Below are 144,179 nucleotides of genomic sequence, written 5' to 3'. Positions count from 1 at the left end.
ATAACAAATGATTATTTCTTTCAAATAATACTTCCTTCTGAAATACTAAGGCCAGAATTTTGGCAAGAAGTTTGCTTTTTTTAATTATTATTTTTTGTGCTGCTGCTAGAGCCAACTGATTTTGCCTTTGTGCCAAAAATTTTTCTAGCCTTAGGGATACATAATAAGCACATCTCTACTAAAATGAAACTCAGGTTTCTCATTTTAAAATGAATATTTCTAATACATAGTAATAATCCTAGTTAGTGCTGAGATTTCCCAAGAGATCTTAACAATGCAGATAATTTAAATATTAAAATATTATAATTTTGAGTATATTAGCAATTTCAGGGCTGATAGGATGTTCTTTATAAAAACTGAACCTCAAAATTTCTGAGTTCCAATTTCTGAATTCTGTTTCTGAAACAGCAGAACAAAAAAACATTTTAGCCACCTGCCCATTGAACCATTTCTATGTATACTGACATTTTCCACATTGTGCTTTTGTAAGGGAAAAATGCTACATTTCCAGATGCCCTTAAAGCTGGGATGCAGTCACGTGATCCCAACTGTTTTACCAACCCTATGGTACTCCCTGAAATAAAGATGTGGAAGGGAGCAACATGAAGTAATGACTGTGTGAGAGAGTCGTCTTCTGGTAAGAAGGGTGGCAAATGTATCTGCTTCTTCTAGGATCACTCCACATGCCCATCCCAATATGATAAGCACTGAGCAGCAACTGTTGACAGAACAGTCCTGTGGTGTGATGGGCTCTGTTGCAGATGAGTTTGTTTTGAGTGTAGCATTCAAGCCTATCTTCCCTAGCCATTGCAAGGCCCATGAAGTATCATCACATAAACCCCTAAATTAGCAAGAATGAACTCAGTTGTTCCAATTAAAAACTTATAACTAGGCTGGGTGCGGTGGCTCATGCCTGTAATCCCAGCACTTTGGGAGGCCAAGGTGGGTGGATTCCTTAAGGTCAGGAGTTCGAGAGCAGCCTGGCCAGCATGGTGAATCCCTGTCTGTACTATAAATACAAAAATTAGCCAGGCATGGTGGTGGATGCTTGTAATCCCAGCTACTTGGGAGGCTGAGGCTGGAGAATCACTTGAACTGGAGAGGCGGAGGTCACAGTGAGCCGAGATGGCACCACTGCACTCCAGCCTGGACGACAGAAGTAGACTCTGTCTCAAAAACAAAACAAAACAGATCAAAAATCCTCACAACTGTGGGTGTGAAGTTAACAAAAAGACAGAAAAAAAAACTGTCTGAGGCAGATAGGACAGAAATTTTGTACACACATATAAATGAGGAAACCGGGATACAATTTCCATTCATTTAATAAAAGATTTAATATATTTGTTTTAGAAAAGAAAGAGTATATATAAAAATGCTCAGTAAACATGTATTCACCATATGAATAAAAGATGTCATTGTGATTATTACATGCCCTTAAATAATTCCAATCTGTGATTCTACTATACTTTTATTTTATGTGCTTCTTAAAAACAATGAAGCAAAGTATGTATATAGTTCATAAAAAGTTCAATTATGCTAGATTATTTAACCTTTTTTCTTTACTATTTCCTTCCTTATAACGGTTTAGCAATCATGAATATTAGCAGGTGTAGAGGTAGTCCAAATTTGTTCCAATAATTTTAAATATCGAGTCTAAAATCATTCAGTAAAATGAAGAACAAGGAATGCCATGAGTTAACAATGCTTTCAGCTAAGTATGAAAGTGAGAAGGGCAAGAGTGACTCTGACAAGCTCATGCATCTTAAATTCAGCACCACTCAATGCTCTTTCCCAAGAGGATGCCTAAATAGCACTAGACAATGGAGATATCCAGTAATAGGGTGCACTGATACAGAAACTTTACGAGGCACGTAAACGAGAACAGTCAATTCCCAAAGGAATCAACTAGGGACCAGTATTGTCACTCCTTGAAAACAGTAAGTACACACACACACACACACACACACACACACACACACACGCAGCAGCAGCAACAGTAGTAATGGAAGCAATAAGACTATAAGTAACTTGTGAGGTAACATGATACAAACAATTGTGAGATTTTCTGAGTCACAATACAATATCTTAGACATGACTCAAGAAAATGAAATTGATGAGAAACTCTATGAGTTTTAAAATGAAAAATACTTCTGGAGGTGTACTTTGCTCACATGTAAAATAAATAATTTTCAAATTTCTAATTTTCAAACTCATTAAACAAAAGATTATTGCAGCAATTGCCCTCACACCTCCACCATTCACCCTCGCTTGCATCATAATGTAAACAACTTATCTATTACAAAATTGTTCTCTGCTTATCTTTGCCTGTTTCTAGCTCTGGTTTCTGTTTTCAAAGGATGAATTACTGAATATTTTCCATTTGCAATGAGAAAACTGATTGAGATTACATTGAATCTCTGAAGTTAAAGTGCCATCTTGTGCCAAAAGTAAGCATCTCAATATAGATTAAAAACTATATTGGCAAGATGATAGTTTTCACATAATAGAGATGTGTCAAATTCATATAAAGCACTCAATATTAAATTGCCTAAATATGAACATAGTTATAAAAGTATAGATCTAGCTTTGTTTTACTTTGCTAGCAGCAGCATGTTAAGCTTTATGTGGCTAGGTTAAAGCATGCATTCTGTGTTCATGCTACCACATTTTGCATTTTGTCATTGCAGTATTATCAGCATAAAATGGATGCCATAGACCACTTGCTCTCATACAACATAAAGTTTTTTTAAGACTTAAGTAACAGTTCTTTCGGGATCAAGGGCAAACCTCAGTCTCTCTAATAAACTTGCACTGCCTGTACCAATCATGCCACTTGGAACTGATCCATTCTATTTCAAGAATTTAAATGGCAGCAATGCTCAAAACATTGTACCCAAGAGGGAAGGCCAATGCCAGCACACACAACGCTGCCAGTGCACAGTCAGCGATTGCTGGAATTCTGTACAGCAAACAAAATGGTTTCCTGCCTTTAGCCTGACAGATTTTAAAAGCAGTCTTGAGGGACTGGCCAGAGGCTGATAATATCTTTCTTACTGACAATGCCATCATGCTAACAGTTAATACATACAGTCATCATTGACTTGGCATTGCACTTCATTGAGTAAGTAATATATATGTGGAAAATTAAAAAAATAAAAAACGAGTCCATATTTTTAAATATAGCAAGTAATATACACCATAAAATTATACCACAAAACACAGTCAACCATCTAGACAATAAAAACATATCTTTCATAAAATCTCCTAGGGTTTTTATGGTTTTAGGTCTAACATGTAAGTCTTTAATCCATCTTGAATTAATTTTTGTATAAGGTGTAAGGAAGGGATTCAGTTACAGCTTTCTACATATGGCTAGCCAGTTTTCCCAGCACCATTTATTAAATAGGGAATCCTTTCCCCATTGCTTGTTTTTCTCAGGTTTGTCAAAGATCAGATAGTTGTAGACATGCAGCATTATTTCTGAGGTCTCCGTTCTGTTCCATTGATCTGTATCTCTGTTTTGGTACCAGTACCATGCTGTTTTGGTTACTGTAGCCTTGTAGTATAGTTTGAAGTCAGGTAGCGTGATGCCTCCAGCTTCGTTCTTTTGGCTTAGGATTGACTTGGCGATGCGGGCTCTTTTTTGGTGCCATATGAACTTTAAAGTAGTTTTTTCCAATTCTGTGAAGAAAGTCATTGGTAGCTTGATGGGGATGGCATTGAATCTATAAATTACCTTGGGCAGTATGGCCATTTTCATGATATTGATTCTTCCTACCCATGAGCATGGAATGTTCTTCCATTTGTTTGTATCCTCTTTTATTTCATTGAGCAGTGGTTTGTAGTTCTCCTTGAAGAGGTCCTTCACGTCCCTTGTAAGTTGGATTCCTGGGTATTTTATTCTCTTTGAAGCAATTGTGAAAGGGAGTTCACTCATGATTTGGCTCTCTGTTTGTCTGTTATTGGTGTATAAGAATGCTTGTGATTTTTGTACATGATTTTGTATCCTGAGACTTTGCTGAAGTTGCTTATCAGCTTAAGGAGATTTTGGGCTGAGACCTAGGCATTACCATTCAGGACATAGGCATGGGCAAGGACTTCATGTCTAAAACACCAAAAGCAATGGCAACAAAAGCCAAAATTGACAAATGGGATCTAATTAAACTAAAGAGCTTCTGCACAGCAAAAGAAACTACCATCAGAGTGAACAGGCAACCTACAAAATGGGAGAAAATTTTTGCAACCTACTCATCTGACAAAGGGCTAATATCCAGAATCTACAATGAACTCAAACAAATTTACCAGAAAAAAACAAACAACCCCATCAAAAAGTGGGCAAAGGATATGAATAGACACTTCTCAAAAGAAGACATTTATGCAGCCAAAAGACACATGAAAAAATGCTCATCATTGCTGGCCATCAGAGAAATGCAAATCAAAACCACAATGAGATACCATCTCACACCAGTTAGAATGGCAATCATTAAAAAGTCAGGAAACAACAGGTGCTGGAGAGGATGTGGAGAAATAGGAATACTTTTACACTGTTGGTGGGACTGTAAACTAGTTCAACCATTGTGGAAGACAGTGTAGCGATTCCTCAAGGATCTAGAATTAGAAATACCATTTGACCCAGCCATCCCATTACTGGGTATATACCCAAAGGACTATAAATCATGCTGCTGTAAAGACACATGCACACTTATTGCGGCACTATTCACAATAGCAAAGACTTGGAACCAATCCAAATGTCCAATAATGATAGACTGGATTAAGAAAATGTGGCACATATACACCATGGAATACTATGCAGCCATAAAAAATGATGAGTTCATGTCCTTTGTAGGGACATGGATGAAATTGGAAATCATCTTTCTCAGCAAACTATCGCAAGGACAGAAAACCAAACACCGCATGTTCTCACTCGTAGGTGGGAATTGAGCAATGAGAACACATGGACACAGGAAGGGGAACATCACATTCTGGGGACTGTTGTGGGGTGGGGGGAGTGGGGAGGGATAGCATTAGGAGATATACCTAATGCTAAATGACGAGTTAATGGGTGCAGCACACCAGCATGGCACATGTATACATATGTAACTAACCTGCACATTGTACACATGTACCCTAAAACTTAAAGTATAATAATAATAATTTAAAAAAAGAAAAATAAAAAAAGAAAATGCATAAATTAATATACAGAGAATATATATTCTAAAATTAGAAAACAAAGTAAAGAAGCCACATTAGTAAAACAGAACTAATGAATGCCATAAGATTTTTTGTCTCAGTATTGTTCCCAAACATTAAATAAATCTAAATTTATTCTTGTTTTATTAAAATTGCATATTTAAGAAAAATAAAATAAAATAAAATAAAATCTCAAATATGATGAAAGAAAAACAGTTACTAAAATAGGAAAGCTAGTCTAAAAATAATTTGAAATCAAACAGAATTCCAGGAAGGTCTGATTTGGGGGTCAGTGAATTTGACAGATTGTTAGATAATTAAGAGTTGATTGTGTCCAAATAGACTCAAGAGATCACTTAAATACTTGCCTTTCCTTTTGAAAAAGATCATGAAAGACATGAATTTATCAGCTTTTTTTCCTCTCCAAATTTTATGACATTTAAACTCTTTGAAATAGCTTTTCTTTTGTTTATAACACAGTCTTTGAGGAGTCAAATAAAGGAACCATGTTATAAAGAAACATATATATTCTTGAAATTATTATTGTCAGTTTTGATGCATCAGGAAATAAACAAATCTGTAGAGTTTCTAAACAGCTTGACTTTATATTTAATTACACTCTGTATTGGAAGTTGTCTCATGACATGGCAAGACTCATGAGCATTATGACTAGTATTAATCTCTTCTAAAATGTGGTATATCACCAAAACCTGGCAAAGATACAATGCAAAAAAGAAAAATATAGGCCAATATCTCTGATGAATGTTGACACAAAAATCTTCAACAAAATACTAACAAACCAACTTCAACAACATATCGAAATAGAAATTCAACATGAGCAAATACGCTTTATTCCTGGGATACAAGCTTGGTTCAACACACACAAATTAATAAATATGATTTACCAGCCAAACAGAATTAACAACAAAAATTATATTATAATTTTAGTATATGCAGATTTTATTTTTGATAAAATCCAACATCCCTTCATGATAAGTATCCTCAAGAAACTAAGCCTTTAAGGAACATACCTCAAAATAATGAGGGCCATATATGACAAAACCACAGCCAACATCACACTGAATAGACAGAAACTGGAAGTATTCTGTTTGAGAACTGAAACAAGACAAAGATGTCCACTCTCACGACTCCTATTCAACATAGTGCTGCAAGTGGTAGCCAAAGCAATCAGGTAAGAGAAATAATAAAAGGCATCCAAATAGTGAAACAAGAAGTCAAACTGTCTACGTTCATGGACAATATGATTCTATACCTAGAAAACCCTAAAGATCACACCAAAAGGCTCCTGGAACTGATAAACAACTTCAATAAAGTTTCAGAATACAAAATCAATGTACAAAAATTAGTAGCATTTCTATACACGAATAACATTAAAGCAAAGAACCAAATTAAGAACACAATCCCATTTAAAATAGCAACACAAAAAAAATAAATGCAGAGGAATACATCTAACCAAGGGGGTGAAAGATCTCAACAAAGAGAACTATAAAAAACTGTTAAAAGAAATCACAGATGACAGAAACAAATGGAAAAAAAATTCCATGCTCATGGATTAAAAGAATAAATATCATGAAAATGGCCATACTGCTCAAAGCAATCTACAGATCTAATGCTATTCCTATTGAACTATCAATGTCATGTTTCACAGAACTAGACAAAAGTAAGCTAAAATTCATATGGAACCAATAAAAGGACTGAATAGCCAAAGAAATCTTAAGCAAAAAGAACAAAGCTAGAAGCATCACATTATCCACTTATACTATAAGGCTTATACAGTAAGCTACTTATACAGTAGCCAAAGCACCATGGTGCTGCTACAAAAACAGACACATAGAACAATGGAACAGAAGAGAGAACCCAAGAATAAAGGCATACACCTAAAGGCATCTGATCTTCCACAAAGTCAACAAAAGTAAGCAATGGGGAAAGGACTCTCTATTCAATCAATGGTGCTTTGATAACTGGCTAGCCATATGCAGAAGAATGAAACTGCTAAGTATGAAAATGAGAAGGGCAAGAGTGACTCTGACAAGCTCATGTATCTTAAATTCAGCACCACTTAATGTTCCTTCCATAGAGGATGCCTAAATAGCATTAGACAATGGAGATATCCAGTAATAAGGTGAATTGATACAAAAACATTACAGTGAATGTAAATGAGAATAGTCAACTCCCAAAAGAATCAGCTAGGGACCAGACTTGTCATTCCTTGTAAAAAGTAAATTCACACACATTTCCTACCTTTAACCACATGCAAAAATGGACTCAAGATGGATTACAGATTTAAATGTAAAATCTCAAACTATTAAAATCCTAGAAAAATACAAAATAAAACAAGGAAACACCATTCTGAACATTGGCCTTGGGAAAGAATTGATGATTAAGTCCTCAAAAACAATTTCGACAAAAATAAAAATTGACAAGTGAGACCTAACTAAACTAAAGAGCTTCTGCACAGCAAAAGAAACTACCAACGGAGTAAAAAGACAACCAACAGAATGGGAGAAAATATTCTCAAACTATGCATCTGACAAAGGTCTAATATCTAAACTCTATAAGAAACCTAAACAATGTTTTTGTTGAACAAACTAGGAACATGTATGCCCATAAAAAATGGGCAAAATACATGAACAGACACTTCTCAAAAGAAGACATACAAGCAGCCAATAAACATATAAAAATTGCTTCACATCAGTAATAATCTGAGAAATGCAAACCAAAACCACATTGCAATACCATCTCCCACCAGTCAGAATGACTATTATTAATTAATGACTATTATTAAAAAGTGAAAAAAGTACAGATGCTAACAGGGCTGTGAAAAAAAGGGAATGCTTTTACATTTTTTTGGGAATATAAATTAGTTCTGCCACTATGAAAAGCACTTTGGAAATTCCTCAAAGAACTTAAAACAGAGCTGCAATTTGACCCAGCAATCCCATTACTGTGTATAAATCTAAAAGAAAACAAATTGTTCTACCAAAAAGACACATGAACTTGCATGTTCGTTGCAGCACTATTCACAATAGCAAGGACACGGAATCAACCTAGGTGTCCATCAATATTGGATTGGATTTAAAAAAAAATATGTGGTACATATACACTATAGAATACTATGCAGCCAGAAAAATAAGAAAATTGTGTCTTTTGCAGCCACATGGATGCAAGTGGAGGCCTTTATCTTAAGTAAATTAACAGAGGAACAGAAAATCAAATTCAGTGTGTTCTCATTTATATGTGGGAGCTAAACACTGGGTGCTCATGAATATAAATATGGCAACAAGAGACACTGGGAACTACCCAGAAGGAAAGAGAAGAAGAGGGCCATGAGTTGAAAAATTATTGGACACTATAGTACTAGAAAAACTATTAGGCACTATACTTAGATGGGATAACTTATACTCCAAACGTCAGCATCAACACAATGTACCTAGGTAACAAATTTACACATGCATCCCCTGAATCTAAAATAAAAGTAGAAAATGTAAACATACAGATAAATAAAGCCAGGGCTTTGAGGGTGTTTTATGTTCACATAGGAAGCCCTTCTCTTTCTCAGGAATCCTTTCCAGAGAAAGAGGTTTTGTGCAGAATTTTCATGAATGCAATGAAAGTCAAAATATTCCCAGCTAAAACGTGCATTCTGTTATTTTCAAATGAAATTGTCCTTTCTGCCTCAGCATGCTCTCCTTGTGCATCGTGATGATTAATTTCAAATGCTCAATGATGCAGGTTTCTAGATGAATTTCAGAGTTCACTCTGGGTTCCAAGTGTGTACCTCTGGAGTCTGCTCACCTTCAGGAAAGAGATCATGTACTAACCTAAAATAATGAGGATTTTAAAAATGGCTCACTTACAATCAAAGCCACATCTTGCAAAATGTTCTACTCATACTAGCTCTTCTTCTTTCAGTTGGCAGCTTCCTGTCCCTTTCTACTCATTTTCCATCTGATACCATGTGACTCAAGTGGGATTCACAATCAGAATGAACATGTTTACTGTATAATTCCAGATTTTACAGTATTTTTTAAGAAAACAGGAGAAACCAGGATTCATGTGAGTCCTTGAGTTGTTGTTTGATAGACACCTGAGTGACGCTTACCCACCAGAAATTTCCAAGTTGATTGCCATGATAAATACTATTGAGCTTCCTCTAGTGAACAAAAATCTTATTCCATTTGTCATCACTGTCAAAGGCAATGAAACATGTAATATAAAAGGTGGTCAGAAATTGAAAAAAAATTAAAAATATGGTATATTGAATTTTATCGTTTTGTTTAAAGATTTATGATGTAGCTTTATTTTTTATAATTAATTTTCATATTGTGCAATTATTTTATATCCATCTTTCTACTGAGTGTTTTAAAAATTATCTTATTCAATCTTCACAACAGTTGTGAGGCTCAAAGCACATTTTCTAAAATCAAATACCTAATTTGTTTTAGATAGGCAAGTAGTTTTACATTTAATTTTTACTCCAGCTAAATCCCTATTTTTATCCCAACTTTGAACAACTATGTCAAAAAACAAGCAAAAAAAGATGTGTTCTTTATTTTGTAATCAAGAAAATACTACTGCATTTAAAAGCATTACAGCATTTCAATAAATAAAGAATGCTTATAGGTTTCATGTATAATACAACTTACAGCAGTTTTTGTTCAACTTTCCTCTAACAATTAATTTAACGAATGCCAGTAGTACTCCAGCTATCTCAGATTATGAGCCCATGAGGTGAGGTTTGCAGCACCAGCTGTCCCACTCACATATTACTTATTCTCATTTCAAATGGCTTTTTATTGGGATTGACTATTTTATGTCAAACAGTCCAATATTTAAAGCAGAAATCATGGTTAGAAGGGCAATACCAGTGATACCTAAGATTGCAGAGGCAATAATAACATTCTTTTCTCATGTAAGACAAGCCCCTATCGCTTCACTGGATGTTTCACAATCTTTCTGTTTCTTTTTCTCCTTTTGGATAATAAGGTTGTGAGACTGGAGATTTAAACAGCATTATCTCACAAGTATAGGAGCTGTAGTCTACTCATATGAATAGCAGCCATAGTCTACTATTCTTATCAAACGAAATCGACAGTGTTTTCTAACTGGGAATGTTTTGATTTTCATTGCATTCAGGAAAATTTTACACAAAGCCTCTCTCTGGAGAGGATTCTTTCTCTGCAGAGGAGTCTAGTCATAGTCTACTAGTAGTACTAGTCTAAGCCTATTACTACTGCAAGGTCTACTAGTATGGCCATTAATAGTCATAGTCTATGTAGTCTATGCAGTGTCTTAGAACTACATAGTAGACATTTTCCACTAAAAGCAAAAAAAAAATCATTTATGTGCAGAGGTACAGGCACTGCTGTAAGGCCATTCAATAGACAGTTGCCCCTTTACAAACTACAAATCTATATGAATGGGGTGGGAGTCTGAAGGTCACGTCGGCTTCAGGTCTCTGTTTCACATGGGGTTCTTGAAGTTCTTGAAATTTATGACAAAGTTCAGTGGCAGCTCAACCTTTTAATAAATGATCCATATCTCTTTATGACCATCATCGCTTTTTTCCGTTTCCTTGACCGTTATTCAGGTTCCTCAGTTGCCCCTGTAAACATGACACTTTTGGGGCCAAGGGAGGGTTGAAGTCTATAGAGTGACTAAGGGCCTTGATCATATAATTTATAATTATTTTCTAGTAGCCAGATATAACTATGAGATTTTCTCCTTCTCTCTAAATACACACATACACACATCTACAAATATATTTCTGTTGTAAGTTGTACAATGTAGGGGGAAAGACATATGATTTAATTTAATTTATTTTTATTCAGAAGGACTCACAATGTAACATATTGAATGTCTGACGATATCCAGGGCCAAGAAGTAAAGAAACAGAAAATGAAGGCCATTTCCAACATGTCCATGCTTATATGCTATTATTGATTGGTTTTGAATTCCTCTTCAACCTGACCTCAGCTGCTGTAAGGGAAAAAGTGTCTGGCCTTCTGAAGCGTCTCACACAAAAAAAGATAAAAACATATAAAACACACTTAAAAACGAGAGAAAGGATGTGCTTGTCTCATATTGCCTGTCTTGCCTCTGGAAATGATTATCTCAAAGTATGTGGCACCTTCTCCTAACAATGCCCCCACATCTTCACTTCTCCTCTTCTCATTAAAACCACACAAATCAAAGCCCAGAGCTGTAAAGTGAATGAATTTAAACCAAGGATTTGTGTATTATACAAAAGTGTAGTGTGGCAGATGCTTTGAGTTTCCCTCAACAGTGGGAAGCTTTTCTTTGACTTGTAAGGTTTAGAATGGTGCACCTCCAAAGTGCATGCCAGGGAAGCACCCATGCATTCATTCACTCCCTGCTTCTGAGGCCACTCTTTGGACTTCTACTGTGTGCCTGGCCCTGGGCTAGAGAGTGAGGATAGAAGGGCAAGTAAGCATGATCTGTACCCTCACATTGCTTAGAGCACAGGGTAGGGAACCATAGGAGCAGAAAAAAAGATAGTGGTGTCGTAGCCTGAGTCAGGAGAAAGGAATATGAAATAAGGGTTCCTTTAGAAGTCATATGAGCTGAGCCGCGGCCAGGAGCAGTGGCTCACACCCGTAATCCCAGCACTTTGGGAGGCCAAGGCAGGCGGATCACCTGAGGTTGGGAGTTCCACACCAGCCTGACCAACATGGAGATACCCCATCTCTACTAAAAATACAAAATTAGCCAGGCGTGGTGGCACATGCCTGTAATCCCAGCTACTCGGGAGGTTGGAGGCTGAGGCAGGAGAACTGCTTGAAACCGGGAGGCGGAGGTTGCAGTGAGCCAAGATCACGCTATTGCACTCCAGCCTAGGCAACAAAAGTGAAACTCCATCTCAAAAAACAAAACAAAACAAAACAAAAAAACTCATATGTGCTGAGCCATAGGAATAAGTAACAGTTATTCTGATAAAAAGGGGGCCAGTACCAAGCCAATAAAGGCATTTCATGAACTAAGGCCCAGAGGACAGAATTAGTGATATTATGTAGGTAACCAGTAGAAATTCGTTTGTGCAGAACTTTCCAACATTATTATTCTCAAGATCATATAGTTTGGTTTATTTTTTCTTACAATGTTTATGCACTGCATTATATATTACTCTTTATATAGTAGCGGCCTCATAATGATTTTTAGTTGACCTTAATCCAGGAAATTTGGTACTATGAAAATGAATGCAAATGATGTTACTATCTTTACTCCTTTCTGTAGCCCTCAAGGTCACAAGTCACCTCTTCACAACCTGCTCCAGAAAGCTACACTATACAATGTCTGATAAACAGTACAGGGTACATAGAGATTCATAAAATTATCATAATCTGATTTATATAGAGATCAGTACTAAGAACAAATTTCCTTCACAATGGTTTCTTCCATTAAACCTTCTGTTAAACCAGCTAAGTAGGAAAAACTTCTGTCTGACACTTTTAAGCATCTAGGCTGCATAGACTTTGAGATAAACATTAAAAATCATTTCTGATGATGATGATCTGATATAATCCTGCTGTCAAGAGCAGTTAGTCTCATCTCAGAGCTATACTTATTTAAGACAATTTGAAAAAGTGTTTGAAATCTAGGTCCAACAACTACTAGAGTATGTATATCTTGCAATTTTTCCTTTTGAAATTATAGAACATATCTGTGAATTTTAATAGTGTTAGGGTGATAAAAATGATCAAGAGGTACATGTGTTTTCTTTCAACCATCTGTCAAATGGACTTCTTGTGACATTCAGGTCTCCTGTATACAATGCTTTGAAAAAAAAAATCAATGTTTTTCTTTAAGAAAAAATAGATCTCAGCTTCAATAGCCACAAAGAAAATGAAATACTTAGGAGTTCATCTAACCAAGGAGGTGAAAGATTTCTGCAAGTAGAACTACAAAACACTGCTAAAAGAAGTCATGGATGACACAAATAAATACAGAAATAGTTCATGTTTATGGTTGGGAAGAATCGGTATAGTATAAATGACCATACTACAGATTCAAGAAAATCCCTATCAAAATATCAATGTAATTTTCACAGAACTAGAAAAATCAATTCTAAAATTGATATAGAACTAAAAAAGAGCCCAAACAGCCAAAGCAGTCCTAAACAACAAAAAAAGAAAGCTGGAGGCATCATATTGCCCAACTTTCAAACTATGCTATAAGGCTACAGTAATATAAACAGCATGGCACAGCATGGACATATAGACAAGTGAAACAAATTAGAGAACCCAGAAATAAACCTGCACACCTACAGCCATGTAAAAATCAACAAAACTAAGCAATGGGAAAGGATTCCCTATTCAATAAATGATGCTGGGATAGCTGGTTAGTCATATGCTGGAAAATGAAACTAGAACCCTAATTTTCACCGTATATGAAAGTTAACTCAAGCGGGATTAAGGACTTAAATTTAAGACCTCAAACTGTAAAAATCCTGAAACAATGCCTAGGAAATACTTTTCGTGCTATAGGTTTTGGCAAATAATTTATGACCAAGTGCCCCAAAGCAATTGCAACAACAACAAATTGACAAGTGGGACCCAATTAAAATAAAGAGGTTCTGGAAAGCAAATTACCAAAAGATTAAAACAGATAGAGTACAGAATGTGAGAAAACATTTGCAAAGTATGTATCTAAAAAAGGTCTAATACCCAGAATCTAGAATCTACAAGAAACTTAAATCAACAAGCAAAAGACAAAAACTCCAGTTAACAAATGGGCAAAGGGCATGAGCAGACAATTCTCAAAGAAGATGAACAAGTAGGTAACAAAGATGAGAAAATGCTCCACATTAGTAGTCATCAGAGAAATGCAAATGAAAACCACAATGAGATATCACCTCACATCAGTCAGAATGATGATTATTAAGAAGCTGAAAAACAGCAGATGTTGGCAAGTCTGTGGAGAAGAGAAAATGCTTATGCACTGTTGGTGGAAATGAAAACTAGTTCAGTCACTGTGGAAAACAGCTTGGAGATTTCTTAGAGAGCTTAAAAGGTTATACACAATACAAACTAATTCATTCTATCAAAAAGACACATGTACCTGTATGTTCACAGCTGTGCTATTTACAACAGCAAAGACATAGAATCAAAGTAGGTGCCCATCCACAGTGAATTTCATAAAGAAAATGTGGTATATTTACAACATGGAATTCTACACAGTCATAAAAAGAATGCAATCATGTTGTTTGCAGCAACCGTGAATGGAGCCAGTGGTCATTATCCTAAGCAAATCATCTTAAGAGCAGAAAACCAAATGGCACATGTTCTCACTTATAACTGAGAGCTAAATGTTGAATACATAGAAATGGAAAGATGGGAGAAATAGCCACTGGGGATGACTAGAAGGGTGAGGGAGGGGGAGGGGCTTGCACTGAAGAATGATCTGTTGATATTATGCTTGCTGCCTGGGTGATGAGACTGTTGGGACCACAACCCTCAGAATCACACAATTTACCCATGTAACAAACCTGCAAATATACCCTTTAACCTATCATAAAAGTTGAAATTTAAAAAATCTCATAGTTTAAGTTCTGTTTCATTAGTCTTATTTGAATAGAAATATGGTAATTAACATAACCCTGCTTATTGTCCACTTAGACTTTCTCTAAAGGTCTATTTGAAGGTCATTTTTCAGTTAAATTTTATTTCTCTGACGTACTCATAAATTTTTCTACTTCCCATTCTAGAAGATATCCACACACACACACCCCCTCCAACCAACGCACACATGTATATTTAAACTCATTGGTCTTCACATTTTCTCTGTGAGAGAATCACTTTCCATGAAGTTTGATCTTAATGATATAATTAAAATTTTGTCTAGGGTTATAAGAATCATAAAAATTTAAATTCTTATTTTCCAAAAAATAAATACGTATAAGAAAATATTTCCAAGTGAATGAAACCATTGAATATAACAGTGTTTCTTGCTACACATTTGCCATTTTCTTCATATGTGATGTGCAGCATATTTCTTATTCTAGATAATCCCATTTTGAAAATCAGTCCTCTCACATGCTACCTGCTGCACATTGAGTGAATAATGTGACTTTACATTCTGATCAAAGTTACTAAAAAGTTAAAATAAAAATCAATTCTACTTTAGATATTTATATTCTCAAGCCACTAAAATGATTTGAAATAATAGGTCTATATGTTATGTTCATTTTATATCAAGTACTAAACATAATTTTCCTAGCCCTTTGCTACTATTTTATGATTTTTTAATAATTTAAGTAAACTTCTTCCTGGACAAAATGTTAGTGTAAAAGCTGATGATTGACTCAAATCTTGGTACTTCTGAGGCTTTTTGGTACATGATAGACTTCAAATTTGTTCAATCTTATTCTTGACTTTGCTAGATATGTATTTTGCAAGGTGTTACTGGAAGTGTAACCTGCAAACATCCCACAAAATTGCCTGCAAATAAATGATATGGAAGGTTTAAATAGTTGTAAGACTACGTAATTTGGGGGAGAAGCTAAGGATACTCACACCAAGACCCAAATGGTCAGTATCAGTGGCAGGTACCTAGGATAATAGGTAGAGTTTACTATGGTTTTAATTTGAGGCTATTGTGAGCACCTATCTTGTAACAAAATATCTATCTACCTTCACTCCAATTACTATGGCTGCTCAAAGATAAAGCTGTGAAAAACCTAGAAATAACCTCTAAATAGAAGCTAGGGAAAGAAAAATAAAGAAAAATATATTTCTAAAAAAGTGTGCCTGTGGAACCTTAGGCAAAATGACTCTTTTTAGAGAAGAAACTTTAAGAAAGCATTCATAAGAAGAAAACCAACACCCTGCTATTATTTGCAATAAACAATAAGAACTCAGAATGCAGAACAAAAAATACTCAGATGAAATAAAGACATGATTATAGAATTCCACTTCTGAACAGACTACTAACTTTCAGAAAGTATATTTGATGTGAGGTTTACATTTAAAATAAAAAGCAACATTCTTAAAAGCAGTGGTTCTGAAATACCAGTACAGATTGTACTCAGTTCTTGTATTTTTTAAAGGCAAGCTCTTGGGTCATTTTGCTCATGATTCCCATGATTTCTGATTCACTGATTAAGAGCTTTTTAGGAGATTTTTAAAAATTGTTCTTCTTCAGCTAAAATCATTCCTGTTGAAAGGCATTTTAAATAAGGTAATATGGCAGCGGGTCTGATTATGAACAATGACGTTAAAGTTGTACTTTGAGGACAATTGAGCCATTTTGCATTGAAATATTTTCCCAAGAAAATCAGTGAAGGGATTTCTTTTGACAAATACTGTTTTAACAAAGGAGTTATAACATATAGCACAGTAAGAAGTCTCATGACCTGAATGAATTTAAAAACTATTTATTGTCATTACTATAGTTATTCTTTTGTAGAAACTTCCTTAGCAACAACAAAAATACACAGATTAAAATAAGTCATATACATAAATATCCACATATATATCCACTTATATATACATGCACACATATACATAAATAAGGAACACCTTACTAAATTGTAAAAAAAATTATTATATAAATATACAAAATTAGTCACTTGTGGTTAAAAAAGACATCAATACTTAATTCGAGAAGATATCAAATCTTGTGATATATACCATAGGCATTATTTTCTGCTGTTGGAAATAATAAAAATTATTGGTATTACTTTTATAGGATGCCTCCATACCAAACAGAAATATTTCATCCAATTTGAAATAAATATATTTATAATAAATAGTAAAACCATAGCTAATAGGAATAGTTTCCCAAGAAAGTCTCTGTTGTGGTCATTAAGAAAAAAACACATTTCACACATTGTATTAACTAAATTTTCATTAGTTTATATGTTTTTCCCTCTGGAGGTTCCAGGTGACCTTTTCATCCTTTAGAAAAATGAGACAAAGAAACAACAACAACAAAAACATTGTCACAATTTTGAAGAAAGAAATCCCAATGTACTCATTCCTCAATTACTCTGTGACTTAGAGTGGCAAAATTAAAGTTTCCTGATTAATTTTTTCTACTTACCTAAAATAGTTTCATAAAAAGTAAAGCATCTATACCAACAAAACAAAGAAAAACAACAAGACGAACACAACAGTTTAAAATATCAATGATTGTAGGAATATAGTGTAGTGTTGTGTGTGTGTGTGTGTGTGTGTGTGCTTCTTGGCATTAAAGCTGTCTGATTATGTGATAGTTTGATTTTAAAGAAAGTAATTGCAAAGACAGTGAAGAAAAAACATAACTTCATGCTTTTTAAAGTAATTTGTCTCTTATTTATAGATAATACTGTAAAATATGTTATAAGTTAGATATTATAATGTATTGAATAAATAAAAGATAAATTAATAAAAAGAACCAATAAGAGACTCTGTAAAAAAAGACTCTAAAAATCATTAGTCTTGGAAATATCTATCACTTAGTAAGCTTTTTAAATTGCTATAGAAGTTTAATTCTCAAAGCTTTTCTGAAGTCAATTACTTTTCTAAAACTTGTTTGCACACTGAAATATTTAATATTTTAGCTTCACAAAAATTTGAGTGAGAATATTTCCCTTTCAGTAGAAATAAATTTTGGAAAAGGATATATATGTTCAGTTTTTGATACAAGACATCTGAGTTTTTTTCAAGTTTCTCGATGATATATGAAAATCCATCATGATTTCTAACATCGCTGATACATGTTTTTGATAAAATCATTCTAATCTTCACTTTCCAGGTATTTCCTTGAATGTAGTTTCAAAAACTAATAGTTGTAGCATTCCTTTTGTGAGAATAATTATCTCAGATAGATTTTTTCCCATTTTCTTCCTAATTCTGTCAAATGATGCCGTGTAGTAGCTATCTCTGAAGTAGAGTGACAGACTGACAGGTGTTGTCAGCAAGAAGTCTGATGACTAAGAGATGTGTTTCTCTTCTAACAGATTCAATAAAGCATAAAGGAGAGGCAAAGCAGCAGTGTGTGCAGCTTGGGGAAGCCTTTGGCTAAGCCCCTTTGAAAGATGTGAAATCTCTGAATATTCTAATTGAGGCACAGATATTTACAGTCTGCATTGTTGTGTGCTTAAAATATTCACCAAGATGCCTTGTAGCATATTATTATCTAGAAAACAGTGATACATATCATAATGAGGCCCAAATCCATCGGATTTTTTTGTGTGCTTCCAAAAGAAGCCGTAGTCGAGTGCAGTTACAGAATGACATAAAAATCTCTTTAAGGTATGTTATCTCTTATTTCCTCTGCAACTTTAAAACTGCGCTGTGAGCATCTTCTCAGCAGCACATATCTCAAGCCCGCTGTGAGTCGTTACACCCTCAGCAAGACTTCCTCCCCTCTTCCTCCTACCTTCATTTAATTCCCCCAAGAAAACACTGTGTGCTGTGTATTCATTTTCTGCAGCCCTTGGATCCTGAATGTAATTGAACGGAAACTGACCATTTCTGTAATAAGCAACCTCTTCAATTAGTCACACTGTCACCTGTGATAATACAAATTCTTCTTTGTGATTCTAATCATCAGCTGTCATTCAAATAATGCCAGGTGCTTGGCAAAGCACTCTGTGGAATTTTTCATCCATCTGTCCAGTCTTAGAAATGACCTTCTATTACTTTTCTTTGTATACATGTTATCTTTAAATAGGGCATTTGCATAACAAAATAATGCCTCTGACCACACCAGGGAGTTGCATGATGAGAGAAGAGACTATTTACTACATTATTTGTAAGCCATATGATATTAAAGACTATTGCCATTCAGCTTCAGGCCACCAACACTCAGTGTATTTATATAAAGGCAGCAAATGCTAATTGTTAACAAAAAATACAGCTCTCCTTTTTATCAGCTACAAATGTGTTAGGAGCAGAAAAAAAAATCTATTCTGCAAATAGATATTTGTATTGCAGATGCTTAAAGGAGTGACTAATAAGGCTATTTATTGTCCAAATTTGACTAATTGTTGTACTGAGAAACTGCCTAGGAGCCAGTTTGTGCTTTGAAATTAAGCATTTTCAGTAAGTTCATCAAAGTAGTAGGACTCTAGCTAACAGCAAGAAATTTAGAAACTTGTCTATTCATATTGATCCCAACTTGCATGGTGTTATATAGAGGACTATCTATAGGAACCTAAAGGAATGATCTACAGGTAAATGTAAAGAAATCATAAATAGTCTCCTAGAGGCTATTCGACTGAAAAATAATCCTCAGACTAGACCACTTTTGAGGATAAAAGAAGTTACTATTAATAATATCACAACCATTCGGATAAAGTTGGACTGTCCCAGGCACATCGCAATATAGGCTTTCTGTATTTCGACTTTTATTGTTCCACAAGTTTTAAATAAATATTTAAAAGTGATTCTCTATTGCATGAAAAATAAATTGCCTCAAATACTTTCAAAATATGGACACAAACCACAATTCCATTTTTCCATCATATAATTTTACCATGATCTCATTTTCTAAGCATATTGGTCTTCATGTGTTGGCTGACCATGCTCTTCTGAAAGACTTTTTTTTTCTCTCAGTTTATTTTCCTTTTAAACTTTTATTTTAGGCTCGGGGTACCTGTGCAGGTATGTTATATAGGTAAACTTGTGTCACGAGGGTTTGGTGTACAGATTATTTTGTCACCCAGGTACTAAGCATATTACTGGAGAGTTAAGCATATTACTGGAGAGTTACTTCTTCCAACCCTCTCCCTCAAGTAAGCCCCAGTGTCTGTTGTTTCTCTCTTTGTGGCCATTGGTTTTCGTTACTTAGCTCCCACTTACAAGTGAGAACATTCAGTTTTTGGTTTTCGGTTCTTATGTTAATTTGCTAAGAATAATGGTCTCCAGCTCCACCCATACTCCTGCAAAGCATATGTGTATATGTACCACGTTTCCTTTATCCACTCCACCATTGATGGTCATTTAGGTTGATTCTGTGTCTTTGCTACTGTAAATAGTGCTGCAATGAACATATGCATACATTTGTCTTTCTAATAGAATTATTTATATTCCTTTGGGTATATATCCAGAAATAGGATTGCTGGGTAGAATGGTATGATATCTCATTGTGGTTTTGATTTTCATTTCTCTAATTATTAGTGATGTTGAGCATTTTTTTCACATGCCTCTTGGCCACATGTATGTCTTCTTTTGAAAAGTGTCTGTTCATGTCATTTGCCCACTTATTAAAGGAGTTGTTTTTTTCTTGCTTGTTAACTTATATAAGCTCCTTATAGATTTGCATTATTAGGCTTTTGTCAGACATATAGTTTGCAAATACTTTCTCTCATTCTGTAGGCTGTCTGTTTACTTTGTTGATAATTCATTTTGCTGTGCAGAAACTCTTTAGTTAAATTAGGTCCCATTTGTCAAATTTTGCTTTTAGCATCTCTGTCATGAAATCTTTGTAAGTTCCTATGTCCAGAATGGTATATCCTAGGTTGTCTTCCAGGGTTTTTAGTGTTTTGGTTTTACATTTAAGTTTTTAATTCACCTTGAGTTGATTTTTGTATATTGTGTAAGGAAGGGTTCCAGTGTCAACCTTCTTCATACAGCTAGCCAGTTGTCCCAGCACCATTTATTGAATAGGGAGTTATTTTTCCATTGCTTGTTTTGTCAGTTTTGAGAAGTGGTTTTCCCCTATTGCATTTAGTAGTATTCTATTTGCATTTTTGTTTCTAAATAAATGTTCCTCTCAAATTTATCTCATTACTGGCAATTATGTTACCTCCATATTATCTGGCCTAAATCCCAGAGGGAACACTTTGGTGGACTTAGCCAATAATCATCTTCGCTAGGAATCAGCACTTCCATACCACGTCCCTCATGGAAGGGTCATGCTTGCCTCTGGAATACATCAAAGAACAAATTACCATTGCTGTGATTGGGACTTTTTAATTTGAAAATGGACGTAATATTGTATGCAGGGTGAAGAACATGGGGCAGTTTCAAACTCACCCTCTTCACGAAGCCTTCTGAGAATGATTCCAGAGAAAATCAAGTTCTCCACATTTAACACTCATAAAATTTTGTGTTTCTATTATCACTGTGTTCTGTATTTTTGAATAAAAATATTCATATTTTAGTGTCTCCACCACTTGTTCACAAAATTCTGAAGCACTACAGCCACATGATTCATCTTACTGTCCCTCACAGCCTAGTGACTAGGCACTTAGGAAATGTTCAATAAATGTTAATTTCATTGAAACGACAAGTTTGTAAGCTATAATAGTTCAATGTGAGTTGGAAATGGCAATTTAAACTCGAGAAGCCAACAGTCTTTTTATTCTAAGATATTGAAAAATGAGTCATCATTCATCTCATCTCTCATTTCTTCTTTGCCTCTGTCATTCTTATGCTAGACAGAGAAATGGATATGTATTAGGTCAGACTTTTCACAGGATGCTACTGAAGGTACCAGAAGTAAAAATTATGGCAGGAAAAATCATGTATTATTAAAGAAGTCTATATTAAAATAATATAAAGTTTTTTCCGAGTAGGAAGGCAAATCATTTCCATTTCATACAACAGGTTTGAACATTATAAGATTGGCAGACCCCAACATAAAGAAATAAGCTTGAATAAAAGATCAGGAAAATACTGGTGAGTAATTAGCAGGAATAAACAAACAAAAGCCCAGCCTTTTATCAATCTTCATAGAATTATGAATACCATTAGTAAGATTTGCTTTATAGAATGTCATGTCAAAAAAATATAAGTGGGCCGGGTGCGGTGGCTTACGCCTGTAATCCCAACACTTTGGGAGGCTGAGGCGGGTGAATCACAAGGTCAGGAGTTCAAGACCAGCCTTGCCAAGATGGTGAAACCTTGTCTCTACTAAAAATACAAAAAAAATTAGCCGGGCATGGCGGTGGTTGAATAAGACATTTGCAGGCAGTTGTACAGTCAATTTCAATCTTTTATGCAACTATATATGCAACTATGCATATATACATACATATATATGTATATTATATATATATGCATATATCTTCTTAAGAAAAAACTTTTCAAAAATGGACCCTTGACTTCATATATTTGAAAATTCAAGAAATGCCAAGGACTGAAAAGTCATTATAAGAATGCAGAAGGAAAATAAATTTTGCTCAAGTTTAATCTAACTCTGAGAGTTATCACAAGGATTAAACATGGAATTCAATCCGCAATATATCACAAGCTATATTTCGCCTTTACAGTTATATAGTTATTCTTATCACTTCCTGGAATTGGTATTTTTTGTGTTTACCTCTACAAATAAAGTGGAATCAAACTTTTTCTCATCTAAATGATAAGAGTCATTTTACGTTTTACTTATTAGTAAAAAAGTAAATTAGTCATTTACTTTTACTTATTTCATTAATAAAAATTAGAGTATTTCAGAGAATACCATGCACCCTTTAATGTAACTGAATCCCCTTACTTCTACTCTTTGATTTCTAATAAGATCCTTCTGATGGTTATTAAACTTGTATTCTCTTAAATAAAAATCCCATTGATTATTTCAAAACATCATTTGTTTGTACATCTCACTATTAGGAAACTAAATTTTGGAACCCCCCCCAAAAAAACATGGGTAGAAATCACTATATAAAGTGATTTTAAAAGGGTAATAATATGGAAAAGTGATACATTGAACAAAGGAAAAAATCCGTTTTGGAATGTCTTAGTACTAACAAGTGGCTTAATGCTCAGGATGATTTTTATTTTCATAACAGTTAAATATAAAATATGTTAATGATTTATAAGTGATGAAATGTGTAAAACTAGTATACATTTATACATGTATAATAAGCAAATGTTTAAATGACATTATGATTATAAAATGTGTAAATTAAAGTGATGTGAAGCTGTTTTCCCGTAGGTTCAAAAGCGGGTTAAGATTTCCAGCTAGGGAAGTTTTTTTGTATTAAAACTTTGACTCATGGTTAGAAGTATATGGTGAATTTTTTTCATAGAACTTCTGTCCTGCTCTAAGTTGCAAAAAGAAATGAACATCTCAGTGAGCAGGGGGTGGAAGGAGGGTTATAGTAACATGATAAATGCAGAAAAAGGTTTTTTCTTTCAGTGCATTGCAGATACTGTTCAGCAGTTTATCTGTACAAAAATAAAATGTGATCTCCTATAAAACAGCCAAGGTCACTGAATATTGGTCACGCAAGTTAAAGTTCTCTCAGGCCTATTCCACCTTTTACATTTTCCCCCCTTTGGCTAGGAAAAAATAAGACCTTTACAGGCAGTTGTACAGTCCATTTCAATCTTTCATTCAACTGTCTAGTTCTTGTTATATGCATTTCTTTAAAACTGTTATTAATAAAAATCTAAAAATATTCTAGGTTATTTGAAACATACTATTTTTGAGTATTGAATAATACTTCATGGTACAAAGATAAACATTATAAATTTTATATTTCAATTACTCACATCGCATTTAGTTTTTGGGTGCTATATACATTGAATGACCTCATTCTCTCCATAATTTTCAAATCTCTTTGAATAAGAAAGAATTCTACAAATACAAGCTGCATGAGGCATATTTACACATTTGAATGTCTTTCTTGTAATTTACATTTATCACTATATAATACCTTGAAATTTTCATTTTACAGGTTAGCAGTTATTAATCTTGTTACGATATTATAGATTGAGATACGAAGTCATTATTAAGTCATGGTGTTTAGTAAGATATCATAACTTATAGTTTAAGAACACAAGCCCTTTAAGACCAGGAATTATTTTTTCTTCTGTTCTGTTTTTTACTGAGTGCCTTGTACAGCCTGGCACATAGTAACTCTTTAATAGATGTTTGCCAATGAATAAAATAATAAGTAAATGCATGAATGATGGCCTAGATTTAAAATGTACCACACATAGATTCCAAACTAATCCTATAGTTAAATCAACAGGGCAAAATTTTATTTCTGGAATATGAGGAAATTTGAACTCCAAATAAGCTTCGAACTCAAAATTTCACCTTTGGTTTATAATCTTCATTTGGATATAAGCTGATTTATGTACTTTTAATTTTATTTACTGATAAAACAGGAATAGAACATTATGAGAGACATGGAAGACTGAAAAACGTCCACTCTGACCCTCACATGTCCTTGTCCCTTGTAGCTATTGCATAACATGTTCCTAGCATGTGACCTAGGCCCCAACTCTTCATCTCCCTCCTTTTGATAAAATCCAAATAGTACAAAAGTGGCTGCTAATCTGAAAAAATAATGCCTCCCTCTTTTTAGTACTGTCTCTGTACAACTAACCTAACTTCAGCTGGCTGCCTCCTGCTAAAGCCCTGTAAAATAGTCAACCGCACTTCCTGAGGTTACAACCTCCACCCTTTCCTCATGCCTGGTATCTTCAAAGAAACATTCGTGCTCATGGTGTTATGCTTGATTTTTCTCCACAAGAGGACCAATTTATTTCAAGGCTAGAGTTAGCATTAGAGGTATGGGAGTATGTACATTGAATTTATAGGTATATATATATATGGTGAGGTCTTAACCTCTGTAAGAAAAGTACTTGCAACACAAGCAAATATTTCTCCCTTATTTTTCTAAATCTGTGCCCTAAATACTTCATGTAAAGTATATGTATAAATTTCAAAACTATAAGGAAAACCAAAAATTATATAATGTTAGCTTTTAGGAGTTTTTTATTCATAAGCATGCCTCCTTAGTTGATAACTTCTCTCAATTATTTTTTTACATAATTTTCACTGAGTATTAATTATTTCAGTTCTGGGAGCAATCAGCTGAGAACAAATTACGCTTTAAAAGTATCTTTGGCATGGTTTTTATAAGACCGCCTCATGAAGAAGATGAGCATTTCAAGTAGAATGTATGAGCCTTTGATGCCATCTTTGTAGAAGCAGATCTGGCATTCCTTGGATCCAATCTAGAGGCTCATGATGCTCATTGGCAAACATATTTCTCTATTGCCAAAGGAGAAGCTGTGCCCTCTGGGCTCTGCTTGGTTCACCTCAATGTCTACAGAGTGGGTAGCAAGCTGATTACAAGGCTTTCTGCTAGCTCTACTATTGGCATCAATACTACCAGGGCTCCAGGGTTTAACACCCTTCCCACATGCCATTACAGAGAACAGCCAGCACCTTAAGTGGCCTTACCTTCTGTGCCCTTAGCTTCCACAGATGAGACTACCACCGCAACCTATCCATCAGAGTATTTCTGATATGTAACTCTTTTGTCAGTCATTTGGCCAATTACTACATCCATAATGTTTTGTTCATGGCCTGCAGTGTAAACCTCTCCAGTCATTTGTCTTTTCATAAAATTTTATCCTCAAACCTATTTGTACTTCTTTCTCCCTCAACCCATCCCATTTCCCCTAAACCTTTTACCAGGCTGTCTAAAATATCCCTTTCATGGTAATAAACATTTAAAAAAATTAATTAATTTTGTAAAAGCCTACCTTGACCTCTTTACTAAGAATCCCCCTCCATCTTTTTTTACGTAACTGGATTCTGGTTCCCTCCTGGAATATGAATTTTCCCGGAGCCTTCCAGATGACATGACTCTAGTTTCAAGTGAAAGGTTAGCATCCTGCCTTTCCTCAGTTCTCCCAGATGCTTCCTACAGAATGCTCATATTGAACTTTTCTTCACTGTCACTAAGGTCAGCCTGAATTCCATGTTGTCACCATCATTGCTTACCTGTTTACTCCTCTTTTGGAGAAGAAATGTTAGGTCTGGCACATGATGTCTTCCCACCACAGCTGTATTATTTATTCAGGATGACTCAAACAATAACCTACTTTCATATCTTCTTAAGTTTCTTGTTTTGCTTTCCGATTACAGTCATACCTCAGGGATTTTGAGGGTTTAGTTCTAGATTATCTCAATAAAGTAAATATTGCAGTAAACAAATCACACAAATGTTTTGGTTTCCAAGTGCATATAAAAGTTATGTTTACCCTATACTGTAGTCTAGTAGGTGTGCAATAGCACTTATGTCTAAAAAGAAGTACACATCTTAATGAAAAGATTATTTATTGCTAAAAAGAAAAATTGCTTTATTAACCTTTTTTGCTGGTAGAGGATCTTGCCTTGATGGCTGCTGACTGATCAGGGTGGTGATTGCTGAAAGTTGGAGCAGCTGTGGCAGTTTCTTAAAATACGAAAACAATGAAGTTTGCTGCATCAGTTAACTCTTCCTTCCACAGACGGTTTCTCTGTAGCATTTGATGCTGTTTGATATCAATTTACCCACAGTGGAACTTTTCTCAAAATTAAAGTCAATCCTCTCAAACCCTGTTGTTGCTTTATCAACTAAGCTTATGAAATAGGCTAAATCCTTTGTTGCTTATGTTTGTATTCTAAATGCTGTATTGCTCTCATTTCCACAATTTTCACAGAATCTTCACAGTATAGATTCCTTCTCAAAAAACCACTAATTTTTTTGCTCATTTATATGAACCAATCCCTCATCTGTTCAAGTTTTTTTTTTTTTTTTCTTTTGAGACCAAGTCTCTTCTCTTTGTCACCCAGGCTAGAGTGCAGTGGCACAGTCTTGGCTCGCTGCAACCTCTGCCTCCCGAGGTCAAGTGATTCTCCTGCCTCAGCCTCCTGACTAGCTAGGACTACAGGTGCACACCACCACACCCAGCTATTTTTTTTTTGTATTTTTAGTAGAGACAAGGGTTCACCATGTTGATCAGGCAGGTCTCAAACTCCTGACCTCAAATTATCCACCCACCTCGGCCTCCCAAAGTGTCGGGATTACAGACGTGATCCACCGCACCCGGCCTGTTAAAGTTTTATAATGACATTGCAACAACCATATCTGCAGCAACTTCGTCCACTGAAGTTTTGCACCCCTCAAGGTCATCCATAAGAGTTGGAATCTTCTTTCAAACTCCTGTTAGTGTTGATGTTTGACTTCCTCCCATGAATCACAAATGTTCTTAATGGCCTCTAAAATAGTGAATCTTTTCCAGAATTTTTTTTTTCTTTTTCTGAGATGGAGTCTTTCTCTGTCCCCTAGGGTGGAGTGCAGTGGCATGATCTGGGCTCACCGCAACCTCCGCCTCCCAGGTTCAAGCAATTCTTCTGCCTCAGCCTCCCAAGTAGCTGGGACTACAGGCATGCACCACCACACCCAGCTAATTTTTGTATTTTTAGTAGAGACGGGGTTACACCATATTGGCCAGGCTGGTCTCAAACTCCTGATCTCATGATCTGCCTGCCTCGGCCTCCCAAAGTGCTGGGATTACAGGTGTGAGCCACTGCACCCAGCCAGAAGGTTTTAAATGTACTTTGCCCAGATGCATCAGAAGAATCAATATCTATGGCTGCTATAACTTTATAAAATATATTTCTTAAATAATAAGATTTGAAAGTAAAAGTTACTCCTTAATACATGGGCTGTAGAATAGCTGCTGTGTTAGCAGACATGAAAAAAGCCTAAATCTCCTTGTATATTTGCATCAGAACTCTTGAGTGACCAGGTGCATTCTCAATGAGCAGTAATATTTTGAAAGCAATCTTTTTCTGCAGAGTATGTATCAACAGTGGGCTTAAAATATTGAGTAAACCATGCTGTAAACAGATGTTCTGTCAACTAGGCTTTGTTCTTACATTTATAGAGCGTAGACAAAGTAGATTTAGCATATTTTTTAAGAATCCCAGGGTTTGAGGGATGATAAGTGAACATTGGCCTCAGCTTAAAGTCATCAGCTGCATTAGTCTGTCACTTGAAGCTTTGAAGTCGGGCATTATAATGTCGAATTTATTTAAAAATACAGTTGTATGTGAAAAAGTTTCTTTTTGAAATACTTGATGCAACTACTTAGAAAAACAAAGTGTTAAAGAGGAAAACAGATAAGTGTGACAGAGAGATAGTGAAAAAAAGAAAGATCGAAGCAATTTGTTGTGGCCAGAGCTTACCCTGAGATTTTTCTTGGTCCAAAACACTTCAGGCTATCGGGTTCTTTGTGTGGGATATTTTGTCTTAAATTTATTTTTCTAAATGTTGATACACTATAGAAAGCTCTGATTCTCATAGAAAGAGAACCAGATTTTTTGCACATAGCTATCCACTTGCACCCATATCATTAATTCAACTATCTTTTCCCAAATTATGTATTCTACTATCACTATCACATGCAAAATCCCATACATTAAATCTATTTTGACTCTGTCTTATTCTACTTATTATTCTTGTATAAGGATTATACTTTTGAAAACTAAACTAGCTTTAGAGATTATTTGGTGTCTAAACCATCACTGTCCAATAAAAATGTTATTATTATTTTCTAGCAGCCACATTTAAATAAAGATAAAATGAGGCTGTACAAAGTAATTTTAATAGTATTTTTTGTTTAACCCAATATGTAAAAAATATTTTCACATGTAATCTATTATATTTCAGCACATAGGCAATATAAAAACAATTATCAATAAATAGCTTATTTTTTAGGCTAAATATTTGAGATTTAGCATGTATTTTACACTTAGAGCACATTGTAATTCAGACTAGCCACATTTTAAGTGTTCAAGAGAAACAAGTAAGCAGTGGCTACTTTATTGGACAGAGCAGATACGGGAAAGTAAATATGAAAGAAAAATCAGTAAAAGTCTTGTAATAAGAGTGTCTTCCTAAAAGACACCCTAAAGAATCACGCAACCATGATCATTAAAAGCTTTTCTGTATCAGACTGGCATCCAAGACTTATTTGAAGAAATAAATCTCGATGAAGATATACAATCCTACTACATAACAACTCAAGCATCTCCAAATTTAGATGCTTCTAATTATTGTTCTTTCAAGTTCAGTTAATTTTCCTAAAATCAGGTTCAAGAGCAAAAAACAAATTTTACAGTTGCCTTATTTAGTAATTATATACAAAGTTTTGTCAGTATTATTTAATAAAACTGTAGTACATTATAATTCCATATTTATTGGGTTATCAGCTTTGAAATAAGTTTTATTCATTATGGAGTTTAGGTATCTTTAACATATTAAATTGATTAAATATTTTTCCTCAGTAACTTACTAACCTTCCAGGCTATCAATACACACCCTACGCCAAACTGAGTTCAGTCTTCACAAAGAAATAACCCTTTTTGAATGCAATTAGATAACATAGTCTTCTGCTCAAAACTTTCCAAAGAAACGTTGCTCCGTCGGTATTACATCCAAAATGCTTACCCTGGCCTACATGACCCAATAGGGTGGGCCCTATTATTTTCTAACCTTATATTCAACCACTGCCCTAACCCCTTTCTCACTCTGCTCTAGACACACTGGCATTATCAGTGTTTCTCAAACACAACAAAGTTTCCTCTGGTCAAATGTTTTCCCTCCGATATTCCGATGGCTCTGTCTCTCAATCCTTCAGGTCTTTTTTTGAATACTGACTTTCCAATGAGTCTAATCAATCCACATTACTGAAAATTGCTATGTCACTTCTCATTACCACTAATCTCTCTTCTCTATTTTACTTTTCTCCATAGAATTATTGCTCTCTAATCTAGTCTTTTTTTTTTTTTTAACTGTTTGTTATTGCTTCTGCTCCACTAGGATGTAAGTTCTGCAAGGGCAGGGTTTACTTTCTGGTTTGCTGCTGTATCCAAAGCATCTAAACAGTTCCTACTGATATATATATGTTTAAAATAGTATAATAGAAAATATATATATCAAGTATGATATATATTTTTAAAGTTGTTTGATTATAACCTCTTTATTTTGACATTGAAAAAATGAGTTCTATATAATATTTATAGCCACTATTTCCATAAGCAAAAGCAAAATAAATGGTAAATAAGTACACATGATTTCATTAGAGATATTTAACTTCTTAATCATTTTAGCACTTTGTTGGTGTGTGACAGTGACTATTTAAAAATTATATGATTAGCATATTGTACCTATTCACAGTTATAATGAAGAGTAAAATAAATCAATAACTTTAAACTAACTTTAGATATTTCTGGACCTAAATCTTAAGCTTTCTTTCACAATGCTATAAAAATGATAATTACAAAAAAAGCTTCAATGATTTAAAACTAGCAGAAATTCTCAAAGGATATGTTCTTTCTTTTTTTAACAGCAGTTGTTCATATTTTTGACAATTAAATGTAACCATAATTATCACTCAGCCTTTCAAAGAGTCTTTGACATTTCAGGGAAATCTGAACTTCTACTAGCTAAGTTTTAAAGATCATTATTCTGGAGTGCCACAATGATTGCTATAATAAAAAGCAAAGTTTAGAGGTTTTAAAGGAATAAATATGAGAAATCTTATAAAGCAATAGTATATAAAAATTGAAAGCAGTCATATGCACCAACAACATCCAAGCTGACAGCCAAATCAAGAATACAATCCTATTCACAATAACCAAAAAAGAATAAAATACCTAGGACTACAGTTAACCAGGGAGGTGAAAGCTCTCTACAATGAAAATTACGAAACAGTGCTCAAAGAAGTCAGAGATGACACAAACAATTGGAAAACATTCCATGTTCATTGATAGGGAGAATTATCATGGCCATACTGCCCAAAGCAATTTATAAATTAAATACTATTCCTATCAAACTGCCAATGACATTCTTCACAGAACTAGAAAAAAAACTATTTTAAGATTCTCTTAAAACCAAAAAAAGAGTCAGAATAGCCAAGACAATCCTAAGCAAAAAGAGCAAAGCTGGAGGCATCACATTACCAAACTTAAAACTATACTACAGGGCTGCAGTAACCAAAATAGCATGGTATTGGCACAAAAACAGACACATAGAACAACAGAACAGAAAAGAGAACTGAGAAACAATGCCACATATCTGCAATCATCTGATCCTCAACAAAGTCAACCAAAACAATCAATGGGGAAAGGACCCCCTATATAATCAATGATGCTGGGATAACTGGCTAGCTCTATGAAGAAGATCAAAACTGGACCCCTTCCTTACACTATATACAAAAATCAACTCAAGATGGATCAAAGACTTAAATGTGAAACCTAAAACCATAAAAGTCCTGGAATAAAACCTAGGAAATATCATTTTGGACATAGGACCAGGCAAAGATTTATGTTGAAAATGCCAATGTAATTGCAGCAAAAGCAAAAATTGACAATTGGGACCTAATTAAACTAAAGAGCCTCTGAATAGCCAAAATTTAAAAATTAATAAACAGACAACCTACAGAATGGGAGAAAATATTTGCAAGCTATGCATCCAACAAAGGTCTAATATACAAAATCTATAACAAACTTAAACAAATTAACAAGCAAAAACCAACCCTATTAAAAGTTGGCAAAGTACATGAACAGTCACTTTTTGAAAGAAGACATGCATGTGGCCCACTGGCATATGAAAGAATGCTCAACATCACTTATTATTAGTAAAATGCAAATCAAAACCACAATGAGGTACCATCTCAAACAAGTCAGAATAGCTACTACTAAAATGTCAAAAATTAGGAGATGCTGGCTAGGTTGTGAAGTAAAGGATATGCTTATACACTGCTGTTGAGACTGTACATTAGTTTAGCCATTGTGGAACCAGTTTGGCAATTTATGAAAGAACCAAAAATAGAATTACCATTTAACCCAGGAATCTCATTATTAGATATATACCTAAAGGAATATAAATCATTCTACCATAAAGATACATGAACATGTATGTTTATCACAGCACTATTCACAATAGCAAAGACATGGAATCAAACTAAATGTCCACCGATCATAGACTAGATAAAGAAAATGTGGTACATATACACAGTGGAATACTATGCAGTCATAATAAAGAACAAGATTATGTGCTTTGCAGAAACATGAATGGAGCTGGAGGCCATTATCGTTAATAAACTAATTCAGAAGCAGAAAACCAAATATATGTTCTCACTTGTAAGTGGGAGTTAATAATGAGAACAAATGGCCACAAAGAGGGGAACAATAGTCATGGGGCCTACCAGAAGGAGGGGTTGGAAGGAAGGACAGCTTCAGGAAAGTAACTTTCAGGTACTATGCTTAGTACCTGTGTGATGAAATATCTGTACTCCAAACCCCCACAACACAGAATTTACCTACATGACAAATCTGCACGAGTACCCCAGAATCTAAAACAAAAGTTAAAAAAATTTAAAGTAATATTCACAAAATAATTGAATTAAATGTATCCTTAACTAGTAATCTGAGAAGTTAAATATATTTTAAATGAGATTTACAGTATATTCAGAGATGTCCAATAATAAATAAATAATATAACATCAATTAATAGTGAGCTGCAATTTTGGGGAACTTACTGTGTGCTAGTTATAATGCTAGCTATGTACTTTTTAAAACCATTAAGAACAAACTTGCTGCTTCTGCAATAATCTTTATTTCCTTTAATAGGAGACCTATACTTCCAGTTGCTTGACTTCAACCAGTGTTGAAGTCTAACAACAGTCTAACAGAAAGAAAAAAAAACACTGAAATATATCAGGTTCTATTAATCTCTGGTACCTTAAAAGAAAAACCTTTAAGATGTGATTAAGGAAGTATCACGACATGGAGAAATTACCCTGGATTATACACGCAGAAAGGTGAAGGGAATAAGACGGAGGCAAAGAATTGAATCATATGGCCATAAGCAAAGGAATGTCAGAAATGGGATTCCTCAGTAAATACCTGTGGAAGACACTCTTGCCAGTGGTGTAAATCCCCATATCACATGCAGATTTACAGGGTTTTTTAGAATGGTGTATCAGCCAAAACACTGCCAGCTTCAACTGAAAGGGACAGCGACAGGATGAAATGAGTAAGACTATCACTCTTGCAGTTTCACAGGTGGGAAATAGATTGATAAAACCACTTATCTAAAAACATATACCACGCTTTAAGAAAAAAGAATATCTTGAGGAATCAGAGAGTGGAGCTGAGTGAGTTCAGAGGCAGATGCCCAAGTTGTTGGCAAAAACAGCAGAGCAATAGGTCCAGATGATGCCACCTAAAGCCACTGGAAATTATTCCCAAGCCTTGAAAACATTTCTTTTTTTTTTGCTACATTTCAAAATTGCTTGGGACTAGTGTTTCTTTCCTACATTTTATCCCTTTCAAAATGGAAATAGCTATACTATTATTGTATGCTTGTCCCACCATTGTATTTGGAAAGCATGATTACTTTTCTAGTTTGAGAGGTCCACAGATGGAGAGAAAATCCACTGAGTAATTATTCCCAAAGACTCATCTATACCTAACTTAGGTTATTTAGATAAAGAGCTTTGAAATTTTTGAGTTTATAATAATTAAATGGCATTGTGAACCTAAGTTGGTACTACAATGGGTTAGTACTTTGAAAGATATTGGAATAAGATGAACGTATTTTGCATGTGGGATGGACATGAATCTTTGAGTTCCAAAGAGCAGATACTGGTAGGCTAAAAAATGTCCTCAAAAGATATCTACATTCGAATCTGTAATCCTATGTTTCAATGCCTGTGAGATTGAACATCTTTAGCCATCAAGGAAATACAAATTCAAATAATAATGAAATATCAATACACAATAAATTTGCTAAAATTAAAAAAGATAACAACTATTATTTAGTTGTAAAGAAACTAAAATGTTTATATGTTGCTAAGGGTATGTGTTACAAAATGATACATGTACCTAAAGAGCACTTCGGCAGTTTCATGAAAGATTAAATATACAAGAAAAAGTGACACAAAAATTCTATCTGCTCAATCAACTGTGCTCCAATATCTGTTTGACACACAAGTTGATTTGTTTTCTCAGCCCCAGTACGTTGTTAATTATCAGTGTTGGGATTGTAATCAGGTATGTGTTGTCTTTCTTGAGGCATAATCAATTCTCATCACCATATTCTGGTAAAAATTAGTGGTACCACCCAAGATATTAATTTCTTGCTTTGAGGCAATGTGCTCATAACTTCAAGAGTTCTATGTCTGCCCTCAAAGTTCCCTTCCCATTTTATATAAATCATGCATTTCTCTGCAATTTTTTATTTGCCATGCATATTGGACTCTTATCTCAACTATTTTTGCATGTTTTTTATTTCTTTATTTATGGGGTGGGTAATGATGTAAATCTCTACTTATGACACTTCCTTTGCAGTCACTCTGTTGATATGTTGTTATGTACTTATAACTTCATACTTGGGCTATGAAGGGTGTATATTCCTCTTATTAAAACTAACAGGAATTTTTCATAGTAGAAATAAAAATGTTAATTTATCTATAATAGGTCTTTCAGTTTAAAATTTTCCCCAGTCACATAGATGAATGGTATTAAGTCATTTACATTCCTGATCACGTGCACGCATTGACTAAAGATATAAATGAAATTTGAATGTACAGTCCATATCCATGAAATAAATTGGGGTTATAATTAATGATCTGTCCCACATTACCATTTTATTTGAATAGAACTTTAGGTTGAACAAATCAGACATATACAATGACTTTTAAAATACATTTCCTACTACTCTAATACAAATTATTATTTATTAAATTGGAACAAGGTTGTTCAACTTTAGTATTTCTATCTGTAGAAATGTAAGCTCTCAGGTCCAAGAGAAACAATTTTTAAAAAGAAGTGACTATCAGGGCTAATAGTATTTGACTTTTCTGAAATATGCAAAATGGATATGTAACCACATACTTAAAAGCTTAGAAATAGACCTAATGAAATTCCTTTCTAGTATCAAGTTATTTTTTACAGGAAGTGCTTCCTCTTTGAAATCAGGTAGACCTGGTTTCAAAACTTATCTCTACCATTTAGAAGAGGTGACATTTAACTTACTCTCTCTAAAGTCCAGTCTCTTCATCTGTAAAATGGTGACATTAAAATCTAACTCATACTATTGAGAGAATTAAATAAATATTATATAAAGGACTTAACACAGAATGTGGTTTATGGAAAGCACTCTGACACATAATGGCTATGATTACCTATATTAAAAAGCATTTAATTTAGTTTGCTACTCAAGAAATAAAGATTATGTTAACATAATCTTTCAGTTTTCTAATCTGTAAAATGGTAATAATACCTGCCTTATAGATACTTGCAAAGATCATACGAATTTGAAAGGGAGATGAGAAATCTATAGTCTATTAGAAAGCCAGCAGCAAATATAAAGAACAAAAATAGGGTGTAAGTCAGAATGTTTTGTTGTGTTATCTTCTCCTATGAGGCATCTGTTTTATTTTGAGATAAAAGCCTCTTTGGAAGTGAGTCATCTCATTTTTAGGATAGGAAGGCTGGAGTGAAAATTTTTTCACTTCTACCTTAAAGTCATATGGATTAGAAGCATGTAAGAAGATGTGCTGAAAATATTTGCTGTGAATTGCCCCTCTTGTTATTGCACAGATTTTTTTCAACCATACAAATCTCAATTATAGAGAATATGTTGTATAGCAAGTGACATATTCACTTATCTGTAAAAATACTTACATATAGTAATTTTTAACATTCTCCGAAATTTAGGTAAATAAAAATTATAAAATTATCATTATAAAAAACTTTGTAAACACTTAACCAACATTCCTAAAAGTGATAGCCCAATGTCAGTTGCATTTCTCATTAATGAAGGAATATAATTTATATAAAATATTAATACTAAAATACCTTTAAAAATATTATTTAACACATAAACATTCTTCAAATTAAAGGCACTTTATTGATAATTTTTAAAATTAAAGGCAACATAAAATGAGAATTCTTATGGTATTAAAAAGTCCTCTATGCTTGAATAAGTCCTTATTTGCTGGAAACAAGGTTGAATTTCTAATGTCTGCTATGAAAATATAAAGCTATTAAAAGTATTTGTATTTTAAAAAATATTTTTAATTCTTTATTTTAATTTTCTAGAAATTTAATGTTTGAAGATTTCAAATCCATGTCTATTAATTATTATATCTACTGTTTATTATTTTCATTTTTGCATGTTTGGAAGTAACAATATTTTATTTCAATAACATTATTAATAAATCAAGCTTTTAGTCATGTTTTATAATATTTAATTATTTGCATATTTATTACTTGAGGATACATAGCAAACATAATTTAAGTATTTCAATGATTAGCATTGCCCCAGAAACCCTAAACATATTAGATAAAATATATATATATTTTTTCAAATTTAAATTATTTTATTATTTTATTTTATTTTATTTTTATAATTTTATTATTATTGTACTTTAAGTTTTAGGGTACATGTGCACTATGTGCAGGTTAGTTACATATGTATACATGTGCCATGCTGGTGTGCTGCACCCATTAACTCGTCATTTAGCATTAGGTATATCTCCTAATGCTAAGTGCATTTTATCTATCCTAATCCTAAAGCATTAGGATAGATAAAATATAAATTGTGTTAAACAATGAAATATTTGTGCAAGAATATAACAAAGTATAATTTCTTAAATGAAACAAATCATCCTGAGGGAAATACTATGGTCTTCATTGAAAAGTTTGCAGAAATATAAAAAACACATATTATTTACAATTTAATATTTGCTTCAATATTAACTTGAAATTGTGAAATATTTTTGCATGCATTCTGGCCTGTGAAGCTGTAGTTCATCTGCAGGTATACCAAATTCTAGAATATGGTTTTTTAATCATTTCATTTCAATGGGCCAAAGATTTCCAATTCATATAAGAAGACCGACATTATATCCATCTTAACAATTAATAATTCAATGCTCTCTTTTTGAATATATACTATTAGCGAATAAGAATTTCATCTCCCTCAGAAATCAGAAACCTGACGTGAATCTCACCTTTGCTCGTAAGTAATTAAAATACCATCATTTTATCATACCCTCCAGCTATCAAGGGGATGGCACATCTTCCTGTTGGATTAGAGAAAGATCATAGGCTTTGCGGACAGATGCCTTAAATCAAACGTTAGATATGCTTCTTATTGGTGGTCTGCATCATCAGATATCTCTGTCCTACCTCTCTCTTCTGGGATACTACAGTGAACAGATAAGATTTATTTGAAAAATTTAATCATCATCCACATATTGGTTATTATTTAAACCAAGAACACCCAAGTGAACTTAAATCTTTCAGGACTGACTGATTTAAGTTCAAATTGATGGTGAACCAGTGTGACCTTTTCCCTTTGATTTCAACTCAGTCAAGGTCCAGTTGGTTCAACAGAGAGATTTAGTATGAGCAACTAGTCACAAAGACAGTAAACAGAAAGAAACTGAAACACCATCCTTAGTGGGATCTGTAACACTGGAGAGGAAAGGTGTGTGGCAGGAGATGGGACCAAGGTGCAAATGTAGCTACTGTGAGAAATTCCATCCATGTCGGAGCCAGGGAAATATTTCTGACTTTTCTATTTCTCCTACACACCAATGTTATGTCACCAATCATTGGCATTAGACAGAAACCTGCCTGGCAGTTTGTAATGCTCAGGTTTTTTGTTTGTTTGTTTGTGTTATTGTGTGGTAGAAGTATCAGGGTAGAAACAGGAGTAGATTTGAGCACAAACAAGAAAATGATCATCCCAGATCATAACTATTTACATCTCTCAACTGGCCTTTTCTCAGATAATGATAGGCATTTCCAGAAGGAAAGATATACGTTTACCAAAATAACACCGATAAAATCTCTCCTCTCGATCACAAATTTACCTTGTACCTAATCTATTATCTGGTGAGCACTGTTAGTCCCAACACCAGATTTTTGCTGCAACAGAATGTAACATTTTCAGAAATAAGAACAATGTAAGCAGAACTGATTAAAATAACAGTTATCCCTTCATTTCTCAGTATTCCTTTGTCTTTGGCTTGCAGTGAGGGAGACTGTACCTGAGATCGGTGTCCTCTGTCAGGGAGGACTTGACGTCACAATCTCTAGGTGTGGTCACCAGGCACTCTCAGACAATGGCTATAGACAGTGGTCATACCCAAACAGCTGACTTCATATCAAGAGATTTTCAAATTTATCCTCTTATGCCTACATGCAAAAGTTTGCTTTCTTGTTTCATCTATGAGTGGAAAGAGAGTGGGATTGTATTTATTAGATTCCTGTGGCTGCTGTAGTAAATAATCACAATCTGGGAAGCTTAAAACAGAAGAAATTTGTTCTCTCACAGTTCTGCAAGCCAGATATCTGATACCAAGGTGTCCCAGGCCATACCTCCCCAGCGGTTTGGGTGGACAATTTTCCGTGCCTCTTTCTGCTTCTGGTGGCTGTCAGCATTTCTTGACTTCCTTTCCTTGTGGCCACATCATTCCAGTCACTACCTCTATCTTCCCATTCTCTTCTCTTCTTCTGTCTAAACATTCTCCTATTCCATCTGTCTGTCTGGGAGGGCATTCTCTTATAAAAACAGATCACTGGACTTAGTGTCTATCCGTATAATCCAGGATTATCTCCTCTCAAAATCTTTAACATAATTACATCTGCAAAGGCCCTTTTTCCAAGCAAAGTAACATTCAGAGGTTCCAAGGCTTTGACTTGGATGTGTTGAGGGGAATATTTTTTTCACCCTATCACAGCAAGGGCAGAGTCTTTGCACTGGAATGTAGACTCGCACTCCAGACCTTGCTCTGATATATTTCTCTGTATGAAGATAGGAGGATCAAAAGGAATCTTACCTTCTCTTCTCTTGCTCACCTTTGGCCCATGCAAGTTTGTGAGTATTTTTCATGATAAAGCTTCATTCTTTAATAAGGATTACACATTGTTTGGGAATGAAAGGTAGTGATGCAGAGGAGATGCCCTTTGTGCTACAGCATCTCATTACAACAAATTAGCACAGGACACCTGTTTTTATAGATTATCACCCATACAATAACACACGTTATCAAGTGTGAAGCATGTAGACCTAGAAAAACGACAGGATGAAAAGATACACAATGCACCCTTACACAACCTAAATTCTTCAATGACCTTAAATCCTCCCTTTCCCTTCCTGTTCATCAAGCAATCGTTGTTTCAAGGAGGTAGTCACCACTAATTCCAGACTTACCCTGCTGTGCAAAACCCAGTCAAGAGCTGATTCTACTACTTTACCTTACTTCAGAGTAAAGGGATGTGATTAACTCGCCTATTTGATCTAACCAGTGTATAAGTACTCAGGAGTCATTTTGGATGATAGCTTTTCAGTTCTATACAAATTATAATCTTACTCCAGAAAATGACAGTAATCACAGTAGACAGGAATCAATAAAACATGCCATCATCTGAGTACCTGCTGTCTCTCTATATTTTTTTGAGACAGGGTCTCACTCTATTGCTCAGGCTGGGATATAGTGGTGTGATCTCGGCTCACTGCAACCTCCCCCTCTGGGGCTCAAGTGATCCTCCCATCTCAGCCTCCCAAGTAGCTGGGAATACAGGCCTGTGTGACTACACACAGATAATTTTTGCATATCTCCATAGAGACAGGGTTTTACCATATTGCCCAGGCTGGTCTTAAACTCCTGGGCTCAAGGTATCCTCCTGTAACGGACTCCCAAAGTGCTGGGATTACAGGCATCAGCCACTGCGACCAGCCTACAGTTTATTTCTTGGCTGCATTCTTGGTGCTAATTTCTATAAGAATAGGGCCCTGAGAGATTCCTGAGTCATTCTGAATCTGGGGAATATCTACTGTAAGACTACATAGTTGTGTATATGTATATGCATGAGAATGTGTGTATATACACATGTGAACCCCAAATATCTGAGACAGGTCTCAGTTAATTTAGAAAGTTTATTTTGCTGTTAGTCTAATGGGCTTCCCTTTGTGGCTAACCTGACTTTTCTCTCTGGCTGCCCTTGACATTTTTTCCTTCATTTCAACTTTGGTGAATCTGACAATTATGTGCCTTGGAGTTGCTCTTCTCGAGGAGTATCTTTGTGGCGTTCCGTGTATTTCCTGAATTTGAATGTTGGCCTGCCTTGCCAGGCTGGGGAAGTTCTCCTGGATAATATCCTGAAGAGTGTTTTCCAGCTTGGTTCCATTCTCCCCATTGCTTTCAGGTACACCAATCAGACATAGATTTGGTCTTTTCACATAGTCCCATATTTCTTACAGGCTTTGTCCATTTATTTTTACTCTTTTTTCTCTAAACTTCTCTTCTTGCTTCATTTCATTCATTTGATCTTCAATCACTGATACCCTTTCTTCCGCTTGATCGAATTGGCTACTGAAGCTTAGTGCATGCATCACGTAGTTCGCATGCCATGGTTTTCAGCTCCATCAGGTCATTTAAGGTCTTCTCTAAGCTGTTTATTCTAGTTAGCCATTCATCTAATCCTTTTTCAAGGTTTATAGCTTCTTTGTGATGTGTTTGAACATCCTCCTTTAGCTCAGAGAAGTTTGTTATTACCGAGTGTCTGAAGCATTCTTCTCTCAACTCATCAAAGTCATTCTCCGTCTAGCTTTATTCCGTTGCTGATGAGGAGCTGTGTTGCTTTGGAGGAGAAGAGGTGCTCTGATTTTCAGACAGATCAATGAGACAGAAAGTTAACAAGAATATCCAGGAATTGAACTCAGCTCTGCACCAAGCGGACCTAATAGACATCTACAGAACTCTCCACCCGAAATCAACAGAATATACATTCTTCTCGGCACCACATTGCACTTATTCCAAAATTGACCACATAGTTGGAAGTAAAGCACTCCTCAGAAAATGTAAAAGAACAGAAATTATAACAAACTCTCTCTCAGACCACAGTGCAATCAAACTAGAACTCAGGATTAAGAAACTCACTCAAAACCACTCAACTACATGGAAATTGAACAACCTGCTCCTGAATGACTACTGGGTACATAACGAAATGAAGGCAGAAATAAAGATGTTCTTTGAAACCAATGAGAACAAAGACACAACATACCAGAACCTCTGGAACACATTTAAAGCACTGTGTAGAGGGAAATTTATAGCACTAAATGCCCACAAGAGAAAGCAGGAAAGATCTAAAATTGACACCCTAACATCACAATTAAAAGAACTAGAGAAGCAAGAGCAAACACATTCAAAAGCTAGCAGAAGGCAAGAAATAACTAAGATCAGAGCAGAACTGAAGGAGATAGAGACACAATAAACCCTTCAAAACATCAATTGAATGCAAGAGCTGGTTTTTTGAAAAGATCAACAAAATTGATAGACTGCTAACAAGAATAATGAAAAAGAAAAGAGAGAAGAATCAAATAGATGCAATAAAAAATGATAAAGGGGATATCACCACCGATCCCACAGAAATACACACTACCATCAGAGAATACTATAAACACCTCTACAGAAATAAACTAGAAAATCTAGAAGAAATGGATAAATTCCTGGACACATACACCCCCCCAAGACTAAACCAGGAAGAAGTTGAATCCCTGAATAAACAAATAACAGGCTCTGAAATTGAGGCAATAATTAATAGTCTACCAACCAAAAAAAGTCCAGGACCAGACAGATTCACAGCCGAATTCTACCAGAGGTACAAAGAGGAGCTGGTATCATTCCTTCTGAAACTATTCCAATCGATAGAAAAAGAGGGAATCCTCCCTAACTCATTTTATGAGGCCTGATACCAAAGCCTGGCAGAGACACAACAAAAAAAGAGAATTTTAGACCAATATCCCTGATGAATATCGATGCGAAAATCCTCAATAAAATACTGGCGAACCAAATCCAGCAGCACATCAAAAAGCGCATCCACCACGATCAAGTTGGCTTCATCCCTGGGATGCAAGTCTGGTTCAACATATGCAAATCAATAAACGTAATCCACCATTCAAACAGAACCAAAGACAAAAACCACATGATTATCTCAATAGATGCAGAAAAGGCCTTTGACAAAATTCAACAGCCCTTCATGCTAAAAACTCTCGATAAACTAGGTATTGATGGAACGTATCTCAAAATAATAAGAGCTATTTATGACAAACCCACAGCCAATATCATACTGAATGGGCAAAAACTGGAAGCATTCCCTTTGAAAACTGGCACAAGACGGGGATGCCCTCTCTCACCACTTCTATTCAACATAGTGTTGGAAGTTCTGGCCAGGGCAATAAGGCAGGAGAAAGAAACAAAGGGTATTCAATTAGGAAAAGAGGAAGTCAAATTGTCCCTTTTTGCAGATGACATGATTGTATATTTAGAAAACCTCATCGTCTCAGCCCAAAATCTCCTTAAGCTGATAAGCAACTTCAGCAAAGTCTCAGGATACAAAATCAATGTGCAAAAATCACAAGCATTCTTATACACTAATAAGAGACACACAGAAAGCCAAATCATGAGTGAACTCCCATTCACAATTGCTTCAAAGAGAATAAAATACCTAGGAATCCAACTTACAAAGGATGTGAAGGACCTCTTCAAGGAGAACTACAAACCACTGCTCAATGAAATAAAAGAGGATACAAACAAATGGAAGAACATTCCATGCTCATGAATAGGAAGAATCAGTACCATGAAAATGGCCACACTGCCCAAGGTAATTTATAGATTCGATGCCATCCCCATCAAGCTACCAATGACTTTCTTCTCAGAATTGGAAAAAACCACTTTAAAGTTCATATGGAACCAAAAAAGAGCCCGCATTGCCAAGACAATCCTAAGCCAAAAGAACAAAGCTGGAGGCATCACACTACCAGTCTTCAAATTATACTACAAGGCTACAGTAACCAAAACAGCATGGTACTCGTACCAAAACAGAGATATAGACCAATGGAACATAACAGAGCCCTCAGAAGTAATACCACACATCTACAACCATCTGATCTTTGACAAACCTGATACAAACAGGAAATGGGGAAAGGATTCCCTATTTAATAAATGGTGCTGGGAAAACTGGCTGGCCATATGTAGAAAGCTGAAACTGTACCCCTTCCATACACCTTATAAGAAAATTAATTCAAGATGGATTAAAGACTTAAATGTTAAACCTAAAACCATAAAAACCCTAGAAGAAAACCTAGGCAATACCATTCAGGACATAGGCATGGTCAAGGACTTCATGACTAAAACAGCAAAGCAATGGCAACAAAAGCCAAAATTGACAAATGGAATCTAATTAAACTAAAGAGCTTCTGCACAGCAAAAGAAACTACCATCAGAGTGAACAGGCAGAATGGGAGAAAATTTTTGCAATCTCCCCATCTGACAAAGGGCTAATATCCAGAATCTACAAAGAACTTAAAAAAATTTACAAGAAAAAATCAAACAACTCCATCAAAAAGTGGGCGAAGGATATGAACAGACAATTCTCAAATAAAGACATGTATGCAGCCAACAGACACATGAAAAAATGCTCATCATCACTGGCCATCAGAGAAATGCAAATCAAAACCACAATGAGATACCATCTCACACCTGTTAGAATGGCGATCATTAAAAAGTCAGGAAACAACAGGTGCTGGAGAGGACATGGAGAAATAGGAACACTTTTACACTGTTGGTGGGACTGTAAACTAGTTCAACCATTGTGGAAGATGGTATGGCGATTCCTCAAGATCTAGAACTAGAAATACCCTTTGACCCAGCCATCCCATTATTGGGTATATACCCAAAGGATTATAAATCATGCTGCTATAAAGACACATGCACACGTATGTTTATTGCGGCACTATTCACAATAGCAAAGACTTGGAACCAACCCAAATGTCCACCAATTATAGACTGGATTAAGAAAATGTGGCACATATACACTATGGAATACTATGCAGCCATAAAAAAAGGATGAGTTCATATCCTTTGTAGGGACATGGATGAAGCTGGAAGCCATCATTCTCAGCAAACTATCGCAAGGACAGAAAACCAAACACTGCATGTTCTCACTGATAGGTGGGAATTGAACAATGAGAACACTTGGACACATGGTGGGGAACATCATGCACTGGGGCCTGTCATGGGGTCGGGGGAGTGGGGAGGGATAGCATTAGGAGATATACCTAATGTAAATAACGAGTTAATGGGTGCAGCACACCAACATGGCACATGTATACATATGTAACAAACCTGCACTTTGTGCACATGTACCCTAGAACTTAAAGTATAATTTAAAAAAATTAAAAAAAGGAAGTTTATTTTGCCAAGGTTGAGGAAGTGCACCCATGACACAGCCTCAGGTGGTCCTGACAACATGTCCCCAAGCTGGTTTGAACACATCTTGATTTTACACATTTTAGGAAGACATGAGACATCAATCAGTACGTGTAGGATGAACATTGGTTTGGCCCGGAATGGCGGGACAACTCTAAGCAAAGACAGGACAACTCAAAACACGGAGGAGGCTTCCAGGTCATAGGTAGATAAGACAAAAATAGTTGCATTCTTTTTTTCTGATTAGACTTTCCAAAGAAGGCAATCAGATATACATTTATTTCAGTGAGCACAGGGATAACTGAGTAGAATGGGAGGCCGGTTTGCCCTAAGCAGTTCCCAGATTGACTTTTCCATGTAGATTAGTGATTTTGGGGCCCTAAGAATACTTTCCTTTCTCATACACATACATATAAATATACACAGATGCACATATAGATTTCTGTAATATTTTAGTAGTCACACGTATATCCTTTTATGTAAGTAAGAAGCGTTTATTGATCCTAGCAGTGTGGGAAGCCAAGGCAGGTGAATTGCCTGAGTTCAGGAGATCGAGACTAGCCTGGCCAACATGGCAAAACTCCGTCTCTACTAAAAATACAAAAAATTAGCCAAGCATGGTGGCAGGCGCTAGTAATCCTGGTTACTCGGGTGGCTGAGGCACGAGAATCGCTTGAACCCAGGAGGCGGAGGTTGCAGTGAGGCGAGATTGTGCCATTGCACTCCAGCCTGGGTGACAGAGCAAGACTGTAAAAAAAAAAAGTGTTTGATATAGTTACCTTTTGTAAAAAGTATCATACTCATAGGTGGAAAAGTAAACTCACTTGCTCTAGGGAGGAAGGAGCTAGCCCAATGGAAAGGTTTAAAACTAACCTTCAGCTACAAAGCAATAAGCACTGATGAAACCTTAACAAATAATTTTCATTTCTTCACTAGAGAGACATGGAAATTATTGTCGACATTGTCATTTATAAAATAAGAAAATTGAGAAAGTAACATTTTAAATAGCAGAGCTATGACTTGATCCCAGGGTGTGTACACATGGATCTTGGGGTCAAGTCATAGCTCTGTTGTACTGGTCATTGTGTCATTGGTTCTCCTGATCCTGTAAGTCCCATGTAAATTTTTATTTGCTGTAAGAGCATAAGCAAATAATAACTACACTTTTACTGCTACTTATTTTAAAATAGCACTTTTCTGAAGCATTTGGGCTTCAAAGATTCATTTCCAGATGCAGAGAATAAACAGTACAGGAGCATCCAGAGCAGTTAATTGGGGTACATGAGGAGGATCAATGTAGATTTCTGTTGGCAACAGTGGAATAAAAGCAGTAACAGGGAGCAGTTATTAGATGTTTGCCATATATGGGATACTGTGCCTTGCACGGTGCAGGTGTTATCTCATTTAATTCTTAAAACTATTATTGAGTCACATAATTGTAATTTCCACTGTCATTTCCATCCTATATATGAAGAAACGAAACTTGGTTTTAGCAACTCATCCACCGTCAGACAACTAGCAAGTGGAACAGCCCCAATGGGAGTGGTTTGGTTAAGATGCAATCAACTACCTAGATTGACATTAGAGAGCCAGAGAAAGTGGTCTGGGATGAGAGAGCTTTCAATACCTCAGCAGCATACTCCCATGAGATTAGTAGAAGCTGAGTTATTTGTATGAGTGTTTGGATCTATTGATTCATGAACCATTTATTTTTTAACTAAATTATTTTATATTTTCTGTATTGAATGATGTGAGGAATCAAAAAGTGATCTCCTACTTATAACTATATTGTAAATGGTAGTGACATGAGGATGACTCTTTTTTTATTGCACATTATATCAAAAAATTGTAATCTATTCGACTGCAATTACTTATGCCAGTAATGATTCAAAGCTAACCTATATTCTAAGAAGAAGTTAAATGTGGTATTGCCCACATTACACCTAACTCACTCTGAATGATTTTTCCTAAGTGAAATATACATCCATTGCAAGTGTGTTTATACCTAGGCTGTATGTAACATAGAAAACAGCAGTTTAATAAATAATAATTATATAAAGATTGTCCAGGAATTACTTAAATCAAATTAGAATTGAAAGAAATTAATTTTCTCCACAGTGGTTGTACTAATTTACATTCCCATCATCAGTGTTCAAGGGTTCCATTTCTCCACATCCTTGTCTGCATTTGTTATTGCCTGTCTTTTGGATGAAATCCATTTTATCTGGGTTAAGATGTTCTCATTTATTTGAGGAACCTAAAAAATGAAAACAATTGAACTCATGGAGATAGAGAAGAGAATGATGGTTACCAGAGGCTGAGAAGGATAGTGGTCAGGGGAAAAATGGGGAGAGTTAATGGGTGCAAAAATACAGTTAGGTAGAATGAATATGATCTAGTATTTGATAACATAGCATGGTGACTTTAGCCACCAATAATTTATTGAACATTTTAGAGTAACCAAAAGAGTATAATTAGATTGTTTGTAACACAAAGGATGATTGCTTGAGGTGTTGCTTAGCCCATTTATCCCGTTGTGATTATTACACATGGTATGACTATATCAAAATATCCCACACACCCTATAAATATATACACCTACCACTTTTAAAAAACTTTTATTACAAAATAAGAAGCTATTTTCATTAAAAAGCATAGTTACTATGGGAGATATAATGGAGCAGAAACATTTTATTGTTTAGCTTGAGGCAGACAAATTATAGTCTACTGCCCCTTTTTGTATAGCCTGTGAGTTAAAAATAATTTTAAAATGTTTTAATTGTTGAAATCACAAGAAAAAGAAAATATTTTGAAACACATGAAAATTTTATAAAATTAAAATATTAGTGTCCATAAAAACTATTTTTATTGAATATACCCATACCCATTCACTTTGTATTGCCTGTGGCTGTTTTCATGCTACAGTGGCAGAGTTAAATAATTGTGACAGAGGTCATATGGCCTTCAAATCCTGAAATATTTACTACCTGGCCCTTTACAGAAAAAATTTGCCAATCCCTAATATAGATGATTGAACCAAACAAATAATATTTCTAAATAAAATAAATATATTTATAAATCATAAATTTATAGTCTCTCTCTTTAGACCTCCCACTCTCTGCCCTCTTTCTCTGTTTCAATTTTCTCCATACTTTCAGTGAATCACTAACAAGGAAAAACTTTAAATTCCCGAGGTAGAACTTCAAACCTCTTAAATTTAGCAAGAACAAAACTTTCTGGTTTTTGCTCATAAGCCATTAACTACCAGTTCCTGAAAAGTTGTGATGCTACTCATCATCCTCACAAATCTCGTGGGTTTGCCATCCTGTTTCTGCTCCTGCAAAGTTTATCCTCTGTTCTTCATCTTTTATTCAAAATCTTTATTTTATTTATTTATTTATTTATTTATTTTGAGTTGGAGTCTCACTCTGTCGCCAGGTTGGAGTGCAATGGCGTGATCTCAGCTCACTGCAACCTCCGACTCCGTGGTTCAAGCAATTCTCCTGCCTCAGCCTCCCAAGTAGCTGGGATTACAGGCATGCGCCACCATGCCCAGCTAATTTTTGTATTTTTAGTAGAAACAGAGTTTCACTATGTTGGCCAGGACGGCCTCGGTCTCCTGACATCATGATCCACCCACCCTGGCCTCCCAGCCTCCCAAAGTGCTGGGATTACAGGCGTGAGCCACCGCACCCGGCCCAAATCTCTCTTTTCTATTGAATCATTGTATTTCACTTTAGGCCAAATTGGTATTTCTCCTTCTGTTTTTTAGCACTTTTCCTAGGTGACTTTCTGCCATATATCATCCTTTTCTCTTTTCATTTTGCATTAAAGTTTCTAAATGTTAAGTAATTTTTTTGAAAAATTGTACTGCTCTTTAAGTATATACCCCTAATCTTCACATTACGGTATGTCCTTCCAATAAACAGGGGCCACCCCTCTTATAACTTGATTTCCTTCACTGCTCCTCATAGTGTTTTTAAGTTGTAAGTGCTTGACTTGGTTTTATTTTACCTAGAATATTCTGAAAGTATGCATTTGTTTCACTATTTTACCTAGAACATTCTGAAACAGAAACATAGTGATATATAAAAACGCATATTTAAAAATATTGTTCAGTATATGAACAACATCTATTTCTTTAAGCATATAAATTTCTTAAATTCTTTGTTTTAAATTTATAAAAGAGCAGTGAGACACACACATACAGAAAGAAAGAGCGAGAGAATGGTATTTGAAAGCCATACCAGTAAATAACAGCAAAGTCTCTGGTCTGACATCTGCATTCCAGGCCTAGTCTCTAGACCTCAGCTGAATGAAATGGTAAAATCAGTGCTGTGGCCATCTGTAGCAATTAACTGAACACTAATGTTCTTGCTGCAGCTGATGGTTGAGACCTCTGCAGTACAATAAAGTGCCTGGAAATTCTATTTTCCATTTTGTGGAAAAGGGTAGGAAATATTGATCAAGTCTATAACATAAAAGCTCATTCAATTCAAAGCAATAGAGAGATATCAAGACAACAAATATTTTCATCTAAAGAATAAAGGGGTTGGTGAGGCATCAGATATGCATAATTATAAACAGTTGCTACCTTCTTAATTGGATGACTGGGAAAATCTCTAGCTGTAGGCATCCAACTGGCAGGGTCAAAATGTTCATTGTGTACACTGATGTCTAATGAACAATATTCCCACCCATAGCTCTTGTGCTATGTCTAAAAATGTTACCTTTAGCCTTTCAATAATAAAAGCGAACTGATTTTAATTTATTATGATGATGACAAATGGTAAAGGAACATGTTTGTCATAAATGAAGAAAATAACTTTTTCCCTCAAAACCCATGACAAATTCGAATCAGCTAATTAAGGCACAAAAAAGAGCCATTTTATCGTATTTCCTGAAGCCATAAGTTTCTGAGTTTGTATCTACTAATGTAGTTCCTACAAGAATGCTGACTTTCATTTTTGTTCCAATTGATAGAGAGTTATGTGTTATATATTTGTACAAAGATGTTTTACATAACTCAGTATACAGGGCTGTCAGAATGTTATGTAAGCTGATAAAAATATTCTTTGGAATCACTGAAGCAATAACAGCCAATGGAACAACTGCCTTTGGAAATTGGGCTGAGACTGGTGATCCAGGGAGATCACTGGTATTTTCATGGTCCTGTAGAACTGGTCTTCATTTCCTCTGAAATTATCTGGATACTCCCAGTCAATTTCGCTCAGTCCACTGTGCAGCATGTAGTTTCCTGTGTCAGCCATCCCACATTGTTTTTTTTAATAGAAACTTTCTGTAACAAACTAAGTAGACTTTATCCATCAAAATTCTATCATATAGAAGGGAAAAATGCAACTTTCATAGCAGGATGAAGAAAGCATTTCTTCCAGTGTGCTGCTACATTGCAAGAAAACTAGATTAAGATTTAGCTTGTTTCTCCTATAACACATTACAGCAAAATCAGCAGGGAATTTTTGTCTGCCAGGGTGCAGTTATAGTGACAGATATAGGTACTGCATTCTGGCTTCTTTCTAATTGTTCTGTCATTCAAAATATTTGTCTGAAGACTAAGAAAGAAAAAAAGATGATATTTAAGTATGGGTAAGGCTTATACATAAAGTGAAACATCTCTATCCTCCAGTGTACTGTTTTTTACATTCTTGCCTTTGTGTCTATGAATTTCAATATTGTGTTAAGTACAACTCTGTTGTGCTATAATAACAGAGTCTTTCAAAATACCACAGACTAGAACATGAGTTGAGCCTCCATGTTTTATGATGCTATTTCCCCAGGCAGCCCAGCTTACTGCACCTCATCTCGCCTCAGCGTTAGCAATAGAAGGAAATATTAAGAGTTCCATCATTGCCTGAGAGGTGAAATATATCTTGGAAAGCTTCATAAAGGCAGGAATAGAAATATCATAAAGACTTCATGAGGGAATTAAAAACACATTCCATATTTGTTTTCCAGGTTTAAGACTAAGTGCCTGAGAGTCAGTTCAGATAGTAAGTTTCAACAAAACATTATAATGCAATGGCTTAAAATATAATCTAGGAAGTCATATTTTTTTCTAATCTCAATTTGTAAGGGAAAAAAACTTATAAAATACAAATATAAAAGCACGGGAAGAATAGCCATATCTAAAAATAAATTGTTACAGAAAATTCTTCCTTATTTGGTGCCCTACGAAATAAAATTCTCTTAAACAGCATGTGTACTAAAGCCCTCTGTGAGAGTATGGTTATTAATCTCCTGCATCAATATCTTAAAGTCATTAAAATTAGTACATATTTCTCAATTTCAAGCAAAACTTCAAAGTTACAAAATTACAACAAACTTTCTGCCATACTCTACGTGCTATAAGGGTAAAAATATTTTTGTTTTTGCCACTGATAAAAATGAATAGCCCCAAAACTTACCATATAAAGTAAATGATCAAAGATATTTTAAAATAAATGAAATAATCATTTCAGAAAAAAATGGCAAAATGAATTTTTAGAATTTCTATACTTGCCAACCCATGATCTTTTTTACAGCTAAATAAATAGATTTTGGTAATTTATTTTAAATGATTTTATCGTTGTGTTCCTCCCTACCCACCCCACCAACTAAAACATTTATATGTTGAAGTTCTAACTCCTAGTACCTCAGAATGTGACTTTATTATGAAGGCAGGGATCTTGACAGAAGTAATCAAATTAAAGTGAGTTCATTAGAGTGGGCTTTAATCTGACCGGTATCCTTATAAAAAGGAAAAATCTGGAAGCAGACATACACACAGAGAGAAACCACGTGAAGATGAAGGCAGAGATCAGAATGAAGGTTCTGCAAGCCACGCAATGCCAAGGACTGCCAGCAAACCACCAGAAGCTAGGCAAGAGGCATGGAAGAGATTCTGTCTCCCTCACAGTCCTAAGAAGGAATCAACCCTGCCAACGCCTTAGTTTTGGGCTTCTAGCATCTGGGACTATGAGACGATAAATTTATTTTTAAACCAGTCAGCTCATGGTGCTTTGTTACAGCAGCCTTAGCACACTGATAAATCGGCATAAGGTTTGTTTGCTGCATATTTCTCAGGAAATATGATTATTCATAGCATGTTATAAATATTTCATTTTATTTAATGAGAAAAATTACATTTTATTTTAAAACACTATTATTCTTACCAAAATAAAGGTTATAAGTCAGATTTCTCCGGGATTTAATAGGTTTTTTTTTTTCAAGTCTATAAGGTTTTCCAGTGTTTTTTGAGATTTTTAATGAATAATATAATATTCACAGATTTCAATGCCTATTACTTTAGATAACAAATTTGCAGGTGTTACAGAGAACATGTTTTAAAGACACTTCTAAAATTCCCTGGTTAATTTTTAAAGTCAAGCTATTAGGTAAAAAGCTTACCCTTGGGGTCAATTTTTAAACCATCCTGGGTTCATTTAGCCAAATATACAATAAAAATATTATAAACTGGCAAGAAAAACTAAATATAAAATAAATATAAAAAACAAAAAGTATCTTATATCTATAAAGGACTTTGCAATTAAAAATTGTTTTATAAGTCCTTTAATGATTAAAATAAGTCTGTTGGGCAGTATCTTAGGCATTATTTTTGCCAATTTGACCACATGATAAATTGACTAAGGCCTGGAGAGACTGTTGTGTGGGACAGAGTTTTGAAATAAGGAAGGTAAAAGGCAATACATTGTCCTGTTTTATGGTGATGATTATTATATACTGTTATTATATGTATGTACTACCTGTGTATGGAAATATTCTTGCCAGTACTTTAAATCAAACCCACTCTAAAGTCTTTTAACAGGATTTGGCTGAGGGATGTGTCTTCGACTCTAGCTTTGTTTAAATTTTAGACTATTCAAATTAATTACAAAAGGAAAATGTTTGCTTACTTTGCTCGAAGGTCTTGCGAGCTCAGCACAATAGCCTCAAAACATAAACTCTTTTGCCTTCCTGTCTCTGCTGTTGTGATGTTTCAATCATACTATTTAACCTATTAAAATGTCTTTTTATAAACTATCCGTTTTTCTGTGTGCATGTGTGTGCTCACCCATTCTCAGGAAAACCGCCTACAAACCAGGGGCTATGATTACTAATAACTTAAATGTGAAATCCAGGGCGTGTAACTTCATTTCATTAAAACAAGTTCAAAATAAATAATTGTTCACTTATTAAGTAGAAGTAATCAAATTGCATGTTTCCCAGAATTTTATTCTATAATAGTTAATTATCTTTGCAATTAATATTCTTTAGTCATTAATAAATTTGGAAAATACGTGGGAATCCAATTCAGATGGCCTGTGATAGTTGATGACACAAATGCATTGCTCAAAAACATTTTCCTAAATATTCTTATTTCCATTTGTTATTCTAAATATTTGAAGCCATTGCTCAGACACTTGGGTTTTTAAGTGTTATCATTTAATACTTCAATATAAAACTGCATGTAAACAGTGAGTATAATATTTTTGTATTGTTTTGTATAACATAAACTGTGTCTAATAATAAAAATTTATATTGTTTTTCATCTCAATTAAGATAGAAAGGTAACTCTCCAAGGTAGATCTGAAGCAGAGCATAATTTTTGACCACCTCTAACAATAATTGAATATACTGATAAAAGTGAAAAACTCTAGTATGCCCAGATATAACCCTCTAATCTAATGTTATTTTTCTGTTTAACCAGAAATGTATCAATAACGTATTATGCAGTAGATCATGCTTAGTCACTAATGCAGATGAAACTTGGTTGGCTACACAAAAGCCTGTTCCAATGATAAATCAGTTTATGTGGGCAATCTTGTAGCATTATTATATTAAAATGGCTACTAAACACCCAAGTTTGCTGTATGGTGAACAGTCTGATAAGAAAAATATTCTTTATAGCTCAGGGGATTTTTCATGCTGACCCAGATTAGCATTAGTATTTCTGACTGCAGTGAACTGGTAACCTTGTCTCAGGGAAAATCTCAAAATTGGGGTTTGGCCTGAGAGACCAAGTGGGTCCTTGGTTTTGTTCAGGAAAGAATTCAAGACTGAGCATAAAGCAAAAGCAAGTTTATTGGAAGAAGAATGGAACAAAAAGAAAGCTACTCCACAGGCAGAGCAGAACCCCTGTGCTACTCACTGGTTATATTTGTGTTTATTTCTTGATTATATGCTTAATGAGAAGTAGATTATGCATGAGTTTTCCAGGAAAGGGGTGGGGATCTCCCAAAACCGGGGTTTTCTCCCCATCCAGACTATATGGGGTAACTTCCGGTCATTGCCATGGCATTTGTAAACTGTCCTGGTGCTGGTAGAAGTGTTTTTTAGCATGGTAATGCATTATAATTAGCATATAATGAGCAGTAAATGTAACTAGAAGTCCCGTTCATCACCATGTTGGTTCTAGCTGGTTTTAGCTGGTCTCTTTTACTATCTCCTGTCTTATCAGTGGAGTCTTGTGACCTGTTGTTTATTGTCTCCTGTCTTATCAGCTGGTTCTTTTGGACTGTTGTCTTGGAAACTAGTCCTGCCAAATACCCATCCCAGTTCCTGCTCAGAGATTATATATTCTTTTTTAATTTTAAGGGGTTGTAGAAGAACAAAGTTCTATCCAATGTAACTGCCTCCTGCTGATTTTATAGGTGTAGGCTTTGCCTCCTGTTGGAGCAATAAAAATGTCTGCATGCCTAATCTAAGGGGTCCAAAGAGAGGGTGTCTATTTCCCAGGTCAGAAGATGGGATGGGTTGGAAGCCTTGTGCCAGCATCTTCTTTACATGAAATCATTGTAATCTAGAAGACACAAACTTTACAAGGAGGTTAAATAAGCAAAGGCCAAATATTAGTAATAACAAGATATATATTAAAGGTTCCAGGAAGTGTAGAAACCAACTGACTGAGGTAGAAGTCCTTTTATTGAATTCCATAAGGTCTGGGTATTGGGGATGAGAATTCCATGTAGCCAGGTAATTTGTTTTTCTATATCTTGCTGATATCTTCCTCTATTTGACTTGAGGTTTTTATTAATCATAGTACATACCTCTCCTCATTCCAACAACAGATAGTCCAATACTAATCTTACTCATTAGTACATCTGCTAAGGAATCAAGGGAGTGTCTCAATTTATCTGAACATCCCCCCATTCTATGAGACAACATGTAGAGTGAAGAAGTAAAGTTTTGAAGAGTTGCCTTGTGATAGGCAAATCCTCCCCATGGGGCCAACCAGCTGACAGCAGCCTTAACTCCAGCCAACATAGGAACAGTTGCCCACTTAGCTCTCGGGTGAGTAATGTTAAATAATTGTATATTAGAAGGCTTTGTCTTTGTTATTGTATGTTGACCCCTGAACCAAACATTGTCAATACATTGGTAACCATATGTTTTATGATTTCAAATGAAAGACAAGTTATAGGCTGATTGGATAGGTGTCCCTATAGCTATAGGTATCCATTGAAGGTGTAAACCTCGTATGGGATGAGAGTTGTTAAGAAAGTTGAGTACTTGTGTTATCAAGGGGTGCTTAGATTTAAGCATGAATAGGATAAGAATTTGGCGGAGAAAGTAGTAATTTAAAGCAATGCTATTATCACAGGAAGCAGCTATGGGAGTTGAGAAAGACACAGTGGTCTGTAGAGGGACTAAGATCCTCCAAGGGGAGTAAGAAGAGTTGTAATTGGTGGTATCATGAGGACAAATATGTGTAGGATTTACTTGGTAGGTAGTGCTGAAGCTTGTAGACATTAGGTGGCTGGGAAGGTATGGCCTGAAAGGATGACTCTACCTCTACCAGGATGTAAAAATATATCCAACTTCGACAGAAATTTTGTCCTCTTGCCAGAGTTTTTGGAGTGTCTAGTAAATAACTGGGGTAGAGAATGTTATGTGTAGCAATGTCTAAGAGGGAAAGGAAAAAAATATCGTTGTTAGTAGGGGGAACTGAGAATGACACAACAGCTTTTCAAGTCTTCTAGAGGTTCACAAGTGTAGGTCATTGTGTTTTCTTCTGGTGTGTGCAGGGACTCATAAGAAACAGGTTTAACTCTGGACAGTCGTACCCCTCTAGTGATTCCCTGAAGTTTAAATGTAGTAGGGAGATTGAACAATACTTGATAGGGGATATCAAGCAGGGGATATGGAGCAGCATAGGAGGGGATCACCCAGGATGTCCAGCACAGTTTCTTGGTGCCTGGACATAACATGAGCCAGACACATTCTACATGTGTCCCTCAAGTCAGGATCTTGGTAGAAGGCCATAAAAGCCTGAACATAAGGGACCTCTCCCCATTTTTGTTCTCCTTTACGGAAGTCCAATTGTAAAGTAGTGTTATAGTGCAAAGAACCATTTTCAGGCCAAACTTCCTGGTCTTTCAGTTTGTAATGGACCCAGGGAATATTCGCCTAGAGAGTAAGTTTATTTTTCCTTTGACCATCGCATTTGAATTTATTCCAGTTGCCTAAAAGGCACTCTAGTTATGAGTCCTTCAAAATGGTAGCTGTTGTTCATTTTTGACAAGGAATTTTACTAAACACAGGGATTGTTCCGAGTTTAGTGAGAGCCCAGCTGTTTTCTCTTTCAAATTTCCACCTCCTGTTTTCCTCAATAAAAGTCAGTAAAGCTATTACTACCAATTCCTGCAGAGAGGGCACAGGTATACTTAGCAGAGTGTGATGAAAGTGGATGATGAGATACCAGTGAGCAGAGGAATGATGACTGTGTACACCAGTATACAGAATGTGACAAGAGTTGTTTGAACAAGAACAGTATAGAGGGTGAAGTGAAAATAGGGTGACCAAAATCAGAGTTTTCAGTGCAGATATAGCAGTGAGGACCCAAGGAGCAACTATGGTCTGAATTCCACAAAGAGTGAAGAAAGCGTCTCGGTTATGAGCAAAAGAGGGAAAGTTGGCAGCAATAATAATGACCAGAATGCCAGCAGGCTGAAACTTCCGACAAGAAAGTGGAGGCTCCAGGTCTCCAAGCAGGGTAAATAGATTAAGGTTCCTGCCCATTTTAGAAACCAGAGGTAAAGTTGGAGTTTTAGAGTCGTAAGCATACACCATTGATTAAGAGAATGGTAGTAATAAATTAGAAGCAAATCCTTTTGATACGATTCTTTCCAGTGGCAATCTGCAATGGCAGAGCAAACAGCCGGGTAGTCAGCTGGTTACTGCAGAAAATAGTAACTTCTAACTTCAGAACAGACTGAAAAAAAAGTCCTGAAAATAGTCAGCATAGGGAAAAATATCAAGAACAACACTGACAAACGATGCAGTGTGGTTCCACAGTCTCCAGTAAAAATAAAACAAATTCGGACTTGCTGTCAACACAATCACCCGATACGTATCCAGGGCACCAAATACTGAAAGACCTGGAGCATCCAGGTATCAGCCAACGAAGCTCCCCACATCACATGCTGAAAGCCCTGGAACATCCAGAAGGTGCCCAACAGTGAACACCAAAGGCACAATTGGGGCCACAGAACAATGTGACTCTGACAACCCAGAGTCAGAACAATGGGGGACCTCTGACAAACAAAGAAAGTGTCTTGCCTTACACAGAATAAAAACAGTTGCCCAAATAGGCAAAGATTACAAGTGTGACGACAACCGCAAGCATGCATTTTGTCCCTAAGAGCGGAAAAGTAAAACAGCCAGTTATTGGAAAGAGAAAATGTCCGAGAGGAGGAGCAAGGTAGGTTATAAATGACATGGCTGGCCAGGCATGCTCCCATCTGAAGCACCCAGACAACAGAAGGAGGAACAGTGAACTGACTATGAAGCCAGATACCCTGTTCCCATTGCCTGGTCCACCCAGAAAGGTAAAGAAGGAGAGAAGAGAGTGAAAGAGAAAGGAATATCAGAGCAAAGAGTTTGATGTCAAGGGGGAACGAAGAGGACACTCACCCATCTGTGGTGGCCAAATGGAGCTGATTGTTCTTAATTTGGGGTCTGGGTGAAGGTCTTTCCTCATCTTGCCTCATGTTGGGCACCAAGAGTATGTTGCAGGGCAAACCCCCAAATTGGGGTTCAACCCAGTAGTCTGGGTGGGTCCTTGGCTTCACATAGAAAACAATTCTAGAGAGTGCTGATAGATAAAATTGAAAGCAAGTTTGTTGGAAGAGCAAAGAAACAAAAGGATGATACTCTATAGGCAGAGCCGCCCCTCTGGGCTGCTCGCTGATTATATCTATGATTACTTCTGGATCATATGTTGAATATGGGGTGAATTAGGCATGCGTTTTTCTGGGAAAGCAGCAAGAAGCACCTGGAACCCAGATTTTATCTCTGTCCAGATAATACAGAGTAACTTCTGAATATCACTATGGCATTTGTAAACTGTCATGGGCTGGTGGGAGGTTTTTTTTTTTTAGTATTTTAATGTATTACAATTAGCATTTAATGAGCAATGGCAGTACTATCTTGGTTCTAGCTGGTCTTAGCTGGTTTCTTTTACCTTCTCCTGTCTTACAGCAAGGTCTTGTGGACTGTTGTCTTGGAAACTGATCCTGCCAAATACCTATATCAACCCAATCACCAAAGTCTGCATAAATTTTTAGATTATTGTAGGCTTATTGTGACTTTGTTTCTATTTTATGTGCCACTATATCACACACACACACACACACACACACACACAAACAGAAAGATCTTAGAACTTACTTCTTTCTTTTTTCTCCCTCTTTTCTCTTTTTTCTTCCTGATAGCATTACTAATGCCTCCCATGTAGAGAAAATTGTTTTAAATTTAATATTAGCAAACATGAATAAGCATATCAGAGGTTGGTACATAAAAGAATCTAAAGCAGAAAGTGGAATAACAGAAACAAAAGTGGAAAAAAAAGTCAATCTACATACCAATGATACAGTTTATCTTTTTTTAGTATTAGAGAATGTATTCATAATTCTAAAATTTTTTATTTCAAATTCCTAGTGCTGTCCTAAATAGATAATTTCTTGCAGTTTTAGTGATTACCATCAACTTATCAAGGTAAATGAAGACATATTCTTTACAAAAGAATAATGTTTAATTGGGAGTCCTTTGCTCTGAGATTATTCCCAATTCATTGCAAAGGGAATTTCTTGTCTTTAAAACGTAATACCGCCTTGATTTTTGGCAATATAGTTTCTCTCATCTTAATATTAATGAATTTTAGATCAGCTTTGCACCTGGAATATCAATAAAAAGCATAAAGCCTTTTCAACAAGAAGGCTATGAGAACACTCTGTGGCATATGAAAGGTATCTAAAGACTGTCTAAATATCAAAATATGTCAACTGATAATTTTTTGTAATGTATAAAAAAGGCATTTATAGTCTGCTGTTCTTGTTAATGACACTGCTAATTACAATATTATTTTCTTTCTTTTGAACTGTATAGAGTCTGTATACAAAATGTACTTCACAGATTATAAGCGGCCTTTCAAAATCAAATTAATGTAAGCCAAACACAGTAGAAAAACAAAGATCATGACCTTAAACTCTGAGCTTACAGATGCTACTTCTGATTATTTTCTTATATTCCTTTCTTAGCATGAAGAGTACAATGGCCATATCTATTTGTTACCTTCTGTACCCGAGGCTTAATAAAATGCCTGATTTAGAGTCTGTGCTCAATGAATTTTTCAATTAAAAGTTGTATGAATTGGGTAATATATAATAACGTATGTTTGAATAAATAAATTCATTCTGAATTAGTTTAAAAGCCCCACATTGATTAATCTTGGCTTGATTTAGTGCCTTTAATGTCACTTTATTAACTTTAAAAAATAGAGATTACAACTGAATTCAGTTATAAAATATCAACATTCATAAAATATTTAAAATTGAAAATTAATTGATTCATATTTAAGATGCATTAAATCTTATGATAAAAATGCTATGTATAGCTATTTAATAGATAATAAATTTTAATATGAATAATGAGCTTCTACTTTGTCTTGTCAGTTCATATTGTCTGTAATAAGTTTTTTAAATGTATACCAGTTGCAAATAAAATAAATATGGACAACATGTAAATTAAAAATTTCCTAAAATATTGATATTATTATTCAAGAAACATGGGTTTTGATAATTTTTTAAATTACTGACTGAAGCATAATCTTTTTATTGAATGACAAAGCAAAGTGGGAAGGGCTTATTAATAAAGAAATGCCTGGAGAATACACAAATGGTGTGAATCAATTTCAAGTTTAGTGAGCTGCCTGAGAGACTCTTAGATACACACCAATCTACCAGGAAGAAGGCAGCAAGAGGCATAGACATGGCCAGCCCTTGCAGTTAGTAAATGATAGTCACTAGAAATTTGCAAAAGTTCAAAACTATGTCTTGAAATAGGATGTCTTCAATAGAATTTTAAACAAAAAGTTATATTCTAACATAATCATTCCCAATAAGAATGACTGCTTCTCAGAAAGAAAGCAGGCAGTGGACTCCACGGTTGTGCTTTAATGTAGACTGGGAAGGGAAGGAAGGATGAGATGACCTCTCATAGTTGCCTGTTAAAGTAAAATTCAGCTCAACCCTGAAAAGAAAAAATATATTTTATAGCTTGCATCTTGTTAGCTTAATTAAGTTTCATCTTTATTCCAGATAAGCAACAGAGCTCCTCTCTCTCTTTTTTTCCATCAGTGAGTTTCAGTACTTCCAAGTTCCTATTTTATTGCATATTAAATGTTTGTCAAATGAGGAGCTTGCTCAGGCCTGTTAATTGGTATGGTTTCCCATACACTGTCACATTGACTTGGTCAGAAACCTGGCAAAATAAAGATCTGCTAATTTGTCGTATGGGTCTGTTACAAGTGATTTCACATTGCAAATGTGCACAGAAAACATTAAAAATGCTCTTTATTTTTTTCCTTTTTAAAAAATCTCAGTTTAAAAATCTATTTGTAATAGACACTAGTAGCAAAAGTATAAGACAGTAATTTTACAGTTTTGTCAAAATTGGCAAATAATATTAGCTACACATAGAACATTATAGAAAAGAAATTGTATCATCTATAACAAAATAATTTTAAATAGAATTATAAAAACAAAGATATAATATTTTAAAAATATACCCATCATGTAAGGTAAACTCCAAAGCCATTTATTATATGAAAAGTAAGAAGGGAAATAAAAGCACTCTCAAGAACCCAACAAACAACAATAATAATAATTAGAATAATAAATGTAATAATGCATCTAATCCCCAGCATTTTTCTAAAAAGATATGGCAAAATTAATGCTAATGCAGTAGAATTAAATGTGATCTAACATTTCTTAATTTAATTCTCTCTGGCCAGTGTTTATGGTTTCTCTGGGGCAAAGGTTCCCAAAATTCTGGTCTTCAGTAGCTGGTGAAACAGTCATTGTAGGCATCAATGTGTTTGAAAAATCTAATTTTCAATCAAGATAAAATCTTGATTTAAAACAGAAAAGTGCAACAAAAACAATTATTAGTCACTGACTATGTGACACTGTCCTCCAAATATTATTATTTCATATTTTGTTAATTATGTGTACTAATATGTTAACAATCTCAGAGAAGTAACTTGTTCAAGGTCACACAGAATATAAGTGATATATTTCAACCTATGTCTGCCTGTTTTTAATAATAACAACTCATGTTATTGAGGCTTTACTATATGCCAGGTAGTATTCTAAGAACTTACATAAAGACAGTATATCAATGCAACAGCACAATGAAGTAAGAAATATTATTGCTTGTCTTTTACACATTAAAAAAAAACAACTTGAGGCACAGGATGGTGGTAACTGGCCCACTATTACGCATGTAGTAGTTGATAGAGATACGAAGACAAGCATTCTGGAGAATCATTTCTGAGCCACCTTGCTCTAGAGCCACTCTTTTTTTCTTTTCTTTTTTTCTACAATAGCATTATGAAGTAATTGAAAACAAACTTTTCTGAGATTCAAAGCACTTAATTAGAGGATCATTTGGCAGTGTCATACATAGAGGTACCTATGTGGTATAAATCGAAGGTATCCTGAAAAACACACACTCTGTTTAGATAGAGAGATGATAGATAGATAGGTAGATAGATAGATAGATAGATAGATAGATAGATAGATAGATAAATAGATAAGACTTTTAGTCTTACCTCTTTTTAAGAAGGCTTCAGGGTATAGTAAAAATAATATAGGTTTTGGTGCTTATGTTAAAAAACTTAAAAACATCTTCATTTTTCTCTTCCTGCCATTGCCCTAAGCATAGATTAATTTTGTTTTATAATCTTTTAACACATAAAGCACCCAAATATAAGGAGCTCAAAGATAAGAGAAAAATGAACTAGATTTCAGTTTTATAGTGTATTATTTCATTTCATGATCGACACTTACTTCTCAATCACTCCCCAAATTCTGTGAGTATTATATTCTACATTTTACAAATAATGAAACTATGTATCAAAAAGTTATATAACTTACTAAAGTCATTCACCTGGATAAAATAGATTATTCACCAAAATCTATGCTCTATCCACTATTCGCAAAAGCCTCCTTAAAAGGAGGTGAGACTATCAGCCTGATTCATGTATTGAAAGAGTTCAAACGGATATCTTTCTTTTTCTACTAAGGTGAAATCCTCAAAAATAGTAGGAACTTAGATAATTATGGAGGAAGAAGTCACTAAAAAAAGCATATTACAGATTATAAAGGATACATTCTCTTAATTTTTTAAGATTTCAGCTAAATTAAATTACATTGTCCAATAGTAGTGTTGCTTGGTTGTATTACTATCTTTATGTATTTCTTTATCACTCATTTAAATTTATAAGAGTTTAGTGAAAAATGCAGTGTAGTATTATACTATTTTTACAAATGACTTTCAGAAAGGGTATGCAGTAACTCTCTGAGGTGATAATAATCTATATATGTTGATATTGTATTTGTGTGACATGTGTGTGCGTTCATCAAAAACTGAGTAAATTAATAGTTAAGATTTGTGCATTTCATTGTCTGTGAATTATTACTTCAAAAGAGTAAAAAAATTAAAAAGTTTTAACTATAATTAATAATGTACATAGAAATATTTAAGGAGAAATGTACTTAAGTCTGCAATTTACTTTGCAATTTATTGAATATTATGAATTAAAAGATAGATATAGGAATAGGTAGATGGACAGATTTGTAATAAAACAAGCAATGCCAAATTCTAATGGTAGAAACTAGGCGTATTGGATGATCACTATAAGTTTAACTTGGCAGTATGTTTGAATTTTTTCACAGCAATATGTTGGGCAATGCCATTTCTTAATGTAAGAACGTTTAGCATGAGATTCCTTCACTTAACAACCACCAAATTTTATCTTCAAATATTCTTGAGATTTTTGATCTCTTAGAAAAACTTTCATGCAGCACCTGGGTTTCTTCCTGGTTTTAGTCATGCGAAAAACCCCATTGGTTTCTACTGTTTAAGCACTGTTTCAGTTAGTTGCTGTAGACACAAGGAGAAATAGAACAGATATGGTCTTGTGTCTGCATGGAGCTTGCAATCTAGGGCAAGAGATGGATGCTCATACCAGATGCTATGATAGGTGTAATGCAGAGGGTGGCCTAGTCCACAGCCCTCACCTGGCTGAGGTCTTCAAGAAAGCCTACCTGGAATGAGTATCCTGGTCTGAGAAATGCAGTATGGAGAGCAATGTAAAAGGAACAGATTACATGAATCAAGACCTTTGGGTCTTTAAGAAGCACAGAATATTTGAGGAGGCACTAAAAGAAGTTGGAGTGGCTAGACTGACAAAGCAAGTAAAAGAGACGTGCCAGGTGAGTCTGGCATGCATGAAATGAATGTTATTTAGTTTATACTCTGCCATAGTTGATACTTAAACAGCCTTTAAGAATTCAAAATCCAGAGAGATTCTATAGGATGCTGCAAAAACGGCTTCCTAAATGAGTCTGTGTTGTTCATACCCATTCAACTCCAATTTAATAATTAATTACTTCTTCTGAGCTAAACTGACTCTAGAGTCTCAAGGAAGTGGTCTGGAGGGCCCAAGTAAGACTTTTGAAACTGTGAGGGTCCAGGATGGCTAGCGCTAGTAAAGGATTCTCATCCTTTTTTCTTTCAGTCCTGGATCCTAAAATGAGCCAGGAGACTTGCAGTTGAGAATTCCAGGGTAATGATTCATGACAGACAGACAGAGAGGGAGAAAGAGAGAACATTTTGTATAAGAAGATTTGTAGACGCCAAAGGGAGGGCCTTCACTGGCCTACACACTGCCTCTGGGAAACTAGGAAAAGGTGCTTATTTCCGATGGGTGATTCAAAATAAAATCCCTCCTCTGGGCAGACAGCTTGCTAAGCAGAAAGCGCTCTTTATATAAAAAACTAGGTGCCCCTGTACATAGTCTAATGCTGGTGTTCAGGCTTGGGGAGCAGAGCAAAAGCAAGAATTTGGCCTGTATTTATTTTCCTTCAAAACACAACTGTAAGTTGCAATCTTGCCCTGAATGGAGGAGTAGCTAAGCCTCATGAGTATCCTGGGGTGATCTGGCTACAGGAGAGCTGCAGAGAGCTAAAAAGCCAGCAGATTCTGCCTGAATCTTGAGAGCTAGAGGGTGACAGCCTTTGCATCTGATGCCCTAACAGAGGAATGACAATTTTCAGGTCTGTAGCAGCTGGCCTATAGGGACAGATGCTAGTCCTGCCTTTACTTAGAAGATCCCTTCTGTGTAAATTATCTCAGCTGCTAAACATGATCCTCAATGAAGAAGTCCACATTATGGAAGTAGGAAGACAACATTTCTATAAAAATTGCTCCAAGTGGAATGTAACTGTATGAAAAAACAGTTGATCACTTGAACAAAAAAAAAAAGAATAGCAAGGACATTTGCTCAGTTCCAGCATAAAAAAAAAAACCTTCAAAGAATTGAAAACATTGTTTTGCAATAAAAATATTCTAGAGATGAATTGAAGGAGAGGGTGGGCATTGTCAAAACCTGTGTAAATTGACAAAGCTAAAAAGTAGACAATGGAAGACAGAAAACTTTTATCCAAATAAGTAAGACAAAAATCAATGAAAACACAAAACATAGTAAAAAAGAAAAATGATATACTGATACAATGCTTAATTTATGAAATATATATAAACATTGAAACAATATTATAATAATATTTGCTCAACATTAATTCAAAAAGTATTATAAATGCAATGAAAATAGGCTAAATGGGAACAATGGTAATATTTTAATAACTATTTAACAATCTGACAGCACTAGCAAGTAAAAATAAGCAAGGACATAGGGGAATTAAACAAATAAAATCAACAACTCTATTTAATAAATCTATCATAAAATATATGTTTTTAGGACACTGTGAAAATTTCCTAAATCTTTAAAAACTGTTTTATTTAGCCAAATAACTAATAAAGTTCCAAAACTATAACCTTAGTTCCCCCAAAATTTAGAAAAAGAACTTTAGTGTTAACCACAAACATTCTGACTCTTTGAAAATTAAGAAACATATTTCTAAAATGTCAAAGAATAAATAAAAAACTGAAATCACTCATTATCTAGAAAACAACAAACAGAAAACACTGTCTTATCAGAATGTAAAGACAGCAAAATGTACCATCAAAATGACTATAGCATTAAAGAAGAGATATTAAAGAAAATACTCAAATTAAAAAAAGTTTAAAAACCAAAGAAAGTTATCAGGGGAAATTCAGCCAGATATCAGGCAAAATTCACCCCTGATATTTCATGTAGGTTCTTTTCTATTTTCCTTAAGTGTCGGCTGGTCTGAGAAATAAAGGGACAGAGTACAAAAGAGAGAAATTTTAAAGGTGGGTGTCTTGGGGCAGACATCACATGTTGGCAGGTTCCATGATGCCCCCCAGGCCGCAAAACCAGCAAGTGTTTATTAGTGATTTTCAAAAGGGGAGGGAGTGTACGAATAGGGTGTGGGTCACAGAGATCACATGCTTCACAAGGTAATAGAATATCACAAGGCAAATGGAGCCAGGGCGAGATCACAGGACCACAGGACCGGGGCGAACTTAAAGTTGCTAATGAAGTTTCGGGCACGCATTGTCATTGATAACATCTTATCAAGAGACAGGGTTTGAGAGCAGACAACCAGTCTGACCAAAATTTATTAGGCGGGAATTTCCTCATCCTACTAGCCTGGGAGCACTACAGGAGACTGGGGCTTATTTCATCCCTACAACTACGACCATAAAAGACGGCTGCCCCCGAAGCGGCCATTTCAGAGGCCTACCCTCAGGGATGCATTCTCTTTCTCAGGGATGTTCCTTGCTGAGAAAAAGAATTCAGCGACAATTCTCCCATTTGCCTTTGAAAGAAGAGAAATATGGCTCTGTTTCACCCGGGTCACCGGCAGTCAGAGTTTAAGGTTATCTCTCTTGTTCCCTGAACATTGCTGTTATCCTGTTCTTTTCTCAAGGTGCCCAGATTTCATATTGTTCAAACAAACACACATGCTCTACAAACAATTTGTGCAGTTAACACAACCATCACAGGGTCCTGAGGCTTATGAAGATGACAGGATTAAGAGATTAAAGTAAAGACAGGCGTAGGAAATCACAAGGGTATTGATTGGGGAAGTGATAAGTGTCCATGAAATCTTCACAATTTATGTTCAGAGATTGCAGTAAAAACAGGTGTAAGAAATTATGAAAGTATTAATTTGGGGAACTAATAAATGTCCATGAAATCTTCACAATCCACATTCTTCTGCCATGGCTTCAGCTGGTCCCTCCGTTCGGGGTCCCTGACTTCCCGCAACAGAGAGTAGGAAGAAATAAATAATAAAAAGCAAAACTAAAATTGATAAAACATAAAACTAAAAAGAAGGATTAAATTATTTTTAAGCTGCTTTTTTTGGTTCTTTTTTATTATCCCAAATAAAATCAATTAGTAAGAAAACAAAGAAACCAAGAGAGCAAAAGTGTTCAAAATTGGAAATGGCTAAAGAGACCTGCCAAGAATACATAATACATCAAAAGAACCTAACATTACATCATTCCTTAATAATGCCGTGGACTTATTATGAAACTTTACAATCATGCTACACTTTCTCCATCTACTTAACTATAGGCAATTGATCTGGGGCACCATTTAGGAAACCTGGGTCAAGGAGCAGCCCAAATTTTAGCCTTTCTAGAATTGTCCCCAAATTTTTCCAAGCTTAAAAATCATTTTAACAAACTAAAAATTGCATAATTGTACATGGTCTAAAACTTAATTCTGAAAATAAGTACTTTATCTTTTAATACTTTGAGATATGGTAAGTGCCTTGACTTTTAAAGAGTTGCTACTAATACCGTAATCTGTAGAAAATGCATGAGTTTTTCAAAATGCTATCACAAATATTATCTCATTTCATCTTGACAAAAGCTCTATATCCAGGCAGCAGCCATGAACTGTAATTCCTATTTTACAAAGTTGGGGGTGGGGGGGTGAACTCAGTAGAAACTTAAATCTAGAGATTTTTTTCCACATACCACACTTTATCTCACTTCCTTCTTCCCCTTACTTCATTCATCATTTTAAATAATTCTGTCATTCTTTTTGTTAACCATCCAGGCCTTCACAGGGTATCTCTGCCATTTACAGTATGACCAATAATTAGGCCACATATGTTTTGCCATATGTGCCTGTTATGGGTTATTTCATCCTGTATATGATTGATTTGGAAGGTCTTTCCAAATTCATAATCATTTTTATAACAATGAAAAATATAATTCTTATTTCATGCCTTCCAATAAAAATCTCAACCTCCATTTTAACTTCATCTCTATTCAATTTATATGCTGCTCTCTACACATCTACTAAGACACACACACACGCACACAGAATGAGAAAGAGGAGGTGGAGCAGAGACTGAAATAAATCAGGAAAAGAAGAAAAGAAAGAAGTTAAACCCATCCTAAAGCTTTTTCACAATCTCTCCCGTGGAGTCAAATGACCATCCTGTGTGCTGACCATGTTTTAAAATATCTTAGCAGTAGAACTTTAATTTTCTGTTTATTCGTTGAGCTCCCTAATAGGTTTGTTAAGGGCATACTTACCACTCCCAGCTGTAAGAAGAAGAAGTCACAAAATTTATAGGCTTTTGAAACATTTAACGGGTGTAATGAGGATGGGTTTTCCTAGGATATTGGCTGAGAGGAAACTTTGAGGGGGGTCAAGTTAGAACCAACTAAATACCGATACCAAGTACTGCTGAAGAGCAGGGTCACTGCTTTGAATATGGGCACCCCCATTCTTCATTCTCCCACTTCCTCGTGGAATGTGGTTGGAGGTATTCCTTGGAGTTTGGAAGATGGAAGACAATCCAGTGGACAGCTTGAATGGAATCAGCAAATTTTTTAGATCCCTCCTTCTAGACAATCTGTGAGTTACATGAAGGAAGCTATAGATGGGTTCTCCCACAGAATGACATTAACACAGATTTCAATTCTATATACATACTTATGACCCAGGACTACTTGGGTGGGATCACACACTGACAAATACAGGAATAGCATTGGACAAAAGCTTGGAAGATGAAAAATATCAGATAGGTTTAGAGAGTAAAGAGATTCTAATTGCATAGAAGAAAATACATTTAGTATGGAATCATTTCTGGTAGTTAAGGCAAAAAAACAAACAGATAATGAAAGTCCCCAAATGCTATGAAATAACATTTCAGTGGGGGTGCTGACAAAATTGGAGCCATCCTTTATGAAGATTACTTAAAAAGCAATGTGTATGATAGACTGGGGGAATAAGACAAATTGGAAAGCCAGTTATGAAGTTACTGTCATAAAAAAGCTGAGAGTTAATGAGACCAGAATCTAGGGCAATTGCCTTAAGACTGGAAAGTCAAATATAAGTATGAAAAATGTTCCAGAGATGGACTCCAGTGGCTTTGTAACAACCCCATATAACTATAATCAAACTCCCCTGTATTGTGAAGGAAATCCAGAAGAGGCAGAACTCACTCCACTTCTTATCTGAAGAACTTTGTTGAATAATATTGATTAGAAATCTATCGATATTGGAGAGCTGTCAGAATCAGTTTTGTGTTGTCCAGTGTATAAGTATAGTAAGCACCATGCTCTTATATCTACAAGCACCTGTTAAAGAATTTACCTATTAATTCAATAAATATTTATTAGATTTTGTTAAGTGCTATGCACACTTATACCCTCTGAGGATATAATAGCAGTGAACAAAACAGACATTAATTTGTGCTCTCTTGTAGCTTACCATCTAGGAGATGGTAAACAGATAATATGTTAATGTATAAATTAAATAAAATACACTATATATCAGATAATGATAAGAATTATAGAAAAAAACAAAGCCAGGAAGAGGAATAGTAAGGATCAATGGTATAGAAAGTTGCAATTCTAAATAAAGTGGCCAGGAAGGCCTCGTTGAACTCTATCCTTTAAGCTCCCACTTAAGGAGGGGAGGAATGAACCATATGAGTTCAGGGGACAAGAGAATCCCAAATAAAGGGAATAGCCAGTACAAAGGTCCTGCTGAGACAGAAGTGTCTCTGGTATGTTCAGACAAATGCAGAGAGGTCCACAAGGCTGAAGCAGGGAAGATAGAGAAAATATTAGTAGGAGCTATGGTTAGAGACATCTTGAGTCCAACAAATGGTGTTGTGGGCCATTGTAAGGACTTTGAGTTCAGCTTTACTGCAGTGAAGAAGGGATCTCATTGAAGGGTTTTGAACAGAGGAGCAGCATGATCTGATTGAAGTCCTAAAAGGATGACTTTATCTGTTCTGGATCTTCCACTGTAGAGTACAGAGCAGCAGCAAGGAGACTAGTTAGGAGGCTATTGCAATGATAAGATAATAGAAGGCATTGGCCTGGACCGGGTAGGTAGCAGTCAAGGTGGTCAGAAGTGGTCAAGCTTTGCATCTGTGTTAAATGATAGAAAAAAGAAAATCTACTTAGCCCCAGCTTTCATGAACAAATTTCTGTTTGTTATATAAGTATAAAGATGAATATTTGGGCCTTAAAATTAAACAATAATTTTAAGCCAGACTATTCAGATATTCTATCTCCCCTGGGCCCTGGCCAATGGTTCATAGTCTCCAAATTCATGAAGCTTGCTTCCAAAGCATAGGATAACCTTGGCTAAACTGTATAAATTGATATATGCATGCTAATTAGTAAAACATCTCCCTTATCCAGGAATAATCCACCATTCATGTGAACATTCAAAGATTTCCCAGCTAGTTCATTCTATACCCTTAGAACTCTTCTGTCAATTTTTCACATTTAGTACACGTGCATTTAATTGAATTACGTAAAGAAAATGACAGGCTTTCTGGCATCTAGAGAAATAGTCTCTGTTCTAAAGCTTTTTAAAATGCAAAACTAATTTTTAAATTTAAAATAAAGCTTGCTGATATCATTGATATGAACTACACGTTATGATTTATGAACTGTAGGCAAGCGTACTTAAAGAGACAATCAGGGCTGGACCACTGCTGAAGTGAACAAAGGGAGAGCTTGAGAAAAATGGATATGCATAAAGCTAATTTTAAAGTGAAATATTTATATGCACATATTCTTAAGTAAAATCATAACAATATGTAAATTTTATTGACTCCAGTCATATGCTTTAGTCAAAGGAACAGTTAAGGGACCCACTGGAACTGAATTTAATAGAAAAAGACTTGTAGCAAATTTATTAAATAAAAAGTATTTGTTTGGGTTTTAATTCTAAGCGTTGGGGCAAGCACACTCCACCATGTCTTTCCCTCTGAATGCAGCTATGAAATCTGGGCAGAATGCATGCATTTGCTGTTTGAGAACTCTGAATACCAAATAGTTGCCAGAAAGTCAGGAAAGAATGGCAACTTGAAGCATCAAGGAATCAGTGGTGAGTCTACCAGTTTTATTTTTCTATTACCCCCTGCCTAAGGTCATATTAAGCCAAAACCTGAAGTGAGCACTGAGACACAGAGAGTTCTAGCAGAGGTCCTTTATTCCTAGGTCGAAACAATCCTGTCTATAACAGTAACACCTGCAAGGGACCCCACAGGAACCAAATGTATTAGGGATCAAAATCTTCCTGTCCAATCAATGGTGCTGTGGTCCTAAAAGTGTGAGCTGAATTATCTTCACAATTGTTCCTTGCTATTTTGTTTTGACCCCAGATGTGGGCACAGCCACAGAAGTCTGTGCCAGAGTGAAGTAACGAAAACACCAACTTTCTGGCCAAAGGACTAAAAAGGGAAGCCCAGGGGAACCAGAAAGTACTGCAGAAATTGCAAAGAAGGCTCAGGAAATCAAAGCCATAAAATTATTCATAAAAATCCTGGGCTTCTTTCCCAGAGCTGCACATGTGTGAATCTGATCCTAGTCAGCAAACTAAATAAAGACTTTGAGAAGTGAAGTAACAGAAAACCTTCCAGTCCCATACATATCCATGGGGGATAAACATTCAGGATAGATCCCAATAGCACTGCACAGACTTTAAAATTGAACGGACATTCAAACCATAGCCAAAGTGAAGCAAACTGAGCTATCATTTTTTTTTTCTCAAACAACATACAATCAACCCTTTGCTGTATACTTTGCTTAAATTAAAATGCTTTCTCTTTAGTTTAACAACAGAATATAACAGTTTAGTTGCCCCATAGCAACCAAAGAAATAATTTGGCATGATTTACTCAGTGAATACAGTCTTTCATAGTGTCTATGTCTTATTTATCTGTTAAAATATTTTTCTTCTTTTTAAAAAATAAAATTCACAGTAAAACAATATTAGAAAATGTGCACATTTTGAATAAAGAAAACATTCTCTGTAAGTTTTCTATCAATTTGCTTCTAGTGTTGTTTTGTACATACTTTTATTTATTCTGTTTTTTAAAGTAACTTATGAATAAAGGGTAGTTTGTGAATATTTTCTAGTTAACAATTTTTTGGTAGATACAATGCATGTAGGAGATTGCGTACAGGTTGGTCCTTTTTCAAATGATCATGCAAGGGACTTTTGACAAAATTTTTTTATATTTGTACATATCTCTATCAACAGATTTGAGGTATAATTGAAATGTAATGATTGCGTATGAAGCATAGAATTTTCTAGATTTTGCCACTCTTCAAACCATCATGAAAATCAACACAGTGAATGTATATACCAGCCCCAAAAGTTGTCCCTTTGAATTGACACCCTTCTTCCTATCCCCTTCCCTAGGCAACCAATGATCTGTTTTCTGGCACTATAAATTTAGGTGGCATTTTCTGGGGTGCAGCTAAATCTTAAAATATATTTCTAAACTGCAATTACTGTGAACATATTACCAATGCCAATTAAGTAACAGACATTTTTTAATTGTTTCCAAAGAATCCACATCAACTCACTTCTTCAGCAAGAAGTACACAAAAGTTTGTTTTGGGGCATCTGATATGGTTTGGTTCTGTGTTCTCATCCAGATCTCCCCTTGAATTGTAATCCTCATAAGCCCCATGTGTCAAGGGCAGGACGAGGTGAAGGTAATTAGATCATGGGGGCATTTTCTCCCATGGTGTTCTCCAGATAGTAAGTGAGTTCTCACAAGATCTGACGGTTTTGTAAGCATCTGGCATTTCCCCTGCTGGTACTCATTCTTTCTCCTGCTGCCCTGTGAAGACGTGCCTTCTGCCATGATTGTAAGTTTCCTGAGGGCTCCCCAGCCATGCAGAACTGTGAGTCAATTAAACTTTTCTTTATAAATTACGCAGTCTTGAGTATTTCTTCATAGCAGTGTGAGAACGAACTAATACAGCATTGTTGCCGAAACTGGGTTTCATTAAACTTTTATTTACTAAAAGGAAGAAGAAACAATTATCTTGCTGTTATTTTAACTTGTTTTTATTGAATTATAAATGAAAAGAGATTTTGTTTCATGCTTATTGATAATGTTTATATTTTTGTAAAACTTTCCTATTAATATCATTTCTTTAGTTTTTTATGGGGCTACACTATTTTATTAATAAGAGCACTTTTATTTTGCAAAATTAAGCTCTTTTGTTCTCTACGATCTAACTGCTTTTGTTCTTTTCTTCTGGCAAAATTAAAAGTTTAAACAAAGATATAAATATTTAAAGTCTAGTAGATATGATATTATACCAATTTAGTGAGAACAAAAGTATTCGTTCTATAAGTAACTGAAACATATTCTACAAATAAAATGTATAAACACATAAGTAGGAAAGTTTTATTCAATAACTCTTTGGACTTCCACAAAAATAATGTCCATATGCATTAGAAATTTTTAAAAATGGATGCTAGAATAACATTTGTAAATGTGCTTATAATCATAGAGTAGAAGGTTAATCAGAGAAAAACTCAAAATTCAGAGGTTAAGCGATAAAACATTTGCTTTTGCAAGTATTGACCATTTCTGTCTCCAAAATCTTTTTATACTTTAGTGATCAAAAATTGCATTGTTTATAAATTTGACTTGGTCTTGATCTACACAAATTTTCACACAAACATGCACATATAAGGTTATTTTTCTACAATTTTTAGATTTTATTTATACTGCCGGTATATTTAAATAGGTTCTTAAAGCAATATTAAGTCACAATAACTTATTTTGTGATTAATATTCACAAAATAGTGATGTCTCTCAGTAAGAACAAATTTTATACTTGGAAAAAAAAGTCATAATTTTAACCAAAGCAAAAGATGCTCTCCCAAGTATTTTCGAGAATACTTACAAAGCTCTTTTTACTGCTCTGTAAGACCAATCTTCTTGGGAAGATATTATTTGCCAAATTAAGAGGTGAGAAGGGTCAACTAAGATTCAAGTAGAGAAGAAATATCAGCAAATATAGGTAGTACATTTTAAATATCCTAATAGTAGTTTAAGATGTGATATTTATTAAAATTTTATCTTAAATATATTTGATTAGCAAAAATATATTTAGTTTTAAATTCACATATTAAATTAAAATTTAATCTATTTTCAAAACAACTAAGATTACTAACTGAAATTCCACTTTAAAAAATTATCAGTGTCTGAAACAATTGGATGAAAATAACTCATGAATATTTCAGGATATTCTATTGATCACATATCTATTTTCATTATATATCATATAAATAATATTCAAAGTGAGTTCAACTTGACACATTTGCCATGGAAAATTTAGCCTATACAACTATTTAAAGTCACTTTCAATACTTCTTTAAAATCACCAATATCTTATTTAGTGTGTAATGCTAAGGTCTGTTAAATTCTTTAAATTAGTTTCACAATTAGTATTATAATCTTTGGCACTAGTTTAATTAATGTCAAGACAAACATACTCTGGAAATAATTGAATTGACTATTTTTGGCCATGTTAAGAGGAGAGACTAGGAGATAGTGCTGTTAAAATTGTGGGAGTTAGGAGAGGCTTCATAATGGAAGTGTTAGAGGCACTGTATATTCCAGGAAGGTCATAATGCTTCTGGTTATGAGGAGAAGAAGGGGGCAGTATCCACATGTGGAGTGAGTGGAGGTGAGCCTGGATCACTCACAAGGGTCACAATGAAGGATTCCGATGCCAAACAAACAAAAAAAGTTTAAAATTTTTAACTTCAAACCAATATTTCTCAACCTTTTAAAAATTGTATTCCCTCTAATATTTGTTTTTAGTCAATTTTCTACACATATCTACTAGGCAAAACAAGTTGTATTTTAGTAGTTTGCATTAGAAAAATAATAGATCTATTGAACATGTAAATTTTTTTTTTTTTTTTTGTATTACATACTGCCACCTCCTCCCACCGATTTATTCTTATGGGGGATGAGTCACTTATTTCTGTCTCCCAAAGTTTTAGAATCTCTGCTGCAAGCCTTTGGGAAATATTCATCCATCGAACAAATATTTATTAGGTATTACTATGTATGACACAGCCAAGAATTTTGTACAGAAGGAAGATATGAGCAGATGTGTGATAGATTTGATAGGCATATTTCTCTTGCAGTACTTAATGGAAAGACTAAAGGCGATGAGATTATCAACTGTCACGTAATTTACAGAGGAGAAACAGACAACAGTATGGAAAATACCAGTAATGCAAATATGTCAGATATTGTAGAACAGGCAGCTGTGATCATGGATGCTAACATTCAAAGTTTCAGGCTTGATAGAACAAAACTTTTGTAGCATATGTTTTGGCTCTAAAACTGTCTTGGACCTCCAAGAGAAGACAAGTTTCTGTGTGTCTCCATATGGTACTTTCTGTGTATCTGTGTACCGGGCTGTATACAAGTTGTTGGAAAGCAACCTGAAACCTGGGTACACACAGGAAGAAGGTGTTTAGGATTTTGATTATAGTTTCCAATCAGTACTTATGATTTCAGTAGAGCTGATGTTTAATAATTTGCTTAAAACCCCCCATATCACAGAATAAATTCTAAGCTTATTTGCTGTAACTGAAAATTTATCCTTTTGGATGAATAAAAGGGCTCTTCCCTTTCCCATCCTTCCTTCCTATCCTAGATGATTGCCTCAGTTCTTCCTTTACAGAGCTAAAGCTCAGCAATGATTCCCAAAGAGAGCCTAAAGGGAAGAATGGAGAGGGCTCCACCAGCTGATTGTAGAAAATGCCTTGGGATCATATGAAAGTAGACATCTCCAAATCTTCCACTTACCTAAAGAATCACTTTTCTGAGGATCTCCACGCTTATTCCCTCAGGCTCTATGATATTTAAATATGATATTTAAATTGATATTAAATATGATATTTAAATTTAATTTAAATTAAATTAAATATGATATATTAAATATGATATTTAAATATCTTTTGATATTTAAGGTTTCATTTTGAAACCTTTTAAGTTTCATATAATATTCTGAGATGATGAGAAGTGATAAAAAGTATTGAAGATTTAATGCCCTGTGCCTGCACGTGGTACTTTTTTCACAGCCTAAGAGTTAAATGATAAGAGATATTTACCTGGAAGGAAATTTGGTTTATTTTAGCACTTTCTGTATAAACTCTTTGGAAGGATATTAAATATGGTAATTAAAGTTCATGAAAGTATAAAGCTGGGTATAATTTTTGCTTTATAGTTTTAAACAAGTTTTCCTTTCTATAGTATCTTAAATTGGCTCATCTATATTTTAGATACTTTTATTCACAGAAAAAAAAATGGCACTATATTTTAAAGTATAAATGGAAATCAAATGCACTGGGGCAATATCACAAATGTGTATGATACTTTAAGTTGATATCATATTTTTTAAATTCCCTTAAAATTATATTGTGTTGCCTTAAAATGTATTTCACTGATAAGTTTGATTAATGTAAGACAAAAGGATATATAGAGAAAAATGACTTTCTGCCTGAAATCTTTACCCTAATTTCAGTAATTTTAAAAATATATATACTTATATATAGAAATAGGAACTTTAAAAACCTTCAGAGATGCAATTTAATCTCTCTTAACCTTAGTTTCTCCATATATGAAATGAGAGTGATAACAGTATTACTTTAAAGAGCATAGCTATTATATCTCTTTACATATATTTTAGTAGGATGAAAATGTATAAAGTTGATAGCTGAAAATTAGTGAACTGACTGTAGTTCTAGTATTCTGTCTGACTTTGGAAATCTAGAAATTATAGGAATATGTTCAACTTGATTCATGTACATCATTTGATGTAAATGCCCTTCCCTTTCCAATCATAAAAAGGATATAATTAATATTATTTGATCTTCATCTATAGGAAATACATACATTCTCTTTTGTATAGATTTTTTATACAATTTTGTATAGATTTTGTATAGATTTATATACAAATGTAACCCATTTGTATAGATTTTTTGTAATTTTTAAGATAGATATTTCTAATAGGGACTTTCAAATGACCTCAGACAGTAAGATCACAAAATTTTGAGAATGGTCTGTATTTGTCTTTTTGATCAATACTCACTCGGAAGCATCTAAAGATTTCATGGCTACCATGACAACCATGGGTTTCCTGCATTCAGCTTCTGGTTCTAAGGACTTTATAACTTTCAGTCAGACATAGAAATAACCACTTTATTATATTCCAGTCAGATGTATTAGCACGTTTACACAGACCTAAAATAAATTAAGATACAAGCCAGCATTTTATGAAATGTGAAATGAAATTTCATGCAATTATATTATATTTTTAAAATATGGTAAAACCTTAGGGAATACAAAATATTAATTTTTAAGCTATAATCTTGGATGTCATATGCTAATTTCTTTATAACTAATAAAACTAGTAAGTATGAAAATGTATAATTATTTCCTTCAAATATTTAAATGATTACTAATAAACAAGACTTAAAACTTGTAAAAGAGACATGAAAGTCTAGCTACATTAAAGAAATATTTCAGAAAGTAAACTATAAGCCTTTTCTATTTCATTGCATAGATGAGTAACCTGTGGCATCTGAAGCTATTTTGAGTGGCTTTTATAGTGAGTGTACAAATTATAGCACATAAAAATGTTGAGGCATGCATTCAAAAGCAGCTTCATTCTCTTGTCATCCACATAAAGAGAAAGGGAAAACAGAGTCTTTGTTGGATTCTTGAGCTGGGAGCAGTGTGGAAGGAAAGTGATGAGAGAAAAAAACTAAATTAGGAACAAAACAAAGCTTTGCTGAGCTTTTGAGTCCAGCATCACTGCCCTAAGACTTCTTTTTTCATATGTTGCTGGAATTTGTGAGCTCCTGGATTCTTGAACACCTCCAAATATCTTCCAGCTATGCCTCTTGGAACATTACTCTGAAGGTAAGATGAAAGTGTCAAGGAAAGCTTCTCCCATTTCCAGTTCTCCCACTCTTCTTTTGACAAGCATTAGCCACAACTAAAAGGAAATCAGGTATAATTCTTTGCAAGCTGCATGAATTTCTATTCAGTGGTGATGAGGGAGAAGTGAGGCATCTCATCATTTCAAGCACAATGTGACAGCCACTGCCTGACCAAGTGGTTTCCAGAGCTGCTGCAGTTTGCCTCTCTCACAGGATGGCAGCGAAACTCCAAAAACATGTGAGAGAGCAAGAATTTGGCAACTAAAAAATAGTCTACAAATAAAAAGAATTCTTCATAGTAAAAAAAAGCACATTACCAGTGGAATTCTTAAATATCTATTTTTCAGATGGTATTATCTATAAACCACATAATAAATTCATCTTCTATGGACACCACATATTGAAATAAATGTATGGTATTAGCAACCCTAAACTGGAAATAGCTGAGTAATAATGATTTAAATGTTGGACAAAATATTGAATATGTGTCCTTGATTAGTTGGAATGAAGAAGAGAGTGAAATATCTGAGGAGATCTTATGATGTTTTAGAAACGCAGCTAGCCCCAATTCCATTCACAAGTAGATGAAAGCAGCACACTCTCTTTTTGGGATAGCTTTTAGCAATATCAAGTTCTAACTATAATAATACTTTTTTAACTGATGGAAGTGCCATTTCTCCCCTGACCAGAAGACAATTCTCTGAGTTCTATGAAAATCTTATTTTACCCAGAGGAGTATTTTCTGCTCTTGCCCTCAGTTAGTGTGTGCCAGCCACATACTAAAGTGGCTGAATTTAGTTAGGGCCTCTTACTGTCCTGTATTTCCCACTCAGTCCTTCTTTTAGGTTGGCTTCTTTACGCCTGTGGGAGAAAACAAAATAGACACTTGAATATGAGAGTTCTAGTCCTGTATAAATAATACGGTAAGGCCTTCAGATAATTAGATTTCTAGGCTAAAAAGAAAAATTAGTGATTCAATAACAAAACCATGTTTCTTATATCTAGACTGTTTATATTGAGACATTCACCAGACTAAATTAGCTTTATTTCTTTTTTCATATTATGTTTATCTCAGAACTGAAAACAATTTTGATAGCTAAATCGGTGTTTCAAGATATATAAAAAAGATACCTCATCATATATCAGAGAATCTTATTCTCCCTGGTTCAGGAGCTTTTCTTCATCTATTTGTGAAATAATTATAATTTATATCCCATCTACAAGCAACTACTTCCAAACAAAATAAGCTGTCAGCACATTAACCAACTTGCTTTTATATTCTGTATTTCAACATATTGTGATTCAAGTCCCTAGACTGAGGCAGGAGAGAATCTGAATGATTGTAAACTGTGTGCATGTATGTGTTTTATGTATTCAGTGACAATCTTCCAAGAGGAAAATATAGCAGAATGCAAAAGTATTAAAACTTTGGCTAATAAGAGGAATGAAAAATCAAATAAAATATAAAAAATAGGAAAGTCATGAAGAGGTTAGGTATCCCCAAGGAAGAAAAAAAAATTTCATTTTCCACTACTGTCAACCAAAGAGTACCCAAGTAACATGTACGGTCATTAATTTATTTAGAAATTCTTTTTAAAAAATAAATATTTAACTCTTATTATTGAAGACTTCCCACCATGGCCCTCTCCTAAACACCCACTCTGTTTCTTCAGAATTTATAACTTTCCTAATGTAAATAAGGAGACATGGAAGAAAAGATTAATCTTGTTTTCATAGCCTAGGTAGACTTGACTACAGCATGGTGTAAACCACTGTCCTAGGTGTGAGCAATACCGGAAGCTCATTTCAGGAAAATAAGGATTCATTAAATTTTGTGTATCCTATATCTCTTTCTACAAAATCTTTTCAACTACTTCCTATTTCACCTTTCTCCCATAGCAAAATGTAAGCAATAGGATCGGGCAATTATTAAGAAAGATGGCATGCTTCCTCTGGTTCAGTCCTCAAGGATCTCATCCGGTAATGCAGTGGGTTTTGCTATGGGGACTGACCACATAGCATTTGCACTGACTACATGGCATTTGTAATCCCTCTTCTGAACCATGATGCTGTTGATGACATCTTGGTGCAAAGATCGTTCAGCTAAAGTTCACACCTCAGTGACAACATAGGCACAGGATTTAATAAAGCTTACTAGAAAAAATGAGAAAGGTAAAGAAATTCAACTGTAGTTACCTCTTCAAATGCCCAACTCTTTAATAGCAATCATTTTTGGCTTGACTATTTTGAAACAATATATTTTGACATTGCCATTTTGATTCAGTCATTTTAATATGGAGTGAAAAAAAAACCTTGTTAAGGCATTAGATTTAAATCTCATTTCTTTTTACTAAAATATATCCACTACAGACATGTCTAGCCCAGACCTCAATTACCAAAGTATTATACTTTATATCTTATTTAAACATTTGCATAATTAGATGCTACCTCTAGAATACAAAATAAAGATATATGTTAATATGAGATATACATTATTCTTTAAGGGGATATCAGGTTTATCTCCCAAATTTTCCATTTAATAATATTATATGTAATTTGTATACAGAGAACTATTTATTAGAAATAAAATGAAAAACTGGACTTCCTAAGCCATTTGAAATGATAATAAGTGATCTTGTTGTGTTCAAATACCATCTTTCTCCAGGTCTTATAGTTGATGCAAATAAATAAGAAAGTTTGAAATAAAGCAATCACAGATGCAGGTGAGTCCTGAGAGAATGAGCACATACTTATTTTAACAATTGATGGGCATTGTGATATGTGAAAAGAGGTTAAGTATTGATTCCTAGATACATGATGTTTCATCTGGATTGGGATTAATCCCCTTTCTGTAACCCTTGCCTAAACTTTACTCTAGCACTAACACCTGCTTTTTGCACAGAACCTACCTTCTCTCCTGTCCTCATTGTACGGTGAGGTTAGCTCAATGATAAGGTGAGGCCAATAATGATAATACAAGCTGAAAAATTAAGTTTTCCTAAGCCATGTCAAAAACAACATTATGTGAAAATTGCACATCACAGTGCTATGTCAAAAAGCTCCTGGCATTAAATGCTTTTGTTAAAAAAGTTGCAAATGTCAAAGGGTTTCATCAAAATGTCATGTCATCTTGACCTTAAACTCTTCATAACCCAATCACAAAAGAAGACCAAGACTTCTTAGATGAATGAGAATGATCTCAGTGAATGGAACTAGACAAGAATACAGTGTGTGGATATTATGGGGAAAAGGGGGTAATAAGAATGAAAAAAATAATAGTAAGTTAAACAATTCCACAATCACTTTTTTATTCTTAAATCTATAAAGGACTGACCATGAAGGTAGTTAAATATTCCTTTTATCAAAACTTCTGTATAAGCCTTTACAAAAAGTAGCATGAGTCACTTGACAGAATGGTAAGGTTTTTTTCCAACCATCTCAAAATATAGCTTCCTCCCAAAGTGGCAATTGAAATGTATATCAAGCATAGAAGTAAATTGCTTAGTAAGGATGAAATGTAATACAATTTTCTGCTAAAGACCAAATCCCATTTTAAGAAAATCTTAATAGTCACAGGGATAATTTATTTTTTTCAATAATACTGTATTTTGCAAGTGGAAGTAGGGATAACCAAGGGCATCATTTTTCTGTCAGAAACAAGATGTGTTAGAACAGCTAACAGAACTTTTTCACTGATAATTTATATATCTCACAAATGAAGACAATTCTGATTTCTGACAAAATTTTATTGTATTTTTATTTCAACCTCCCCTAGAATGTCTTATTACATATATTATGGGAAGACTAAAATATTGGTCTGAGAAGTAAGACACTTATAGGACTTTGGGAGAGGGACCATGAGGTTTTGGTGAAGTCACTACTCTAGAGACGTGGAGTAGTCTCTATAGTATAGTTCCTTTGCTTGAGGAGCATTCCCAAAAGTCTTTACTAATATATTTAACAAAAACATGAGGTCTCCTTGGCAATATGTGCATACAATCCAATAATGTGCATAAGATGCCCCGCTGATCTTTTTTCATAGTAAAACAGTTTTCTGTCTGCCCCTGAAAAACCCACTCCAGATTCCAGCATGAGTCGGGTCCTTGTCTTTCCTTCCTTCAATGGCATCTAAGTTACAAATGAATAGTAAAGCACTTCTTTGACTCTAAAACAATGAAAAAAAAATAAGTTTTAAGATAAATATTGATTTTTAAATCAGCAGGATAACAAATAATAGTTTAATAACCAAGGAAATTAATAGTTATTCTTGCCAACTAAAACTAGACTGTTGAAGACTAGTACTTTGTCTTATTCACCTTTGTATTTTCATCAATTTTCTTTATCCCTGATGCTGCAGGAACTTAAGAAATTCAAAAAATAAGCAAATTGAAATGCTTTTATTCATCCTAGCACTGACACTGAGACAATACTGTGTGTATGGTTCAAGAGACACATACTACATTCTATATTCTACGATTGTTACAATCCTTGTATGTGTGGTGAAATATGATAAATCACTCTGGTGCCCAATTAATTAGCATATACTATTTACATAGTTCATACTGTAAGTGCATATTATGTCAGCCTGAACAGCTTTAATGTGTTATCTAAAAAACTTTTTCATTTCTGAATGACATTAGCTATTTCTATAGAAATGCACATAACATGAGTTATATCAAAATCATCTAAAATTTTTCACTTTAACTTGACTCAGTGTATTTCACTCTCTTAAAAATAGGAATGCATGTGCAATATTGATGTGGATAACTTATATAATTATGTGGGGAAAAATGAATCAATGTTAATTAGTGAAAAAAGTAGATATGAAATCATGAGAATATATTACAGGTTACTGAGACCTTGTGAAGAAACAAATAAAATAACAGTGCAGGCACTGCAGAGATTGTACATCATTTTAACAAGGTGAGATGAAAATGCAGCAGCGGTTTTGTTAAGCATTATTTAGGTTTCAGATGATGTGATGCTGCCACTCCTGGTTGCCATGGCAATAGGATTCCCACCATATAATGCTTTTATTATGAAAAAAAAACACATGGAAATTAAATAAGCAGTATTTAGAGATAAGAGTATTTAGTGATAATCTACCCCTAACATGGGGGAAAATCTAGAGAGAAGTCTGAGTTGAACTGAACCACAGAAAAAGAATGAGGATAAGAAGGTATTAATTTGAATTATTTATAAAAGGGTTAAGGGGCTAGGTTCAGCTTATATGCCAAAGAGTCTCCTGGTATGGCACAATTTGTTGTTTTTCTCAGTCACAGTTATCAAGGTCAGTGTGGATAACTAATTATATAGCTGTATGTTCATCATGTATAGCCAGTTCTACCCACTGACACTAATGGTTAGAAGGAAACTGAGAGGGGTAGATCACAAAAATATAATGTCCTTATGATCTGTACCAATTAGTGTGGTATCAGAGCAACATTATCAGACTCTTGCTAAAATTGCTCTCCTACACCTCATTATCACCCAGAAGAGTTATGTACAGCAGAGGGATTTGGGGGTGGGGTGGGTCAAAGGCAATCAGTTTCAAGGATTTGTGCAAAATTAACATATTTTGAGCAAAATTAGAATATATATATGCTATTTTCACTTAATGTTTAGATTCACCATGGAACTAAATATATTTGGAGACACTATTAAGTTATGATTTTTTATTCTAGGTATTTGGATTATTCATAGTAAGGTATAGTGTATTATTTTGAAGTAAGATGTGCAACTCATATTCATTATGTGTCATACAATGACTAAAAAGCATTATAAGTAAGGCACTTCAAGAGATGAAAAGCTGTAGTTGAGAAGCGCTATGCATATTTCACAAACCAAGTGAAATAAGCATGAGCTTTGAATTCATAAATCTTACTTGTGTCATTGCTTTACCCTTTATTTGTTGAAATTGCTTCTTACTATTTTATCCATGCAAAACGTCATCATTGCCTTTTCACTATTCATTTTAATAAAAATGAATGATTTGTTATCATGAAACTTTACATTTTGAAAATAATTTTGTGAGTTTCTTGCCAGCCGAGTTTTTTGCCAACAATATGCTCTAAAAGTAAAAGGAAAGATAAATAAGTAAATCCTTATAGAAAATTCTGATGCACCTCAGAACAGATCCATTGATGAAGAGAGATTACAAGATTCTTGCCAGCCTTCCTGCCCATCATATGGTACATTTTGCTTTTTTTCCCCTGAGTGGATGTTCACAAGTTAGGAGAGGAAGAAGTAGAAGCATGTTTAACAGGATCCAAGAATCAATAGTGTTTCAACATCCATTTTTTATAAAGTAACTAAAGGAAACTCCTGTGTGTGTGTGTGTGTGTGCGTATGTGTGTGTGTGTTGTAGTAGTAGTAGTAGTAGTAAAGCGAGAACTCACTGATTCCCAAAAATATCTCAATAGATCCTCAGATATCTAAAGATCCCAGTTTGAGAAGCAAAACATTAAATCCTAATGCCATTTTAGTAGTTCTTTAGCCCCAATACAGAAGCAAGAAAGATAATCACAAATACAGCTATAAAATCAGTTAACAGAACTCACTTGCAAAGTGCTCATCTTGAGGATTCAGAATGCTTCCAATGTCCTTTTATATTGCTGTAAAAGTAAAAACAAAAATAAATAAGTAAATCCTTATAGAAAATCCTTTAGCACCTCAGAACAGATCCACTGATGAAGATTACAAAATCTTAAGCTAAGCTTTTATTTTATTACTTCATATTAACCTATGATATGTCATTTTACTTAAATCTAACAAGTCAAAATCAGCATGAAAAGTCAAGCTACAGGATGCAGATTTCCCCCCCAAGTAGCATCATTAATAAGATCCAAAATATGGCAAAGGTATTTGCTCTCAATTTCGACTCTCTTGTTGGAATTCCTTTATCCAAATGAAAGGGGGAGGATGGGAACTTGTATAATAAAAACTAATGTTTTTAAAATTAACCAACACTCTATCAAAGTGTAGCAGCATGTAGAATTATTTATTTTGTGATAGTATGTTCTAGATATATCTTTGAATTTTTTTTTTTTTTTTTTTTTTTTTTTTTTGAGACGAGAGTCTCGCTCTGTCGCCCAGGCTGGAGTGCAGTGGCGTGATCTCGGCTCACTGCAAACTCCACCTCCCCGGGTTCATGCCATTCTCCTGCCTCAGCCTCCCGAGTAGCTCGGAATATTGCGCCTGCCACCATGCCCAGCTAATTTTTTGTATTTTTAGTAGAGATGAGGTTTCACTGTGTTAGCCAGGATGGTCTCGATGGTCTCGATCTCCTGACCTCTTGATCCACCCGCCTCGGCCTCCCACAGTGCTGGGATTACAGGCGTGAGCCACCACGCCCAGCCTGAATTTTGTTATTTAATCACAGCTGTAAGTAGGCTGAAAATCCAAATTTATCAGGAAATTCTGACATGTCTACAAATTTTATGCCTCTTAACTAAACTTTGTTTCTGTTATCTCATTAAAATTATTTTTATATTATGAAGAGAAAAAAAATCACTAGTCTGAAGAAAATATCGATCTATCTTAGTCATAAATTTACATATCAAGTCTAACCTAACAAAAATGCTTGTTATTTTGTTTTTACACATCCCCTAGAGATAGGACAACTACAAAATCATGCTGTAAAAATGTCTGTTTTTGTACAGAATTATAAATAGTGCAATGAGAGTACCAAATAAGGTCTGTAACTCTGCCCCACCACCCACTGCAAGAGCTAAGCTCTTTCCTAGGTTGCTTTAGAATTCAAAAACTGAGTTGATAGCAGAAATGAATAATCCAAACTTGCACAGTTACATTTTTGGTCTTTTTAATCATATGTCTTAGATTCTGATTGACCCCCTGTGACCTCACTGCTAAAATTAAAAAGTTACATTTTTTTCTTTCCCCAGTTATTAACATTTTTAAAAAAGTTTTCTTTATTGTTGTAATCCTGACAACCTGTCGGGGTTAGAAGAGCTCTTTTTCTAACGTGGGTAATTATGTTGGCTTCCCTGAACCCATTCTTATTTGTAAGCTGAAGGTTGAACATTGTCTCTAGTCTCCCCTTATTTTTAAAGCCTTCGTGTCCATCACATGTCCTGAACAATACTACAAAATAATTTTGTTCCTTAATAATATAATCTAAAAAACACACCTAAAATAATGGACCTTTCAATGCCGATGAAAAAAGTTATGCTCTGTTTTATCAGAATTTTATGACTTCTGCCCATGTAAACTCATTTACTATGTTATGGCCAAGTCACACTTTAAACTGTCATGAGAATACACTTATATGTGTTTGCGCATATGTGTATAAGTGAAGTCCATAAGTATAAAGGTATGTGTATATATTCATATATATGAAGTATATTATTGGTTTTACTACATATTTATACCAGTGTGAGTTATTATTATTATTCCTTTGTTACAGATAAGAAAACTGACACTCACAGTAATTGATATTTTTTCTAAAGTCATATAAATAGTAAATGGCAGAGTAAAGACTGAAACTCATTTGGAGCGACTACAAACCTGACACTATTTCTACAATAATGATTTCCTCTTTTCAACACAATCCTGTAAGAATTTCTTTTAATTTTCCCTTCTTTTAATCTATCTGATCATGTTATTTTCTAATATGAGGGTTCTGGTCCAAGAACTAATTACTCATTTTTTATTTTATTATTTTTTAGACGGAGTCTCACTCTGTTGCCCAGGCTAGAGTACAGTGGCATGATCTTGGCTCACTACAACCTCTGCCTTGTGGCTCAAGCGATTCTCCTGCCTCAGACTCCTGAGTAGCTGGGATTAGAGGCATGCACCACCATGTCCAGCTAATTTTTGTATTTTTAGTAGAGACGGGGTTTTACCATATTAGCTAGGCTGGTCTCGAACTCCTGACGTCGAGATCAATCCACCTCGGCCTCCCAAAGTGCTGGGATTACAGACACGAGCCACCATGTCTGGCCTACTTATTTCTTTAATAATCATCTTTTAAGGTCAATTAACCCCACGTTACTTCTGTAGTTTATATAGCTGCAGTAAAAATTGTCTTAATGTCATTGTCTGCTAATTCTGACATCTGTACTTGTTTGGGGTGGGTGTCAAGTGATTCATTATTTTTCTCACTATAAGTTATATTTTCCTGCTTTTTTGTGTTCCTGGTGATATGGTTTGGCTCTATGTCACCACACAAATCTCATCTCAAATTGTAATCCCCGTATATCAGAGGAGGGATTAGGTGGGAGGTGATTGGACCATGGAGGCAGTTTCCCCCATGCTGTTCTCAGGATAGTGATGGAGTTCTCATGAGAGCTGATGCTTTTAAAGTGTGGCACTTGCTCCTTCTCACACACACTGTCTCCTGCCCCCTGTGAAGAAGTTGCCTGCTTCCCCTTCCACCATTATTGTAAGTTTCCTGATGCCTCCCCAGCCATGTGGAACTGTGAATCAATTAAATCTCATTTGTTTATAAATTATCCAGTCTTGGGTAGTATCTTTATAGCAGTGTGAGAACAGACTAATACACCTGTTAGTCTTTGATTGATACCAGCAATTGGGAGTTTTATATTTGAAGTGCTGGATATTTTTGTATTCTTGTAAATATTATTGAAATTTATTCTAGCATGTAGTTATTTGGAGCACACCTTGATCCTTTTAGGTCTTGCTTTTGTGATATGTTAGGTGGATTTCATATGGTCCCTAGTCTAAAGCTTAATATTCCCAGCTCTTCAAGTAATGTTCTCTCCAATTACCTGAAATGGTTATTTCTCTGCCCTCAAGAAGGAAACAGTGCTTGTATCTGTTAACCATGCTGGAAACTTCATAATTTGACAGTCATTTGGTAGAGTTCTCAGAAGGCAGTTTCCCAATATTGAGAGATAATAAGCTGTAGACTAAGTACTGCTCTGAACAAACCTTCCTTCCATTAGTCAGCTTTAAAAAGTTCACTTTCCCTTTTTCATTCTAATTCAGCATTTAAATCTAAATTTTACATTAACCTCACCTTCTTCCTGGAAACTTTCCTTCTTGTTCCTCATGAAACTTCAGCATCCTTATTTGTAAAATTAGGAAAATAATAATCAACCACACAGAGTTGCTGTAAGAAAAAAGTGAGGCCAAAATGGAACTGCTCTGCCTTCTTGTTTCAGCTGATGTGTTATAAACAAGCACATCAGCTAAAACTTTTTCTGGTTTGTGTGTGTATGCATGCTTTCTGTTGCTGATTTCGCTGTATAAACTGGCCCCCAAGCATAGTGCTAAAGAATTGTTTAGTGTTCCTGATATGGTTTGGCTGTGTCCCTATCCATATCTTATCTTGAATTCCCACGTGTTGTGCGAGAAATCCAGTGGGACGTAATTTAATCACGGGGTCAAGTCTTTCCTGTGTTATTCTCATCATAATGAATAAGTCTCGTGAGATCTAATGGTTTTAAATAGAGAAGTTCCCCTGGACAAGCTCTCTTTCTCTTTTTGCCTGCTGTCATCCACGTAACATGTGACTTGCTCCTCCTTGCCTTCCACCATAATTGTGAGGCTTTCCCAACCACATGGAATTGTAACTCCAATTAAACCTCTTTTTTTTTTTTTAAACTGTTCAGCCTCTAGTATGTCTTTATCAGCAGCATGAAACGGACTAATACAGTTCCTAAGGACAAGAAAGCTGTAATGTGCCCTATTGACAAAATATATGTATTAGATAGATTTCATTTAGGGATGATTTAAGTGCTGTTAACTCTAAGCCAATGTTAATGAATCAACAATATACAGTAAATAAGACATCAAGCAGAAACACACATAACAAAGGTTATGTGTTGATTGGTTGATGAAAATATGACTACAGGTTTGCAGGAACCTAACCCTGTATTTCTTCTAGGAGCAAAGGGTCAATGTTTCCTAATTCAGTGTTTATAGCTACTTTATAGAACATAACTACCACAAATAATGAGAATTGGCTATAGCTAATGTTGTATCTTTCCATTGCTAATAAAATGTATAAAACTAATTTTAAATGTTCTCAGTAAAACACAAGAACTTGATATACAAAGAATTATATAAATCACTCTACTTTAAGTGTGTCTTGGTAATTTAGAAAATTTCTTTAAAATGTTGAATATGTCTCTTCTTTCATAGAGAAATGAATTATTGATTTGACTCTTTATATTTGGGACTTTAAAAGTAGCACATAGTTTATCATCTTTCAGATGAGTTGTAATTTTAACGGAACTAAACTAAAAGCAGAGAATTGCATTTTTGTTTATTCTGAAAATATTTCACAACTGTCTACTGCATTAATATTCTTTGGCACAAAACACCCAATCAAAAAAGATTTATACATATATGTGTGTGTGTATATATATATACACACACACATATATATGTGTATATACATATATATGTATATATACACACACACATATGTGTGTATATACATATATATGTGTATATATACACACACATATGTGTGTATATACATATATATGTGTATATACACACACATGTGTGTATATACATATATATGTATATACACACATATATATGTGATATATACACATATATATCACATATATATGTGTATACATATATGTGTGTGTATATACACATATATGTGTATATATATACATACATATGTGTATATATATGTGTGTACATATATATGTATGTATGTGTGTGTGTGTGTATATATATATACTTTTTTTTTTTTTTTGAGACAGAGTCTCGCTCTGTCACCCAGGCTGGATTGCAGTGGCGCGATCTTGGCCCACTGAAAGCTCTGCTTCCCGGGTTCATGCCATACTTCTGCCTCAGCCTCTTGAGTAGCTGGGACTACAGGCACCCGCCACCATGCCCGGCTAATTTTTTTGTATTTTTAGTAGAGACGGGGTTTCACCATGTTAGCCAGGATGGTCTCCATCTCCTGACCTCCTGATCTGCCTGCCTCGGCCTCCCAAAGTGCTGGGATTACAGGCATGAGCCACCGCACCCAGCCAAAAAAGATTATTTTTAAGGATAAAAATAAGGCAAAAGAATAACTATTTTTTAAATAGAGAAAATTTCTGATTCCATTAATATTAATGAGTTTGTTTTATATTATTTCAAATAATACAGATAGAGACTAAAGTAGTTTTTTCCAACAGTTTTAAATCCTTACTTATATAATTTTCTTTTAACTACTAGACTAAGTTTACCAAAGTAGCCTCATAGGTAAAACTCAGAATATGGTAATCATTAAAGAAAAGTATTTTGAATTTCACGTTCTTTATTTGGGGTGATTCATTTAACCTACTTGTGAATGTGTGTGTGTGTGTGTGTGTGTGTGTGGTGTTAAATGATATGATGCACAAGAAATATAAATTGTTGCATACACTGCCTGGCAAATTCATTCAGCTAAAAATAATCTCTGAAATCCAGTTTAGGAACCAGGAATACACAGATGTATTAGACATGGTCTAAGTCCTTAAGAGATTTACAGTTGACTGCAAGAAAAAAAGAATTATAAGCATATAAATATAACACAATGAGATGTTTTTAATGATAATGACATTACAGAAACAGAGATGATTAGTATATCTAAAATGCACTTTAGGTGTACTCAACCTAAGGAATGAGTACACCTAAAGTGCATTTTAAAAAAGAGTAAGATAACAGCTATATTCATAGTTGCAAAACACTGTTGACAACCAAAGTGTCCTAAAAGGTGAATGGATAAAATGAACTGTGGTTCATTTATACAATGGAATGTTATTTATAATAAAAATAAATGAGCTATAAAGCAATGAAAAGACAGAGAACCCTTAAGTCAATATTGCTAAGTGCACTAAGCCAGTGTGAAAAGTTACATACTGTATGATTTCAATTATATAACATTCTGGGAAAGGCAAAACTATATACACAATTCAAAAATTCATGGTTACCGAGTGTTGAGGGAAAGATGAAGGTTGAATTTATGAAACAAAGGGGATTTTGAAGGCAGAGAAACTATTCTATGTGATACTGTAATGGTGGATACAAGACATTATAGATTTGTCAAACTTCATAGATGGTTACAACACAGAGTAGACTTTAATATACGCAAACTAAAAAAGAAATCATTTAGAAAGGTGGGAGACCAAAGAAGGAATGTAAACTGTGACAAAAGAAGAAACTTTATTACAAACATATGAAACCAGCTCAGTAAAAGGAGTGGGAGAAAAAAGTATTGACCTAAGTAACTGCGGAAATATGTGGAGTCTGGAAATGAGTGGACCAATAGTAAAAGAAAATGCACATAAAGCTGTATTCTTGTAATTAAAGTTGTTTCCTGTGAGCGTGTGGGTTCACAATTTTGATACTGCTGTTCATTTACATTGGAAGTGAAAAGTTGAGGAAACGTATGGCAGATGACGGCGGCTAGATTTCTTACCCTTGGAGTGCAAATTTACAGATAAGGAAGGGAGGAATTTAGAATGAATGATGTAGTAATGGGTTAGAATCTAAGACATCAGCATAAACTCATGTTTAGTGTAACATATATACACATGTAGTCACATCATATATATATATATATATATGTGTAGTTACATCCTATACACACACACACAAACACACACACACATAGTCTATAGGCACATGTGTTTCCTTGTTCTGTCAACTGAAAATACCTGCTACCCAGTAGGACAGAGCACAGATATTGGTTTCTAATATTATTCTCTAATGAAAAGAAACTAGCCTTCTTGGATAAATAGCTGGTTCTAAGTAATATATTTTCCTGTTGCAGAAAATATATAAGGTGAACATAGAGCATCCTGAGGCACCAGAAAGTGAGGACATGCTCAGTAATGAAACAAACAAATGAAAACACTCCTTGGGGAATGTCAAAGGGGCACAGGAGCCAATTGAAAAGACCTCTCAATGGCCAAAGCTGGAAAACAATTTGGAAAACAAAACAAATAGAATTAATAAAGTAGTATAGTATTATAATCCAACTTACAAAACAAATAATCATAAGTCTATACTGACATAAATGGTTGAATAAATAAATAAGTAAAGGAGAAGTGAAAAAATTCCCATGCATAATAGTTCCAAATTATTTATGCAGAAAAAGAAAGCATCCTCAGCCAGTGTTAACTGATGGCTGACCTGGCAACAACAGGTAGTTCATGATGTCTTCTACTTAATCGAAAGTGATTCCCACAGCAACAGTATCAGACAGGTACTCTCTAATATGAATGAGTGAAACAAAACCAAAACTACACTGTATCTATGTCTGAAAAGAGAAGAACAAGGACAGTGTTTCAATTAAAAAACTGAACATCTTTCTTACCTGGCTGACATAAATGACTGTTGGTTCTTAACTAACTACAGTTTTAGTTCCTATTCACTGCTTCTGCCTCCCGGATTTAAAATAAAAGAGAAAGAGAATTAAGATAACGATTTGTATATTTAGCCTACTTCCTGCCAACACTCAAACCAGAGAAAACTTCCCACTTTCTTAAACTCACCCCCATTCACCTCACACAAACTCAAATGCTGTAACCAGCCTATTCTCACACTTTTTCACTGAGATATCCTATTATTCTCTATGAGGTACCATTTGCTTTGCTATAGTACTAGGACTACAGCTTTGTTTGACTACAGGTATATTCTTCAACGTCTTTGGGTAGCAGCCTTTAACCAGAAGAGAGAAAAGTGGGTCAGGACTACAAGGCAGAAACTCAAGCTATGTTAAGTCCACTAAGATTGGAGTTAATTCTGTAAGCAATAAGACCTACTTAAAAATTTTATGCATGAAATAATATGGCTTGAATTTCCTTTAACATATATTTCCTGGTGAATATATGGTTGATGTTTGTGAGGGATAAAAGAGTGTAGTTTAGGGACAACTTCCAGCTAAGTCCTGAACTTGAGGACAAGGTAAGAATGAAGAGGAAAGTTATGGATTTGAGAGATGTTTATTAGGCTAAAAACCTGCAGTCTGTAGTAGTTGGCAATGAAAATAAAAGTGAGAATAAACAATCAATCAAGGATATTGATAACTGGTTAACCTTGTTATCTCATAATTGATTACCCCTCCCAGGGGTGCATGCATTGCTGATCTGTATGGAAACGGGAATATGAGAACAGAATGGATAAGGCATTCAGAATTAATAATGTGGATGAAAATAAAGAAGCAGAATGCTGTTTCTACATTCAAAATTCTGCTATAGTAATACAGTACCAGGGCTCTACTTCGATAAGAAACATTTGAAATTCTAAGAATGTACAATATTTGCTTACAGCAAGTGTCACAAAAAAAAACCACCAAAAAATGTATGTTTGATTTGCTTGCTGGGAGAGAGACCAATATTTGACAGTTTCCCAGGAAGAATTTAATTCTGTCCTAAATAAACAAAGGTATCTCCTGATGAAAATAAAGATATCCTCAGAATCACTAGTAGTTCTGCCAGACAGAAGACTTCACAAGGGCAGGGTGTGTATCTATCATATGTATTATTTTATTCTTAGCACTCATCATCACACCTCTTGGCATATAAAAGGTCCTTAGTAATTAATGTTGATTGGATACATTGATTAAGGAATTAGGAATTATTCCAGAGGCAGGAATACACAGCAATGGGGCATAGAATGTGCTCCCTAACAGAGGTCAACAAAATCAAAGTCAAGTTGTGGAAAGAGCTCTTTAACAGATGAGCAGCATAAAATAGAGCTATTTGCTGACTTAGAGCACGAAAGCCAGAGAGTGGCTGTAGCAGCAGAGGAATCAGGATGAGGTAGCACAGCTTATGCTAAAAGAGAGTGTACTCGCTCTAGGTTGTGAGACAGAAAAGATGCAAGACAGCAAGTCCCCAGAGGAGAGAAAGGATGTCTGAGTTCATGGATTTTCAACAGTGACAATAAAGCCTACATACTAAGTATGTCCTAGGAAATTGGACGACGAATGAGTTGCAATGGTTTACCAACCAAGATTTGTGGGCTAAGAAGGCACATGATCAACTGGGATATTTTTACCCTGCTGTTTCACTCCCATCCCAGATTCTGGCCAATTCCCAAGCAGTGATTTGTGGCACAGTACAAAGTGTGACAGTCCGTTGCAAGAACATTGGCAACCCAGAGAGGTGATGCCAATAGATAAAGATGAGAAACAATGAGACCCCAAATGAAGAAAGACCCAAAGCTAGGATATCAGTAAAAATGGATTTGTGATGAAAATTAAACTCAGAAAGTGTAGTTTTATGTAAACACTCCTTTATATCTAACTTAATACTTAATTGCTGAATAAATTCATTTCATCATTTCCCTCTAATATGAATAATCTCAAATAACTTCAAAAGGAAAAACATCTGGCTAAATAAAGTGAATTAGTTGCCTTCTAAGAAAAATTATAATATCTGAATTTAGATGCACTCTGTCTATCTTGGGTAAAGGAAGAGCCTTGGAGGCCCAAGCACTCAATGTATTATGGCACCCCCTCCCCACACCCCACCACATACTAACATGCTACCATATGTGATAGAAAATAAAGTTTTTATTTTGAAATGAAGCAAACATCTACATATTCTGAAATAATTTCATCGAGGCTGACTTTTCTTTTTTCCTTTCTTTCAGTCTCCCTCTTTCTCTTGTGTGCACCATGTTGTGCCTGTTTCTGTTGTTTTTGACATGTGCTTAATCAACCATCAGAGTAATTCTCCACTGACTCTCTCCAGCCACTGGACTACAAAGGTAAAGGCGAATTCTCCTTGATGTTTGTTTTTGGAGGGGCCTCACTTATTAAACAGAGAAGAAAGACACTTGAATTTCAAAATGTTAGTTACATTGAAATTTAATACAAACACAGTAGCAAATTAAGTAGTAGGTTTTATAGATAATTGAGAAAGAACATTTAGAAACAATTTCAACCAGTAACCAATCGGCTACTGTTACCAAACAGAGAGTATTCTACTTTTCAGTCTGGCAGAATGCTTTGTTCTCATGTGGACACCATTTGTCACACTTGTAGATCTGTGACTTCCTCAAAATAAACTGAAGCTGCTTTTTCAATGAAATGTGTCCACAAATTAAATATTATCAAACACTCCGTATTAATTTATCTTTTAATTTGCCTTTTGATATTTTTGCATTTATTTGATTTTTCTCCAGCGTTAAGTCGTTTAGTATTAAAATTGACTGGATACTGCTTGTTTCTTGTATAGATATATGGAATAAAATTAGATCTTTTGAGATGAAATCAATACAAAGAAAAACAAAAAAAGCAAAAGTTTATCTTAGAACAAAGAATGTGTACATAGGAAATTAAAAAACAAAACATGTTACCATGAATAAGATAACTTTTTACTATAGAAGTTTTTTTAGATTATAAAAAAATGGTAGATGTAGAAGAATGAACAGAGTATGTAGATGGCAAGTTTTCAGTAACGTCAGGCCAAATCTTCATGTGATATATGTGTATGTGAATGTAGCAGCATGTGAATATTTATGTGAGCTCCCAAACAATGTGCTGAAGGGCAGATAAAGGCTGGAAGTTGTTTGCCATTTTTGACTAAATTAAGGAATGAAAGCATAGTGGTGATACCCAAATTCTAAATTCACTGTAAATTCCATGGATTTTTATTTTGCTAAAAAGTTTGTACTTATACATGTTACCATATGCCATCTCTTATATATGTAAATACAAGATTTGTGCATCATTTTAGAGTATTTAATTTTGGTAATGCTGTAGATTCATCTAGAATTTGATAAAAAGCCATGACTAATCTTCCTAGAAATTTACATTTAAGACACGCTTTAGCATATGCTATCTAAGGATTCATAGTTACTCTGCAGGCTGTTTTAAAGACCCCTGCATTTCAAGAATCCTATATTTTAAAAATCTCTTTTTCTAAAAAATATTTTGATGGCAATGGCCCTCCTTTTGATAAGAGGTAAGGCCCCTGACGGAGGCAATAATAGTAGATCCTCCTAGAACTAGACCTCAGGGAATTACTTTCTGTTAGCTCTGCAGTGAGAGAAACACTATAGCAATGCAAACTGTAGAAAGGGAGCCGTGAATATGCAGAGTATGCTTCAGAGGAAGGTTACTTCTAAAGTCCTTCAGTTAATTGGGTGTTAACTGAGAGAGATATTTTAGTGACTTCTATGGAATATAATTAACAATAAGAGAAATATTCTAAATCCAGGTCTGAGAGAAAGGAAAAAAGCAACCTGGAAGGAAAAATGAAAAAGATGATATTTTCAAATTAATTTAAATGAACTCTGAAAAAAATGCTGATTTTATCAGAAAGAGAAAAACGTCTCAAGCCCACTGTAGTTAATAAAACAAAAACTATGTCTAAGTGTAACTGAAAACATCTGCATGCATGCTCTTTCTAAGACTGAGGGAGATGATACTTCCATGGTATTTGGGAAGAAATCTACTGTTCTGCAGAGCCGGTTTTTGGCTAGAGATACATAATAGAAAAGAATATATTTAGCCTTGCCTAGTTAATAAACCATTAATGGAAAAGAGCAGCAAAGAACTTAACTGACCTTCTGGATCTTGTCAAAATCCTGTCAAGAAAGGTGACAGTAAAAGAGTAACAGAGAGTCAATGACTAAGTGACAAGGGTTGGCAAGATTGATTTTAATGAAATGTATCTTTGAGAAGCTGATTTAGAGAACAGATGTGCTTAGAGTTAGATAACACTTTAAATTCTATTTTTTGATATGCTCTTCTACAGTTGCCAGTATTCTGGTGTCCAAGTTTTTGCAAAGTTAGCAAGGAAAAGGAAAGGGTGACATATTGATGTAGATGTTTGTCTGTGTTGTTGGGGGGGATGCTTTTCTATGCATCCCTCTCTCCATCACTCTGGTTCTTGTGCCTTCAAACACTTAGCCTTTGTGTTTTTTATTAGCTGATTACATTTCATCCTAGCCACACTCACCAATATGCCACATGACAAATATTCTAAGCATATCTCTATTTTGGTGTTGAACATTTCTACATGGAGATATCCTCTAAGTTTATATAAGTATGCATGTAATATTTAATTATATTATTGTATTAGTTTATTTATATTGTATTATTCTCATTTTAAATATTTTGTTATTTTATTATAAAAATAAGTATACACATATAATACACAATGTAATGTATCATGTATTATTTCTAATAAATACAAAGGATTTGACAAAAATTATATTACAGTGAAGCTCAGTTATCTGGAGTTCAAAATTTTAGCACTGAAAATGAACACTTAATCAAAAGTCAAGGAATAAATAAAAATATGTAGAGTCACTATGATAGCCTTCTCAAAAATAGATGTAGTCAATTTATTACCTTTATGAAGGTCTCTATGACGTTCTTTTAGTTCTTATTGACTCTTACTTTTAACCACTTCTAACCTTTGGATTCTTAACAATTCTTTTAAAATGTCAACTTAGATATTAATCTTAGATCCCAACCTATTTTTGTATAATAAGCATGTATTACTCCATTTTCACACTGCTCATAAAGACATATCTGAAACTGGACAATTTACAAAAGAAAGAGGTTTAATTGGACTTATGTTTTTATGTTGCTGGGGAAGCCTCACAATCATAGTGGAAGGCAAAGAGGAGTAAGTCATGTCTTACATGGATGGCAGCAGGCAAAGGGAGAGAGAGCTCATGCAGGGGAACTGCTCTTTATAGAACTATCAGATCTTGTGACTCACCATCACAGAAACAGGAGGGGAGAAATCTGCTCTCAAATTAAATTATCTCCCACCAGGTCCCTCCTACAACACGTGGGAGTTCAAGATGAGATTTTGGTGGGGACACAGCCAAACCATGTCATTCCACCTCAGCCCCTCCAAAATCTCATGTCTTCACATTTCAAAACCAATCATGCCTTCCTAATAGTCCCACAAAGTCTTAACTCATTTCAGCATTAATTCAAAAGTCCACAGCCCAAAGTTTCATCCGAGACAAGGAAAGTCCATTCCACATATGGACTTTCATATGTAAAATCAAAAGCAAGTTAGTTACTTCATAGATACAATGGGGTTACAGGCATTGGGTAAATACAGCCATTCCAAATGGGAGAAATTGACCAAAACAAAGGGGCTACAAGACCCATTCAAGTGCAAAATCCAGTGGGGCAGTCAAATCTTAAAGCTGCAAAATGATCTCCTTTGACTCCATGTCTTACATCCAGGTCACACTGATGCAAGAGTGGGTTCCCAGGGTCTTAGGCAGCTCCACCCCTGTGGCTTTTCAGAGTACAGCTTCCTTCCTGGCTGCTTTCATGGGCTGGCATTGAGTGGCTGGCTTTTTCAGGTGCACCGTGCAAGCCATCAGTGGATCTACCATTCTGGGGTCTGGAGGACAGTGGTCCACTTCTCAAAGCTCCACTAGGTGGTGCCCCAGTAGGGACTTAATGAGGGCTCTGACCCCACATTTCCCTTCCATACTGCCCTAGCATAGGTTTTCCATGAGAGCCCTGCCCCTGCAGCTAACTTCTGCCTGAACATCCAAGCATTTCCATACATCCTTTGAAATCTAGGTGGAGGTTCCTAAACCCCAATTCTTGACTTCTGTACACTGGCAGGCTCAACAACATGTGGAAGCTGCCAAGGCTTGTGGCTTGCACCTTCTGCCATAGCCAGAACTCTATGTTGGCCCTTTTATCTGCAGTTGGAGTGGCTGGGATGCAGGGCACCAAGTCCCTAGGCTGCACACTGAACGGGGACCCTGGGCCAGCTCAGGAAACCACTTTTTCCTCCTAGGCCTCTGGGCCCGTGATGGGAGGGGCTGACATGAAGACCTCTGGCATTCCCTGGAGACATTTTCCCTATTGTGTTGGGGATTAGCATTTGGTTCCTCATCACTTATGCAAATATGTGCAGCTGGCTTGGATTTCTCCTTGGAAAATGGGATTTTCTTTTCTATCACATTATCAGGCTGCAACTTAACTGAACATTTATGCTCTGCTTCCTTATAAAACTGAATGCCTTTAACAGCACCCAAGTCATATCTTGAATGCTTTGCTGCTTAGAAATTTCTTCCACCAGATACCCTAAATCATCTCTCTCAAGTTCAAAGTTCCACAAATCTCTAGGGCAGGGGCAAAATGCTTCCAGTCTCTTTGCTAAAACATAGCAAGAGTCACCTTTATTCCAGTATCCAACAAGTTCTTCATCTCCATCTGAGATGAGCAGCATTTGGTCAAAGCTATTTGACAAGTCTCTAGGAAGTTCCAAACTTTCCCACATCTTCCTGTCTTCTTCTGATCCCCGCAAACTGTTCCGACTTCTGCCTGTTACCCAGTTCCAAAATCACTTCCACAACTTTTGGGTATCTTTACAGCAGTACCCTACTCTCTGCTGGCACCAATTTACTGTATTAATTTGTTCTCATGCTGCTACTAAAAACACACCTGAGACTGGGTAATTTATAAAGGAAAGAGGTTTAATGGACTCAGTTCTACATGGCTGGGAGGCCTCAAAATCATGATGAAAGGCAAAAAAGAAGCAAAGGCATGTCTTACATGGTGGCAGGAAAGGCAGCTTGTAAGGCAGGGGAACTCCCATTTATAAAACTATCACATCTCGCCTTTATAAAACTCCCATTTATAAAAGATGTTCTTTGAAACCAACGAGAACAAAGACACAACATACCAGAATCTCTGGGACACATTCAAAGCAGTGTGTAGAGGGAAATTTATAGCACTAAGTGCCCACAAGAGAAAGCAGGAAAGATCTAAAATTGACACCCTAACATCACAATTAAGAGATCTAGAGAAGCAAGAGCAAACACATTCAAAAGCTAGCAGAAGGCAAGAAATAACTAAGATCACAGCAGAACTGAAGGAAATAGAGACACAAAAAACCCTTCAAAAAATCAATGAATCCAGGAGCTGGTTTTTTGGAAAAGATCAACAAAATTGATAGACCATTAGCAAGACTAATAAAGAAGAAAAGAGAGAAGAATCAAATGTACACAATAAAAATGATAAAGGGGATATCACCATCGATCCCACAGAAATACACACTACCATCAGAGAATACTATAAACACCTCTACACAAATAACCTAGAAAATCTAGAAGAAATGGATAAATTCCTCGACACATACACCCTCCCAAGACTAAACCAGGAAGAAGTTGAATCTCTGAATAGACCAATAACAGGCTCTGAAATTGAGGCAATAATTAATAGCTTACCAACCAAAAAAAGTTCAGGACCAGATGGATTCACAGGACCAGGTGAATTCTACCAGAGGTACAAGGAGGAGCTGGTACCATTCCTTCTGAAACTACTCCAACCAATAGAAAAAGAGGGAATCCTCCCTAACTCATTTTATGAGGCCAGCATCATCCTGATACCAAAGCCTGGCAGAGGCACAACCAAAAAAGAGAAGTTTATACCAATATCCTTGATGAACATTGATGCAAAAATCCTCAATAAAATACTGGCAAACTGAATCCAGCAGCACATCAAAAAGCGTATCCACCATGATCAAGTGGGCTTCATCCCTGGGATGCAAGGTTGGTTCAGTGTGCGAAAATCAATAAACGTAATCCAGCATATAAACAGAACCAAAGACAAAAACCACATGATTATCTCAATAGATGCAGAAAAGGCCTTTGATAAAATTCCACAGCCCTTCATGCTAAAAACTCTCAATAAATTAGGTATTGATAGGACGTATCTCAAAATAATAAGAGCTATCTAAGACAAAGCCACAGCCAATATCATACTGAGTGGACAAAAACTGGAAGCATTCTCTTTGAAAACTGGCACAAGACAGGGATGCCCTCTCTCACCACTCCTATTCAACATAGTGTTGGAAGTTCTGGCCAGGGCAATCAGGCAGGATAAGGAAATCAAGGGCATTGAATTAGGAAAAGAGGAAGTCAAATTGTCCCTGTTTGCAGATGACATGATTGTATATCTAGAAAACCCCATCGTCTCAGCCCAAAATCTCCTTAAGCTGATAGGCAACTTCAGCAAAGTCTCAGGATACAAAATCAATGAGCAAAAATCACAAGCATTCTTATACACCAATAACAGACAAACAGAGAGCCAAATCATGAGTGAACTCCCATTCACAATTGCATCAAAGAGAATAAAAATACCTAGGAATCCAACTTGCAAGGGACGTGAAGGACCTCTTCAAGGAGAACTACAAACCACTGCTCAATGAAATAAAAGAGGATACAAACAAATGGAAGAACATTCCATGCTCATGGGTAAGAAGAATCAATATCATGAAAATGGCCATACTGCCCAAGGTAATTTATAGATTCAATGCCATCCCCATCAAGCTACCAATGACTTTCTTCACAGAATTGGAACAAACTACTTTAAAGTTCATATGGAACCAAAAAAGAGCCTGCATCACCAAGTCAATCCTAAACCAAAAGACCAAAGCTGGAGGCATCACGGTACCTGACTTCAAACTATACTACAAGGCTACAGTAACCAAAACAGCATGGTACTGGTACCAAAACAGACATATAGATCAATGGAACAGAACAGAGCCCTCAGAAATAATGCCACATATCTACAACTATTTGATCTTTGACCAACCTGACAAAAACAAGCAATGGGGAAAGGATTCCCTATTTAATAAATGGTGCTGGGAAAACTGGCTAGCCATACGTAGAAAGCTGAAACTGGATCCCTTCCTTACACCTTAATCAAAAATTAATTCAAGATGGATTAAAGACTTACATGTTAGACCTAAAACCATAAAAACCCTAGAGGAAAACCTAGGCAATACCATTCAGGACATAGGCATGGGCAAGGACTTCATGTCTAAAACACCAAAACCAATGGCAACAAAAGCCAAAATTGACAAATGGGATCTAATTAAACTAAAGAGCTTCTGCACAGCAAAAGAAACTACCATCAGAGTGAACAGGCAACCTACAGAGTGGGAGAAAATTTTTGCAATCTACTCATCTGACAAAGGGCTACTATCCAGAATCTACAATGAACTCAAACAAATTTACAAAAACAAACAAACAAACAAACAACCCCATGAAAAAGTGGGCAAAGGATATGAACAGACATTTCTCAAAAGTAGACATTTATGCAGCCAAAAAACACATGAAAAAATGCTCATCATCACTGGCCATCAGAGAAATGCAAATCAAAACCACAGTGAGATACTGTCTCACACCAGTTAGAATGGCCGTCATTAAAAAGTCAGGAAACAACAGGTGCTGGAGAGGATGTGGAGAAATAGGAACACTTTTGCAGTGTTGGTGGGACTGTAAACTAGTTCAACCATTGTGGAAGTCAGTGTGGCAATTCCTCAGGAATCTAGAACTAGAAATACCATTTGACCCAGCCATCCCATTACTGGGTATATACCGAAAGGATTATAAATCATGCTGCTATAAAGACACATGCACACATATGTTTATTGTGGCACTATTCACAATAGCAAAGACTTGGAACCAAGACAAATGTCCAACAGTGATAGACTGGATTAAGAAAATGTGGCACATATACACCATGGAATACTATGCAGCCATAAAAAAGGATGAGTTCATGCCCTTTCTAGGGACATGGATGAAGCTGGAAACCATCATTCTCAGCAAACTGTCGCAAGGACAAAAAACCAAACACCGCATGTTCTTACTCATAGGAAAGAGTTGAACAATGAGAACACATGGACACAGGAAGGGGAACATCACACACTGGGGCCTGTTGTTGGGTGGGGATAGTGGGGAGGGATAGCATTAGGAGATATACCTAATGTTAAATGACGAGTTAATGGGTGCAGCACACCAACATGGCACATGTATACATATGTAACTAACCTGCACATGTACCCTAAAAGTTAAAATATAATAATAAAAAAAGCACATTAACATGGCACATGTATACATATGTATCTAACCTGCACATGTACCCTAAAAGTTAAAGTATAATAATAAAAAAAAGAAAGAAAAGCTTTCATGTAGTTATCATACACAATTTTGGATAAGTTTTAGCTGCAGAAAGTGTAAAGTTATAATTTCTAGTAAAAATCTAAAGAACTTACATTTGTTTGACTAATAATAAAATCAATGAAAAGGAACAAAGCTGTCCTCTTTTATTTTTAATATAAATAAATATCTAATCAAAATAGGAACCTGAGAAAAAGAGGTTCTATGGGCGAGCAAAAATTTCCTCAGAAAATGATTTGGATTTTCTCAAAAACAGAAATTGATAGATGACTCTATATAAATAAAGTCTATTAATTTGGAAATGAAATAATATGATGGAAGATCCCAAATTTCAGCACTTGCTTTATAAAGATTTAGCTTGAACAACTCAGAGAACAGGTGTTACCAACAACCTATCAAAAGGAAAAATAATAATAACGTATTTATTCCTATTACATCCAAATTATATATTCATAGAAATATAATTTTAAGCATTACAATATTCTGATAAAATCTCACAAAAGGGGGAAAAAGACTAGATTCATCCCTGGTTAATTAAATAATTTGACTTTCTGAAATTGCTGCCTATAACTTAATCAAATGCTAACACGTTTCAGTTATGACCATTTTGGTTTTATAGGTGTTGAACTCAAAATATTCTCATGTTTTTCCAACAGTTACCTCATACCAAACCACATTACCATGCTCAGTATCATTTTGAATTTTTTTCCGATTTTGTTTTTATTTCAGCCATCCTTTGCTGCTCCTTGTTGTACTCCTTATTCTTGTACTCTGATCATCTGCACAAATGCTGACTTTGTTTAAATGACATGTACACTCAGCTTACCTCTACCACCATTGTAACCATCAAATAAGATATTTTTAAGGGAAGCTTATTAGTTATCTATTGCCACATATGAACATGCGCAAACTTGGTGTATTAGTAAGTACTTAGTGTACTTAGTGTATGCTGCTGATAAAGACATACCTGAGACTGGGCAATTTACAAAGGAAAAAGGTTTAATGGAGAACTCATAGTTCCTTGTGGCTGGGGATGGCTCACAATCATGGCAGAAGGGGAAAGGTATGTCTTACATGGCAGCAGACAAGAGAAGAGAGCTTGTGCAGGGAAACTCCCCCTTATATAATCATCAGATCTCATAAGACTTATTCACTATCACGAGAACAGCACAGGAAAGATCTGCCCCTATGATTTGATTACCTCACACCAGGTCCCTCCCACAACAGGTGGGAATTCAATATGAGATTTGCTGGGCACACAGCCAAACCATATCAGTGAGCAACAATAAACATTCTATTATGTTCAAAGGAATTCTGTGAGGCCATAGTGGGGATGGTTTTTCTCTGCTACACAAACTCAGGAGACTAGGTGGGATGGGAGTGGGAGAGGAAAGGGATGACTTAAATATCTGAGGGCAAGGGTCAGATGTATGATGCTTTTCACATGTCTGGCATTGGACTTGAGTGTCCCAGAGAACGTGCACTTGGGTCAATCTCAGCACAGTAGACTCAGAGTACTTTGATGTTTTACGTGGTAGCTCAGGGTTCCAAGAGTCGGTAGTCTAGCAAGCAGGGTGGAAGCTGCATGGCATCAGTGACCTGCTCTTGGGGTCCCTGCAGGTGCATTCAGTAATTACAAGCAAGTCATTTAGACCAGGGAGAAGATGTAAAGAGTGTCAAAAATCTATGATCATCTTTGCAACTGTCACAGAATGTAATAAGCTAAGGAGGTGCCAGGAAAAAAAATTATGAATAAAAATAAAGAGCTAGGAAAATAGGTAAAATGGTAACAGTGGTTTAGATTGTCTTTCAAATAAGTAGAAAGTTTTTTCTAAATGTGCTGTTTCACATTTAAAAAATAACAACTCTGGAGTCCTAAAATTGTCACTCAAAATAACGTGCTGCATATATTTAAAAAATGTATTTTATAAAATATTTTCAATATATATGTGAGTATATATAGTGATAAAGTAAAAAACCATGTTCACAACAGTCAGCCTTTTGAAATCTTAACATATTTTTTGTGTTGTTTTCAGAGACTTTTTAAAAAAACACTACAATAGAGTAGATAGAGCCAAAGCACTCTGCACAATGCCTCTTGATCCCATTTGTCTTCTTACCTCCCATTAACAACTACAATTAATTTGGAGTCCATTATTACATATTTTAAAATTGTGTTATTACACATATATACATCTATAGAAAGGAAATAGTAATTAATGTTTCGTAATTTTTATTGATACAGAATAGTTGTAAATATTCTTGGCATACATATAATATTTCAATACATGTGTACAATGTGTAAAACCAGAGTAATTTGCATATTCACCACTTCAAACATTTATTATTTATTTGTATTAGAAAATTCCCAATCTTGTCTTCTACCTACTTTAAAATATGTAATAAGTTATTGTTAACTCCAGTCATCCTAAAGTGCTATTGAACACTAGAATTCATACTTTCTACTTAAACTGTATTTTAATACTCATTAACTATCTTCTTTTCACACAACCCCAACCTCACCCTTCCCCGCCTTTGGTCACCATCACTCTACTTATTACTTCCATAAGATCAAATTTTTTAGATTCCAAATATGAGTGAGAATATGTGATATTTTATTTTTCTCTGCCTGGTTTATTTCACTTAACTCAATGTCCTCCAGTTCCATCCATGTTGCTGCAAATGTTAGGATTTCATTCTTTCTTATGGCTAAAGAATATTCCATTGCAAACATATACCATATTTTTAATCCATTCATTTGTTGGTAAACATTTAGGTTGATTCTATATCTTGAATATTGTGAATATTGTGCAATAAATGTGGATGTGCGGATATCTCTTTTATATACTGATTTCCTTCCTTTTGGATATATACTCAGTAGTGAGATTGTGGGAACATAAGGCAACTCTATTTTGAGTTTTTTGAGCTGCCTCAATAGTGTTTTCCATAGTTTCTATGCTGATTCACATTTCCACCAGTAGTACAAGCATTCCCCTTTCTCCACATTCTCACCAGCATCTATTATTTTCCATCTTTTTGATAACAGCTATTTTAACTGAGACTAGATGGTATGTCAGTGTGGTTTTGAATTGCAGTTTGTTAATGATTAGGGATGTTAAACATGTTTATACAACTGTTGGCCATTTGTATGTTTTCTTTTGAGAAATGTTTATTCACATATTTTGCCCATTTTTAAATCAGATTTTTTTTGCTATTGTTTGGCTTATTTATATATTTTAGTTATTAATCCCTTGTCCTTGTTTGCAGATGACATAATCTTATATTTAAGAACACACAAAGCTTCTACCAAAAAGCTCTTATAACTGATAAATGAATTCAATAAATTTCCAGGATACAGAATCGATATATACAAATAAGTAGCATTTCTATATGGCAACAATGAACAATCTGAAATAGAAATCAAGAAAGCAATTCTGTTCACATAACTTCAAAAAATACCTAAGAATAAATTTACCCAAAGAAGTGAAGATTTCTACAATTAAAACTATAAAACATTGATGCAAGATATTAAAGAGGACACAAAATAAGTGAAAAGATAGTCCATGTTCATGGTTTGGGAAAATTAATGTTGTTAAAAATGTTAATCCTACCCAAACTGATCTGAAGATTTAATGCAATTCCTCTCAAAATACCAATGATCTTCTTCACGAAAGTAGAATAAACAATCCTAAAATTCTCTTGGAGTCACAAAAGACCTCAAATAGCCAAAATAATCTTGAACACAAAGATAAAGCTGGAAGCATCACACTACCTGACTTCAAAATATACTATAAAACTCTGGTAACCAAAACACCATGGAACTAGCATAAAACAGATACATAGACCAATGCAACAAAACAGGGAACCCAGAAATAAATCCCGCATTTACAACCAACACATTTTCAACAAAGACACCAAGAACACACATTGAAGAAAGGGCAGTTTTTTCAATAAATTGTGCTGTTCATCTACAGAGCAAATAAACTAGATTCCTATATCTCATCATATACAAAAATTAAAGCCAAAATGTATTAAAGACTTAAATGTAAGACCTGAAGCTAGAAAACTACAAGAAGAAAACTTTGGGGAAATGCTTTAGAACATTTGTCCAGGCAAAGCCATTGAAGTAAGAGCTGAAAAGCACAGGCAACATAAGCAAAAATTGACCAATGGATTATATCAAGGAAAAACACAGCAAAGGAAACAATCAACCAAGTGAAGAGACAACCTACAGAATGGGAGAAAAATATTTACTGGATAGTTTTTGGAACTTCACATTCACAGAATAATGTTGAACACTTACTTGGTACCAAAACACTGTTCTAAACAGTTTGCATTTTAATTTAGGTAAATATTACCGTCCTATGAATAAAAAATATTTCCACACACACACTGCCATTATACAGATGATAAAAACAAGTTAAGCAGAGACATTTGCAATGGATTGTAAAGGTCTGAGATGTCACCCCACTTGCAAGCTCACTAGTTAGTCTACCAAAGATTCACCTGTAGAAGACATAAGACTTCTAGGTTAGACAAAGGACCATTTTTTTCTTATAGCAATAACAGTAGCCATAGTATCAGCATTTATTGCAGTGACTCCCCAAAACCCAATTCCCATGAGAAGGGTCATGCAATGTCAGCATGTGCAGTGGGCTGCAGGATAGAAGAGGAACATTGAGCTTCAAGAACCTTTAATAATAGGCTAAAAGTGTGCCTGCCCTGCCCTTTGTTCCAGAGGGAGACATTGTATCTTCAAAGACTGTTTACTAAATATCCTCAAAAATTCTGAATGAAGAGTACTTAGTGCTCTACTCACAGGACATGCAGAAATGCAGGAGACACATAGAGCATTGTCTCATAGCAAGATAAGTAGCTTGCTCAAAGCATATAAAGCTAAGGGGTATAACAGTTTTGAAACAGAAAAGGACTAATTCTAGAACACATGCTTTTGAATATATACTATATTATTCAAACTTCTCATGGGGAAGTAAGAATTTCTCTTGTTTCTCATAATACTGGCCAAGATGCCCAGGTCTTTTTTCTGATAGGTGTGAAATGATACCTGATTAGTAAAATTAGTAATAAATTTCAGCATAATACATTTATTGACTATTTGTTTTTCTTTACTGTTAACTGTCTAATTATAATATTTGCAATGTATGATTTACCTTTTGTTTTTTTCTTAATCGACTCAGAAATTTTTTCAAGTTCTCAATTGCAAACCTAGTTTTTGTGATTTTTGGAAATGTGTCTTCCTGTCTGTAGCTTGTCCTTTATTTATAAGCACAAATATATGTAAATTATGTCATTATAAGCAAAGTAATCAATATTTTAATAATTTGTGCTTGCTTTTTAAATAAAAAATCATTTTAAAGAAATATTTTGTTTTCTCAAATCAACAAGTCTATTTTTTTAGATATTTCTTCTAAATATTTTAAAGTATTGCTTTTCAAATTTAGGTCTCTAGTTCTCAATGTTCTGGTACGGTATACATCAAGATGCCTAAATGCTTACTTTAAAATAATTATAAATTTTAAATAACGTGAGTGAAAAATTTCTGTTAGCAGATATCAGTTATGACTCAAAAAAAAAGACAAAAAAAAGAAGAAAAAGGAACTATAGAATAACCTGTTAGCTCAAGGAGAGAATCTAAATCCTTTTACATGTGTTTGTGAGCTCTTTAAGACTTACATCCCAGGAGAGTAAAAAGCCTGATTACATAATAAGAAGTGGCCAGAAAGCTAGATAAAAATAAATAGCTATAACATAGGTTTATGTGACTTTGGCAATTTTTTAAAACAACAAAAAAAGAAGCCAAATCATTCGAAAATACATTCAAACTCAAAATAATGTGTGAGTTATCATGTGATATAGAGTATAAATATCACAGTTTTCTGTACTCATTCCATTTGATCTTTTCATCAAAAGAAATTAATAATTAACAATTATGTGCCTAAAAATCATAATTTAAGTCAAATAAGTTCATGCTTTATACTATTTTCTAAGAGTAAGGTATTCATCTATCACCAAATCTTTTCAGTTATTTTTCTTTATAAATTTATCAGCCAGAAAATACAATGTTGCATATACTAACCATTTTATTTGCATTTCATAAATGCAAACTATTCTTTTTATTCTTATGAGGTAATTATCTACATTGAATTCCAGTGGTTATAAAACAGCAAATATTAATTATGGATAGATTTGGCCATATGTGACATACTTTTATCCCTGCAAGTTTTTTTCTCATATAATGTTAACTGTAGTTTTTATTTTTCAGAAGGAAAGAAATAATGACCATAATATTAAAATTACCCACAATTATTTTATAATATTTTAGGAGCTTCATCTTTTCAATTTAAGCATAGTATTAACAGTATAAAGCCCTATTATTTTAAATCTATAAAAATGGACAAATAACAGTTTACATTTACCTAGTGGGAATAAAGTAATTTTAGTATTTATTTCATGTTTATATATATATATTTATTTTATACAAACATTTATATTATTTCAATATAAATGTATATAAGTACATTATATAAATATACAAATTATAATGATTGCATATAAACACTATACAAAACTGTAAAATTGGTAATATTAGTAGGAAAAATGTATTTGGACTGAGAAATATATGTTGATTATGATTTATCATCTGTCATATATTTCCACATATTCCGTTTACTTTATTGCATAACAGGAAGGTTATAAAACACATGCTGTTTAAATTTATTTGTGAAAATAAAAGATCCTGTAAAAAAAGTTAAAATTTGAATATAAGAAATAAAGGAACATTTAAATAATGTAGGGATATAATATACAATGTTAATATGATGTAACATGGAAAAAATGACAATTGCCTCAAGTTTATCTACAGATTCAATACATCTCAATCACAATTTCAGCTGGAATGTGTATTGCTCATTGAAAAATACAAGTAAAAAGACAAAAAATTTCAATAGAGAGCTAATCCAGCTTAAATAAAGGAGAATTACAGAGACAAATTCTTTATACCAGATAATTAGCCATAATGCCAAGTCCAAGTAATGGAGATAGTGTGGAATCGCCTCTTGAGGAAACAAATGGAATAAAACATAGAGTTCTGATATGTAGTTGACATATTTGAAATTATAGTAACAATGATAACAAAAAGCAATGGAAATCACAGATTGCTTGGTAGATTGATATTGGGAGAATTAGCATACTAAAGGCAATTATTCTTTAATATAAATACATACAAAAGTGGGCTTTACGTGCATTAAAATGTATAAAATTTTTCTAGAAATAAAAAATGGTAAAAGAACCAGATTTAGGAATAGGATAGATTTATTCAAAAAGGTCTCAAATGCACAAAATCTGGGAACATAAAAAGAAGGATTTGACTATAGCAAAATTAGAGCCTGTTCTATTCAATCACAAAGTGAAAAAAATAGATAAAATAAAAGAAAATATTTCCAAGTTATGAGATTAATTCTACAAAATAGATAGTTGGTATTAATATGTACCAAAAACTTCTCAAAATATGGAAGATAATTATAGAAAATTCAGTATAAGGATAAAAGAAGATGAACAGCAATTTCATGGAAGTATCAACATGAAAGTAAAGAAATGCTGAATCTCCCCATCATCATTAAATATTGTGTTGTTAAATGAGAAAATTAAACATCAAAAAAGTATTTTATTTCTATATAGTAGAAAAGTAATATTACCTAGTAGTGTTGGCAATAATATGGTTAGTCAAGAATTCCTGTGTAGTAATTGAGGGTGTACATTGATGCAGCTATTCTGCAAGACAATCTGGAACTGAGTATACGTGCATCCTAAGATTTGGAGGTATGTATTATGAGTATACAACCCCCCAAAATTCTCAGTAATACTGGGATGGAAACTGTGCTGCTAGAATTTACCTCAACAGGTGTAGATTTTTTGGCCAGTGATGCTTTACTGAGTTTCCTTCATGGCATTGACCCTTACTCAAGGCATGAAACATATTGCTTAATAGCATTGCTTTGTAACTGTGAGTCTGAGAAGATCTGGGGTAATCTGTAGCAGTTTGCCAGCATTATTATTGATAGTAGTGAGACTTAATGACTCGGATGTGGTCTCAGCAGTGAATGCTGCCCTGCCCCTCCCTCCACCCTACTTTCCCCCAGAGTTCTATGGTTGAAGCTGGTTAGATAGAGTTCCTATTCATGTTTATTGGTGAGAATATAATATCAAGGTTTATATTTTTGTTTGTTTTAAAGAAGAGTTTATGAATAATATTCCATGAGTTTGTATGACTTGCACACTATGTCTCTTGCCAAGAACTTTGTAGAATTTATACCACTGTCTTCTCCCATTGAATGTTGCTATAGAGATGTAACTTTCCTACATGTAATGTGAGTTTTGGCCCTGATGCCCCCATAGAATTTTTTTTTCAGTTTCAAGGAAGTATCCTTTCCAACAGAGTTCTTTAATATCCAGAAAGATAAATAAAATACCCAACAATGTTGAATGTGCCTGGTCAACTCCTTATAAGACTTATTATGAGGAACGTTGTCCTCTATAACCTTTAATACACATTCCAACCTTTTCTTCAGGAAACTTCAATTTTATTTACTTTGAATCTCCTTTTTCTTCCGTATCTATTACTCTTCCCCCATTTACTTTGCTTGATTTTCTCGTATCCATACTAAATGTCCCTGTTTTTAGCATTGTCCATTCTTTAGTCAGATTCTAAAGTGACATTATAACTCTTATATTTCCACGTATTCGGACATATTCCAGCTGGCATTTCATCTGTTTCCATGCCTTATCACCTCTTCCTTTATTCCACGTCACCAGGAATGATGTCTCCTTTAAGCTCCAGAAAACATAAGGGTCCATTTTGATTGGCTGGTGCCCATTCTGATTAGTCAGTGTTCCTGTAAAACTCCATTGTTAACCCTTGACCATCCTTCTCATCTGCATTGTTATAAAATTATTATCATGCATGCTTTTTATCTCTGTTTTAGTTGTCTTGTTCATTTTGTTTTTGACTCATCTTTACATATCTTTCCTTAAGTCCCCTGCTAATTTTGTGGTTGTTGCTCTTTTTCTCATTTTTTTTGTAATTAAAGTTTTATTGGAACACAGCATAATTAGTCCTTTAAAACTGTCTATGACTGCTTTATTTTTTAATTTAATTTCTGGTGTACATGTGCCAGATGTGGAGGTTTGTTACATAGGTAAATGTGTGCCATGGTGGTTTGGTGCACATATCAACCCACCACCTAGGTATTAAGCCCAGCATGCATTAGCTATTTATTTTTCCTGATGCTCTCCCTCCCCCAACCCCCAGCCCAGACAGACCCTAGTGTGTGTTGCTCCCCTCCCTGGATCCATGTGTTATCACTATTCGGCTCCCACTTATAAGTGAGAACATGCGGTGTTTGGTTTTCTCTCCCTGTGTTAGTTTGCTGAGGATAATGGTTTCCAGTTCCATCCACATCCCTGCAAAGGACATCATCTCATTCCTTCTTCATTTTTTAATGCAGTTTTTTTGTTCTTTTTAAGCCATTTTCTCAATGAAAGTATGGACAGAGGGTACAAGAGAGTGATTTGAGTCAGCAAGCCGCTCAGATTTCAGCCTCTTTCCTTTGAACACATGCTAACTCTCATTCAGTGTCATGTGTGGGTCACTGTATCAGGCCACTTGTAAGTTGACCTGGTGAGCAATGAGATCCTTTACATCAAAGTCCTATGTATCATAATCTAGTATTTACTCTCACTTAGATGACAAAAACTCAGTAGCATAGCTTTTACCTTGTCAAGTTGATAAGGAAGTGTGTTTCCTTCTTCTATCAATCCTTCCCTTCTTTCTGTGATAGGCAGTTGTTACCTGAGAAACTCAAACAATATATTTACTTACCACGGAAGATGGAAAGATAATTTCGATCTGTCCATATTGCTTATTATTTATCATATTATATTTAATTTTGTTTTTAATGCCAAGAAGCATTTTCTGTGTAGGAGGAGTAATGTTTCTGTTAGTGATATCTGTTTTTACTACCTGTTTAGCATGATTTTCCCTTCTCCTGAAGGTGTTATGAGTTGAATTGTGTCCACCAAAAAAATATGTTGAAGTCCTAAGCCATTGTACTTATGAAGGTGATCTTATTTGGAAATTGGGTCTTTGCAGGTGAATTCAAGTTAAGATGAGGTCATATTGAATTAGGATAGGCACAAATCCAATAGAAACGGTGCCCTTATAAGAAAAGGAGAAGAGACAGAATGAGACACACTGAAGGGACACCATGTGACAACAGAGACAGAAATTAGAGTGATGCATCTACAAAACAGGAATGCCAAGGACTGCCAGCAACACACGAAGCTAAGACAAAGGAAGGGAACAGATTCTTCCCTAGTGTCTTCAGCGACTTCTGGCCTCTAGAACTGTGAGGAAATAAATTACTGTTGTTTTAAGCCATCCTGTTTGCTGTTTATTGCAGCTCCTAGGAATCTAATTCAGAGGGCAACATGATACCTTTGTTTGGAGAACTACCAAGCTGCTATCACATACAGTCAATATTTATGATTTGACAAGGCTGTTTATACTTTGTTTGGCAGTACTTCAGAAATAGGAAATTATTTCATGCATTATTTTATAAATAATGATGTAAAAGGAATTTATATTGTTTATATTGTAAGTTGAAGATAGTATCCAGAATGTCATTTAAAATAAAATGTGTAGAGACACAAACTTGCATTTCATTCATTATTGATAGATCACTTTATATATTATGGCCATTTGTTTATGTAATATTTAAATGAAAATTGGGCTGAATATCCCTTTATCTTAGAGTATTTTTTTTTCTTAAACAGAGAATATGTTATTACAGAAATCCATTCCAACCAAGGGGAATTTGAAGGAAGGATACAGGAATTTCGCTTAGAATGCAAGAACAGTGAGTAAATCTCAACCTTGATAGAAAGATACCTGGGAGACAAACATCCACACCAGTAATCACATCATAAACTTTCTCTTGCTCTCCCTCTCTTTCTCCCTGGAGTTAAATGATCTGTCATTTCTTCTTTTCTCTATTTACCTTCTTTGTTTTTGCATATTAGCGTTCTCAGCTGATTCAGCAATTTGCACACTGTCCATCATGGCCACCCTAAATTGCCATCTCAGCTCCTGAGTCTATTTGACCTTACGGGCCTTGTGCGCAGAACTTAGAACTTAGTGTATGCCCTAAATAAAAGATCTTGGTAGAATAAAACTATATCTGGCTTAAGTTAAACACTGATCTCTAAATTTATAAACTATGAACTCAAAGGATTGAGTTTACATAGTTCATAGGGCTACAAACTCAAAAGTTATAGAAAAGGCAGGGTCTTTAAGTAAGGGATGTGAGAACAATGAAGAAATTTTCAGTATTTCTAACTCAAAATCTTAAAGCTCTATGAATTTCAAATTGTCATTGCTTTATTAAAAGCTATTAAGATAGACTTATTCTACTTTATTTTTAAAATTTATTTAATTTTAAATTGGATTAAAGTATTAATATCTAGAAAATGCTTTATAACCATTTGAAATGATAACTATGGATACAGTGAGATAAGTAAATGAGTTTTGAAATGGGAAAACCTGGAGATGAAGCACCCCTGCCACTACCTATTCACATCATCCTGGGTAAGTCATATAAACTCCCTTACTCTAACATTTTTTATCTGTGAAATGTGAGTAAAACTAATGTGAAGACAAAAAAATAATTGAAGGGATAGGGCCTCAAAAACTGGAAAGTGATGTAAAATAAATGCTGAAATTAATGCCATATTACCTTGTTGTAACCCCAATAACGGCTTACATAGAGCTCTGTAGTTGGTACATGGAAAGTGCATGGTTATCAAGTGTCCATTGACAAACATCCATTTGTATTAGAACTTTATTTTTTAATACTCTCATATACTGACCAGGCATGGTGGCTCTTGCCTGTAATCCCAGCACTTTGGAAGGCCAAGCCGGGCGGATCACAAGGTCAGGAGATCCAGACCATCCTGGCTAACACGGTGAAACCCTGTCTCTACTAAAAAAAATACAAAAAAATTAGCCGGGTATGGTGGTGGGCGCCTGTAGTCCCAGCTACTCGGGAGGCTGAGGCAGGAGAATGGCGTGAACCCGGGAGGTGGAGCTTGCAGTGAGTCAAGATCACGCCACTGCACTCCAGCCTGGGTGAAAGAGCAAGACCCTGCCTCAAAAAAAAAAAATACTCTCATATACTGAATTAGATATGTTTCTTTTACTTGCATGTATCAAAAAATAATTATTGCTTGAATAAACAAGAAATTTAATGGAAAGATACTAAATTAAATTACAGGATCCAAGTCCCAACCAACTATCATGAGGGGCAGAATCTAAGCTAGTGCTAGGGACCTTGGCAAGTTCAAATAATATCCACTAGACAATATAGGTGAAAAAGCCACAATCACATCTCTTCTCAGTGCCACTAAGTTGAAATAGATCCAAATTATGCAAAAGGAACTGGGAATTAACCCATCTTGGTTAATATAGGTAACTCTGAGTCTGTTATGGTTGCATAGCAAAAATATAGTTCTTGGGGCCCAACCTTGGTATTGGTAGGAGTCAAGCCTGGCATGGTGGCATGCCTATAGCTCTAGCTGCTCAGAAGGCTGAAAAAGAGGATTGTTTGACCGCAGGAGTTCAAGGCTGTAGTGCACTATATGGCTGTGAATAGTCACTGCACTCCAGCCTGGACAACATAGTGAGAACTCATCTACAAATAAATAAGTAAAACTGGAGTCAATGGAGTCAGTCCTCTCAAACTGTGCTGCTACTTTATCAAGCATGTTTATCTAATGTTCTATATTATTTGTTGTTAATTCACATTCACAGCATGTCAGACATCAGGAGTAGATTCTGTTTTTTTTTTTTTTAAAAGAGCACTTTCTTTGCTCATCTATAACAAGAAACTCCTCATCTATTCAAGTTTGGTTATAAGATTGCAATAATTTAGTCACATCTTCAGGTTCCACTTAAAATTCTAATTCTCTTGCTCTTTCTAACATATCTGCAGTGACTTATCCTATCTACTAAAGTCTTGAAACCCTCAAAATCACCTATGAGAGTTAGAATCAACTTCTTCCAAACTCTTGTTCAGGTTAATATTTCAACCTCCTCCCATGAGTCATAAATGTTCTTCATGGTATTTAAAATGGTGAATCCTTTCTAGAAGATTTTCATTGTACTTTGTCCAGATCCATCAAAGGAATCGCTATGTATGGCAGCTATAGCCTTGCAAAACTTTTTGTAATAATGAGACTTGAAAGTCTAAATTACTTCTTGATCCATGGGCTGCAGAATGAATATTGTATTAGCAGATATAAAAACAACATCAATCTCCTTGTACTTCTCCATGAGAGCGCTTGAGTGACCAGGTGCATTCTTAATATGCAGTAACATTTTGAAAAGAATATGTTTTTTGGAGCAGTAGGTCTCAACAGTGGGCTTAAAATATTAAATAAATCATGCTGTAAAGAGATGTGTTGTCATCCAGGCATTGCTGTTCCATTTATAGAGCACGTGTAGAGTATCATAATGCTTAAGGGTCTTAGTGTTTTGGAGATAGTAAATGAACATCAGCTTCATTTTAAAACCACCAGCTGCATTAGTCAGTAACAAAAGAGTCAGCCTGCCCTTTGAAGTTTTGAAGCTAGGCACTGATTTCTCCTCTCTAGCTATGAACATCCTAGATGGCATCTTCATCCAAAAGAAGGCTCTTTCTTCTACTGTGAAAATCTGTTGTTCAGTTCAGCTACTTTCATCAATTAACTTCTTATTCTGATCTTCTAGATAACTTGCTATAGCTTCTACATCAGCACTTGCTGCTTCACCTGGCACTTTTATGTTATGGAGATTGCTTCCTTCCTCAAACATCATGAACCAACCTCTGTTAGATTCAAACTTCTGTTATGCAGCTTCCTTAACTCTCTTAGCCTTCGTAGAATTGAAGAGGCTTCAGAACTTGCCAGGATTAAGCTTTGGATTAACAGAGGATTGTGGCTGGTTTGTTCTCCTATCCAAACTGCTAGAACTTTCTCCATAGCAGCAATAAGACTGTTTCATTTTCTTATCACTTGTGTACCACTTTTAATTATATTTGAGAACTTTTTTTTCTTTGCACTCACAGCTTGACTAACTCTTTGGCACAAGAGTCTTAGCTTTCAGCCTGTCTTGACTTTTGATATGCCTTCTTCACTAAGCTTAATCATTGCTACCTTTTTATTTAAAGTGAAAGATGTGTGACTCATGCTTTTACAAGAACACTTAGAGGCCATTGTAGAGTTATTAGTTGGCAAATTTCAATATTGTTGTATCTTGGAGAATAGGGAGGCCCGAGGAAAGGGAGAGAAATGAGAGAATGGACAGTGAGCAGAGCAACTGAAAAACACATAACACTTATCACTTAACTTCACTGCCTTATATGGGCCTGATTCATGGTGGCCCAAAACAATTAGAGTAGTAGAACATTGATTACAAGCCATCATAAAAGATATAATAATAATGACAAAGTTTGAAATGTTGAGAATTACCAAAATGTGACACAGAGACGTAAAATCAGCATATGTTTTTGGAAAACTAAGACTGATAGACTTACTTGAAGAAAGGTTGCATCAAACCTTTAATTTGCAAAAAAACCCACTATGTCTCCAAAGCATAATACAGTCAAACAAGTATAAGTAGCTATGCCTATATTCACTTTTTTCTACATTAAGATTGATTGATCATAGGGAATTTGCTTGCATATATATGTTATCAAAACATCATTTTTCTCCGATTCCCTATGTTCTCCCATATCTATACTTCTTTGTATTACTTAATACTGTTGTTTACTTATTGGGCATATTTCTCAGTCTTTGTGTACATACTGCTGTTGCAAGCCAATTTTAAACAGAAAACTAAAGAATAAGAAATGTCTATGAAACCCAAATTCAGGTTCCTAGGAGAGATGCCTATTTAGCCTAACTTGGGCCAGGTATCTATTCAGCTATAGCTGAGAGGCAAGTTACATGGCCAGCTCTCTACTCAGCAGTGCTTTCAGAGTGGTCTTTAAACAGGCCAAGTGCAATGGCTCATGCCTGTAATCTCAGCACTTTGAGAGGCAGGGGAGGGCAGACCACTTGAGTTCAGGAATTCGAGACCAGTCATCGGCATGATGAAACCTGGGCTCTACAAAAAAACACAAAAATTAGCCAGGCATGGTGGTGCACGCCTGTAGTCCCAGCTACTTAGGAAGCTGAGGTGGGAGGATCACTTGGGCCCAGGAGGCAGAGGTTGCAGTGAGCCTAGATGGCGTCACTGCACTCCAGCCTGGGTGAAAGAGTAAGACTCTGCATCAAAAACTAAAAACAAAGAGAGGTGTGTTAAGAGAGGTCAATGATTATTTTTCTTAAAGAAAAGAAAATGAGCTTGACAGGCCACCAAAACATACAGCTGATACACTCATTCATTCAGGAACATCAGAGCAACAATATTTACTGATATTTCCATCTGTATAGCTAATAAGCATGTTAAATTCAGTCTGTCCTAAACTGAGCTCCTCTTAAGCTGTACCTCCAATCTTTTGCATTTCCACTGAATGCATCACTGTTCTCTCAGACCCCCAGACTTAAAATAGTAAAGTCTATTTTGACTCATTTCCTCTATTATCCTACTCATCGTTTCCAGTAGGTTAATAAGTAAGGCCTTTTTACATCTACAGCACCTCCATTCTAGCTGCTCTTTCATTTCCCTAATTCCAGCACTCTTTCCACTGCTTATTCAACCAACATAACACAGTATAACAAAAAGAAAAACACTTTGTCTCTAGCATCCACACTTTAAATTAATTCTATAAACTGTTACTAGAAACAATTATTCCCCAAAGATCAGCCTATAATTCAGAAACCTTTAAAGCTCAGAACCCGCTAAGCTCTAAATTACTAAGTCATTATTTAAAATAATATATGGAATGTGTTCCTATCTGATTTCATTGTCTGATCCTGAGTTTTCCTATGTTATCTTTAAAAGAATTTGTATCCTAATGGTTTGTTAATTCATGTAGGACTTCCTCTAAAGAATTTGAACCTCTTCTCTTTCTTGCTCCCACGGTTTTACATATCATGTTTTTCACTACAGAATACTACCCTGCCATGAGGACTGGCCAGAAATTTATGCAACTTAGGAAAAAAAACTTTCTCTTTCAAAACCTCTGTTCTTCTTTCCATACCATGGGATTCTCTTCTTCATATAAGTAGTCATTGAAAATTTTCTGTACCTCTCCTCTAATACTCATCACATTCTAACATAGGTATATTTTTAATGGTTTTCTTCATGCTTTCATTTCCTGCTATACTGAAAATAAAAAAGCAAGGAAAGAAGGAAGAAAAGAAAGGAGGGAGGAAGGAAATGATTGAAAACTTTTTGAAGAAAGGGACTTTGTCTTAGTCATTAATCCTTTCCTCAAAACCCTCAAAATAATTTACACAATGAGTAAATGTTAGAGAGGGCTCTTATGAGATTAAAATGGTATAGTTGCCAGGGCAGCGCACAGATTGTTTGAACTCCACTTTGGCCCACTGTCATGAGTCCACATGTGTGATGTACAATAGAGAAGCAAGATCTTCCCATTGTCTCCCCATGGAAACCTTGTCTCAAAGTATAAATGCCACTTTCTTCCTCAAAACGAGACCTTTAAGACCATCCTTTCTTCTGATTATTTCTGAGTACCAGAGGAGGCAGAGTGATGAAGAGCCCATAATGATAGGTGCACTGAGAAGACAAGTCAATGTGATGACTGAAGCTTCATGGACACAAAAACAATGAACACAAAAACAAACAAACAAACAAACAAAAAACAGAACCAGGGGCTGACTTGAATTCAAGGTAGCATTTTCAAATGCAAAATAATAGTATATTCATAGACAAAATGCAAGTCAATAATTGTGGCTCAATTGGCACTATTGACTCTGATCAATTGTATTAGTAACTTTTCTTTTCTGTATTTAAGAGCAGGATGAATATTGCATACACAACAAAGAGATGGAGGTACCTGCAGCTTCAGAAGTGCTCTCTTTCCCCCACCCAGAAGACAGATTTTTTCCTCCCATTTCAATAAACATGAATTACTGCAAATTAACTTAGAGTTCCAATTATATAATGCATAATCTTCTAATGGTAATCATCCTATATATCATATAATATATGTGAATAACATGTTAAATTTTTTAAGTATCATGTCTTCTGAGATTTATTTTACCATGGCCTTCAAGAACCTCTGTGATCTAGGCACTTGCTTCCCCAGAAGCTACATTTTTATTAGAAATATAATTGCATATATGAAAAAATCAAAGTTTTCACTGAAATTGAAATGTTAGAAAAATAGTAGTACTGTGAAAGAAAGGGGACTTATGAAATTTACTCCTCTTATAGAGAACTAAAAAATAACACGAAATTATGCCAGAGGTTCACTAAGCTCTTTAAATGTCCTGATTTCCCAAGGCAAGTGGCAGCTTTCAACTTGTCCTATTTATTTTAAGTGTTGTGCAAATTATATGAAAATAGCCGATTGCATAATATATTTTTCTAGTTGTGGTTGAAAAAATAGCACTTACTTAGAAAAATCCCCAGAGATTTTCTTAGATCATTTCTCCATAAGGAGGAATAATTATTCTACTTTGGGTAGATACTGTCTCATGCTCAGGGAATACATGTACAACAAATATGAAATCCTATGAAGAATGGAATAGAAATACTATTTCAGTATATTCAGTAGTAAAGATATTTTCCCTTGAAGTATATGGGGTTTGAAAAAATTATACAGTAACATTTTCTAGAACTTACTTTGGATCCACGATATATTCTGATGGACTACATAAAGTCACATTGCTAATCTGTAAAAGATGATGGTTGAAAGAATTTAGAATTATCTTGTTCAGACATCTGTAGGTTAATACCATTTTGTGATATTAACAAAATAAATAGTGAATATTCATCCACTATTTTACAGTTCAGCAAAATAACAGTTTTATGTACATTATTCATGGCTAAAGGTGCTTCCCAAAGCAATATTACCCTCAGCAAATGTTTTGTTTCCTATACTTATGTGGCCAAAACTTGACACTGAGAAACGTAATAAAGTTATTTTGTTATATTTTAATGCTTGAAATTCTAGTATTTCAAGAGAATTAAAGTGTTCTTGAGGAAATAAAGCTTCTCAACAGGCCTAAAAATAAAGTTTGTTTCAAAAATTTATAAAGGAAAAGTCATAAATAATAGTCAAATGTATGTGAGGTGGCTGGTCAAAAAGAACATGTAAGCTGTCTACAATCATGGATTAAGTTGTTTTGATACAAACCTTTAGTTTTTGAAAACAGCTACCTTCACAAGAATACTAAAATAACCATTATCCAGTGAGGAAGCAACTAGCTCTTAATGGCTACCTAGAGTAGAGGTTGGCATGCAGAAGAAAAATGAAAGGGGATTTTACCATGGAACCGAGCAAACACCCATAGAGTAAATGTCTTCACCTAAAGTTGGGGGTGGGGGTGCTTACAAATAGTAATGAAGCTAAGAGATCATATTTTCCCAACTGTAGTCAAAGAAAATATTCATTCCCAGGAGTACACTTTTATAAGGTCATATTGTGATAGCATTTTAAGAGATGCACTTAGCAGAGGCAGTTAGGAAACTTGTACCTCCAGAATATACACAGACTTCTGAAATAGCAATTAAAAAAAATCAATTCACCACCACCACAACAATAACACTCCCCTAGTCATTCTTGATCAAGAAAACTAAATAAAATTAAAATTAAATATTTAAACACTATTATAATAGAATATATCCTGAAAAAAAGAAAAAGTTGTGGAAGGGTTTCAAAATTATTTTCTTCATCACACTTACTGAACTGCTAAGTGTCAGGCACAGGGGTTACGGCAATAAATAAGACAGACAAAAATCCCTGCCCTCAGACATATTAGAATCTAGGGAACACCAAATTGCACAAATAATTAAGCAATTAATTATTTAACTTACAACTGGAAAACACTCAATGAAGGAGCACACGATGCTTTCAACGTGTATTACAGTGGATACTATTTGTTAAAATTATTCTGGGAAGTTCTGCAAAAAAGTTTTTAAGGCATCCCACCACCTCTGACTACTTAACTGGCACCTGTCCTCACTGACCATCTTGAAATGACAGTATTTAGTGTTTTGGCTTCACTGCGATGGTGAGTGTGTGTGAGTGAGCAGAGGGGGTTGCTGTTCTTCTATACAAGAGGAAATAATTCATCTTGTCCTTTATACGAATATCAAATTGAGGAGTCCAGATATCACATATACTAGAGAAGACTACTATCTGTCTTGTGTCTTTCTGTTAGTTTATTGTGAGCTGTCTCTATTTCCTGATACTTCTCTATGACCATATTTTCTCCAACCAATAGTCATCACTTATTGGGTAGTATTCATCATCATCTAATTTAATCCTTACAAAATTCTTAGTGACTTAGATGTTACTATTGGTACATTAAGATAAGGAAATCAAGAATCAGAGGAGTTAAGTCAAAGAAACCACTATGCAAGATGAGTAACTACTTTGTATCTGTTAGTAGAAAATATATCCTGAGGTATGCTGACTTGGAACCAAGCTGAGAAAAGTAGAAAATAGATAGACTTTGTCCTTCTTTGTCTATTGCAATCTGGACGTCGTAATTTTAGTTTAGGTCTTATGAATGAATCAGAGATTTCCTGTGTAAACATCCAGTTGGGTAAGAGATTGGGGTAAGTGAATTACTTTTAGGCTTTTTTTGAGCTTGGGATGAAGGTTCTTCTTCAAGGGTTATAAGATATCCTAAGGAGACCAACGTCCACTGGAAAGCAGATGTACAGAGGAGTAGAATTCCCAACCCAGGATGCCAGTTTTATTACTATATCACTGATGAGAGAGAAAACAATGACACATTTTGAGTGTTTTTATTTGGATTTTCCATATTTTCTTGACTACCTAGAATCTGATTTAGTCAACTTTACAATAAAATAGAAATAACTACTTTCACAGTGTTGGTTTATACATTATAAACTAATGTTTTAGTTGGCATTGCAGTACCCCAAGCTAAAGGGATCCACTCAGCTTTTAAGGAGGCATTCTTCACACAGGTGGATTCAATTTCCTTTTGGTATGTCAGCATTGGTGCCCAGCTCAGGCTGTCCAGCTGAGTAGAATGACATTCCTGTTCAGGTATGCCATGCATACAGTGGTTCTCAAGGAAGGCTGCAAATATTCATCATACACATAACAGATACACATGCCTTGTTCTCACCTTCAGATATTGTTATTTATTTGATTCATGTGCAGCTCAAACATTGGTTTTTGACACTTGAAGCCACTTCTCAAGGCGATTCTAATATAGCCAGAGTTAATTATCAATGAGCTCAACTGGCAAGCTAAAAATAGTAATTTCACCAAAGTGGAATCTAAATAACCCAAAGACAACAAGAAAGAAAGCATTCTGATGCTGCGTTGTGGCTACAGTGGAGTTGATGCTGGTGGTTTTGAGTGTGTGTGTGTGAGAGTAAGTGTGAGTGTGTGTGAGTGAGAGTGTGTGTGTGTGTGTGTGTTTGGGAAGAAGCAGCTTAAAGACACATAACTGCACTGGCTGTGGAGAGATTCGATTTTTATTCCACACTAAGTGGGTAAAGATTATTGGAAATGCATTTCTATGAGGAAACCAGAAATTTTGAATTAAATAAGTCTAGTGGTTAAGGTAAGGCAAATATACAAAGGGCAGTTTACTAAATGTCAATATAAAACTTAAAATGCCAATGGGGCACAAGAGTAGACAGCTTCAGTTTGAGGAAAGGACATAAAAAGCTGTCTGATTAGACTGATACTTTTACTTTCTCTTCTGCTCTGTTAGCATGCTCTCTCACAACAAAGATTTACTGACTAATCAAGTTACATATAACATTATTTAAATGGCATATCTTTTTTCAACAACTGTTGAAAAAATACAAGGATTTTCTTGTTCTTTTCTCAATGCTTGATTGTGAATATTTATGCTAGTAAATTATCAAGGAGAGGTAAGACAGAATAATAAAATTTTTCTCAGCTTACCAAAAACCTAGGGTCACAGTTGTGAGAAAATATAAGCTGAGATATTGGCATATTCTTTGTCTTTTGTTTTTTAGTTCACTTTGCATGTGACTCTATACTGAGGAGACTTTGTTTGCTCTTTGGCCAGAGTATTTGACCTCACACAATGCAGATTTTCCACAGCTACAATTTGAACTTAGTGCAGATTTTTTTCCTTTGAGTAATTTAAGCTCTAGAATAATATTCACTTTCCATCCCATGATCATTCATACATTATTTTTATTTAAATCACTTTCTTTATTATTGTCTAAAGCATAAGATCAGATAGGATAAGGGGGTTAGTGTAAATAAAATGATGTTTACGAAACTGGTTACATTATCATTGATGCAAGCAAACTCGAAATATATGCATTAAGATTCTATTACATGCCAGGTATTATGTTGGATAAGTGGTTCTGAAGCTTTAGCATGCATCAGAATCACCTGGAAAGTTTGTTAATACATGAATCACTGTGCCCCACTCCCACAGTTTCTGAGTCAATAGGTCTGAGGTGGGCTTAAGAATTTGCTTAAAATACAATGCAATGGTTGCTACTGCAGATCTCTTCTCTGCTCCATGTTCAGGGGTGTCCTTTTGATAGGCTGAAATAAGCCGTGGTGGGAGCATTTAAACTACAGAAATCTACAAATGCTACAAATCAGAGATTCCCCCCTTCCATTCTCCTTCCCATAGGAGCTAGTTTTTAAACATTTACCAGCAGACCATTGGGACAGACATTGACATTTTTAAAGCCCACATGTGATTCGCATGTTGAATTCAGTTAAGAATGATCTAGAGGGAAAGTTCTGGGAGGGAAGACAAATATATGATACTTAGTGTGGTAATATATAATATGATTTATAATGCAGGAACAGGAGTGTGGATGATTGATTCTCTTCTGTGGAAATTTGGAAATAACTAATGGAGGAAGTTCAGTCTGAGCTAGAATTTTAATGCAATATAGGACTTAAATTGCAAATGCAGCAAAGAGTATTTGTCAAGAAAGAAGGCATTCCTGCCAAGACCAGTGAAAAACAAGAGGACATGTTTGGGGAGCATATTAATTTTGGATTAATCATCAAATCCAATAAGCATTATTGAAATTACAATATTTGCTGATTATCTTCCCTACTGGACTATAGGCTCCATGAGGACAGAGACTTTGCCTGCCATGACATAGAAGCTTCTAATATAATATCTGGTACATAGTACATGCACAAAAATTATTGTGTATGAACGATGTGCCTCCAAAAAAGCTGAAAATGAAGTAAATGGGATACATTATTCACAGTGACTGGGTATAAAATATGGAATTAGTCCTTAATTTTCTCAACGGGGCAAGAAAATCTACAGTACTGTATAAAAAAATGGCAGTGATCTACAGGTATGTGAGAAGGAACAATAATTTGTGGAGAAAATACTAGAAGGACAACAATTTGTGGAGAAAGGATTCAAAGTTTAAGTTTAAAGACACTATAAAATCTGGCAATTTGTATTTTAAAAAGTTTGTGAATACTAATTAAATGATTCATTTCACTTTTTAAAAATTTTGAAATATTAATTGGCACCTAAACTGTATAAATATTAATTGGCACCTAAACTGTATAAATACAGTTATTAGAGATAGGCATCAGTAATACAGATTGAGAAAATTACGACTGTTATTTGAGCTATGATGATTAGGAAGTTAGTTCCCTTCTTTTAACTCACCAAGAAATATCTTAAATATATAACCTACTTACATCAAGCACAGTCAAAAATGGTTAATTAAAAAAAAGATTGGTTTTTGCTTGTTTAGAAATTTGTCTAATGCAATCGGGAAATTCTATTTTGAGTTTGTAGACATTAACTCATATAATATACAGAAAGGCTTCAAAATCCAAAGACAATATTCAAGTAAACTATAGCACATTACCCAGGAAGAATCCTTAAAACTATTTATTTAAGATTACATCTTTTCTAAAATAAAGATAGTGAGCTTTAGTCCAAAGAATCATCTACTGTCAGGGAGTTATACATGTATAGAGTTCCAGTGATTGTTTTAGAAAATAAATTAGAGAAAGATAGCTAGAAAATGCAAAATACTTAGAGACTAAGCAACAAACTGATAAATACACCGGTCAAAAAAGAAATCTCAAGAACAATTTAAATATACTTCGAACTAAATTAAAACATCAAAATTTGTGAGGTACTGTGAAAGCAGTGCTTAGAGGAAAATTCATAGCATTGAATGCATATATTAGAAAAGAAGAAACATCTAAAATTAATGATCTAAGCTTTCACCCTAGGAAACTGAGGGTGGGAGAGTGGAAGAGAGAGAGAGAGAGAAAGAAAGTAAGCAGAAAGAAAAAAATAAAAATAAAAATTACAGCAGAAATTAGTGAATTGAAAACCGTAAACTAATAGAGAAAATCAACACAACCAAAGGCTGGTTCTTTGAAAATGTCAATAAAAATAAATAAGCCTCTAGACAGGCTAACTGAGATAAAAAAGGAAAACACAAACTGTTACCAGATATAAAGGAAAGGGCATTATTATTTATTCTACAAACATTAAAGGGATAATAAAGGAATATTATGAACAACTCTGTGCCCAGGGATGTGGCAACCTAGATGAATAGACTGATACCTTGAAAAATTAAATTTTGAAAAACTTACACAAAAAGACACAATCTGAATAGGCCTATATTTATTAAATACATTGAACCAATATTTAAAAACCTTCCAAACCAGGAAACGTCATGCCAAGGTAGATTCACTTATGAATTCTACCAAATATTTCAGTACAAATTTACACCAATACTTTACATCTAAGAGATATAAGCAAAGGGAATGTTTCCTGACTCATTTTATGAAGCCAGTATCACCCTAATAACCAAAGTCAGATAAAGATATCAAAAGAAAAAAAAAACTAAAATCCTATATCTCTCATAAGTATAGATGCAAAAATCCTCAAAAATAACAGATTGAATCCAACAATCTATAAGAATAATTATACACTATGATTAAATAGGTTTTATTCCAAATATTCATGACAAGTTAAACATTCAAAAGTAAACTATGTAATTTTTCATATCTTTTTGCTAAATAACAAGAGTGAAAAAAATCACATGATCATATTAATAGATGCAGAAAGAGCATTTGACAAAATCCTGCTCATTCATGATAAAAACTCTTTGAAAACCTGAAATAGAAAGGAATGTCCTTGATTTAATAAAGAATATCTATAAAACACTTAAAGTCAACATCATGCTAAATGCTGAGAAACTAAAAGCTTTCCTGCTAAGATCAGAAACAAGGTAAGGATGCCTTTTCTCATCATTGCTTTTCAATATCATACTAGAAGTCCTAGATAATACAGTAAGACAAGAAAAGAAAAGGTATACAGACTGTGAAAAACAAAATAAAATTGTATCTCTTCACAGATGGCATGACCATTTATATATAGAAGATCTGGAAGAATCAACATTAAAAAAAAGTCCTGGAACTAATATTATAGCACTATTGCACAATACAAGGTTAGTATGCAAAAATCAATTGCTTTTCTATATACCAGATATAAACAAGTGGAATTTGAAATTTAAAAAACATTACCATTTGTATTAGGAACCCCAAAATTAAATACTTATGTATACATTTAACAAAATATGTGCAAGATCTATATGAAGAAAATTACAAACTTCTGATGAAAGAAATTTTAAGAAAACTAAATAAATGGAGAAATATTTTATGTACATGCATAGAAAGATTCAATGTTGTCAAGATGTCAGTTCTTACCAACTTGATCTATAAATGTAATGTAATGTAATCCCAATCAAAATCTCAGCATGTTACTTTGGGAATATTAATAAATCAAGTCTAAATTTTATAGGGAGAGGCAAAAGACTCAGAATGATAAGCTCAGTATTTAAGAACAAAATTGTAGGACTGACACCACTCATCTTCAAGACTTACTATAAAACTACAGTAGTTTGTGCAGTGTGGAATTGGTGAAAAAATGCAATATAATAGAATAGAGAGCCCAAAAATAGGCATTCATAAATACAATCAACTAATTTTAATTTTCACATTGTGTTGAGCAAATGCAACACAATGGGGAAAAGGCAGTCTCTTCAACAAATGGTGCTGGAAAAACTGGGCATCCCATGCCAAAAAATACATCTAGATACAGGCCTCACACCCTCTACAAAAATTAACTTGAAATGGAAGTAAATGTTAAATGAAAACCTATAAAATTCCTAGACAATAACCCACAGAAGAAAATCTAGATTATCTTGGGTATGGTGATAACTTTTTAGATGCAATGTTGAATGCATGATAAATGAACAAAATAATTGATAAGCTAAACTTTCACTAAAATAAAAAACTTGTGTGCTGTAAAAGATGTCAACAGAATGAGAAGACAAGACATACATTAGGAGAAAATGTTTGCAACACACATAACTGATAAAGAACTGTTATTCAAAATATACATAGAACTCAAACTCAACAAGAAAGTGAAAACCCCACCTTAAAATGGAAAAAAAAGCTGAACGGATGCCTTAACAGAGAAGATGTACAGATGGAAAATAAGAATGGAAAAATATCCTTAAAATCATAAATCATCAGAGAACAGCAAATTAAAAAAGAATGAGGCGGGGCACAGTAGCTCACCCCTGTAATCCCAGCACTTTGAGAGGCCAAGGTGGGTGGATCACCTGAGGTCAGGAGTTCGAGACCAGCCTGGCCAATATGGAGAAACCCTGTCTCTACTAAAAATAGAAAAATTAGCCGGTCATAGTGGCGCATGCCTGTAATCTCAGCTACTTGGGAGGCTGAGGCAGGAGAATCGCTTGAACCCAGGCGGTGGAGGTTGCAGTGAGCTGAGATTGCACCATTGCACTGCAGCCTGGGCACCAAGAGAGAAACTCTGTCTCAAAACAAAACAAAACAAAAAAACAAGGAAAATCCAACACACTAACAACAACAAATGCTAGCAAGGATGTGAAGTAGCAAAAACTCTCATGCATTACTGATAGAAATGCAAAATGATGCAGTCACTTTAGAAGATAGTTTGTCAATTTATTTAAAAACTAAACATACAATTCAGCTAATGTTCTTCATATTTATCCCAAATGAATTGAAAATTTAAAACCACACAAAAACTTACATACAGATATTTGTAGATACTTTATTCATAATTGCCAAAACTTGAAACCACCAAGATGTCCTTTAGTAGATGAACGGATAAGTAAACTGGTACATCCAGAATATAGAATATTATTCAGCATTAAAAGGTATGAGCTACTAATCCATGAAAAGACATGAAGGAATCTTAAATGCATATTACTAAGTGAAAGAAGAACCATCTGAAAAGGCTACATGCTGTTTAGCCTTTTACTATGTATATTTATTATATATAATGAATATATATATGTTATATAAATATTATATTATATATTTAGATGTATAAATAAGATTAGATATTTATTTTACAGAAACTATGTTACTATACATTCTCTATTAACTATGTAACATCTGTTACATAGTTATATATGAGATATAGTAATATAGTCACTATATAATAAATATAGTTGAAGTAAAACAGTATGTATACAGTGTGTAATACAGTATGTATTACTATATTACATGTATATATACTAATATGTGTATTAATTTCAATTAATTTCAATTCCTTTCATTTTATGGTAGACACAAAGGAGACACATTTTATCAGTGGACCCAAAACTCTGGTGCCGGTCACAGACTCAGGAAGGCAGCCTTCCATTAGTGTTTAATCATTGTGTAGCCTGCCTAATTATTCACCCACATTCCATTGGTGTCTGATCTCCACGGGGACACTTGCTTTGGTCATTCACCCACATTCCCTTGGTAGCAAGTCAATTGTGGGGACACCTGCTTTGGCTGCTCACCCACATTGCAGCCGAGGGCTGCTCCCCACCCCTTCTCTCCGTGTCTCTACCCCTTTTTCACTTTCCTGGGGGGTAAGCACCTCCCACCCCTTTTCCACTTTCCTGGGGGGCAAGCACCCCCCACTCCTTCTCTCTGTGTCTCTGCCCCTTTTCCACTTTCCTGGGGGGCAAGCACCTCCCACCCCATTTCCACTTTCCTGGGGAGCAAGCACCTCCCACCCCTTCTCCACTTTCCTGGGGGGCAAGCACCCCCCACCCCTTCTCTCCATGTCTCCACCCCTTTTCTACTTTCCCAGGGGGCAAGCACCTCCCACCCCGTTTCCACTTTACTGGGGGGCAAGTACCTCCCACCCCATTTCTACTTTCCTGGGGGGCAAGCACCTCCCACCCCATTTCCACTTTACTGGGGGGCAAGCACCTCCCACGCCTTTTCCACTTTCCTGGGGGGAAAACACCTCCCACCCCTTTTCCACTCTCCTGGGGGGAAAGCACCTGCCACCTCTTTTCCACTCTCCTGGGGGGCAAGCACCTCCCACCCCTTTTCTGCTCTTCTGGGGGGCAAGCATCTCCCACCCCATTTCCACTTTCTGGGGGGGCAGGCACCTCCCCCCCATTTCCACTTTCCTGGAGGGCAAGCACCTCCCACCTCTTCTCCACTTTCCTGAGGGGCAAGCCTCCCCCACCCCTTCTCTCCATGTCTCTACCCTTCTCTTTAAACTTGCCTCTTACACTACAGGCAAATTTCCACCCTCCATTCCTCCTTCTTCTGCCTTAGCCTGTGTTCTCAAGAACTTAAAACCTCTTCAACTCACACCTGACCTAAAACCTAAATGCCTTATTTTCTTCTGCAATGCCGCTTTACCCCAATACAAACTCGACAGTGGTGCCAAATAGCCATAAAATGGCACTTTTGATTTTTCCATCCTACAAGATCTAAGTAATTCTTGTCATGAAATGGGCAGTCTGACATGCCTGATGACCAGGCATTCTTTTACACATTGGTCCCTCCCTAGTCTCTGTTCCCAATGCAACTCGTCCCAAATCTTGCTTCTTTCCCTCCCGCCTGTCCCTTCAGTCCCAACCCCAAGCATCTCTGAGTCCTTTGAATCTTCCTTTTCTATGGACCCATCTGACCTCTCCCCTCCTCCCTAGGCTGCTCCTCACCAGGCTGAGCTAGGTCCCAATTTTTCCTCAGCCTCCGCTGCCCAACCCTGTAATCCTTTTATCACCTCCCCTCCTCACAGCTGGTCCGGCTTACAGTTTTGTTTGGCAACTAGCCCTCCCCCACCTACCCAGCAATTTCCTCTTAAAAAGGTGGCTGGAGCTAAAGGCATAGTAAAGGTTAATGCTCCTTTTTCTTTATCTGACCTCTCCCAAATCAGTTAGCGTTTAGGCTCTTTTTCATCAAATATAAAAAACCCAGCCCAGTTCATGGCCCGTCTGGCAGCAACCCTGAGACGCTTTACAGCCCTAGACCCTGAAAGGCCAGAAGTCCGTCTTATTCACAATATGCATTTTATTTTATTATCCAATCTGCTCCTGACATTAAATAAAGCTCCAAAAATTAAATTCCATCCCTCAAACCCTACAACAGGACTTAATTAACCTCACCTTCAAGGTGTACAATAATAGAGTAGAGGCAGCCAAGTAGCAATGTATTTCTGAGTTGCAAGTCCTTGCCTCCACTGTGAGACAAACCCCAACCACATCTCCAGCACACAAGAACTCCAGACGCCTGAACCACAGCTGCCAGGGATTCATCCAGAACCTCCTCTCCCAGGAGCTTGCTACAAGTGCTGGAAATCTGGCCACTGGGCCAAGGAATGCCCACAGCCTGGGATTCCTCCTAAGCCATGTCCCATCTGTACAGGACCCCAGTGAAAATTGGACTGTTCAACTCACCTGGCCACCACTTCCAGAGCCCCTGGAACTCTGGCCCAAGGCTCTCTGATTGACTCCTTCCCAGATCTTCTGAGCTCAGCAGCTGAAGACTGATGCTGCCTGATTGCCTCAGAAGCATCCTGGACCATCACAGATGCTTTAGGTAACTCTTACAGTAGAAGGTAAGTCCGTCCCCTTCTTAATCAATACAAAGTCTACTCACTCCACATTACCTTCTTTTCAAGGGCCTGTTTCCTTTGCCTCCATAACTGTTGTGGGTATTGAAGGGTATTTAAGGGGTATTTAAACCCCTTAAAACTCCCCCACTCTGGTGCCAACTTGGACAACATTCTTTTATGCACTCTTTTTTAGTTATCCCCACCTGCCCAGCTCCCTTATTAGGTCGAGACATTTTAACTAAATTATCTACTTCCCTGGCTATTCCTGGGCTACAGCCACACCTCATTGCCACCTTTTGCCCCAGTTCAAAGCCTCCTTCACATCCTCTCCTTGTATCTCCCCACCTTAATCCACAAGTATAGGATACCTCTACTCCCTCCTTGGTGACAAATGATGCACCCCTAACCATCCCATTAAAATCTAATCACCCTTACCCCACTCAATGCCAATATCCCATCCCACAGCATGCTTAAAAGGATTAAAGCCTGTTATCACTTGCCTGTTACAGTGTGGTCTTTTAAAGCCTATAAACTCTCCTTACAATTTCCCCATTTTACATGTCCAAAAACCAGACAAGTCTTACAGGTTAGTTAGGGATCTGCGCCTTATCAACCAAATTATTTTGCCTATCCACCCCATGGTGCCAAACCCATATACTCTCCTACCCTAAATACCTCCCTCCACAACCCATTATTCTGTTCTGGATCTCAAACATGCTTTCTTTACTATTCCTTGCACCCTTCATCCCAGCCTCTCTTTGCTCTCACTTGGACTGACCCTGACACCCATCAGGCTCAGCAAATTATCTGGGCTGTACTGCCTCAAGGCTTCACGGACAGCCCCCATTACTTCAGTCAAGCCCAAATTTCTTCCTCATACATAACTTATCTCGACATAACTCTTCATGAAAACACATGCTTTCCCTGCTGAGTGTGTCTGGCTAGTCTCCCAAACCCCAATCCCTTCTACAAAACAACAACTCCTTTTCTTCCTGGGCATGGTAGGATACTTTCACCTTTAGATACCTGGTTTTGCCATCCTGACAAAACCATTACATAAACTCACAAAACCAAACCTAGCTGACCCCATAGATCCTAAATCCTTTTGCCACTCCTCTTTCTGTTCCTTAAAAACAGCCCTAGAAGCTGCCCCCACACTATCTTTCCCTAACTCATCCCAACACTTTTCATTACACACAGCCAAAGTGCAGGGCTGTGTGGTCGGAGTTCTTACACAAGAGCCAGGACCACACCCTGTAGCCTTTCTGTCCAAACAACTTGGCCTTACTGTTTTAGCCTAGCCCTGACATCTGCATGCGGTTGCTGCTGCTGCCCTAATACTTTTACAGGCCCTCAAAATCACAAACTATGCTCAATTCATTCTCTACGGTTCTCGTAACTTTCAAAATCCATTTTCTTCCTCACACCTGACACATATATTTTCTGCCTTCCAGCTCCTTCAGCTATACTCACTGTTTGTTGAGTTTCCCACAATTACCATTGTTCCTGGCCCGGAAATCAATCCATCCTCCCACATTATTCCGGACACCACACCTGACCCCTATGACTACCTCTCTGATCCACCTGACATTCACCCCATTTCCCCATATTTCCTTTCCTGTTCCTCACCCTGAACACACTTGGTTTATTGATGGCAGTTCCACCAGGCCTAATCACCACTCACCAGCAAAGGCAGGCTATGCTATAGTATCTTCCACATCTATCATTCAGGCTACAGCTCTGCCCCACTCCACTACCTCTCAGCAAGCTGAACTCATTGCCTTAACTCAAGCCCTCACTCTTGCAAAGGAATTACATGCCAATATTTATGCTGACTCTAAATATGCTTTCCATATCCTGCACAACCATGTTGTTATATGGGCAAAAAGAGGTTTCCTCACTACACAAGGGTCCTCCATCATCAATCCCTCTTTAATAAAAACTCTTCTCAAGGCCGCTTTACTTACAAAGGAAGCTGGAGTCATTCACTGCAAGGGCCATCAAAAGGCATCAGATCCCATCACTCAGGGCAATGCTTATGCTGATAAGTAGCTTAAAAAGCAGCTAGCTTTCCAACTTCTATCCTTCACGGCAGTTTTTCTCCTTCTCATCTGGTCACTCCCATCTACTCCCCACTGAAACTTCCACCTATCAGTCCTTTCCCACACAAGGCAAATAGTCCTTGAACCAAGGATCTCCTTCCAGCCTCACAGGCCCATTCTATTCTGCTGTCATTTCCTAACCTCTTCCATGTAGGTTACAAGCCGCTAGCCCACCTCTTAGAACGTCTCATTTCCTTTCCATCGTGGAAATCTATCCTCAAGGAAATCACTTCTCAGTGTTCCTTCTGCTATTCTACTACTCCTCAGGGAGTGTTCAGGCCCCCTCCCTTCCCTACACACCAAGCTCGGGGATTTGCCCTGGCCCAGGACTGGTGAATTGACTTTACTCACGTGCCCCAAGTCAGGAAACTAAAATACCTCTTGGTCTGGGTAGACACTTTCACTGGATAGGTAGAGGCCTTTCCCACAGGGTCTGAGAACGCCACTGTGGTCATTTCTTCCCTTCTGTCAGACATAATTCCTCGGTTCAGCCTTCCCACCTCTATACAGTCTGATAACAGACCAGCCTTTACTAGTCAAATCACGCAAGCAGTTTCTCAGGCTCTTGATATTCAGTAGTGCCTGGTTTTACCTCAAACTGCCACCCTTAAGTCTCTCTTTAAGTGGATAGAAGATCTTCATTGACAAGGTACCCTCCAATACTTTCACCCTGATGAAGTCCTATTCTTTACTTTTATACTTACTCTTATTCTTGTTCCTGTTCTTATGCCACCCTCTACCTCTCCCCAGCTATCTCTACCACACTGTCAATCTCAGTCACTCTCTCCTAGCTGTTTCTAATCCTTCTTTAACAAACAATTGCTGGCTTTGCATTTCTCTTTCCTCCAAAATCACTGAGGCCCTGACTTACTCACTGCTAAAAAAAAAAAGGGGGGGAACTCTGTATATTTTTAAATGAAGAGTGTTGTTTTTACCTAAATCAATCTGGCCTGGTATATGACAACATAAAAAAACTCAAGGATAGAGCCCAAAAACTCGCCAACCAAGCAACTAATTACGCCGAACCCCCTTTGACACTCTGTAATTGGATGTCCTGGGTACTCCCAATTCATAGTCCTTTAATACCTGTTTTTCTCCTTCTCTTATTTGGACCTTGTGTCTTTCGTTTAATTTCTCAATCCATACAAAACCACATCCAGGCCATCATCAATAATTCTATATGACAAATGCTCCTTCTAACAACCCCACAATATCACCCTTTACCACAAAATCTTCCTTCACCTTAACCTCTCCCATTCTTTGTTCCCACGCTGCCCCTAATCCCTCTCCATACCACCCCCAAAAATTTTTCCCTGCCCCAACACTTAAATACTATTTTACGTTATTTTTCTTATTAATATAAGAAGACAGGAATGCCAGGCCTCTGAGACCAAGCTAAGCCATCATATCCCCTGTGACCTGCATGTATACATCCAGATGGCCTGAAGCAAGTGAAGATCCACAAAATAAGTGAAAATAGCCTTAAATGATGACGTTCCACCATTGTGATTTGTTTCTGCCCCCCACAACTGATCAATGTACTTTGTAATCTCCCCTACCCTTAAGAAGGTTCTTTGTAATTCTTCCCACCCTTGAAAATGTACTTTGTGAGATCCACCCCCTACCCGCAAAACTTGCTCCTAACTCCACCGCCTGTCCCAAAACCTATAAGAACTAATGATAATCCACCACCCTTTGCTGATTCCTTTTTCAGACTCAGCCCACCTGCACCCAGGTGAAATAAACAGCCTTATTGCTCACACAAAGCCTGTTTGGTGGTCTCCTCACACGGGCATGTGAGACAATGAGATTATGTAAAGTGTTCAAACCAATGACCTATAGGCATTCCTGAGAGAGAAGAAGAAAAAGTAAATTTGGAAAACATATTTGAGAAAAAAAGTTCAAGAATATTTTTCTTCTCTTTCTAGAGAGGTAGACCTCTAGACACAAGAAACTCAGAAAACACCTAAGAGATACTATATGGGGCAAATGTCACAAAGTCATATAGTCATCAGAAGAGTCAAGGTCAGTTGTAAACTTACAAAAATCTAAAATGCAGCTAGAGAGAAGAGTTAAATCACCTGTAAAGGGAGTCCCATCAGGCTAGCTGTGAACTTCTCAACAGAAAATTTACAAGCCAGAAAATATTAGGGGCCTATTTTTAGCCTTCCTGAAAAAAAAAAAAAAGTACTAACTGAGAATTTTGTATCTTCCCAAAGTAAACTTCATAAATGAAAGAGAAATAAATTATTTTCCAGAGAAGCAAATGATAAGAGAATTCATCCCCACTAGATCAGCCCTATAAGAAATGTTCAAAGAAGTCTGAACACGGAAATGAAAGGATGATACTTGCTACCATAAAAGTACACGTAAGTACAAAGTTCATAGACCCTCTAAAGCAATTACACAATTGAGACTACAAAGCAAATAGCCAACAACACTATGACAGGAACAAAACCTCACATATCAATGTTAAGCTTGAATGTAAATGTCTAAATGTTCCATTTAAAATATACAGATTGACAAACTGCATTTAAAAAGTAAGATGTAACCATCTGCTGCCTACAAAGGATCCACCTGACATATATAGGCTCAAAGAAAAGAGGAGGGAAAGATATACCATACAAAAGGAAAACAAAAAAGTGCAGGAGTTGCTATTCTTATGTCAGGTAAAACAGACTTTAAACCAACAACAGTTAAAAAAAAAAAAGAAACATAAAATACAAGAAAAAAAGCATTATATAATGATAAAGGGTACAATTCAATGAGAAGATTTAACTGTCTTAAATATGTACACACCCAACACTGGAGCACCCAAATTTACAAATACTACCAGACCTAAGAAAAGAGATTGATAGCCACATAATAATAGAGACGTCAACACCTAATTGACAGCACTAGATAGATCATCAAAGCAGAAAACTTACAAAGAAACTTGACTTAATCTAGACTCCTGACTAAATGAACCTAATAGACATCTACTAAACATCCACCCAACCACTGCAGAATATACTTTTTTCTTATCTGTGCATGTAATATTCTCTAAAATTGAACATATACATGGCCATAAAGCAAGTCTCAATAAATTTAAAGCAGAATTAAAATCATATCAAGTCCTTTCTTGGACCATAGTGGAATAAAGTTAGAAATCGATACACAGAACTAACAAAACCACAGAAGCCCATGAAAACTAAACAACTTGCTCTTAAATGACTTTTGAGTAAACAATAAAATTGGGAAAGAAATTTAAAAAATTCTTGAAGTAAATGAAAATACAGACACAATATACCTCTGGGATTTATCAAAGGCCATGTTAAGAAGAATGTTTATAGTATTAAATGTCTATATCGAAAAATAGATATATGTAAAATTAACAACCTAAGGTCACACCTCAAGGAACCAGTGAAACAAGAATAAACCAAACCGAAAACTACCAGAAGAAAAACAATAACAAATAAAGTTTCGCTCTTGTTGCCCAGGCTGGAGTTCAGTGGCGTGATCTTGGTTCACTGCAACTTCTGCCTCCCGAGTTCAAGCGATTCTCCTGCCATTTGACCCAGTCATCCCACTACTGGGTATCATCTACCTACAGGTAAAGAAATTGTTTTATCAAAATGACACCTGCACTAGTTTATCAGGGCACTATTTATAATAGCCATGTATTGGAATCAAAGTATCCATCAACGATTGATTGGATAAATAAAATGTGGTATATATTCACCATTGAATACCATGCAGTCATAAAAAAATAATAAAATCATGTACTTTGCAGCAACATGGATGGAGCTGAAGGACATTATCCTAAATGAAATAACATGAGAAATAGAAAATCAAATACCTCATGTTCACACTTATAAGTAGAAACTAAAGAATGAGTACACATGGACATAAAGATGTAAATTAAAGACATTGAGGACTCTAACGTGGGGAGGGAGGAGCAGGATGAGGGTTGAAAAATTGCCTATTTGGTACAAGGCTCACTATTTGGGTGATGGGTTCACTAAAAACCCAAACCTCACCAATACGCAATATATTCATGTATCAAACCAGCATATTTACCTCCAGATCTAAAACAAATTAAAATAACAACAACAACAAAAAGATTCACATTTGAGTCATTTTATGCCAACATTCAACAAGGATTCTATAAAAATAAAAAAATTATAGGGCAACATCACTTGTGAGAATTACTGCAAAATTCTAAGCAAAATATTAATAAACAAAATTTAGCAATGCTAAGCAATATTTATATCAAGACTCAGGTTATTCTAGCATTTCAATGATGATTTAACATAGGAAATCAATTAATGTAATTATATTAAGTGATTATAAAAGGATAACTCCATAATTAACTCAATATATGAAAAACTGTTGAAAATCAATGTTTACTCATGATCTTTTATAAACTATTTTAGCAAACTGAAAACTGAGAATAATTCATTTAAGGGAAAAACTGACATCTACCAAAAATCTGTACACGTCATACCTATTGGTAACATATTATAAGACATTATTTTAGAATAGGAAATATGTGAAAGTATTCCCTGTCACTTCTCTCGCACAACTTTGTACTGGGAACTTGATATGTGAGAGAAGAGGTTTCAAAATTAGTCTGTTGTTCAATAAATGATACTGGTGCAGCTGGTTATCTACAGGAAAATATAAAATTAGATTACTACCTCACACCTAACTTGCAAAACCATTTCGGGTATAAAACATAAAGGAAATGAGTATACAAATAATAAAATTTTCTTCAGAACCGTGTATAAAATACCTTAATGAATTTGTAGTAGAAATGGATTTGTCAAACAAATTTTAGAAAGCATTAATCATCAAGATGGATAAATTCAACTGTATTGCCATTAAGTAATTTTGTGCATGGACACATACACACAAATAAAAGACGTCATGACAATACAAACTAAAGACTACTAGGTAATTTTGCAACACATATAACTACACAAAGACTATCAAAAATATTTGTTTAGAATGAAAAATTTTATAATAATACATCAAAATGACAATAACAACAATAAAACAACAGAAAAATGGACAATGGATACCAATAGGATATCCGTTCATAGAATTTAAAAAAACCCAAATGGGCAAATAGCCACATAGCCTCCCTCAGTAGTACACTTTTTAAAACATGAATTATATTTATATTTATTATGTAATACAAACAATTTATAAAGATAAATATTTTCATAAATGTATTTATACAGAAAAATAGAAATTTAAACCTCAATAAGATGACTTTTCACACCTATGTCATTGACAACAATTTAACATTGAGACAATTCCTAATGTTTCTGAAGAAATGAAGAACTGCAGCCCTCATATACTGCTGAGAGTGCATTGACAAAACCATTTTGGAGGTAATGGAAACGTTATACAGTAAAGCAGAAGTTACTTTATGCTCTATGACCTATATTCCAATTCCTGATGAAATTGCATTGAAAAACCTCTTACAGAGAGGTGGGAAAAGATTTTATAATGATGTTGTTAGTAACAACGTACAATTGTGAAAAATCAAAAATGTTTTAAAATAAAAAACATTTAAAATGTTCATCAACAGTAGAATTATATTTAAATCACAGAATACTACATTATGGTTAAAATGAATGAACTATGGTGACATATGTCAACACACAAAAGCCTCAGTAACATATCAAGCAAATAAATAGATTGCAGAAAATACGCACAATATACTGGTTAAAAAGATTTAAGTATTTCAAAATTATGTTATTATTTAGTAAAACATATATATGAAAGTTAAAATAGAAATCATCATGATATACACAAACAAAATTCATCTGGAGAGGAAAACATAAAATTAGTGAGATCAATGTATAATTTTTTAATGCAAAAATAAAAATTCTAAAATTATCTCTTGTTTCTTCATAAATCATTTGGTGTACCTCCAGAGATATACACATATCATTGCTTTTTAATCTAGAAATCTATCTGCACTTTCTTTATACTATGCATTGCCTTGCTAATACAGCAGGAATACATAAACTCCTTGGGCAAATTAAAGAAGGCTACTAATTCATTAACTCTCTTTTCAAAGGGAATTGGGATCTTTGTTCCTCTCCTTTTGAATCTGGACAGGAGGCCTGCACTGCCCAATAGAATACATGGAAATGATGTTATTTTAGTTATTGGGCTTTGGTATTTAAAAACTAGCAGGCTCCACTTTCTGTCTCTGGGAGTCATAAGCAGCCCCGTAAGAAATCTTACTCTACTAAGAATATTATGATAGAACACACATAGGCACTATGGTAGATAGTTAATGTTGCACCAAGATTTCCAATTGTCTCTACCAAGGAACTAGACTTTTCAGTGAAATTATCTGGGACCCTTCAGACCAACCATTCACTAGCTAACTCCTAAAAAGTGGCCTCAGTAAAATCCATACAGAGCAGAAGAATCACCCAGCTGATTTCTATAGAAATCCGTAACCCTAAAAGTTGTGTTAAAATAAAGTAGTTGTAATTTTTTGCACAAATTTGGAAGTAATTCAGTAGAGCACTAGAATAACTTTTTAAAAAATACTTTAAATACTTAAACTTGTTTGCTCAATATTAACTAACTATGGTTAAGGCATAAACAGCTTTTCTACTGTCTTATAGATGATATTCCCATGCCAAAAAATATAATACTATTTTGAATTATTTTAATAGACATTACTTGTTATAAAACATTATTTTCCTTTCCCATTATATTTTACTTATAATTTATTCACAAGTCATTGATAGTTATGCTAGTTTCTCCTGTATCAGACATGTGAGTCCCGTTTCTCCTGTATCAGACATATGAGTCCCTCAGTCTTTCATTTGTTAGTATTTCTTTGCTCAGTCTCATATATCTATTATTTGCCATAGATTATACTGTCTTTGTAAACCTTTAAATATATTTTTTTGAGGGGGAGTAGTTCTGAAGTTTACATGCCATGTACAGGAATTAGCAAATGCCAAGCCCCTAAACAGAAGCAAGCTCAGTGTGAAGAACAAAGGAAAAGTAAACATCATGTGGGTTTGTGGTGAGAAGACAGAGATGCAGGATAAAGTAGCATATGGAACATGTTAGAAACTTTGCATTTTATTAAAAACAATGAAGAACGTTTGGATGGTTTCAAGGAGGAACATGAGACTGAGTTTTGTTCCATAATGATCCCTCTGGCCTTGGTAAAGAGAATAGATTTGTGAAGTGATTTTTCTACTTCCTTGCTGCCAGCCTCAGTTCCTATAGCTCAATCTGGTTCTCATGTTGTGCAGCCTCATCTTGGATGGATTCAGTTTACTTCTAATCATCTTTTGTGTACTTATAAACCTGTGCACTCATTTAGCATATTATGCTTGATTGTAAATAGGGTTGGAACAGAATAGCTATACTCTGGTATTTATTGGTTCCCAACCTGAAACTTTAATATTTACCTTGTGTTATGTTCTAATTCTTCCTGATAAGGGTGAAGAATGATTTCTCAAATCCTCAAGATGTTCCCAAGATGATTTTATAACATTTCTCTATGTAATCTATATTTGGTTTCTAAAATAATTAGTTCTTGACAAGGATAAACAAACCTTACAGAGTTCTTCATAACTTTCCCAAACATGGAGTAATTTAAAGGAATCAACTATGTGCCATGTGTAGCAACCCTCATACTAGAGCCAAGGAAGTCTTTTATTTAAGACATTAATAGGGTTTTTAGTTCTAAAGAAAAAAATAAAATTTAAAGATTCTATAATTTTTTAAAAAGAAGGTATCAGTTTCAATTAAAAATTATTTCTTGTAGATTCAGTTTCAGGTCTTATATTTTAGTCTTGAATTCATATTGAGTCATTTTTTTGTATACATTGAGCAACAGAGATCTAGTTTCATACTTCTGCATATGGATATCCAGTTTTTCCATCACCATTTATTAAAGAGAATGTCCTTTCCCCAGTGAATGTTCTAGGCACTTCTGATGAAAATTAGTTGGCAGTAAATGCATAGAGGTTCCTCAAAAAAGTAAAAATAGAACTATCACAAGATCCAGGAATCCCACTACTGAGTATATATAACCAAAGAAAATAGAATTAGTATAATAAAGAGACATCTGCACACCCATGTTTATTGCAGCACCATTCACAATAGACAAGATATGGAAATCAACCTAAGTGTCCATCAACAGATGAAAGGATAAAGAAAATGTAATATATATATATATATACACACACACACACACACACGAAACAAAGTACTATTCAGCCATAAGAAAGCTATAAAAAATAACAAAATACTGTCATTCATGGCAACATGAATTAACTTGGAGGACATTGTTAAGTGAAATAAGTCAGTCACGGAAAGACAGATACTGCATGTTCTCATTCACATGAGGAAACTACAAAGTTGATCTCGTAGAAGTAAAGAGTATAGTCTATTCGTAATTTACTTAGGCACAGATGTCTGACTGATTTTACTTGAACTATGGAAAACTTTATTATTACTGGCCAATTTAGAAGAGAGGGAATGACTTCATAGGGGAGTTATTGACTATCCTAAGAAATAAGGCAGAGGGAATTCAAGGAATTCTTTGAAAAAATTAAATACAAATATATATATATGTTATATCATGTACTTTATATAGTATAGTAATATATACTATATATAATATAATACTTAAAAATACTCTATAAGGTCTAAACATATCCTTATAGAAAGCAATCAATCAGAGATGGTTTTAAGCACTATAAGGTAAAAAGAAACTTCTAAGAAAAAACATTTTCAAAAGACTCATGTTACAATAAGAATGAATTGAACATAAATGTTTTCCATTTTCCCTTCATCTTCACCATATTTGCATCTTGAAGTGTGAAGCTAATCCATAAAATATATTTTCATCGTTAAGTAAACATGTAACATTTTTTTAAATCACAAAGAAAAAGTAGTGTCTCCTTCATCAGCAGAACAGTTTGACTTTCACTCCTCTATGTTCAAAGTGTAATATAGCTTCCTGACATCAGTGAAAATAAATTTCCACTAAAATGATACAACTAACATTTATTAAGAGCTTGCCAGAGCCAGACACTACCTAACTGGGTTTATGTATTAACTTATTAATTCTTCACAAAACAGCCTAGGACTCTCATGATAATGAAATTGATTTACCACACAGCTAGTAAGTAGCAGGAAAAGGATGCGAACCCAGCAATGCTGGCTCCATGTTACACATGAGCAACCACTCTCCTTTACTACCTTTTGCTAAATTTAATCAGATAACTGAAGAGAGTCTTTATTAAAATTAGCACAATGAGCAATTTTTCACTACATTATGATTAAGATCTATAAAGTTGCTGGGTTTGTGAGAAGAATTTGACTCAGCTTTATCCTTGACAATAGCATAGAAATTCTATATCTCACTATCTCTTTAATGAGGGAAACATGTCGTAAACCGTCGTCTACAACACCTCCCTCACCTTCATGGCTAATCAATGGACCAATTTTGTTTAATCTACTTCCAAACTATTTTTTACAAATGATCCAAACTTTTTAATTCCTATTCCTTTGAGTCAAACCTTTATAATCAATTGCCATGAAAATTGATGTGCTTCTTAACAGTTTCCACAAATCTGGATTTTTACCCTGACAGCATACAATTTTCAAATGATTTTCAATAATTTTTATAAAATCCATATTTGATCAGAATAATTATTCTCTCTAAAAGCATTTAATGGTTTTTCACTTCATGCAGAATAATCTCATAACTCTTCACAGTGGTGGCTGAAATCATCTGCAGTTGGTTCTTACTATTTGCAATGATTATGTTCTACAGAGTTGCTGCAAATACTAAATTAGTCAATATACAATCATTGCTCCTAGAAGAAATACAGGTTACATTCCTGCACGTTTCTGGTCACAACATTGTAATCATAGTCCTTTTTTGGTGTATTTACATTTGAAGACACATTAAAATATATTTTTAAAAGTAATAAATTGGTCTCTGAGAGATTCCAAAGTCCAAAGTCAGGGACTTTGGAGGCCATCTGCCTAATATAATGTGTTCACCAATGTCCTTGTAAAACAAGCTACATTCCTCAACTTTGGAAACCTACTCTTCCACATAAATATTTTCCAGAGCTGAGTTTAACATTTTAAACTTAGCAGGCTTTTAACATTTTAGCTGAGCTGGTTTTAACATTTTCCTGACCCTAGATAACATGACCAAAATTTATTTGGCTTTCAGCCTTATAACAATGCTATCCATTAATTTTCATCTCGTGACAATTTTAGCCATGCTTCCATCTTTCCATAGCTTTATCATACACTACAGGTGTTATTTAACACTTTTTTGGGATGGTATCTGTATAGATTAAATAATGTTTGCTTTTTTTCCTGGATGCACCATAATGTTAATTCATTAGCATTGAACTCATGATCAATAGGACTATAACTCATCCCTGAATAATGCTTCTATAATACATGTATTTCCTAAATAAGGAACAGCACAGACTTCTTGCTCTTAAGAACCTTAGATAGCACTTTAACACTATGCTTAGGGTTATTTTAAACTGTAAAATCACCAACAAAAAGCACAAAAATGTGAAAAATGTGGTACTGAATAGGCCACCAAAAAGAAATATGTTGAGTATTCTCAACATATATGAATATATGAGAGCTGAAGCAACAAGACAGAACACAGTCTTATTCTCCTTAAGCTGGGAAAGCATGCATCCCTCAACTCAAATTCTTTGCTGCTTTGTGCATGTCTGCAAGTAATCAGGAAAACACTATGAATATTGATTTTGGGGTTTCAAATACATTTTTAGCAAGTAAGAAAGTTCTCAGATAGGGAATCTGCAAATATTGAGGATCAATTGTATCTCAATTTCCAGTATCTTCTCTCACTAAATCTTTGTCTTTAACTACACCAGGTGCTACTATTTCTAAACTGTTTTTTCAGATTCTCCGGTGCTGAATCTCTGTTTAAGCTTATTCATTGTCCTAAATGCCTTTATCTGACTTACTGTGCATCAAGTGCCTTACTCCAAGGTCCAATTAGTTAACAAT

The 144,179-nt window shown here is 35.2% G+C and overlaps 2 long non-coding RNA genes across 3 annotated transcripts, besides 3 other annotated features; one reads left to right on the top strand and one right to left on the bottom strand.

The window, feature by feature from the left end:
* Nucleotides 38,026-38,165: a silencer, noted in NCBI's record as "fragment chr3:161967975-161968114 (GRCh37/hg19 assembly coordinates)". NCBI's record gives its function as "represses an EF-1alpha promoter that drives an FKBP-Casp9 reporter gene in an ReSE screen in K562 erythroleukemia cells {active_cell/tissue: K562}" and the evidence as "EXISTENCE:reporter gene assay evidence [ECO:0000049][PMID:32094911]".
* Nucleotides 65,230-65,763: an enhancer, noted in NCBI's record as "NANOG hESC enhancer chr3:161940377-161940910 (GRCh37/hg19 assembly coordinates)". NCBI's record gives its function as "activates a minimal SCP1, AML or CMV promoter by ChIP-STARR-seq in naive H9 embryonic stem cells {active_cell/tissue: H9 hESC(naive)}" and the evidence as "EXISTENCE:reporter gene assay evidence [ECO:0000049][PMID:30033119]".
* Nucleotides 66,754-66,923: an enhancer, noted in NCBI's record as "experimental_66028 CRE fragment used in MPRA reporter constructs". NCBI's record gives its function as "activates a minimal promoter by MPRAs in K562 erythroleukemia cells, with activity observed for both the introgressed and non-introgressed 3:161939302 variant alleles {active_cell/tissue: K562}" and the evidence as "EXISTENCE:reporter gene assay evidence [ECO:0000049][PMID:34662402]".
* LOC107986049 (uncharacterized) lies at nucleotides 71,067-83,616 on the bottom strand. Of its 2 annotated transcripts, none has more exons than XR_001740572.3 (3): nucleotides 76,149-77,042; nucleotides 72,939-73,017; nucleotides 71,067-72,040 (listed from the first exon to the last, which is right to left on the bottom strand). It is a non-coding gene; the product is annotated as an uncharacterized LOC107986049 (long non-coding RNA). The 2 variants fall into 2 exon arrangements; XR_001740571.1 differs by lacking the exon at nucleotides 76,149-77,042 and adding an exon at nucleotides 83,562-83,616 and having other exon boundaries at nucleotides 71,932-72,040.
* Nucleotides 83,617-93,579: 9,963 nt separating this feature from the next.
* Nucleotides 93,580-126,571, top strand: LOC107986048 (uncharacterized). Its single transcript, XR_001740570.2, has 3 exons — nucleotides 93,580-93,696; nucleotides 112,744-112,826; nucleotides 126,479-126,571. It is a non-coding gene; the product is annotated as an uncharacterized LOC107986048 (long non-coding RNA).
* Nucleotides 126,572-144,179: the final 17,608 nt, after the last annotated feature.

This window comes from Homo sapiens, chromosome 3, assembly GCF_000001405.40.
Source record: "Homo sapiens chromosome 3, GRCh38.p14 Primary Assembly".
NCBI classification, from domain to species: Eukaryota; Metazoa; Chordata; class Mammalia; order Primates; family Hominidae; genus Homo; species Homo sapiens.
This window is presented reverse-complemented; position numbering and strand designations above follow the sequence as displayed.